This window comes from Balaenoptera musculus, chromosome 19 (assembly GCF_009873245.2).
Source record: "Balaenoptera musculus isolate JJ_BM4_2016_0621 chromosome 19, mBalMus1.pri.v3, whole genome shotgun sequence".
NCBI lineage: Eukaryota > Metazoa > Chordata > Mammalia > Artiodactyla > Balaenopteridae > Balaenoptera > Balaenoptera musculus.
The window spans coordinates 15,662,524-15,797,809 of NC_045803.1; the positions used below are offsets into that span (position 1 = coordinate 15,662,524).

The window sequence follows — 135,286 nt, forward strand, 5'->3', positions numbered from 1 at the left end:
CTATAACATGCTTGTCCTGAAATGCAGTTCTTTGCTTCTCCTGAATAGCCCATTTTGCTCATAAAATAACTGGCCATTTTATTTTTAAGGTCGACACTACACCATGGATGAACTTAGAAAACACTGTGCTAAGTAAAAGAAGCCAGTCACAAAGACCACATATTATGTGATTCCACTTACATGAAATGTCCAGACTAGACCAATATATAGAGACAGAAAGTAGATTAGTGGTTGTCCAGGAGTAGGGGAGTTGGGAGGAAATAGAAGAGTGGAGTTAGGATTTCTTTGGGGGTAATGAAAATGTTCTAAATTTGTGGTGATGTTTGCACAACTTTGTGAATATACTAAAAGTCATTTAATTTTTTTTTTGTAACCTACTTGTTTTTTGTTTATTTGAGATATAGTTCATATTCCACAAAACTTACCATTCACCAATTTTAAAGTGTACAACTCAGTGGTTTTTAATATATTCACAGGGTTGTGGAAATACCACCACTTACGCCTGGGCATTTTCATGACCCCATAAAGAAACTCCATGCCATTAGTAGCCACTCCCCATTGCCTTTTTCCTAGCCCTGGAGACCAGTGATCTACTTTCTGTCTCTATGGATTTGCCTATTCTGAACACTGCATATAAATGCATATATGCAGTATTTGGATATTACATCTATGGATGCATATGATTTGCATACATATGCGGCCTTGTGTTTTGGCTTCTGAGCAATAATGTTTTCAAGGTTCATCCATGTTGTACTGTGTCGTCACTGCTCATCCCTCTCTATGGCCAAGAAAGATTCCACTGTATGGAGAGACACATATTGTTTATCCATTCATCAGTTGATGGATATTTGTTCTCTTTTTCGGCTATTAGGAATCATGCTGCTCTTAATAGTCAGGTACACATTTTTGTGAACATATGTTTTCAACTCTCTTGGGTATAAACCTGGCTGGTCATACGGTAACTCTACGTTTACTTTTTTGAGGAACTGCCAAACGATTTTCCAAAGCTGCTGCATCATTTTACATTCCCACTGTCAGTGTATGAGAGTTCTGATTTCTTGATATCCTGGACAATGCTTGTTATTGCCCATTTTTCTTTTCCTGTACTCATCCTAGTAGGTGTGAAGTGGTTTCTCATTGTGCGTTTGATTTGCATTTTCCTAGTGACTAATGAAATTGTGTATATTTTCATGGGCTTATTGAACTTTTGTATACCCTCTCTGGAGAAACGTCCATTCAAATCCTTTGTCCATTTTTCAATTGGGTTGTCTTCTTATTATTGAGTTGTGTTTTTTATATATTCTGGGTAATAAATACTTAGCAGATATATGACGTGCAAATATTTTCTTCCATTCTGTGGATTTTTTCACTTTCTTGACAGTGTTCTTTGACACATGAAAGTTTTAAAATTTGATGAAGTCCCATTAATTTTTTTCCTTGGTTGCTTGTGGTTTAGATGTCATAGCTAAGAAATCATTGTGTACTCTAAGGTCATAAATATTTACATCTACATTTTCTTCTTTGTTTGTTTTGTTTTGTTGGCTGTGCAGCTTGCAGGATCCCAGCTCCCCGACCAGGGACTGAACCCCGGTGCCTCAGCAGTGAAAGTGTGGAGTCCCAACCACTGGACTGCCAGGGAATTCTCGCATTTTCTTCTAAAAGTTTTACAGTTTTAGAGGTTACATTTGGGTCTTTGATCAATTTGAATTAACTTTTGTATATGGTATGGTTAGGGATCCAACTTCATTCTTTTGCAGTGGTCCCAGTACCATTTGTTGAAAAGAATATTCTGATCCCATTAAATGAGCTTGTCACCCTAATTGAAATCAATTGCCTATAGGTGTGTGGGTTTGTTTCTGGACTCTCTAATCTGTTCCATTAATCCACATGTCTATCCTGATGCCAGTACCACATTGTCTGGATTACTGTTACTTTGCAGTAAGTTCTGAAATTGGGGAGTGTGAGGTCCTCCAACTTTGTCCTTATTTTCCAAGGTTGTTTTGACTATTCTGGGTCCCTTGCATTTCCTAGTGAATATTAGGATCAGCTTGTCAGTGTGTTTTTCCGCACTTTGCTTTCTTTCACTTAGTGTCTCCTGGGGTTGGGTCCACGTTACTGTAGGAACCATCCTGTGGTTTCTAGCGATGGCAGGTCACTCCTCTGAAAGGAGGGACTAACTCATGTCACCTGGTTATTCTTGGTTACGTGGTCAAGACAAGAAAGTCAGCCTTCATGTCCACAAGAGGCAGCTGAGGGCACCGGCGCCCCTCCCTAAATGGCAGAGGGAAGCCCTAACGTGGCCAGGGGGCATTGTCAGCCCAAAGCGGAGTCCGGGAAGGGCTTGGGAGCCCCAGAGGCCGCCCCACCGCACCACGGAGCACCGCAACCGAGCGAAAGCGCCCTGCGCCCTAAAAGCCATTTAATTTTACACTTTCAGTGGGTGATTTGTACGGTATGTGAATTATATCTCAATAAAACAGTGTCTGTGTATCTTTTTATATAGTATTTCCTCCAAAGTCCACATTTTTTTTTGTAATTGACAGAGAAATCAAGATTTAGTTCGTGTCATTTCAGATGCCCTAGGACCATTATTTCTAAAACATCTCCGTGGAGTTTTCCCACTAGTTCCTAAAGAATTTTACTCTTTTTAAGGTTTTCATCAGAATTTTTTTAAGGAAACAAAGTATATATTTAGTGATCTGAGACAAGTGAATGAACTTATGATCTGCAGAAGCCAAAAACAGATAATAATATTTAAAAAACCCTCATTCTTATATCTGCATCTTTAGTGTCCTTGAATTATATACAAGAATTGTGACTTCTATGATTGAAAATAAATGCGTATGACAAGGATTCAATAAAGGATAGGCACTAATAAACGGTACTCCATACTTACTGGGGTGAGGTCTTTAAAGATGCTACTACAGTAAGAAAAAAGAAAAAGAAAAGGCAAAGAAACTGCATTGGCCACCAAGATGCTAAAATCTACCTAAGTCAGGTATTCAGCACACACACACTAAATGGATGTGTAAAATGGTCAACACAGGCTCCTTGAATATAACCCCTTATTAATAGGTCTGTGGAGTAAGAGATGGTGTTCTACGGAGTCAGGGATGGGAAAGTCTGTGGGGTCAGGGATGGGAGAATCTGCATTATCAGTGATGGGGTGTCTGTGAAATCAGTGAAGGGGCTACGTGAAGGCCAGACCTGTGGGGTCACTGATCAGGATCTGTGTGTCAGTGGTGGAGATTGTGTAAGGTCAGTGAGTCAGTTTGTATTCGGGGTCCGACCAAGTGCACCGATTCCACCCACCACTGGGTGCGGTCTGGAGGGACAGTGACACCTCGGAGTGAAGGGCGGTGTTGGTGGTGGTTTTTTAGAAACGGCAGACACCCAAACACCGGAGGCTTTTAGGAAGAAGTTTTTGTCTGGGTCGCATCAGGGTCCAATGGGAGACCTGGTGGGAGGCACCGCCGGGCTGTAAATAACTGGTGAAGGCGGGGCCTCTCAACAACAAAGGAGCCAATTGGAGGCCTGGGACGCTAGGCCATTGCTGTGAGTGACCGGCAGGGACAAGCCCTCCCAACAACAAAGGGCCCCTGGGAAAGAAATCCGTGAACCAGCGGACACTGAGACATTGCTATGGGAACCAAGGGCTTTTCAGGTCCGACGATTTCTCTTCGTCTCACTGGCGAGCTTTCGTCCAGCGCGTCCCCCTGAGGGTCCAGTGTGCAGTCTCCCGCCGTTTTCTCTAATCTGGGGGCTATGTGTTTCCTTCGTCACTGCGCGAGTCTCACTCGTCTCCTACCCCAGGCATTTGCCGCGTGTTGCTAGACATGCCCTCTCTCGCTCTACCCAAGAGAGCAGTTGGGATTTGGGGGGAGGGGGCAGGTGCGGGGTAGCTATGGCGGGGTGGGGTTGGGGGAGGGGAAGAGAACAGAGTCCTTTACCACACCGTAGCCCACTTAGATTCCCCAGTCTGTGCCAGGAGAATCATCTTTTCCGCAGGGTTTTAAATCCGAGGCACTTGGGGAGAGGGCAGAGTTGCAGCATAGCAAAGTTGGGGATTGGAGCGGTGGGAGATGTGTCCACGTGAGTCGGTATCATTATTCCTGGCACCCTATATTTGCCTGCTCAGGTTTCCCAGTCTGTACCAGGTGCACCGCTGACCCGCAGGGGTCTGAGGGGAAGTCAGTCCCAAGTCTCTGCTCCCCTGGGCTGCGACGGTCCAGCCACCGCAGGGGGTCTTCCAGGTCCCGACGGAGAGGGGTAAGGGACTGAATAGCACCGCGAGTATGGGGTCAGAAGGACCAAGACAACTGATGGTTGCAAGGCACTTTATTTAGAATTTACTGAATCTTATACAGACAGAAGAGGAGCTCATTATTAGACAATGAACCCATAGAACTGCTTATCGTCTCAGTTCAGTCACCACCATGGACGTCAACAAGTTTACAACGACCATCCTTGAACATTATCTTCCCTTAACCAGGCACACACACAGCCCCCAGCCATAAGGAACAACCAGGACTCTCAGTTCCCTGAGGTCTCCCGGCTTGAGATAGCTTTGCTAATCTCTTTTACATTCCTCAGGCCTGGGACAAAGAGTGCATTCCAAGTCAAGGGTAAGGGCTTTGCTTTTTGTGAGAGACATACTGTCTCCTCCAGGAGTTACCTCCGGCTAAGACTGCATGCCTCCCACACTGGGCTGGATTGGAATTTGCTCCCAGAGGCTTCAATCTCAACGTACACATCCTGGGTGGAGGGGATGGTGTCTTTTGACTTTTAAATATTCAGTTTTTGCATAGTTACATTTATCAGTCTCTTCCTTTATGGATTCTGGGTTCTGTTTCTTATACGCAAAGATATCCTCGTGCTTAGATTAAAAAAAAAACTTTGTCACCTAATTGTTATAGTTTTGATTTTTAAATTTCCCTTGGAATTTATTTCGGGGTAGAGTGTAAGGTAGAGATGTAACTATTTTTTTCCCAGATGGATAAACAACTGTCCAAACACCATTTACTGAAGAGTCATCTTTTCCCCCTCTCTTCCATGTTTGTCACTGTCCCAATAACACACTGAAGTTCTGCAGACTATTTGACTTCTGATAGGGCAAGTCCTTCCATTATGTAATTATCTTCCAAAACTTTTCTGGCTCTTCTGGCCCATTTTGTCTTGCAAATGAGTATCAGGATGGGCTACTCAAATTCTACTAAAGAAACGATGCTGGGATTCTGATGGAAATGGCCTAGAATTTATAGAATATTTTAGAAAGAACTGACATTTTAACATTAAATCTACCTATTGGGAATTATGGTATCTGTTTCCTTTCATTCAGGTCTTCTATGTCTTTCAGTAAAATCTTATACTTTTATTCAAGTAGATCTTCCATAATTCTTTTTAGACCTATTCTGAGGCTTTATTCTAAGACCTATTCTTAGACCTATCCTAAGTTTTTATTTAGTTTTATAATGATATATATTAATTGTGTTATTACATTTTCTAAGTAATTGTTACCTGTGTGTACATTTTTTAGTGTTGATCTTTTTTTAAATTAATTAATTTATTTTTATTTATTTATTTGGCTGTGCCGGGTCTCGGTTGCAGCATGCGGGATCTTCGTTGCGGCGTGCACGATCCTTAGTTGCACATGCGGGATCTTTAGTTGCGGCATGCATGTGGACTCTCAGTTGTGGCATGCTAACTCTTAGTTGTGGTATGTGGGATCTAGTTCCCTGACCAGGGATTGAACCAGGCCCCCTGCTTTGGGAGCTCAGAGTCTTAGCTGCTGGACCACCAGAGAAGTCCCTAGTGTTGATCTTATTTGTTTTTGTTTTTTATTGAGGTATAGTTGATTTACAGTGTCATGTTAGTTTCAGATGTACAGCACAGTGACTAAGTTATAAATATATACATATACATATTCTTTTTCATATTCTTTCCCTTATAGGTCATTACAAAATAGAGTATACTTCCCTATGCTATACAGTAGGCCCTTGTTGGTTATCTATTTTATATATAGTAGTGTGTATATGTTAATGATCTTATTTGTTTTAAGAATATAAAACATATATAGAAATAGTTTCGTTTTGTGTATATAAATTATACATAGTTTTATATTTGGTTTGATTAGTTAACATTATCTCTTGGGAATTTTTCCATCTTGGCACATATAGATCTTATATTTCTGGTTTTCTTTTAAGCTGCATATTGTTTCATAGTAAAAATGAGCCGGGATTGGCTGGGCCCCTGCCACGGTAGGTGGCTGCGAGAGGTAGGGAGGTAGGTGGGCCGCATCGCGCCGCCTCCACCTCCGGTGCGTAGCTTTGCCTCTCTCTCCTGTTCTGCCGCGGGCCCACGATGCCACAGTACCAGACCTGTGAGGAGTTCAGTCGCGCAGCGGAGAAACTCTACCTCGCAGACCCTATGAAGGCACGTGTGGTTCTCAAATATAGGCATTCTGATGGGAGTTTGTATATTAAAGTAACAGATGATTTAGTTTGTTTGGTGTATAGAACAGGCCAAGCTCAAGGTGTAAAGAAGATTGAGAAATTCCACAGTCAACTAATGCAACTTATGGTGGCCAAGGAATCTGCAGTGTTGCCATGGAAACGGACTGAATGGTTTGAAATGAAGACTGTTTGTCATGTTCTTAGGAAGTAAATATTTTTTGAATTTGAGAAAGTGTTGGGACAGAAAATACTTTATGTAACTAAGTGGGCTATTCAGAAGCCAAGAGATCATTTTTTGTACTTTGTTTTTTAATGTTTACTTTAGAGAGCTAGGAATGTAAATGCTTTCAGTTAGAAAGCCTTTATTTATTTTTGGAAATGGAACAAGGAATGCCTCTATCTTGGAAACTTTTTGCAGATTGTTTGATGTTAGGCAAAATAAATAATTACTCTCCGGTAAGTTTGTATCAGTAATTTGAAAATGAGCTATCAAGAAAAGCCAATTCTTCCTTAAATTTAGTTAATCTGTCTTTAAAATAAAATTAAATGTAACCATTTTGCTGGATTGATATATTTCTTTTGGAGCATGAATTGTGTACTGTTGATGATCAGCAAATATAAACTACGGTAACTGGAATTAACTGTGCACAGCAGTATAGCTGATTATATATGGTAGTGTAGTCTCAATTATATCTAAAAATAACTATGAAAACAAGTATGCTTTACCTTAAACTTTACAAATTTAAACTATATATTTTGTTGTTGTTTTTTAACATCTTTATTGGAGTGTAGTTGCTTTGCAATGGTGTGTTGGTTTCTGCTGTATGGCAAGGTGAATCAGCTATACATAAACATGTGTCCCCGTATCTCCTCCCTCTTGCTTCTCCCTCCCACCCTCCCTATCCCACCCCTCTGGGTGGACACAAAGCACCGAGCTGATCTCCCTGTGCTGTGTGGCTGCTTCCTGCTGGCTGTTTTACATTTGGTAGTGTATGTGTGTCCATGCCACTCTCTCACTTCATCCCAGCTTGCCCTTGCCCCTCCCCGTGTCCTCAGGTCCATTCTCTACGTCTGCGTCTTTGTTCCTGTCCTGCCCCTGGGTTCTTCAGAACCTTTTTTTTTTTTTTTTAAGATTCCATAAACTATATTTTTAAATATAAGGGATTCATAGTATCATTAACTTGTTGAGCAAAGACTTACTTTGAATCTAATTTTCAGTGCTCAGAAACATCTGCCATTACTTTAAATGCATGAACAGAACACTCACTAATGGACTGAAACCACCATATTACAGAAATATTTGCCACATATTTGCCATCTATATTTTCTCAGGAGGGCTAAGGATCATTTGAACTGTTAAATTTTTGCATACCTCTATGACACCCCAACCCATTTCTCTCATTACTTAACCAAGGTGTTAAGCATGACTGTCACAACTGTTCTCCATTAAACCAGAAGTATGATATTATTTGATATTTATCTTATATTTGTAACCTGAATTTTACCACCTAAATATAATGCTCACATGTTGATTCCTACATTAAAATATTTTTTGTTAAAAAAAGAAAAAATGAGCCATGGTTATTTACCCATTCCTGTACTGGTGGATATTTAAATTATTTTCAATGCTTTGTTTTCATTGAAACACTGTACTGAGCATTTGTTCTAGGTTGGAATTGCTCACTGAAGAGTCTGTGAATTTCAGCTTTTAATGGGCACTGAGACTGTCTGGATAAATGTTCTTTCCCAGAAGCCACCCATGAGGGTGCCTTTTTCTACCACAGCTGCCAACACATGACCACTCAGAACCATTTGTGGCCCCTTGGACCATTAGTCTGCAGCTGCAGGGAATAGACTATGTTTTCCTCCCCTTCTTCTTGGCTGCTCTTTCCTTTTAGAATTTCTATGAGATGAGAATACAGTAGACCTTCAGATTCCTCTATGACCTTCAGCTGTTGTTTCATACTTGCCATTTGCACTGCATCCTGGCAAATTCCTCAGATCTATCTTCCTGTTTAACATGTCCAACTTAAACCGTATTTATTCTTCCATCCAGCCCACTTACTATACTGTTTTTATTTCAGTGATTTCACTTTTTATTTCCAAGTTATTTTGCTGATCATTTTTAAAGAAGTAATAACCTCTCACATCTCTCTGAGTAATTAGACTCATTCTAACATTCTGCCCTATTTGCTTTATTAGCCTTATCCCCTGGTTCTATAATTGTTTAACTTTTTAACTACAAGCTACCCTGGATGTTGCAAAAATAGTACAGAGAGTTTCTGTGTGTTAACATCTTCCCCCAAATGTTAACGTTGGAAATAACTATAGCACAATTATCAAAACCAAAAAATTAACATTATATAATACGAAGTGGTTTTCTCCTAATAGGATATTTATGCTTAACATATCTGTGTGCTTATGATTTAAACTCACTACTCCCTTCATTTTCAAGGATCCTATCTATTTTGTTTTCCTCTTCTTTTCTTTCCTGCCTTTGGTTCTACTCATTTGTTTAGTTTTTTTTCTCTTCTAGTGGTATAGAATTTTAATCTCCTTTTGCCCTATTTATTTATGTATTTTTTAACATCTTTCTTGGAGTATAATTACATTACAATGGTGTGTTAGTTTCTGCTTTATAACAAAGTGAATCAGCTATGCCATATTTAATATTATTCCTTGCTTTCTATTTGTTTGATATTTTAATATTGCTATACCTGAATCTTTTGTTAACATTTTCCTGTGATATCTTTTTAAAAAATCCCTGTATTTTCAACCTGTACAAGTCTATTTTAGTTGTTTCTTAAAACCAGCATGTAGCTCAAAATGTCTTTTCCAATCTTAGAATCTTTGTCTTTCCATCCAATAACTCAACACATTATTTTATTGAATTAGTAATAATAGTAATAGTAACAATAATTTGAACAATTATTATGTGCCAGGCCTATGTGTAGTATTTTACATTGATTATAACAATGGATTATACCATTTCATCCTAAGAAATGTACAATTATTCACATTTTTTAGATGTGGAAAATAAGACCAGAAAAGGTACTAGAAAGCTTTACCCAATGTTACACAGAAAGTGGAAAGCAAGAATTTGTACCCACAAAGATTGGCTTCCAAGTCCACAAGCTTAGTCACTATGATATAACAAGCTTAGTCACTATGATATATTGCTACTTTTTGACTCATTTTTTAAAAATTCTGCTTTTCTTTTTCCCTATGCCTTCAGGCATTTTTTATCAGTTTTCTTCCTCCATTTATTTAATTCTATATAGAAAAGTCAGTATTCCCCCTCAAGCTACATCCTCTGACCCAGTTCAAATATTGAATATTGGGCTTCCCTGGTGGCACAGTGGTTAAGAATACGCCTGCCAATGCAGGGGGACACAGGTTCGAGCCCTGGTCCGGGAAGATCCCACATGCCGCGGAGCAACTAAGCCCATGCATGTGCCACAACTACTGAGCCTGTGCTCTAGAGCCCATGAGCCACAACTACTGAGCCCGAGTGCCACAACTACTGAAGCTCACGTGCCTAAAGCCCGTGCTCCACAACAAGAGAAGTCACCACAATGAGAAGCCCATGCACAATAATGAGTAGCCCCCACTCACCACAACTAGAGAAAAACCCGTGCGCAGCAACAAAGACCCAACACAGCCAAAAATAAATAAATAAATAAATATATAAAAAGAAAGTACAATTCATCCACCGGGGAGGGTGGGAAGGAAATTAATAGAAACTGTCCCTGAAAAAGCTCAGACAGACAAAGACTTTCTAGACAAAGACTTAATAGACAAAGATTTTAAATCAATTATTTTATGTATGTTCAAAGAGTGAAAGGAAACCACAAGAACAATGTTTCACCAAATAGAAAATATCAATAAAGAAAAAGAATTTACAAAAATGAACTACATAGAAATTTTGGAGCAGAAAAGTACAATAATTGATATGAAAAATTCACTAGAAGATTCAATAGCAGATTTGAACAGGCAGAAGAAACAATTGGCAAACTTGAAGATAAATCAAATGAACTTATCCAGTCTGAGGAGCAAAAAGAAAAAGAAAAAGAAAAATGAATAAGAGATCTGTGGGACATTTTCAAGCATACAAACATACATAAAATGGTAGTCTCAAACTGGGTAGGGGAGAGGAAGAAAGAATATTTGAAAGTAATGACCAAAAACTTTCCAAATTTGATGAAAAACATGGACCTATACATCTAAGAAGCTCAAGAAACTCGAAATAGGACAAATTGAAAGAGATTCACAGGCAGACACGTTATAATCAAATTGTTGAAAGCCAAAGATAAAGAGAGAATATTTAAAGCAGTAAGAAAGAAGCCATTCATCATGTATATGGAATCATTAACAAAATTAACAGCTGATTTCTCATTAGAAACCATGAAGGCCAGAAGCAGTAAGATGACATATTCAAAGTGCTGAAAAAGAAAAACCAAAATTGTCAGTCAAGATTTCTACAGCCAGTTAAACTATCCATCAAAAATAAAGAAATTAAGACAGTCCCAGATGAAAGTTCATCAGTATTGACCTGCCCTTCAGGGAATGCTAAAGAGAGTCCCTCAGGCTGAAACAAAATGACACTAGAAAATAACCCAAATCCACATGAAGGAATAAAGAATGCGAGTAAAAGTAACTACATAGGTAAATATAGAAGTCAGTATTAGTGTATATTTGGTCTATAACTCATTTTGACCCCTATATGAATTAAAAGACAACTGCATGGGGACTTCCCTGGTGGTTCAGTGGTTAAGACTCCATGCTCCCAACACAGGGGGCCTGGGTTCAATCCCTGGTCAGGGAATTAGATCCCGCACGCTGTAACTAAGAGCTCACATGCCACAACTAAAGATCCCACATGCTGCAACAAAGGTCCCACACGCAGCAACAAGGATCCCATGTGCCATAACTAAGACCTGGCACAGCCAAATAAATAAATAAATATTTTTTTAAAAAGCCAACTGCATGAAAAAATAATTATAAATCTATATTGATGGGCACACGTGTATAAAGATGTAATTTGTGACAATAATAAAAACAGGGGATAGAGCTGTAAAGGAGCAGAGTTTTTGTATACTACCGAGGCAAAGTTGGTATTAATTCAAACTAGATTGTTATAAGTTTAAAATGTCAATTGTAGGGAATTCCCTGGTGGTCCAGTGGTTAGGACTCAGCACTTTCACTGCTGTGGCCCAGGTTCAACCGTGGTCGGGGAACTAAGAGCCTGCAAGCCACACTGCACGGCCAAAAAATAATAATAATAAATAAAACAAAATGTCAATTGTAATCCCAAGAAATCACTAAGAAAAAAAATATATATATATACAGAAAGAGAAATGAGGAGGGAATCAGAATGGTACAGTACAAAAAAATTCGATTAAAAATAAAAGAAGGCAATAATGAAGGAATTTGAGGAACAAAACATGTATAACATATGAAACAAATAGCAAACTGGCAGAAGTCCTGTCTTATCAGTAATTATTTAAATGTAAACAGATTAAACTCTCCAATTAAAGGCAGAGTTTGGCAGACAAGATTTTTTAAAAGATCTAATTATATGCTGTCTACAAAAGACTCAGTTTAGATCCAAAGACACAGTTTCAAAGTGAAAAGATGGAAAAAGATATTTTATGCAATTAATAATTCAAAGAGACTTGGAATTGTTATAATATTAGACAAAATAGACTTTAAACCAGAAAACATTACAAAAGACAAGGACATTATACATTAATTAAAATGTCAATCTATCAAAAGATATAACAATTACAAACATATATGCAACTAACAACAGAGCCCCAAAATATATGAAGTAAAATTGACAAGATTGAAAGGAGAAATAGTTCAATAATAATGGCTGAAGACTTCAATACCTCACATCCTTTAATGGACACACAACAAGATAGAAGATCAACAAGGAAATAGAAGAATTGAATAACACTATAAACCGACTAGACTGAACAGACATATATAAAACACTCCACCCAACAACATCAGTATAAACAGTTTTCTCAAGTGTACATGAAATATTCTTCAGGACAGACAATACATTATATCACAAAACAAGTTTCAATAAATGTATAAACTCTGAAACCATACATAGTATCTTCTCTGACCAAAATGGAATGAAATTAGAAATCAACAGCAGAAGGAAATATGAATATTCACAATACATGGAAATTAATTCACATTCTTAATCAAAGAAAAAAATCACAACAATTTTAGAAAATACTTTGAGATAAATGAAAACAAAAACACAACACACTAAAATTTATGGGCTACAGCTAATGCAGTACTCAGAGGGAAATTCATACCTATAAACTGCTACATTAAAAGGAAGAAAAATTTCAAATCAATAACCTAACCTTCCACCTTAAGGAACTAGAAAAAGAAGAGCAAAGAAATGTAAAGTAAGCAGAAGGAAGGCAATGATAAATATTAGAAAGGATATAAACAAAAAAATAGAAAAACAGTAGAGAATCAACAAAACCAAAAGTTAGTTCCTTGAAAATATCAACAAAATTGGTAATAATAGACTAAGAAAAAAAGGGAGAAGATTCAAGTTACTAATATCATGAATGAAAGAGGAGACATTACTACTGACCTTACAGAAATAAAAAGGATTATAAAATAATATTATGAACAATTTTATGGTAACAAATTAGACAACCTAGATGAAATGGGAAAATTCCTAGAAACACACAAACTATCAAAACCTATTCAAGAGAAGTATGCCTTTCTATGACAAGAGATTGAATCAGTAAACAAATAAATTCTGTTATGGACTGAACGTTTGTGTCTCCCACAAAATTAATATTGAAGCCCTAACCTCCAACATGATGATATTTGGATGTGGAGTCTTTGGGAGATAATTAGGTTTAGATGAAGTCAGGATGGCAGGGTGCCCATGATGGGACTAGTAAGAAGAAGAAAACAGAGAGTGCGCCCTATCTCTCCCTCTCTCTGTCTCTCAGTCTCTCTTCTCTGCCATGTGAGGATACAGCAAGAACAGACACCATATCTGCTGGCCCCTTGATCTTGGACTCCCCAGCTTCCAGAACTGTGAGAAATAAATGTTTGTTGTTTAAGCCACCCAGTTTATGGTATTTTGTTATAGCACCTCGAATTGACTGAGACAACTTCTAACAAAGAAAAGTTAAGAATCAGATGGCTTCACCAGTGAATTCTACCAAACATTTAAAGAAAAATTAACAATACTTCTCAAATTTTCCCCTCAAAAAGAAAAGGAGGGAACACTTCCTAACTCATTCTATGAGGCCAATATTACCCTCATATCAAAGCCAGTTATATACATCACAGAAGAGAAAAACTAGAGACCAATATTGTTTATGAATATAGATGCAAAAATCCTCAACAAAATACTAGCAAATTGAATCAAGCAGCTTATAAAAAGAATTACTGTATGCACTATGACTAAATGGAATGTATCCCAGAAATGCAAGGCTGGTTTAATACTGGAAAATCCATTAATGGAATACATTATATTAACAGAGTGAAGGAAAAAGGGCATGTATGAAAATACCTATAACTAATATCACACTTAATGGTGAAAACTTTCCCTTCTAAGACAAGAAACAATACAAGAATATCTGCTCTCAACAGGTCTCTTAAACATTGTCCTGGAAGTTCTAGCCAGGGCAATTGGCAAGAAAAAGAAATAAATGGTATCCAAGTTGAAAAGCAAAAAATAAAACTATCTTTATTCACAGATAATATGATCTTATAGAAAACTCTAAAGAATCCACTAAAAAACCATTAGAGCTAATAAACGAGTTCAGCAAAATTGCAGGATACAAAATTGATATACAAAACTCAGTTGTATTTCCGTACAACCAGCAGTGAACAACCCAAAAATGAAATTAAGAAAACAATTCCATTTACAATAACATTAATAAGATACTGAAGAATAAGTTTAACTAATGAGGTATAAGACTTGTACACTGAAAACTACAAAACATATTGTTGAAAGAAATTAAAGAAAACCAAATAAACAGAAAAACATCCTGTGTTCATGGACTGGAAGACAATGTTGGTAAGATGACAATACTCCCCAAGGTTACGGCAGAGTCAGTGCAATCCATATCATAATCCCAATAGCCTTTTTTGCAGAAATGGACAAGCTGACTCTAAAAGTCATATTGTTATTGCAAAGGAATGGCCAAAAATATCTTTTTTCTTGAAGAACAAAATTGGAGGACTCACATTTCTTGTTTTCAAAACTTACTACAATGCTACAGTAATCAAACCAGTATGGTACTGGCATAAAGACAGACATATAGATCAATGGAATTGATGTTGATTTTTTTTTTTTTTTTTGGGCCATGGTGTGTGGCAGGCAGGATCCTAGTTCCCTGACCAGGGATTGAACCCGGCCCCTGCTGTGGAAGTGCAGAGTCCCAACCACTGGACTGCCAGGGAAGTCCCAGCTCAGTGGAATTGACTTGAGAGTCCAGAAATAAACCCATATATATAGTCAATTGATTTTCAACAAGGGTTCAAGACTAGTCAATGGGGAAAGAATAGTCTTTTCAACAAATGGTGCTGGGACAATTGGGTATCAACATACAAAAGAACTAATTTGGACTTCTACCTCATACTATATACAAAAATTGATTCAAAATGGATCAAACCTAAATGTAGGAGCTAAAACTATAAAACTCTTAAAAGGAAAAATAGGTATAACTTTTTGTGACTTTGCATTATATAACTATTTCTTAAATATGACCGCAAAAGCACAAGCATCAAGAGAAAAGAATAAATTGGACTTCATCAAAATTAAAAACTTTTACACATCAAAGGACACCAACAAGAAAATGAAAATACAACCCAAAGAGTGGGAGAAAATCTTTGTAAATAATATATTCATAAGGGCCTGGGATTATACAAATAACTATTACAACTCAAACACAAGAAGATAAACAATCCAATTTAAAAATGGGCAAAGCACTTGAATAGACATTTCTCTAAAGAAGATATACAAATGGCCAGTAAACACATAAAGAGAAGTTCAACATCATTAGTAATTAGGGAAACGTAAATCAAAATCACAGTAAGATACCACTTCACAGCCACTAGCATGGCTATGATTAAAAACAAAACAAACAAACAAAATATGGGAAATGACAAGTGTTGCTGAGGATGTGGAGCAAGTGGGACTCTCATACATTGCTGATGGCAAGATAAAATGGATCTATGGAAAACAATTCAGCAGTTCCTCAAACAGTAAAACAGAATGATCATATGACCCACTAATTCCACTCCTCCATATATACCCAAAAGAATTAAAAGCATATGCTCAATGAAAAACTCATATATGAATGTTTATGGTAGCATTATTCATAAAACCCAAAAACTGGAAACAATCCGAATGTCCGTCAACTTAAAAATGGATTTTAAAATGCTGTATATCCATACAATGAAATATTGTTTGGCCATAAAAAGAATGAAGTACTAATATATGCTACAACATAAATGAACCTTGAAAACATTATGCTAAGTGAAAGAAGCCAGACATAAAAGGGCACATATTGTCTGACTCCTTTTATATGAAGTGTCCAGAATAGGCAAATCTATAGAAACAGAAAGTACATTAGTGGTTGCCAGAGGCTGGGGGAGGGGGAGAATGAAAAGTGACTGCTTCATAGTAACGGGGTTTTTTTCTGGCCTGATGAAAATATTCTGGAATCAGACAGTGGAGATGGTTGTACAACATTGTGAATATATTTAAAACTATTGAATAATATACTCTGAAATGGTTAAAATGGTGAATTTTATGTTTTCTGAATTTCACCTTAATAAAAAAAATTTTTAAACAGAGTGATTCTTTGGAAAAACATTTTAAACAAATCTTTATTTTTTGAAGATATATACTATATAAAGATGACACAATATCCTAGTCTAGGATTTGCTTTAAAATACTTCAGGACTGTGCGTGAGGGAGCAGGGTGGAATAGAGGAAACAAAATTCATCATGAATTGATTACTGAAGCTAGATGATGGGGACATGAGTGTTTGTTACACTGTTTCATTTCTGTATTTGTTTGAAATTTTCCAAGTACATGTAAAAATCCAATGTACAAGACAATACTAAGCCCAGTTTTTTACAAGTTTTAAAATACCCATCAAGGGACTTTCCTGGCAGTCCAGTGGTTAAAACTTTGCCTTCCAATGCAGGGGGTGCAGGTTCAATCCCTGGTCAGAGAACTAAGATCCCACATGCCTCGCGGCCAAAAAACCAAAACATAAAACAGAAGCAATATTGTAATAAATTCAATAAAGACTTTTTAAAAAATGGTCCACATCAAAGAAATCTTTAAAAAAATTAATTAAAAAAATACCCATCAGGGGCTTCCCTGGTGGTGCAGTGGTTGAGAGTCTGCCTGCCAATGCAGGGGACACGGGTTCGAGTCCTGGTCTGGGAGGATCCCACATGCCACGGAGTGACTGGGCCCGTGAGCCACAATTACTGAGCCTGCGCGTCTGGAGCCTGTGCTCCGCAACAAGAGAGGCCGCGATGGTGAGAGGCCCGCGCACCGCGATGAAGAGTGGTCCCCGCTTGCCACAACTAGAGAAAGCCCTCGCACAGAAACGAAGACCCAACAGAGCCATAAAAACAAAACAAAACAAAAAAAACCACATTCTAAAAAAAAAAAAAACAAACCCATCAATTCTACTCCTAAGTATATACCCAAGAGAATTTAAAGTATATGTCCACACAAAGATGTGTACCCAAATACTCACAGCAGCTTTATTCATAACGAACAAAACCTGGAAAACCTGGAAATAACCCAAATGTAAATGTCCATCAACAGGTGAATGGACAAACTGTGGTTCATTCAAACAATGGAATACTACTCTGTAATAAAATGAATGAACCTCTGAATACATGCAACAACATGGATGCAGACACTGAGTGAATAAAGTTCTATATGAAAGATTACATATTGTGTAATTCCACTTGTATGATATTCTATAACTTGCAAAATCAATCTATGGTTTTAGAAGTCAGGATAGTGACTCCCTTTGTGGGGTAGTGAGTGGAAAGAAGCATGCAGAGGTCTTTTGGGAGGGCTGTAAATGTTCTATTTCTCCATCTATCTAAGTGCTGTTGATCGGTCCTCTTTTCTGTATAAATACTAATAAATGCCAAACATCATTAAGCCTGATCCATGTTGTGCACCTCAGCACCCATGCCCTGGCATTCGCCCTGGCCGCGGAAGGCACCTGCATGTGCAGAGCCCAATCCTGGAAGTCTCTCCCTACAGTGCACTTTCTGGTGCGTCTGCAGATGGACTCTCTGACTGAAGCCCTTCCCGCACACGGCACAGGGGTAGGGCTTCTCCCCTGTGTGCACCCTCTGGTGCCTCTTGAGGGCCGAACGATGCCTGAAGTCCCTCCCACAAGCCTCACACCTGTAGGGCCGCTCTCCCGTGTGGACCCTCTGGTGGATACCCAGGTCCTTGCTCCAGCTGAAGCACTTCCCACAGGCCTCGCACCGGAATGGCCTCTCCCCAGTGTGAACACGCTGGTGCAGGTAGAGGTTGGCTCTCTGGCTGAAGCCCCGGCCACATGTGTCACACACATAGGCCTTGTCTCCTGCGTGGTCCTGCTGGTGTCGTGCCAGCGTAGAGCGTGAGGTGAAGCCCCGGTCACATACCTTACAGGCATGAGGCTTCCTTCCTGTGTGGACACTCTGGTGGATCTGCAGGGCTGCCCTGCGGCTGAAGTCCTTGCCACAGTCGCAGCACCTGAAGGGTTTCTCACCTGTGTGGATGCGCTGGTGGATAGAGAGGTTGGAGCTGCGGCTGAAGTCCTTCCCGCACACACCACATCTGTAGGGCTTCTCGCCTGTGTGTACTCGCCGATGGATGGACAGGTTGGAGCTACGGCTGAAGTCCTTCCCACATTCCTCACATGTGTGAGGTTTCTTTCCCATGTGGTCCTTCCTGTGCCTTCTCAGAGCAGATTCTGAGTGGAAGGCTCCGGAACACTCCATGCATCGGTAGGGCTTGTCTCCTGGAAGGAGCACAGGAAGGTTAAGGTCTGTTGTCCTTTCACTGAAGGCTTTTCCACCCCCGTCATATGGAGAGGGCTTCTCTCCCGTACGGGTTCACGGGTGAATTAGAAGGTTTCTGAGCTGGCTAAAGTCTTGGCCACACTGGGGACAGCTATAGGGTTTTTCTCCTGGAGATACTGGCCAAGAGAGAATCCCATCATTCTCATCCTTGACTCCTGGGACAAAGAAAATTAGATGACGAAAGTGAGCAGAGGTTTTGTCTGAGGCTGCACGGTACTCCTGGACACACTTAGGCAGTACTGGTAAGGCAAAGAAACTTCACTGAGTGAAGAAGTGTTGCTGCTGGTCTCTGTCCTCCTGACATTAGGTTTTTCATTTTTGCTTCAAGGGGAATGGGAAGATATTGGGGACCTTTTCCTTAGTCAAGGAAACTAAATGTTACTAGAAACACCAAGTCAAATTCCATGAGCTACAAATGGGTTAATGTTGTCAAAGTATAATTATCAAAAAGCTAAAAATGTAACTTTCATACAATTATGGAGTGAACAACTGTCAAAATTTTAATGAGGAACTAAGAAAATGGTAATGCTGGTTACAAGTGAATTTGAGGAGCTTGGGCATTTAATGCTTTTATAAAAAAAGATATGGGGGGGAACCTTCAAGATGGTGGAGGAGTAAGACGTGGAGATCACCTTCCTCCCCACAAATACATCAAAAATACATCTACGTGTGGAACAACTCCTACAAAACACCTACTGAACGCTGGCAGAAGACCCCAGGCTTCCCAAAAGGCAAGAAAATCTTCACGTACCTGGGCAGGCCAAAAGAAAAAAGAAAAAACAGAGACAAAAGAATAGGGATGGGACCTGTACCTCTGGAAGGGAGCTGTGAAGGAGGAAAAGTTTCCACACACTAGGAAGCCCCTTCACTGGTAGAGACGGGGGGTGGGCGGGGGGGAACCTTCAGAGCCACAGAGGAGAGCGCACCAACAGGGGTGCAGAGGGAAAAGTGGAGAGATTCCCGCACAGAGGATTGGTGCCGAAAAGCACTCACCAGCCCAAGAGGCTTGTCTGCTCACCCACCGGGGTGGGTGGGGGCTGGGAACTGAGGCTCGGGCTTCGGAGGTCAGACCCCAGGGAGAGGACTGAGGTTAGCTGCGTGAACACAGCCTGAAGGGGGCTGGTGCGCCATAGCTAGCCGGGAGGGAGTCCGGGAAAAACTCTGGACCTGCCTAAGAGGAAAGAAACCATTGTTTCAGGGTGCGCAAGGAGAGGAGATTCCTTCCCTGTCTGCCCACAGAAGGCAGATCACCATCTAAACAAGCTCCAGAAGACGGGCGTGAGCCGCGGCTAACAGTTCAGACAACAAAGACGGGCATGAAATGCTAACGCTGCTACTGCGGCCACCAAGAATTCTGTGTGCAAGCACAGGTCACTATCCACACACCCCTGGGAGCCTGTGCAGCCCGCCACTGCCAGAGTCCCATGATCCAGGGACAACTTCCCTGGGAGAACACATGGCGCGCCTCAGGCTGTTGCAATGTCAATTCCAATTATGACTACCATACCCCTCCCTCCCCCACCCTGCCACCTCGCCACCCCCACATGAGTGAGCCAGAGCCCCCTAATCAGCTGCTGCTTTAACCCCATCCTGTCTGGGCGGGAACAGATGCCTGAGGGCGACCTACATGCAGAGGTGGGGCCAAAACCAAAGCTGAACCCAAGGATCTGTGCGAACAAAGAAGAGAAAGGGAAATTTCTCTGTGCAGCCTCAGGAGCAGCGGATTAAATCCCCACAGTCAACTTGAGGTACGCTGCAACTGTGGAATACCTGAATAGACAGCGAATCAACCCAAACTTGAGGCAGTGGACTTTGGGAGCAACTGTAGACTTGGGGTTTGCTGTCTGCGACTGACTTGTTTCTGATTTTTACATTTATCTTCGCATAGTTTTTAGCACTTGTTATAATCGGTGGATTTGTTTACTGGTTTGGCTGCTCTCTCTTTTTTTTTATTGCTCTTTTTATTTTAATAATTTTTAAAAAATTTTAAAATTATTTTATTTATTTAATTTTCTTTCTTTTTTTCTCCCTTTTCTTCTGAGCCATGTGGCTGACAGGGTCTTGGTGTTCCGGCCAGGTGTCAGGCCTGAGCATCTGAGGTGGCAGACGCGAGCTCAGGACACTGGACCACCAGAGACCTCCTGGCCCCACATAATATCAATCGGTGAGAGCTCTCCTAGAGATCTCTGTCTCAATGCTAAGACCCAGCTCCACCCAACGGCCAGCAAGCTCCAGTGCTGGACGCCCCATACCAAACAACTATCAAGACAGGAACACAACCCCACCCATTAGCAGAGAGGCTGGCTAAAATCATACAGACACCCCAAAACACACCACTGGATGCAGCCCTGCCCACCAGAAAGACAACATCCAGCCCCACCCACCAAAACACAGGCACCAGTCCCCTCCACCAGGAAGCCTACACAAGCCACTGAACCAACCTTACCCACAGGGGGCAGACACCAAAAACAACGTGAACTACGAACATGCAGCCTGCAAACAGGAGACCCCAAACACAGTAAGTTAAGCAAAATGAGAAGACAGAGAAATATGCAGCAGATGAAGAAGCAAGGTTAAAAACTCACCAGACTGAACAAATGAAGAGGAAATAGGCAGTCTACCTGAAAACAAACTCAGAGTAATGATAGTAAAGATGATCCAAAATCTTGGAAATAGAATGGAAAAAATATAAGAAACGTTTAACAAGGACCTAGAAGAACTAAAGAGCAAACAAACAATGATGAACAACACAATAAATGAAATTAAAAATTCTCTAGAAGGAATCAGTAGCAGAATAACTGAGGCAGAAGAACGGATAAGTGACCTGGAAGATAAAATAGTGGAAATAACTACCGCAGAGCAGAATAAAGAAAAAAGAATGAAAAGAATTGAGGATAGTCTCAGAGACGTCTGGGACAACATTAAATGCACCAATATTCGAATTATAGGGGTCCCAGAAGAAGAAGAGAAAAAGAAAGGGTCTGAGAAAATATTCGAAGAGATTATAGTTGAAAACTTCCCTAACATGGGAAAGGAAATAGTCAATCAAGTCCAGGAAGTGCAGAGAGTCCCATACAGGATAAATCCAAGGAGAAACATGCCAAGACACATATTAATCAAACTACCAAAAATTAAATACAAAGAGATAATATTAAAAGCAGCAAGGGAAAAGCAACAAATAACATATAACGGAATCCCCATAACGTTAACAGCTGATCTATCAGCAGAAACTCTGCAAGCCAGAAGGGAGCGACAGGACATATTTAAAGCGATGAAAGGGAAAAACCTACAACCAAGATTACTCTACCCAGCAGGATCTCATTCAAATTCGAAGGAGAAATTAAAACCTTTACAGACAAGCAAAAGTTAAGAGAATTCAACACTACCAAACCAGCTTTACAACAAATGCTAAAGGAATTTCTCTAGGCAGGAAACACAAGAGAAGGAAAAGACCTACAAAAACAAACCCAAAACAACTAAGAAAATGGTAATAGGAACATACATATAAATAATTGCCTTAAATATGAATGGATTAAATGCTCAAACCAAAAGACACAGACTGTCTGAATGCATACAAAAACAAGACCCATATATATGCCGTCTACAAGAGACCCACTTCAGATCTAGGGACACATACAGACTGACAGTGAGGGAACGGAAGAAGATATTCCATGCAAATGGATATCAAAAGAAAGCTGGAGTAGCAATTCTCATATCAGACAAAATAGACTTTAAAATAAAGACTATTATAAGAGACAAAGAACACTACATAATGATCAGAGGATCAATCCAAGAAGAAGATATAACAATTGTAAATATTTATGCACCCAACATCGGAGCACCTCAAAACAAAAGGCAAATGTTAACAGCCATAAAAGGGGAAATCGACAGTAAATAATAGAAGTGGACTTTAACACCCCACTTTCACCAATGGACACATCAACCAAAATGAACATAAATAAGGAAACACAAGCTTTAAATGACATATTAAACAAGATGGAGTTAATTGATACTTATAGGACATTCCATCCAAAAACAACAGAATACACTTTCTTCTCAAGTGCTCATGGAACACTCCCCAGGATAGGTCATATCTTGGGTCACAAATCAAGCCTTGGTAAATTTAAGAAAACTGAAATCGTATCAAGTATCTTTTCCGACCACAATGAGACTAGATATCAATTACAGGAAAAAAACTGTAAAAAATACAAACACATGGAGGCTACTACTAAATAACCAAGATATCACTGAAGAAATCAAAGAGGAAATCAAAAAATATCGAGAAAAAAATGACAATGAAAACACGACGACCCAAAATCTATGGGATGCAGCAAAAGCAGTTCTAAGAGGGAAGTTTATAGCAATACAACCCTACCTCAAGATACAAGAATAACCTCAAATAAACAACCTAACCTTACACCTAAAGCAATTAGAGAAAGATGAACAAAAAAAACCCAAAGTTAGCAGAAGGAAAGAAATCATAAAGATCAGATCAGAAATAAATGAAAAAGAAATGAAGGAAACAAGGGCAAAGATCAATAAAACTAAAAGGTGGTTCTTTGAGGAGATAAACAAAATTGATAAACCACTAGCCAGACTCATCAAGAAAAAAAGGAAGAAGACTCAAATCAACAGAATTAGAAATGAAAAAGGAGAAGTAACAACAGACACTGCAGAAATACAAAGGATCATGAGAGATTACTACAAGCAACTATATGCCAATAAAATGGACAACCTGGAAGAAATGGACAAATTCTTAGAAAAGCATAACCTCCAAGACTGAACCAGGAAGAAATGGAAAATATAAACAGACCAATCACAAGCACTGAAATTGAAACTGTGATTAAAAATCTTCCAACAAACAAAAGCCCAGGACCAGATGGCTTCACAGGCAAATTCTATCAAACATTTAGAGAGGATCTAACACCTATCCTTCTCAAACTCTTCTAAAATATAGCAGAGGGAGGAACACTCCCAAACTCATTCTGCGAGGCCACCATCACCCTGATACGAAAACCAGACAAAGATGTCACAAAAAAAGAAAACTACAGACCAATATCACTGATGAACACAGATGCAAAAATCCTCAACAAAATACTAGCAAACAGAATCCAACAGCACATTAAAAGGATCATATGCCATGATCAAGTGGGGTTTATCCCAGGAATGCAAGGATTCTTCAGTATACGCAAATCAGTCAATGTGATACACCATATTAACAAACTGAAAGATAAAAACCATATGATAATCTCAATAGATGCAGAAAAAGCTTTCAACAAAATTCAACACCCATTTATGATAAAAACTCTCCAGAAGGTAGACATAGAGGGAACTTACCTCAACGTAATAAAGGCCATATATGACAAACCCACAGCCAACATCGTTCTCAATGGTGAAAAACTGAAACCATTTCCTCTAAGATCAGGAAAAAGACAAGGATCCCCACTCTCACCACTATTATTCAACATAGTTTTGGAAGTTTTAGTCACAGCAATCAGAGAAGAAAAAAATAAATAAAAGGAATCTAAATCGGAAAAGAAGTAAAACTGTCACTGTTTGCAGATGACATGATACTATACATAGAGAATCCTAAAGATGCCACCAGAAAACTACTAGAGCTAATCAATGAATCTGGTAAAGTAGCAGGATACAAAATTAATGCACAGAAATCTTTTGCATTCCTATACACTAATGATGAAAAATCTGAAAGAGAAATTAAGGAAACACTCCCATTTACCATTGCAACAAAAAGAATAAAATACCTAGGAATAAACCTACCTAAGGAGACAAAAGACCTTTATGCAGAAAACTATAAGACACTCATGAAAGAAATTAAAGATGATACAAAGAGATGGAGAGACATACTATGTTCTTGGATTGGAAGAATCAACATTGTGAAAATGACTATACTACCCAAAGCAATCTACAGATTCGATGCAATCCCTATCAAACTACCAATGGCACTTTTCACAGAACTAGAACAAAAAATTTCACAATTTGTATGGAAACACAAAAGACCCTGAATAGCCAAAGCAATCTTGAGAAAGAAAAATGGAGCTGGAGGAATCAGGCTCCGTGACTTCAAACTATACTACAAAGCTACAGTAATCAAGACAGCATGGTACTGAAACAAAAACAGAAATATAGATCAATGGAACAGGATAGAAAGCCCAGAGATAAACCCACACACATATGGCCACCTTATCTTTGATAAAGGATGCAAGAATATACAATGGAGAAAAGACAGCATCTTCAATAAGTGGTGCCGGGAAAACTGGACAGCTACATGTAAAGGAATGAAATTAGGACACTCCTTAACACCATACACAAAAATAAACTCAAAATGGATTAAAGACCTAAATGTAAGGCCAGATACTATAAAACTCTTAGAGGAAAACATAGGAAGAACACTCTTTGACATAAATCACAGCAAGATCCTTTTTGACCCACCACCTAGAGAAATAGAAATAAAAACAAAAATAAACAAATGGGACCTAATGAAACTTAAAAGCTTTTGCACAGCAAAGGAAACCATAAACAAAACGAAAAGAACCCTCAGAATGGGAGAAAATATTTGCAAATGAAGCAACTGACAAAGATTAATCTCCAAAATATACAAGCAGCTCATGTAGCTCAATATCAAAAAAACAAACAACCCAGTCCAAAAATGGGCAGAAGATCTAAATAGACATTTCTCCAAAGAAGATATACAGATTGCCAACAAACACATGAAAGGATGCTCAACATCACTAATCATTAGAGAAATGCAAATCAAAACTACAATGAGGTGTTACCTCACACCGGTCAGAACGGCTATCATCAAAAAATCTACAAACAATAAATGCTGGAGAGGGTGTGGAGAAAAGGGAACCCTCTTGCACTGTTGGTGGGAATGTAAATTGATACAGCCACTATGGAGAACAGTATAGATGTTCCTTAAAAAACTAAAAATAGAACTACCATATGACCCAGCAATCCCATTACTGGGCATATACCCTGAGAAAACCATAACTCAAAAAGAGTCATGGGGCTTCCCTGGTGGCGAAGTGGTTAAGAATCTGCCTGCCAATGCAGGGGACACAGGTCTAAGAAGATCCCACATGCCGCGGAGCAACTAAGCCCATGCGCCACAACTACTAAGCCTGTGCTCTAGAGCCCGCGAGCCACAACTACTGAACCCACGTACCACAACTACTGAAGCCTGCGCACCTAGAGACCGCGCTCCGCAGCAAGAGAAGCCACCACAATGAGAAGCCTGTGCACCTTAACGAAGAGTAGCCCCCACTTACTGCAACTAGAGAAAGCCTGCACGCAGCAACAAAGACCCAACACAGCCAAAAGTGAATAAATAAAATAAATTAAAAAAAAAAAAAAAAGAATCATGTACCACAATGTTCATTGCAGCACTATTTACAATCACCAGGACATGGAAGCAACCTAAGTGTCCACTGACAGATGAATGGATAAAGAAGATGTGGCACATGTATACAATGGAATACTACTCAGCCATAAAAAGAAACGAAACTGAGTTATTTGTAGTTAGGTGGATGGACCTAGAGTCTGTCATACAGAGTGAAGTAAGTCAGAAAGAGAAAAACAAATACCGTATGCTAATACATATATATGGAATCTAAAAAAAAAAAAAATTGTTCTCATAAACCTAGGGGTAGGACAGGAATAAAGACACAGACATGGAGAATAGACTTTAGGACACAGGGAGAGGGAAGGGTAAGCTGGGACGAAGTGAAAGAGCAGCATGGACATATATACACTACCAAATGTAAAATAGATAGTTAGTGGGAAGCAGCTGCATCACACAGGGAGATCAGCTCAGTGCTTTGTGACCACCTAGAGGGTGGGATAGGGAGGGTGGGAGGGAGACGCAAGAGGGAGGGGATATGGGGATATATGTATACATACAGCTGATTCACTTTGTTATATGGCAGAAACTAACACAACATTGTAATGCAATTATACTCCAATAAAGATGTGAAAAAAAAAGATATTTGCCTCCAATCAAATAAATATTTAAATATTTTCAATTAAATTATCAGCATAAAAAGTCAAATAATATATATTTTTGAAGTTGCTACCCACCCCTTCATGGATTCATAGGATTATTAATGGCATTTTCTCCTGGCTGACTGGTTCTCACCTGAATAGGAGCTTCTTGGTATTTTTTCCTCCATCCACACATCATCTTCTTGTTCAAAATGGGCAATCATTTCTGGTTTGGACAGCAGATGTCCTGCTTGAGGGGAAAGACAGGTGGATTAGGGCAATATGATGTGGACAAGGACCCTGCCACAAGTCAATCTTATCACTTGGTATTCGTGAAGGTCCTATGAAGACTGGGAAAGGTGAATAAAACCACTGTGCATCAAAATCACATTTTATATTTATATATATGTAGGCGCACACACACACACATAAATAAACAAACAAACAAATATTTTCTCCCCCAGAGAAAAAAATGGTTCCAGGAGTTCCAGGAACTTCAGTGAAGAGGCCTATTTGCAATATACAACAGTAATAATTCTCAGTGGGGTGAACAGGCAGTAATGATTCTGTGTCCACCAGAGAAGCACTGCCCAAAGTGTGGTTTGAAGAGACTTATCAAAAATGCAGACTCCATCCCAAATCCACTGAATCAGTAGCCCTGGTGATAGAACGTAGGGACGTAGATTTTTTGGATAACCTTTTACTTTAGAGAAAAATAGCAAGAGTGATACGCAGAACAGAATGCCTGTAGAACCCTAACCCACAGTCACCAATTGTTAATATTTGGCCCATTTACTTTATTATTCTCTCTCACACAATTCTTTTTTAAACCACTTAAGAGAAAGTTACAGGCCCCATGGCTCTCTATGACTAAATTCTTTCAGTACACATTTCCTAAGAACATGTTGTTCCATAACTACAGTACAGCCATCAAAATCAGGAAACTTAACATTGATGCAGTATTAGTATCTAGTTCACAGTTAATTTGTAAATGATGCCAATTGTCTCAAATATGTTCCGTTTAGCACTCTTTTCCTAGATATTTTCTATCTAGAATAAGCCATTGCATTTAGTTGTCTTATCTCTTTAGTCTCCTTTAATTTGGACAGGAACTGGCATTTCTTGCCTTCACCTCAGGTATTTCTATGCACTCTCAAATCTGATACCCACTACCATTAAGGGATCTGGAATATGTGGACCCCCAGATGCAAATCCCCTCAGGATTTACTCTATACAACTGAACCCGAGAGAAAGCAGATGGGTTCAGGAAGATGCTGTTCTCACCCAAGGAGATGAGATTCCCATAGTTCTCCAACATCACTTCTCTGTACAGGTGCCTCTGAGAGGGATCCAGATGCTCCCACTCCTCCTGGGTAAAGTCCACAGCCACATCCTGGAACGTCACCAGCTCCTAAAACAACAAAGTCACCCTCAGACATACCCATTCCCACAGAGGAATGCAGCTGACAAGCACCAGTGACATCTATAAGTGGTCCTGACAGTTTCCAGGGTCCTGAGTTAGACTAACTTAGGCACACACCCATGCACTTGATTGTGTTATATCATGTAGAAGATTGAAAAGATACATGAGGCACATTTTTTTTAATGCTTCAGCCCTTAAAGTCTCTTCGGGTGAGAAGACTCAAACTTCAACCACAGTGCACCAAAAGCTACACAATTCCAGAGGTGTCATCCACACAACATTCTATGAATCAGAATAAGCTTGAGATTTACTTGGGGAAGGGTCCAGAGAAGGAGTCCAAGGTGGGTTGGGGCCATGAGGGCAGGTACCATGGAGAAAGCCAGGTACCAGCCTTGTGGGATGGTTAAAACGTGAGTAGAGGGAAGGGAGGTGGGGAATTCCAGCTGGCAAGAAAAGTGAGTGGACAGTTGTGTGGGGAGGAACAAGACATAGATCAACAATAAGGACTCTTTGGTTAATAAGAAATGCTATATAGGAAACCTCCCTCTGATAATTATATATTAAGAATGTTTATTATGGGCCCCAAATCCCCACTCACACATCCACAATAGAAAGGATATATGAACTCTGGTAGAGTTACATGAAGGACTACTATTCAGTACCAATTCCCAAACTGTGGTTCAGGGACCCATGAGGTTCCCCAAGACCCTGTCAGGGGGGTCTGTAAAGTCAATATTATTTTCATAATAATTCTCAAGGCTTATACACTCTCATTCTCTTACAACAATATGGAGGCTACATGTCGTGTGATCTTGCAACTGAGAAAATGTTGAAGCAGACATGGGATTCCAGCTGTTTTCTATTAGGCCAGACATTAAAGAGATTAACAAAAATATGAAACATTTCCATTCTTCTTTTTTATTTTTTTGTTTTGGAAAATTAAGTACTTTTCATAAAATGTGACATTAACTATAATGGATTAATTTTTGAATGGATTAATAAATATTTTAAATTTTTGTTAGCTTGAACCGCCAATCTGGTAATATTGATAACCCACATAATAAAAGCCATTTTTTAAAGTGTAAAGGGGTCCTGAAACAAAAAGTTTTAGAAACTACTGCTGTACTGAAATGAAAGTGAACAAACTACATATACATGAAACAATATACATCAATCTCACAACATAATATTGAAAAAAACCAGGCACAAAAGAGTACTGTATGTACTCTTGATTCCATTTAAAAAGTTCAAAATCAGACTAAACTAATCTACAGTACTAGAAGTCAGAATAGTGGCTACCACTGTGGGGAAGAGGGGGTTCTCTACTAGGGAAGGGTTTGTTCAGAGCATGAAGAGAGAGGAGAAGGCACAGAACAGCTATAGATTAATTTAGGCTGTTCTAGAACTTCATATAAATGGAATTGATACCAACTGGGGTTCTTCCCCAATCAATAGAAATTGACTAGAGGCCAGATAAGAAATTCAGGCTGGGCTTTATTGGGGCCCCTGCTGCAGCAAGGGGGAGCAAAAACAAACAACAGTTTCTCTTGCTCCCAGAGCGGGGAAGGTGAGCTGGTTCCTTATATCGGGTGAGGGTAGGGGTGTGCCCAGGGGTCGGGCCAGAGGGGTGGCTTAGGTGTTTTGCCCAACCCTTTGGTGGTGCTGAGTGCAGGAGTCATGTGCAGTACCCTGCTTTTGCTCCCAGCTCTTCAGAAGTGGCAGCTGAGTTTTTTTGGTCTTTTTGTATCTTTTGTCCAGAATTTGCCCCAACTGCACATGCATGCAGTTATTTTTAGTCCCTTATAGTTCTTTGTATTTTGTTGCTCAAGGAGACGTTTGTTCAGGTGCAAGCACTGCAGCACTGCAGCAAAAGGTCGAGGGCCCAGCCTGTCTCAGAGTCACATAGTATGTACTCTTTTGTGTCTGGCTTATTTTTCTCAGCATAATGCTTTTGATATTCATTCATGTTGTTATATGTATCAGCAGTTTGTTTCTTTTTTTTTTTTAATGAGCAGTTCTTAATTATATGGATTAACACATTTTATTTATCCATTTATCAGTTGATGGACATTTGGGTTGTTTTTAGTTCAGGGCTACTATAAACAAAGCTGCTAATAGTCGCATACAGATTTTTGTGTGGACATCTATTTTCATTTCTTCTGGGTAAATACAGTGGGATTTCTGGGTCAATGGTAAGTGTGTGCTTAATTATATAAGAAACTCTAAAACTGTTTTCCAAAGTATATTACACCATTTTGTCACTCCTACCAGCAATGTTCAGACTTTTTTGAGAAACTGGAGTAACATATGTCTAGCCCAGGGCCAGCCCAATATACGTGTTATATTGCTCTCCTTCCCCAATCCCCAAAATGAGGTATGTGGGTGATATTTTCAGGGAGAGAAAGTGGACTCTTAATTTACCTGTAATTTGGGCATTTCCTCCTCTTCCTGAAGAAGGGCAGAAACCGCAGAAGGCAATGCTGGGTAAGAAGAAAGAAGCAGTGAAAAATGAACCTGGCTCACTGAAGCAGACCAGTATCTTAGTTACCAAGAAGGGAGAAGGGGCACATTGTATTCAGCTGGTAACACTGGTCCTTGTTTACCATTACCTGACTTTTCTAGGCCCTCCCCTAGAAAGCCTTTTCCTCTCTTTCTACTTTTACAGATGGCCCTTCGACCCAAACACTTTCTCCCTCCCTCCTTGCAAAAACCTACTGAATATCTACTGTGTGCCTTGGTAATGATTTAACTCTCACCTTTCTCCTTACTCTTTGAGGTCACTCCAGCTTCTACATGGTCCCATATCTTGCCCTCCCTGTTAGGAGGGGAATCCCCTCAGCCCCAGTGGCTCTGCTGAGGGAATCTCTCTTCAGCCTCTCCAAACTCCACCTGGAACATCCAGAGGGAGTTTCAGGAGGTGTTGTCTCCACCAAAGATGGAACTCCTGTATGTGGGGGACCTCCTGCAGCCTTCATGCTCAGGTAGCTGTTTTGTTCCTGTAGGCAGGAGAGGAGATGTCCCAGCAGCCCAGACTTCAGGCTGGGTCCTGGACTTCTCTATTTAAGTGAGAGCACAGTTAATAAACTAAAGCTCAGTTAAGGTGATAACTGTTTACTAAGCATCCACTGCGTACAAGGCATGACCCTACTTCCTAGGGGTACCCAGCTCTGGCTTTCTCAGGACTGTAGCTTCACAGGTTGATCAAGTCGCAGGGCAGCAAATTCTGCCTCCTTTGTGAAGATTTCCTGGAAATCTGCCACTTTGGGGATACAAATCCACAATTCTCAAAAGGTGAACTGGTGAAATACTTGAATTTCTCTTTTTAGCTATCAGATCAGTAAATGTTTTAAAATCTGAAAACCTTATCACTAGTGAGGCTGTAGGAAAATGATCAGTCTCATATGCTGTTAGAACATAAATAGGTACAGTCTTCTAGGGGGGGAGCAATTTGATTGTATCCTTCAAATTGAGGGGGCAGGGAGGGTCAGGAAGCAAGGGTTACAAAAGTGAACAAGGAAACTTTTGGGGGTGATAAGATGCTTTGATTATCTTGATTGAGATGATGATTTCATGAGTGTATAAAAATGTCAAAATTGAATATGTTCATATATATTCATGAATATATATATGAATATAAAATTGAACATTTTATGTGCAGTTTATCATGTGTCAATTAATCTTCAATACAAAAAATTCAGTTCACTAAAAAAAATGGTTTTTAATGTACAGAACACCTTTGGTCCCACACTTTCCATTCTACATGTCAGACTTGCACAAGAGCATGAAGATATGAGTGCAGAGATATTTATTGTAGTTACATTTGTAATATTGAAAAACTTTCACTTATCTGAAAGTACATCCACACTGGACCACACAATACTGAATATCTGCTAAAGAATGAGGCAGTTCTGTATATACTGACAAAGAAAGGCAACTTTAGAGTAACTTTACAGAGAAAGCAGCCAAATTGCGTTAAGATTTACTTTTGTAAATTTTTTTTTTTAAAGTATGAGTATTTTACATAGATGTAAATGATTCTCAGTGCATTGGAAGGGAAATTGGACACAGGATAATTCCACGTTCAACTCTATATCCAATTGTACTTTTCTATTTACAACAAGCAATATGTTTAACAAGCAAAATATTATGCTATTTTGTTTTTAAACAAATATAAACTACAGAATAAGAAGTGACATAACAAAATGTTAAGGTGACAGCTGGATGAATTTCAGAGATATTATGCTGAGTGAAGGGAGTACAAACTGTATTTATGCAGTTATAGAACAGGCAAAACTAATCAGAAATAGTGGTTGCCTATGGGGGAAACTGACTGGGAGGGAGAACAAAGGGAACTTTATAAGGTGACAGAAATATTCTGTATATTTACTTGGTTGGTGATTTCATTGCTGTGTATATATATGTAAAAATTCACCAAGATGTACTTAAGATTTGTGCAATTTATTGCATGTAATTTACATTTCACTTTTAAAAGTTTTTGCAAAAATTTAATAAGTTATGGTGATTCTAAAAAACTCTAATTAGCAAAGTCATGCAATAACACCCAGTTTTTAAAACGTCTTTAAAGAGAAGATAACATTATAGATTACCTTAGAAAGAGGTCCATGTTACAATGTTTGGAGAAAAAAATGCAAACTGCAGATTAATATTTTCATTTTAGAAACCATATGCACAGTACCGTGTGGGTTTAGGAGCAAATGCAAAAAAAATTTCTGGAGAGAGAGAACAAGTTGTTTACAATGGTTACCTTTGGATAAATGGGGGACATTTCACTTTCTACTTTCTATTTTTTTATTGAAAACTGGTGGAATTATGAGTTTCTTTTTCTGTCTTTTCTAGAGCTTCCAAAAATTCTCTGATTACCTTGTGTTCGTTAACATTTACAATAAAAGCCTTTAAAAATTAAAAACTCTGAAAAATGCCAAAGGTCCCTGAACAGTCCACCACTTCTTGATTTATACACTAGATTGTATTTCTACTGCTACCTTAAAGGGTGTCATAAATTTCGCACATTTCCTTTGCACTTCTAACTCAGTAAAAAAAGATATCTAGATCTAAAATCTACAACACACAGAGAGTGGTAAATTTAGAGCTTACTAAATGTTCATGTATTTTACAAACAGCATATTCTTGACACTGATAAAAGTTCGTGCGTGTGTTATATACATGTATTTTCCCGCAAGTTCTGGAACATCTATTTTTCTATAAGATTCTTAATTTAAAACCATTTCATGTTGCTCCAAATACATGTGGAACTTTAAATCACTTATTAAAATCTAAGAACAATGGGTAATGTTCTTGTCCCTTAGAGAGTTTGTTACCTTCTTCTTAAAGATCCTGCATGTTCTTTCTTAGGTTCAAAGCAATGTGTTTGATATTCTTGTTGCTTTTGTGAATCTGTCCCCCTTCATTTAATTTCCCAATCAGTTACGGTTATTATAAAAACACTCTTTATTTTTGTAAATTTGTTGTCTAAAACGATCACTTTCCTAAACTCCTTTCTGTTCAAATAGCTTTTCTTTTCCAAGAATTTTTATTTTTATTTTTGAAAAAGTATTACAATGTGCATATGTTTATATGTGTAAAAATACATATAGTGACAAAAGTCTCCCTCTCCCCATCTCTCCTCCCTGGACACAACCTCTGTTAAACTTAAAAAAAAAAAAAAAAAAAAAAAAAGACTATTTTCTGGAGCAGTTTTAGGTTCACAACAGAATTGAGGGGAAGGTACAGAGATTTCCCATAAAACCCCTGCCCCACAACCTTCCCCAGATTGCACAACCTCCCACATTATCAACACCCCCCCCCACCAGAATGGTACATTTGGTACAACTGATGAACCTACACTGACACATTATAATCACCCAAAGTCCTTAGTTTAAATTAGGGTTCACTCCTGTACAGTCAATGGATCTGGACACATTTATAATAACAGGTATTCACTATTATACTTTTATACAGAGTATTTTCCCTGCTCTAAAAATCCTCTGCCTATTCATCTCTCCCTCTCCCAGCCACCCCTGGCAACCACTGATGTTTTTACTGTCTCCATAGTTTTGCCATTTCCGGAATGTCATATGGTTGGAATCATACAACATGTAACCTTTTCTAAATGGCTTCTTTCAGCTTAGTAATATGCATTTAAGTTTAAATATTTCTGTTAAAAGTTAAACACTTTTTATGCATCCATCCTTAAATATGCATATGTTCAAGAAAAAGTCACATATCCTTTTTTTCTCTTCTTCATACAAACAATAGCATACTATGCACACTGGTTTGCAATTTTTTCCCCTAACTATAGAGTTGTATTTTAAAATTAACTTTGAGGTATACTTTATACACAGTAAAATGCTCCCATTTTCAGGGTACAGTTTGATGAGTTTTGACAAACATCTATATTGTGTAACTACCACCACAATCAAGATTTCCTAAATAGATTCAGAAGGACATTCCATACTAGTACTTAAAAGGCTTCTTCCTCCTTCATTATGGTTGCATAGTATTCTATCAACGAAATGCACCATCATTTTCAAACAGCTTTTTAAAAACCTCATTTGAAAGTAATTTCAACTTATAGTAAAGTCACAAGAATAACATAAAAAACTCCCATATACCCTTCACCCAGAATCACCTTTTTGTTAAAACATTTTGCCACATTTGCTTTACCATTCTCACTCTCTCTCTGCACAAATACACACACATAATTTTTTTCTGAACCATTTAAGAGTAGGAGATGTACATCATGCCCCTTTGCCCCATATTCTTTCAGTGTATATTTCCTAAGAATAAGGCTATTCTCTTACATAACCACAGTGCAAATATCAAATTCAGGAAATGTCACAGATTACATAAAAAAGCATTCCATCAATCAAAAATATTCCATTTCTAGTTATCCTAATGATGTCCTTTATAAAATATTCTAACCTGAGAGAAGACTCAGTTCAGTAAATTGCAAGTTCTGCAATTTACTGTCATGTATCTTTAGTGCCCTTTAATCTAGACAGTTCCTCTGCTTTTCTTTGTCTTTTATAACACTAACATTTTGAAGAATACAGGCCAGTTTTATAGAATGTGCAAAGAGTTTTTCAATGGGTAATTTTTAAAGGAAAACAATTACTTATTAGTATATACTTTCTGCAAGTTGGTAGAAAGTACTTCTTTGTTTAGAAATGAAATGATAAATCAATGGCTTCCCATAAATCCAATCTAAAGGCAGAGATTATCAGACTAGATTAAAAAAAAAAACATGATTCAACTAGTTGCTATCTACAGAAGACACCCTTTAGATTCAAAGATACAAACTGATTATAAGTTAAAAGGTGAAAAAAGATATACATAGCATGCAAACAGCAATCACAGCAAGCTAGAGTGGCTATACAAATATCTGACAAAACATACTTTAAACAAAAAATGTTACTAGAGATAAAGAGGGACATTTTATAATGATAAAAGAGTCAATCCATCAGGAAGATATAATGTTTATAAAAATGTAGTGCATCTAGTAACAGAGCACTACAATACATGAAACAAAAACTGACAGAAATGAAGAGAGAAATAGATAATTCAACAATAACAGTTGGAGACTTTGATACTCCAACTTCAATAATAGATAGAACGACTAAATAGAAGATCAACAAGGACATAGAAGACTTGAAAAAAAACTATAAACCAACTAGACCTAACAGACATGTATAGAACACTCCAGCTAACAACAACAGAATACATATATTTTTCAGTAATATTGGAACTTTCAAGCACATGGAACATTCTCCAGGATAGAACATATGCTAGGTCATAAAACAAATCTTAATAAATTTAAAATTACAGAAATAATATAAAGTTTATGTTCTTTGAATACAATGGAATGAAATTAGAAATCAATAACAGGAAAAAATTTAGGAAAATCACAAATATGTGTAAATTAAACAACATACTCCCAAATAACCAAAGGGTCAAAGAAGAAACCAGGTTCCAGGAACTGCTTTCTTTCCTAACCATTTCAGCCTGTGGTGGTAAGGGCTCCATTATGTTGCTAATCCAGGGATGCTGAAACCATCCCACAATGGTCTCTGAAACTTACAAATACTCCCTTCATGAAAGTTTCTTTGATCATTCCTTATAAGTGTGTTATCTGTTTCTTTCTGGGATTCTGGCACACTTCCTGATTCCCCATTTCCACACATAACCGCCAATATCTGGTAACCCCTCTATTTCCGATCTCAGAAAATCACACCACCATGCATGTAGTTGCAAAACTCAGAAATCTATAGTTGACACCTCCCTCAATTAAATACCTAATCTCATTGATTTTATTCCCCCCATACTCTTTTTTTTTTTAATATTTATTTATTTAGGCTGCAGAGGGTCTTAGTTGCAGCATGTGGTATCTTTAGCTGTGGCATGTGAACTCTTAGTTGTGGCATGCGGGATCCAGCTCCCTGAGCAGGGATCGAACCCGGGCCCCCTGCATTGGGAGCATGGAGTCTTAACCACTGAACCACCAGGGAAGTTCTCCCCCACTGCCACCCCACCATTAACTCTTGAATATTTTTGTTTCATTCCATCTTCACTGTGATCACCCTGGTCCAGGACATAATCAGCTTTTATCTGGACCACTGTGGCCATCTTCTACATAAGATTCTATTCCCTCTCTGTCCCCATTTCGATATGCCTTCCACATGATAGTGACATCCAGCTTAAGAGATCTGTTCCCTTCCTCTCCAATCCTCAAATAGAAAAGTTACAGTGGAGAAACCTGGCAGACTCAACATTAAGTGATCAAAGTTAGTATCATAATGAAACAAATCAATGTTCTGTGCCAACTGATATGACAAATTGAGGACACATCACTTCTGTGTTACTCCTGCCAGAAGTGTGTAATCTTAATCTAATCATGAAGAACCAAAAGACAAATCCAATTTGAGGAACATTTAAAATAACAAGCCTGTACTTTTCAAAAATGTCAAGATCAATAAAGACAGAAATGTTAAGAAAGTACTCCAGATTAAAGAAGACTAAAGACAGGTAAGGGCAGGGGGTGTGGGGCATAAAGAAACTTATTAGGGCAACTGGCAAATTTTTATTATTATAAATTGGAGATTAGACAATAGTACTGTATCAATATTAAATTCCCTGAATTATACTATGGCTATTTAAGGGACTGTCTTTTGTTTTTAGGAGAAGCATTCCGAAGTAATTAGGGGTAAAAGACGATGTCTGCAACTTACTCTCAAATGATTCAGAAAATGACAAATATACATATAGAGATGGAATGATAAAGCAACAGGCAAAAAGTTGACAATTGATGAATGTGAATGAAGGGTATACAGGTGTAATTTGTACTATTCTTGCAATTCTTGTTAATTTAATACCACTTAAATTTTAAAATCCATTGCAGTAAGGAAAACAAACAAACCACCTCAACAAGGCCTACAAGCCCTCAAGAAAAGACAATACTTCGCAATGTACACAGTACACACCAGGGCATGTGGAAGAGAGGCTGAACCATTTGTGGACTAAATTAATGAAAAGTAGGGGCAAAGGTTAAGGTGTGCCAAGAGCTCTGATACCAATGGGGTCAAGGGGGGGAGGTAAATTGAGGAGAGAGAGTGGGCTTTCCTCCGGAGTTTCCCAAAGCTGGGCCACGTTTCATGTTTGTCTTAGAGCCCTGGTGGGCACTTCGAGGCAGTGAACAAACATGTCATCTAACTGGGGACAGGGATTACTGCATGAAAGAGGTTAAAAATCACTCACTGAGGGTCTTGCTGCCAGGAACCCTGGGGCCATTTTCTCCTCTTTTCACAGATCTCTCAGGGCCAGCAGATTCCAAAGAGGGCAGAACGGGGAGCCAGGAGCAATGAGGACTGAGTCACATGCCAGAAATCCTCATACTCAGTCTCTGCAGATCCACCCTTACCTAAAGGAAAATAAAAGAGCCATGAGCCAACCTTGACCTGAAAGACCAACGAGAATGTAGAGCATGTTCATCCCGCAACCTCTGCACTCAGACAGGCTTTGCAGAGATACAGCCAGGCCTGTGACTTACGAGTCACCTGTGATACCAAATTCACAACTGGGACACCTCCACCTTTAAAACCTGGAACTATAACTTCCAAAGAGACAACAAAGGAAATACAACTCCCCTACAGCCCTCACTGGCCAACAGTGTGGAGAATTCTCTTTTGCAGATAACTGTCCTGGGAGCTTAGAGAAGCTGCTGACCACTTTAAGCTCTGGGGTTTCTCAGATGCAAAGTGGCAGCAGGCCTTTGGCAATTCACAGAGGGCCTGGCTGGGGGAACAGCCCACCCCGGTGGCTAGCACAATCTGTCCATCCCTCTGATAACACACCCCTTGGCTCACTTATAGAAAAAGCCCTCTGAGTCAGAGGTGAAGGTGGCCTCACAGGAGCATCTACAACAAAAGGGGGGATCCAAGACTCTGGCCCCCCTCCTCAAAGTCCAAGTCACCTCCAAACTAAGGGATGTCAGAACATCTTGTCACCATAAAGACCAAGACTCATGACCCTCACTATATCCCAAACCCAGGGGCACCCACTTCCTAATTCCTCCCCACATCTCCCAAACCCAAGCATGCACAGATCTAGCTGCCCAGACAAACACCTCAGAACATACAGCCTCAATATGCTCCCCCAGTGGACTAAGAATGCTGCCTGCCATATCAGTAAACAAAGGATGTTGTGGCCAGCAAGCCAGTACCCACTGCAGCCGCCCCAACTGTGAACCCTGAGGGGATTCAGGATGGAGAAAAGCAGGATACTGGCCCTAGATAGCTAAGGTGCATATCAAAAGAATGATTTCAATGAGCCCAGACTCTCGCATCTTCCCATACACAGAAAAGCGCTAAATTCATTAACTTGAGATGTCTGGTTTTTTCCTAATTAACAGTAATCTTTTGATGTTCCGACTGCCCCGTTTTTGTTGCAAACCTCCTATATATCCTGGCTTCCCCCTTACCTCTTCAGAGCAGTCCCTTAGAGCAGCGGTCTCCAACCTTTTTGGCACCAGGGACCACTTTCGTGGAAGACAATTTTTCCACGGTGGCGGGGCTGGGGGACGGACATGGTTCGGGCGGTAATGCGAGAGAGGGAACGATGGGGAGTGGCATAGAAAGCTTCTCTGCCTCGCCGGCTGCTCACCTCCTGCTGTGCGGCCTGTCTCCTAACAGGCTGCGGACCGGTACCCGGTGGTGGCCCGGGGGTTGGGGACCCCTGCCTTAGAGCTATCTACGAGGCTGCGTCCTGGTCTTAAGTCCTCAGAAAGTTCACCAAATAAAACATAATTCTCAACTTTTAGGCTGTGCTTTTTGTTTTCAGTCGACACCCTCAAATCCCTGGACCCTGCCTCACTGTCCTGTCCCCACCAACCCGGGGTTGCAATGCACCAGCGGAGCCTCCCAAACCAAAATGCCCGTCATGGGCTGTCCCCTAAATCCAAGGACCCCTGCCTCCAACCCCCAACCCAAGGATGCCGGGAGGCCCACCAACAAGGCGACACGCCATCCCCTTGTTGGTAGTAGATGGGGGTAAATGGTAGTCGCAGCCATCTACCCCCACGTCAATAAAACCAAGAAGCCCCTGCGTCGCCCCTCGGACCCCGAGACTACCGGACTTTCGGTTTTCACGTTCCCCCTTCGCAGGACCCGGGGACCCCTGGCTATTCCTGCTGTCCTCAGCCAGCGAGGGGACTCACCTCTTTAGGCCCGGAGGTCTTGGGCATGGAGGTCGCCACGGGGCCTTCACCAGCCGCTGTTCCACGGAACCAGCGCGACCTACCCGCGCCGGAGACCCAGAAGGCCCAGCCGGTGGTGCCCGTGGGCAAGCAGTAGAGGCGGCCAGGCGACGGGACCACATCTCCCAGAAGACCTTGCGCAGGTTGGGGCGCTCTCCAAGCCCCTCCCCAAGGCGCGATGGGGGCGTGGCGAGGCCGGCACAGGTGAACTCGAAGTCTCACGTGGGATCATCCACCTTGCTAGGACTGGACATACAAACGCAAAACCACACGGGTGCCTCCTCCCACCGTCTACAACCAGGAATGAATAAATAAATAAACAAACAAACAGTAATTTCTGTATTTAGACATAGCTATATTTAAACTAGTATCCTTTCACATAAATATTTGTATTTTCTTAACCTACTTTTTAAATCACATGTATATTGAACATTAAGGGGTTTTCCACAATATTCTGTAAATTCTACATGCCACTTATGTAATTAATGTTTCTCTTTATCGTTAGGTTGTTTCAAATGACTGGTATTACAGGCCACGGTCACCTGTGTTTGGCAGAGACTCAAAGGCAGGCAGGGGAGTGGCAAAGCTTTATAGTGAAAAAAGGGAAGGCTTCAGGTATATTCTGAATGGAGGTTATTGGCATAGAGAAGCTGGAGGTGGGCCAACTACAAGCAGTGCAAATTATGTGATTGGTTTGGGGGTGATGGTTTGGCTTTCTCTGGTTGGTTCTGAGTTGGAAGCAGAGGCAAAAAATAGGGAAGCTGGTATTGACCAAGTTCTGACTGTTCTGGGCTGATTGCTGCCAAAGTTGTAGTTTGGTTTTCTGGTTGGAAACCAGCTGTTTACTGCAGAGTTTGTGGGTCAGAGTTCTGTTGTCGTATACGATCTGGTATTGTGTTTGTATATCCAGTCTCTCAAGTTTAATGGTTTCAAACAACAGCAACCATTTATTTATTATCTTTCATGGTTTCTCTGGGTCAGGAATTCAGAAACAGCCTATCTGGACAGCTCTGGCTCAGATTTTTCATGATAGCTGAACATGGAACAGTGTGAAGTTCCAGGAGCAACTGGGAGCTGGCTGGACATCTCTTATTTCATGTAATCTCAGAGTTTCTCCAGGTGGTATTTCTGTGTAGGGTAGTTTAAGCTTCTTAATAGCATGGTAGCCTAAGACATCTTACGTTGCAGCTCAAGGTTCTCAAGGCGAGAGTCCCAAGAAAGATCCAGATGGAAGTTGTACCACCTTTTATGTCTAGCCTCAGAATCACATAACATCATTTCCACTTACAGTTTTAAAAGCCCATCCAGATTCAAAAGGAGGGAACATGGACTCCACTTCCTGATGGGAAAGTGGCAAGGTTCTGGAAGACCACGTGGAAACAAAAATATAGTCACAGCCATTTTTGGAAAATACTATTTGCCATAAACTGCAAGCAGATCAAAGCAGAAGAAGAAGTTTTAATTTTCAATCTGCCATGAAGACTGCATATTTATATTACTGAGCTGAAGCCATTTGTAGTAAGTAGGAGTGATCAGAAAAATCATGATCTCTAATTAAATTTTAAGAGGTTCAAAGAAGATCTAGCTCCACTGAGCATGTTTAAAGAGACAATGAGAGACAAAAATGAAGCTGTTTTCTTTTTAGCCTCTTGAGTGTTGGGTCCAAAGTGATAATAATTGATAAAGATTATTCTGCACAATTAGGGTATTATGGCTAACTGGAGTCAATCAAAAAAGCCAAAAAGAACTTCCTTAAGTTCACCATGAAAAAGAGATGTGGGACTTCCCTGGTGGTCCAGTGGTTAAGACTCTGCACTCCCAATGCAAGGGGCCTGGGTTCCATCCCTGGTCAGGGAACTAGATCCCTCATGCCGCAACTAAAGATCCCACATGCTACAACTAAAAATCCCGCATGTGGCAACGAAGATCCCGTGTACCGCAACTAAGACCCAGCGCAGCCAAACAATAAATTAATTTTAAAAAAAAGAAATGTGAGAAAGTTGGTTTAAAACAACAAGCATTTATAGTCATTCACACATCTGCAGGTTGGCTGGGGGTTAGCTTTTCCTCCATGCGTTAAGCTGAGGTGATTTGACTGGGGCAGCTCTCATTGTCTCTGGACAGTAAGGTAGCCAGGGCACATATTTCTCATGGCAGTGGCTAATAATGAAGAGGGAAAGTGGAAATATACAAAACCTCTTAAGGCCTAGGCTCAGAATGTGCACATTATCCAAAGCAACTCACATGGCCAAATCCAAAATAAAGGGCAGGGAAACTATATCTTGCATATAGTGCACTCAAGGCAAGAGTGTTGTGACTGATTGTTTTTTTCCCAAGTAGTCGCAATAAGATCTCCCTATCTCACATATTCTTTCAATATGACTTGAGAAGAAGAGAAATTCAATGGTCCCTCTCCTTGAAATAGTTGAGCCTCTGGTTGGAAATGATAGTATATGACTTCCAAGGGTAGGTCACAAAAGGCAATATAGGTGGGCACGCACTCTGGAGCCCCTGAAGTGATGTGGCCACTCTGCTGTGCCCAGGGCAGGTGGATGGGGATTCGACATGAGAGACCAGTGCCAGACCCCAGGCCCATGTGCCTGAGCTGTGGCTGTGACCTAGAGACACTGCCAGTTCATGGGACCCTCCAGTTTTTGAAGCCGCTACTCTGCTTGAGTTAGATCTCACCCAGCACTCTATCTTTCTCTATGTACTTTGTGCGAATATGTTTTGGAGCATCAGTTAGGAGTCTACAGGTGAAATCTAGCTTTCATTCATGAATGAGGACTTATTCTTGACACAAGTATTTTAAAAGAAAAATCTTTACAATAGCCTCAGTGGTATTTAGTTCTGTTCCCACTACTGCTTCTTGTTTTGCCCTGTTACAAGCAGAGAGTGACAGTGGTTCTAATTCTGAGCCTGGAAAAGGTAAAGATTGGAATACTAGAAAGTCTCAAACTTTGGGAAACAAGTCAACTACAAATGAGAAGAGGAGAGAAAAGAAGAAAAATGAAGGAATAGCAATAGAGGGAAGCAAATGAACTCAGGAATCTTGCTTTTAAGAAAATTACCCAGAAATCCTCCCATACCATGTGTAGCACTCAACATGAGCTTTCATTGTCAAACCCAGCACAGAATTCAGGAGAACATACAGATGCCCAACAGGCATATGAAAAGGTACTCAGCATCGCTGATTATTAGAGAAATGCAAATCAAAACTACAATGAGGTATCACCTCACACCGATCAGAATGGCCATCCCCAAAAAGTCTACAAGTAATAAATGCTAGAGAGGGTGCAGAGAAAAGGAAATCCTCCTACACTGTTGGTGGGAATGTAAATTGGTGCAGCCACTTTGGAAAAGAGTACGGAGGTTCCTTAAACTAAAAATAGAGTTACCATATGATCCCACTCCTGGGTATATATCTGAAAAAAAAAAACCCTCTAATTTGAAAAGATACATGCACCCCAATGTTCATAGCAGTGAGACAGGCTGGCACCTGGGACCTGGGACCCTATACTGGAGTGCTTGCACCTGGACAAATGTCTCTTCCAGCAACAAAATACAAAGGAAACTATAAGAGACTAAAAATAACTGCACACATGCAGAGTCAGAGCAATTATGAACAATAAGATACAAAAAGGCCAAAACCCTGAGGTGCTGGGAGCAAATGATCCCTGAACATGGCCCAACCCACTGATTGGCTCCTACTCTCACGCATTTAAGGGACCAGCTGCCCCTCCTCGAGGATCGGGCAAGGACGTCTGTTACTTGTTCTTGCTCCCTTGTGCTGTAGCGCAAGTCCCAATAAAGCCTTGCTGCATTTCTCATCTGGCCTCTTATCAATTTCTATTGATTAAAGAGTCCAAGAACCCTGGTCAGTAGCAGCAGCACTATGTACAATAGCCAAGACATGGAAGCAACCTAAGTGTCCATTAACAGATGAATGGATAAAGAAGATGTGGTATATATATACAATGGAATTTTACTCAGCCATAAAAAAAGAGCAAAATTTTGCCATTTGCAGCAACATGGGTGGACTTGTGGGAATTATGCTAAGTAAGATAAGTCAGACAGAGAAAGATAAATACTGCATGATGTCATTTACATGTGGAATCTAAAAAATACAACAAACTAGTGAATATAACAAAAAAGAAGCAGACTCACAGATATAGAGAACAAACTAGTGGTTAGCAGTGGAGGGGAGGGGCAAATACAGGAGTGGGGGAGTGGGGGAGTGGGGGAGTGGGGGAGTGGGAGGCATATGTGGCCACTGTGGACGTGGTTTCAGACATATTCCTGCATCACTGAGAGCTTGAATTTTTTGAACTATATCAAACTCAAGGACACCATCAGCCAAGTTTTCAAAACAATATCTGCTAGCAGCTGCTAGCTATAACTTTATATTTGTGTGGCTATGTAACTTTGAAACTGTGTAATCATTTTGAACCCCAACCAATCCTTGCTTAACAAGCACTCTTTTCGTGGCAGCTCCAATCCTAACTCTTGAAAAGCAATTTATGTAAACTTGTGGTTTTTTGCCTTTATAAGCTTCCTCCATTTTGTAGCCCAGCGGAACACAGTTTAGGTGCTTCTTAAATCTGTATCTCCTTGGCTGCAGTCCTAACAAACCCCAAATAAACACCTCTTCCTTTTAATCAGGTCTCCTTTTCTGAAAATTTGGTTAACAGAGGATGAAAGAGAACAATTTGTAGGTTATAATGAAACAGATTATTGTACAGCTCATGAACACAATCAATAAGTGGTTCTGAAACATGGAAGAACTGAAAGACTAAAGTTGAAACTTGAAAAGAAAGATGTTGAAATCTAGGTGATGAAAAATGTGATCACTCAATGGGAAGAAAAGTATAAAGAAGTAAAGGCAAGAAGTGAACAGTTATTGAAAATTCTTGGGAAGGTAAAATGAAGGATAAAGTAGAAATAGTTCTACAAATTGAGAATCACAAAGTATCAAGAATGAACTGACTCTACAGATGACCACTTCATGTTGCATTAAAATAAGAAAAATCTAAAGTGAAAGCAACGGCTTCCCTGGTGGCGCAGTGGTTAAGAACCCGCCTGCCGCAGTACGGTCCAGGAAGATCCCACATGCCGCGGAGCAACTAAGCCCGTGCACCACAACTACTGAGCCCGCGTGCCACAACTACTGAAGCCCGTGTGCGCCTAGAGCCCGTGCTCTGCAACAAGAGAAGCCACTGCATTGAGAAGCCCACACACTGCAACGAAGAATAGCCCCCGCTCACTGCAACTAGAGAAAGCCCTCGCAGCGACGAAGACCCAATGCAACTAAATAAATAATAAATAAATAAATAAAATACTTTAAAGTGAAAGCAAATATGAGCCACTATCTGACTGCAAATGCATGAAAGGACCTGAGAGAGGACTGCCTAGCTAAGCTCTAGTCAACCACAAAACCATGAGATAATAATTAATGATGATTGCTTTAAACCACCAAATTTGGGGGTGATATATTATGCAGCAAGAGATAATGGAAACATGGGTGGATTCAGGGAAGTGTGAAGAATTTGGGGGTCAATAATGCATTCTAGCATTCTAGGGAATTCCCTGGTGGTCCAGTGGTTAGGACTCCACGCTTTCACTGCCAAGGGCCTGGGTTCAATTCCTGGTTGGGGAACTAAGATCCCACAAGCCACGCAGCACAGCCAAAACAAAACAACAACAACAAAAAAACATTAAACCAAAATCTGATTAAGGCTTTAGCTCTTCAGTTTTTAAGAATTACCAGGGACAGAGGAGCATGAGATGAAACCAAGGGAACAGAGTCAACAAATTTCATACTTTGGGAAAGTCCTGAACAAATTACCTGGTTTTCATGAATAAAGAGTTGCAAGAAAAAAGAAAGGGAGGGGGAAATCTTTTTTAAAAGATTAGAAAACAAACCAACTAGTTGCAATGTATGGAATTCTCTGGATCCTGATTTCCTGATTTGAACAAACTGGTAAAAAAAAAAAAAAAAAAAGGAACCAATCAGGAAAATTTGGACCCTCACTGGACATGTGATTATATAAAGGAATTACTGTTAATATTTAGGTATGATAGTGATATTATGATTATGTCATTCAAAAAATAGTTCTTATGTTTAAAAATATTTATGGAAATATTTATAAGAAAAATTAAATCTGTCTGAAATCTGCTTCAGATAATTGGGGAAGGGGTTGAGTGGGTAGGGGAATAGATAAAACAAGATTGGCAATGAGTTGATAATAGTTGAATCTGGGTGATGGCTACACAGCAAACATATTAGTCTCTCTACTTTTGTGTGTTTTTAAAGTTTTGCATGACAAAAAAGTATTTTAAATGGAGGCAAAATAAAAAGACTCCCCAAACCCCCAAAACCCCTCCAAAGAATTCATCATTAGCAGAAATCCAATAAAACAATATACTAAAGGAGTTCTTCAGCAGAAGGAACATGAGACCAGAGAAAGGGGACTTCCCTGGCAGTCCAGTGGTTAACACTCGCGCTTCCGCGTCAGGGGACACCAGTTCGATCCCCGGTCAGGGAACTAAGATCCCACGTTCTGCGTGGCACGGCCAAAATGTGAAAGAAAAAAAAAAAAGAGACAGAGAGAGACCAGAGAGAAGCACAGAGATGCAGGAATAAATGAGCAACGAAAAAGGTAAATACATCAGTAAATCTAAGTGAATATTGAAATGTATAAAATAATAGTAATATCTCATAGGGTTTTTAATTTGTAGAAAATCAAAGAATATACCAATATCACAAAAAAGCATGTGTGAGTAAATAAAAAGAAAGTAATGTTCTATGCTGTGAGGAGACATAAAAGCACTAATGTATAATAGATTTCATTAAGCCAAGGATGCATGCTGTGTTTTCTATGGTAACCATTGAAAAAGAGTCAAAATTTCATAACTAACAAGCTAAAAGAGATAGGAAGTAGAAAAATAAAAAGTTGCTCTTTATCCAGGATAATTCAAGAAAGAGGAAAATAGTAATGACAAACAAATGGGATAATCCAAATGTCCTCAAATGGAAGAATAGTTTAAAAATTGCAGTACATTCATGCCATGGAATAACACTCAGCAATAAAAAGGAACAAACTGGTACATGCAACAACTTGGATGGCTCTCAAGGCAATTATGCTGAGGGAATAAAAAGCCAATCACAAAAAGATTACATGCTATATGATTCCATTTATATAACATTATTGAAATTTAGAAAATTATTGAAATGGCAAACAGATTAATGGTTACCAGGGCTTAAGGATGTGGGAAGGGGTGGGTGTGGCTATGAAGTGGTAGCATAAGGTAGCCTTGTGGGGATTAAACAGTTTTGTATATCGTGGCTACATGAAACTTACACCCTTGATAAAATTATATAGAACTATTACTATACACATAGAAATGAGTGCATATAAAACTGGTGAAAACTGGTTAAATTTTGTCGATTGTACCAATGTCAATTTCATGGTTTTGCTATTGTACTATAGTTATGCAAAACATTACCTTTGAGGGAAAATGAGTGAAGAGTACATGGGATCTCCCTATATGTGTATTTGCAACTTAATGTGAATCTATAAGTGTTTCAAGATAAAGAGTTTTTTAAAAACACAGATCAAAGAAAATTTTATGGTTGAATTTATAAAATTATTTAAATTATAATAAAAATAAAATTTAAGAAACTTAATGGGATGAGGTAAAGTTTATAGGGAAATTTGTAGTTGTAAATACACATATTAGAAAAGAAGAAATGGTGAAAATCAATGATATAAGAATTTTACAGCAAATTAAACCCAAAAATAGAAAAATACATAAAATTGGAAACGTCCACACAATAGAGAGTATCAAGAAAGCAAAAAATCGTTCTTTCAAAAGAGTAATAAACCACAAAGACTAATCAAGTGAAAAAGAAAAGGCACAAATAACCAACAGCAAGAATATAATGTGCAACGTAATCTTAGAAAGAGTAAGATTATACTTATTGATCTGGGGGAATGTACAAGTTAGACTTGCTTGAGCAAAGCAAGTTAGAGAAAATAGTGCATAGCCTGATGCCATTAAAAAATTTGAGGGCTTCCCTGGTGGTGCAGTGGATAAGAACCTGCCTGCCAATGCAGGGGACATGGGTTCCATCCCTGGTCCAGGAAGATCCCACATGCCACGGAGCAACTAAGCCCGTGCGCCACAACTACTGAGCCTGCGCTCTAGAGCCCGTGCTCCGCAACGAGAGAAGCCACCGCAATGAGAAGCCTGTGCACCGCAACGAAGAGTAGCCCCTGCTTGCCACAACTAGAGAAAGCCTGCGTGCAGCCACGAAGACCCAACACAGCCAAAAATAAATAAATTTTTAAAAAATTAAAAAAAAATTTGAACAAAGACAAATCAGATATGTGTGTAATGTTGATAGGAGCAAGGAGAAAGGTGTGAAAAGGTAAATAAGCTTTGTTGAAATTGTACATAGGTCTGAAAGAATTGGGGTGGATGCAGATATTATTTATATGTTTTTTCATTTTTTACTAGTTGTGGCTAAAATATATTACTCTTGTAATTTTTATAGAGGAATATAATAAAAGATATATTAAAAGTGTATACATGTAAGGAAAAAAGAAAAGTTCTATTTCTGACAGTACCTATTCAAATATTAAAACAGGACTAGAATCAAAGCCAGTGCTGAACTGAAATTCCAGAGGCATTTTCTGTCTTTTTTAAGTCTTCAATTCTTGGAGATTTTTCTTCCTTAGACTAAAAATAACTGGTTTTCTCAAACGTTTTTAATGATGCAATTTAATGTATATCACTTATTCTTGTAAACATTACCATAATTCAGTCTCTCATAAGATATGACTGGAGGAGAAGTTACAGAGGAAGGAAAGATTTATGAGATCTTTGGTGAGAGGCATTTTTCTGCAGAGCAGGACTAACTAGAGACTTTCTACAGGATCTAATATTACAGACATGAAAAACTCCTAACCCCAAATACTACCTACAATAATCTCCTAAACTTTACTTTTTACTCATGTATTTTAGTTAACTAAACATTTCCCAGGTGTGTTTCTCACAAACGTTAATGACAATTAGGAGGAAAAAGTTGAACTCTGGGGTTTGTTGTGGTCCATTTCTGAACTTTTTATTCTACTCCACTGACCTATTTGTCTATCCTTTGCAAACACCACAGTCTTTATTGGTTTATCATAGCTCTATAGCAAGTCTTGAAATCAGATACAAGTCCTCCAATTTGTTCTTTTTCAATACCGATTTTGGCTGTTCTAGGTCTTTGGATTCCTATACAAATTTTAGAAAACTTCTATCAATTTAAAATAAAAAGCAAGCTGGTATTTTGACTAGGATGGCATTGGAATCTATAGATAAATTTGGGGAAATTTTATTAAAGACATTGAGTTTTCCAGTCCACAGCCATGGTATCTCCATCTATTTAGATCTTATCGAGGGAATTCCCTGGCCACCCAGTGATTAGGACTCAGCACTTTCACTGCCAGGGCTGGGTTCAATATCTGGCCAGGAACTAAGATCCCACAAGCTGCGTGGCGTGGCCACACACCCAAAAAAGATTTTGTGTTTTTCCTTGGCAATGTTTTGTAGTTTTCCATATAAAGATCTTTCATATCTTTTGTCAAACTTATTCCTAAGTATTTTATACTTTTTGATACTATTATAAACTGATTTTTGTTTCATTTTACAATTGTACATTGCTAATATAAAGGTGTACATATATGGTCAACTGATTTCTGATAAAAATACCAAAGCAACTCAATGGAAGAGATGAAAGTCTTTTTTAACAAGAAGTGCTGGAACAACTGACTGCTTATGTGAGGGAAAAAAATGAACCTTAATCTATGTTTCATACCATACACAAATATTAATTCTAGGTGAATCATACACCCACCTAAAGTTAAAACCATTTAACTCTATTTAGCTCAGTGTTAAAGAATATAATCTGTATGTTATTCCTTTGACAGTACCTGAATCTTATTTTATAGCTCAACATGTAGTCTATCTTAGTGTTTTCTATGTCATTGAGAAGCAAGTGTATTGTGCTGATTGAGAGTACCATTAAATAAATGTCAATTAGGCAAAGTTGGTTGATAGTATTGTTTAAAATCTTTTGCATTTGGGTTTTTTCCAGATTCTTATCCATCCCAAAAGTCCTAAGTATCTTTAGGCTCTACTAATTCTTTTTATCTCTGCAAAGTTTCTTCATCTGTCAGGCCTACACCTTCATCCATCCATATCCATACCCATACCATGCACCGCATCCAAGAATGCAAAGTCATGCAGCAATCTGTTTACCTATCAAGGGCTTATTTTTATCAGGAATTCAGTTCCCTGCTTCTACCACTTTTTTTTTTTTGCCACATGGCATGTGGGATCTTAGTTCCCTGACCAGGGATCAGACCTGTGCCCCCTGCAGTGGAAGCATGGAGTACTAGCCACTGGACCGCCAGGGAACTCCCTATTACCACTCCTAGATAGTCCCATAGGAAAGTATGATTTTTATCTTGTCCAGGTTTTCTTGCTATCATGGGAATGAACAACTTTCATACTCTATATTCAAATTGCCATGAGAGTTGAAATTCTGTGATTGTTTTAACAACCTCCTTCCCACCTCCCACTACATCCTCATACTAAATGCATGGCAATGATTGGATTCATTAGCTGTTTTAAAGACTCTTCAAGTGACAAGTAGACAGGGTATAAATAAATGAATGAATGAATGCAGGGTATAAATGAATGATATTACAGCAGGTAGGATAACTCAAGTTTATTTGTAAAACATATCCTGTTCTGTCAAATACTGATAAGAAAAGAAGGGTGCAGCTAGAATATATTGAGGCTTGATAGTATATTTTCATTTACAGTGCTTTAGTTATTTAAACTCTAGAAATTCCATGTGAATTATCTTGTGTTGTATTCCAAGAATGCCTTGCTATCCAAATCTATTTGGTTCCTGAGTTAAAATACTAAGGAATACTATGTTAACTAAATCAATTTGATTTCCAAGTTTCAGAAAGTGAGTAACAAGTTTGAATAAGGATTTATTAGAAATGTTTTGTTCCAAAATTCAGATTGTGACAAACATTTATCTCCTTTCAATAGATTACTAGATTTGATTTGCTAATTTTTAACATTGCATATTTTCATAACTGATTTTGGGCATATTATCTTTTTGTGTTCTCCTAGTAAGTTTTATCTTTAGGATTATGACAGATTCATAAAAACAGGTAACTTGCTACCTCAGTCTATGTCCTGGAAGAGTTCCTAAAACATTTCATAGTTTCATCTATAAATATATCTAATTTGGTGTCTCTAGTGTAGCTGTGTGACATTGTTTTTTTAATTTACTTTATTTTTATTTTTGGCTTGCGGGATCTTAGTTCCCCAACCAGGGATTGAACCCTGGCCCCCAGCAGTGGAAGAGCAGAGTCCTAACCAGTGGACCACCAGGGAATTCCATGACATTTATTTTTTGGTTTAATTTAAAATGTTCCTTTTGGAAAGGAGTCTATTAAGATTTTACACTTCTTCTCTAGTCAATTCTGATATCAAGTCAATCCCATTTCTTTATAAAAATCAGGACACTTTGTCCAGATTTTCAGATATATTATAAAAACGTCTATAGTACTAACTTAAGTTTTTTGAGATAAAATTCATATACTGTAATATTCAACCCCCTTTTAAAGTATACTGTTCAGTGGTTTTTAGTATATTCACAAAGTTGTACAACACCACTAATCCCAGAAAATTTTAATCACCCAGAAAGATAGTGTCCTTTTAAATTTAAATATGTAGTCATTTCAATGACTCATTCACAGTGCTGTTCATTCGTCACCTGTACTCCCCCACCTGAATCACTAGTTTGTCTACTCTTTTTCAGTCAAATAAATTTTCTGTTTTAGATTGTTTATTTGTTTCTGTCATTTATTTCTGCATTTTATAACTAATAATGCCTTTCTCTACCCGTTTTAGATATATTTTTGCTTGTTTTATCTCCCTGGGTTCTATATTGATTTTATTTATTAATGATCTTTCTAGTATTTTATTTTTTATTTTTTTTTACTTTTATTTGCATTTATTTTTTGTGGCATTTATTCCCAGGCCATAAGTTTTTGTTTCTTCAGTTTCTTCTGGCATATCTTTTTCTTCTGGGCAACCTCCTCTTCTGGTTTAGGAACAATCTGCTCTTTTTCAGTAAGGATCACCTCAATGTGGCAGGGAGAGCTCATGTATGGGTTGATCTGACCATGAGCTCTGTAAGTCCTGTGCCGCATCTTGGGGGGCTTTGTTCACCTGGATGTGCTCAATGACCAGAGAATCTACATCTAAGCCCTTAAGTTCAGCATTACTCTCTGCATTTTTGAGCATGTGCAGTAAAAATTCAGCACTCTTTTTGGGCCACTGACCCTGCATCCAGCCCCAGTGTTGGGTCTGGGCACACCTACCACCTCCACCTTTGTAACGATGGAATAGCACACATTGCTTCTTTAAAGTGACATCCTTCAGATACTTGGTGGCTTTTCGGATATGCATACCCTTAATGGCCTGGGCAGTTTCACGAGTGTTCTTAAAGTGAACACAAAGATTTGAACCTCTTGACTTGCATGATTTTGTGGCGTTTTCTGGGCCAAGTGAATAGCAAACCATTTTTAGAGGTCATCTCAGGCCGCTTACTGGAAAAGTCTAGTATTTTAATGTATGCATGCATACTGGGTTATAAAACTTCCAATACAACTTTGGCTGCCACTCACAGGTTTTTTTTTTAATATTTATTTATTTATTTTGGCTGGGCCAGGTCTTAGCTGTGGCACACAGGATGTTCGTTGTGGCATGCGGGACCTTTAGTTGCGGCACGCAGACTCTTAGTTGTGGCATGTGGACTCTTAGTTGCAGCATGCATGTGGGATCTAGTTCCCTGACCAGGAATTGAACCCTGGGCCCCTGCACTGGGAGCACGGAGTCTTACCCACTGGACCACCAGGGAAGTCCCACAGGTTTTTCAATTGTGTTCTCATATTCATTCACGTTTAAATAATGTGTATATTAAGGTTTTAGTTCCTTAACCCATGTTAATCAAGAGGGGACACTAAATTAATATTCAGATATTTGCTGGCCATTCTTTTGTTACTGTCTCCCCCATTCTGGTCAAATAATGTGCCCTGTATATTTTCTTTTTTGGGAACTAATTATTAGGAAAAATATTCTTATCTCTTCCTGCTTATTTGACTGTGCTTTCAACTACCCAACATTGTATCCACAGGGTATTAGTCTTTGTGCAGCATAGAAAATAAAGTCTGAATGTAGACTACCCACGCAAACTTTTTTTTTTTCCCTTTTGAAATTTCATGTAGAATAATGAGTGATGGGAAAAGCTTTCCTATGTTCATTACACTCATTTCTCTTTTTTCATTATTAACTCTTTGATTTAGACAAAAGTAAACAACATGGTTAAAATCCTTTCCACAAATAATAATGACGATAATTATGAAAATGGGTGTATCAATGATAATAGTGGACAACTTTCACTAAACATTTACTATATGATAGGAAAACTTCTAAACACTTTATTAACTCATTGAATCCTCACAACAAACCAATACATAGAACGTGATTATATTTACTAATACATAAAAAATAAAATGTCACTAACATATATAAGTAAAAAGTTTTAAAAACCTGGAAGCATAAAAAATACCAGTAACAGTAGTTAATTACCTTTCTAGTATGAGCTTAGGGTTAGGGTTGATGAAAAGAAACAAAACAGTTTATAAAGGAGAAAATATGGATAATTTCAGCAACTAAAATAGATGTTTTAAAAGGAAAAAACCAAGCATCCAAAGATAAATTTTGGGTCATATTAGTCAGGGAAGATTTTATAACTGAAAACAATTAGATGCAACCATAACATGAATAATAAATAAGGTCATTTTAAAAAGTCATTAAGTACATCAATAAAGATAAAAATCCATATTTACTGAAATGGCAATCATATTTTGTAGCATTATAAAAGCCAACACATGTGTACCAGGTGAAGGTGCAACATGTGTACCATGACTACATTTTCTTTAAAAACAAAGTCTGGTAGGATTTGCTCTACCAACTTGAGAGTCATCATCTATAGTTGGTATGATTACAATTAATCTTGGTTTTTTTAAATTCTAGTTTTCTTATATCCTGTTTTATAAGAAAAAAATATAAATTTGTGAAATGAAACAAAAAGACTAACAGTGACTTCAAAAAAAGGTTATATTGTAATTAATTCTACAAGGAATTACAAAATACAAGGTCACACAATTTAAACAGTGTGATGTTGGTATAAGTACAAATATATATATCAGAGAAGAAAGCATAGCGTTGAGACTCAAGCAAATATAAACAGGAATATAATCTATCTCCAAGAAGGTAGAACAAAATAATAGTAAAGGAAAAAATTTTTGAACTGCCATTAGTACAACATGGGGTGGGGGAAGTAAGGGAGAGGGACAGGCAAATGTCAATTTAGAATCCAAATTCATAACTTAGAGTAAAATATATTTGGATTAAAAAGAAATATAAAATAAAATTAAGAAACAAAAAATAGTGAAAGAGGGTAACTATCACACATGAATTTTTGTTGTTGTTGTTTAAAATATCAAGAAGGTGACAAGAACTTTGGTTTTTATTATTCATCAGTATGAATTCCCTGATGACGAATGAGATCTGAGCCACTACTAAACGCCTTTCCACATTCCTTACAGTTATAGGGCTTTTCACCAGTATGAATTCTGAGGTGTCGAGTAAGGTTTGAGCATTTATTAAAGGCCTTTCCACACTCATTACATTCATATGGTTTTTCATCTGTATGAATTCTCTGATGTTGAAAAAGCTGTGAGTTCTGAGTAAAGGCCTTCCCACATTCAAGACATTCAAAAGGTTTCTCACCAGCATGAATTCTCTGATGTTGACGAAGTTGTGAGCTCTGAGTAAAAGCCTTCCCACATTCCTTACAATCATAGGGTTTCTCCCCAGTGTGAATTCTCTGATGATTAGTAAGTGCTGAGCCACTACTAAAGGCTTTGCCACATTCTTTGCACTCATAGGGTTTCTCACCTGTATGAATTCTCTGATGCTGTACAAGCTTTGAGCTCTGAGTAAAAGCTTTGCCACATTCCTTACATTCATAGGGTTTCTCACCTGTATGAATTCTCACATGTTGAAAAAGTTGTGAGCTCTTAGTAAAGGCTTTCCCACATACTTTACATTCATACGGTTTTTCACCAGTGTGAATTCTCTGATGGTCAATAAGATTTGAGCAATAACTAAAGGCCTTCCCACATTCCTTACATTCATAGGGTTTCTTACCGGTATGAATTCTCTGATGTTGAGAAAGGTATGAGCTACAGCTGAAGGCCTTTCCACATTCTTTACATTCAAAGGGTTTTTCACCGGTATGAATTTTCAGATGTCGAGTAACATGTGAGCCACAACTAAAGAATTTCCCACACTCCTTACATTCATAAGATTTTTCACCAATATGAATCCTCTGATGTTGAAGAAATTGTGAATTCTGACTAAAGACCTTTCCACATTTCTTACATTCATATGGTTTCTCTTCGCTGTTAATTATTTGATGTAGAGTAAAGAATGTCTGTTGAATAGATGTGGGCATGTATTCATGAGTGAATATTTCTTGGTTGAAATGCCCATTTTGATATCCCACTTGTCTTTCAAAGTGGTTTCTATATTCCAAAACATCTCTAAAACTGGAGTATTCAAGGCCATGCTTTGTAAGTCCCATCATCTCCCTCTGGCATGATTCTATTTCATAAACTTCCTTCTTTAGCGATAATAACTTGGTTTCACACATTGATTCCAGATCTGAAAGAAAATAAAATGGTAAATATTCTTTCCCCACCTCATTTGTGAAAAGTTACACTTTTATAATAGAAATGGAAAAATTAAAGTGAAAATAATATCTGGTAGTGAATGACATAGAGTTCTCAAGTATATTTGTTTAATCTGAAAAATGGACAAGAAATGCACAAAATTAAGGAGCTATAATGCAGAAAGCAGCGGGAGGAGACTATGGAAATAGGAAACCACAATGATCTCAAGTACTGATGTGGATCAGAATCATCTGGAAAAGTTGATAAATATACAATGCTTGGGCGTATTAAAAGATGACTAGTTATATATGCATCTATATAAGCTTGTATGTATGTGTATGTAAGAAACAGAGTACATCATCATACTATATATATTACAAAAAGTGGACAATTTGTTACCTCCATTAAAGGTCTACTGAGAGGAATAAATGCATATAGGGGGAGATTCTTGGGCTCTGTGGTATAATAAAGTATAAATTTGATCTTTGTCCCCAGTCCCTAACACAGAGCTTCAAAAACCCTTTGAATTTCCTGAGTGATAGCAGTGTTTTCATTATGCTAATGAGGTGACTCATGGTGGACCCCTAGATAGTTTTAGGATGGGGAATGGTCACTAGAAAGACCCAGCATATGATTAGAGGGTTGGGACTTTCAGCTGCTTGACCTCTGGGGTGGAGAGAGAGTCTAGAGATTGAGTGGCCAATGCCTTAATCAATCATGCCAATGTAATTAAGCCCTAATAAAAACTCTGGACACCAAAGCTCAGTGGAGATTTCTGGTTGGTGAACACACTGAGGCGCTTCACCAGGAGGGTGACATACTTTGACTTCACAGGGAGAGGGTATGGAACCTCTGCCTCCAGAAGCCTACCCTAACTCATCTGATATGTATCCTTTACAGTAAAACTGCAATTGTAAGTATAGAGCTTTCCTAAGTTCTGTGAGTCATTCTAGCAAAGCCTGCAGGGGCCATGGAAATCCTGAATTTATAGCCAGTTGGTCAGAAGTGTGGGTGGTCTGAGGAACCCCTGAGACTTGCAGCTGGTGTCAGAAGTGAGGGCAGTCTTGTGTAAGACTGGCTGTTAACCTGTGGGGTCTAAGCTAACTCTGGGTAATTAGTGTCAGAATTAAACTGCAGTACACCCAGTTGGGGATAAAACAGAATAGGGTGCATAATAAAGGGTATACCGGATGCAATTTAAAAGCGATTACAGAGGGTCAGCCAGATGGGGGAACAGCCTAAGATAAGTCAATGAACTGATTTGATGTGAGTGGCAGATAGGGAAGACTCAGAGCATGCTATGTGCTGGGGATTCAGTGAAAATACTGTTTGCCTTGGAATTCTGTGATGCTGATCTCGGGACAAGGGAGAGACTTGCTCATGTACCACTGCAGTGACTGAGAGGGGAGACTGCTGAAGTTTAAGGCAGACAGAGAGAAAAAAGACACAGTGCAACAGCAAAGGAAACAATAAACAAAATGAAAAGACAACCTATGGAATGGGTGAAAATATTTGCAAATGATGCCACCAACAAGGGCTTAATTTCCAAAATATACAAATAGCTCATACAGCTCAATATCAAAAAATCAACCCAATCGGGACTTCCCTGGTTGTCCAGTGGCTAAGACTCTGTGCTCCCAATGCAGGGGGCCCAAGTTCGATCCCTGGTCAGGGAACTAGATCCCACATGCTGCAAGTAAGCATTCTCATGCAGCAATGAAGATCCCACATGCTGCAGCTAAGACCCTGTGCAACCAAATAAATAAATAAATTTTTTAAAAAAAATCAACCCAATCAAAAAATGGGCAGAAGATCTAAATAGACATTTCTCCAAAGAAGACATTCAGGGGACTTCCCTGGTGGCTCAGTGGTTAAGAATCCGCCTGCCAATGCAGGGGACACGGGTTCGATTCCTGGTCCAGGAAGATCCCACATGCTGTGGAGCAACTAAGCCTGTGCTCCACAACTACTGAGCCTGTGCTCTAGAGCTTGCGAGCCACAAATACTAAGCTTGTGTGCCACAACTACTGAAGCCCGCACACCCTAGAGTCCACATGCCACAACTACTGAGCCCATTAGCTGCAACTACTGAAGCCCACACGCCCTAGGGCCCACGTGCTGCAACAAACTGAGCCCACGTGCTACAACTACTGAAGCCGTGCACCTAGAGCTCTTGCTCTGCAACAAGAGAAGCCACCACAATGAGAAGCCTGTGCACCTCAATGAAGAGTAGCCCCCCACTCGCCATAACTAGAGAGAAAGCCCATACACAGCAATGAAGACCCAACGCAGCCAAAAAAAAAACAAAGAAGACATTCAGATGGCCAACAGGCACATGAAAAGATGCTCAACATCGCTAATCATCAGGGAAATGCAAATCAAAACCACAATAACATATCACCTCACAACTGTCAGAATGGCCATCATCCAAAAGTCTACAAATAATAAATACTAGAGAGGGTGTGGAGAAAGGGAACCCTTATACACTATTGGTGGGAATGTAAATTGGTACAGCCACTATGGAGAATAGTATGGTGGTTCCTTAAAAAACTAAAAATAGAGTTACCATATGATCCAGCAATCCCACTCCAGACATATATCCAGAAAAGATGAAAACTATAATTTGAAAAGATATATGCACCCAATGCTCATAACAGCACTATTTACAATAGCCAAGACATAGAAGCAACCTAAATGTCCATTGACATATGAATGGATAAAGAAGATGTGGTATATATATATATATACACACACACATATACATACACACACAATGGAATATTACTCAGCCATAAAAAAGAATGAAACAATGCCATTTGCAGCAACATGGATGGACCTAGAGATTATCATACTAAGCGAAGTAAGTTAGACAAATACTGTATGATATCACTTATACGTGGAATCTAAAAAAATGATACAAATGAACTTATTTACAAAACAGAAACAGACTCACAGACCTAGAAAACAAACTTATGGTTACCAAAGAGGAAATGTTGGGGGAGGGAATAAATTAGAAGTTTAGGATTAGCAGATACAAACTACTATACATAAAATAAACAAGGTCCTACTGTATAGCACAGGGAACTATATTCAATATCTTACAGTAAACTATAATGAAAAAGAATCTGAAAAAAAATATATATGTATAACTGAATCACTTTGCTGTATACCAGAAACTAACACAACATTGTAAATCAACTATACTTCAATTAAAAAAAAAGAACAATATAAGGGAAAAATAATTCTCAGGAGTTTCATACAAGGATTGTAAAAAATAATAATAATAAGACACAGTGCAAGATACTACCATGGAAAGATGACAGGAGTCAGAAGCAGATTGATGAGAGCTGAGTCCCAACACTGAGAGTTACTCACTATAGGTTCCTAGGCAATTATTTAACCTTTCTAGTCCCCATTTCACCTGTAAAAGGGAGATAATCCTTAATTCATGATTACTAAGAGCGTAAGGAAAAGTGTAAGTGAATGTCTTTGAGTAAAGTGTTCAGTATTTGATAACTATTATTATAAAGGAATTTCTTACCCAAAATGGAGATTTTAGGCAAATTAAACAGTGTGAAGATGTCAAAATGGAGCCTATTAGAACATCTCAAGCCAGAAACAGGGAATTCATTTCAGCATGTTCTTTTTCCTCCTACCTCCATAGGATCTTTCAGCAACTTTCATCTAGTTAAGCTCTTCAGTAGCTTTTCTATCTCCACTGTGAATACCCTATTCCAAACCAGAATCATCTGTTACTCAGACCACTCAAGTAGCCTCCTAACCCAGATCCCCACCAAGTTCTCACAGTCTTTAACCTCTTCAGGCACCAAAATGACATTTGGCCTGGCCTTCCGCTGCTCAAAATCCAAACTCCTCATAACCACTGGCAAAGGCTGAATAATGTGGTTCCTACTTGTCTCTCCAATCTTGACTCACACTCCGCTCGTGCTTGCTCTTGGGCCCCAACAACGCTGGCTTTCTTTCAGTTCTTCAAACACACCAAGTTTTTCCCTCCTAGAAGGGTCTTCACAGGGGTTCTTCCCACTGCCTGGAGTTTTCTTCTTTATTAACACATTAAAGAGTAAGACCTAGCAGTGAGCCTAATAACTATAGTAATTCTGAAATAGTGATGAGCATAAATGGTATTTCAATATGTCTACAGCAACAATAAAATGATATGAAAATATCTGTGATTTCCATTCATGTCAAAGTCACAGGAACTACTAACACTACTACGGTTTGTTGCATATACCATAACAGGAAGAAATGCTAAATTTCAATTAGAGGATACTAAATATAAAGATGCATTTTTTTCTTTTCATCCAAGTTCATGAACTCCCTCAATTCTATCCAAAGGAATCCGAATCATTGGCCAGCAGCTATAACGAAGACTAGTACTTGGAGGGGAGGGGCAGTGCAGATACATGCAGACATGCGCCCACGCGCGCGCACACACACATATATTATTTTGGGAGTGGTAACAGAAAACATTTAGATGAGTCGAAGAGGAAGAAAAGCTAGCAAGGAACTGAATCTAAAATATGGGTAAAAGAGTTTTCTTTGTGGGGGATGTGAAGGGCACCTTCTACTTGAAATTAAGAGGGGGAGTGGAGAAGAGTAGTCGACAGAGCTGTAAGTGAGGGAAGGAATGAAACAGGTCATTTGTAAATTTGTGCTAAAAAGACTTAGTTTTTCCCACAGGCCTATGGTTTTGATGGGAGCTTCCAAGATAACATCTCAAAGGTGCTGTTTCTTCACTGATCAACTGAGTTATTGCCTGTAGTGCCCTGCTTCTGTCCAATCATTTCTCACTCACCTGAACACAGACCTCTTGTCAGCTCTCTGCCAATCATCCAGGGCTCTTTCCCCTGTTCCAATAAGGAGATAACTTGAGGCTTAGGAATGTAAAGTCCTGCTCACAAGAAAAGATATGGAACATGGTTATGCTGTGGGTAAATCAGATCCAGAAGTAAGATCCAGTCCCTTGATGATCAAGGAAGAGATGCCACTATAGGAACAGTCAAACAAAGAAGATGAAGCTCAGCCACAGCCAACTGGAGCTGCCCATTTCCCACTCTTCCTTTTCATTTCAGTTCATACCATTTACTTGGGAACAGGGAGCAGAAATTCAGCTGGTAGCTCGAAAAGCAGCTGAGAAATTCACTGTGGAAGAAACAGACATTCCAGAGAACTCAAAAATTACTGGGATAGATGCCCTTACCCACTGACACCAGATTGCTATAGTTCTCCAACATCACATCTCTGTACAAGTCCCTCTGAACAGGGTCCAGGAATTCCCACTCCTCTTGAGAGAAGTCTATAGACACATCACTGAACATCACTGATCCCTGAAACAAGAGACACATGTATTATTTGTGTAACAAAAAGAAATATTTCAGAGACTACTGTGCTCATATTTGGGAGTAAAGCAAAGAGCAATTATATTGGTGTCACTAAGAACCAGAATCTTTAGATCCTAGAAATAGGTGCAAGAGTTGTCAGTTTATTTTGTATTAAAAAAAAAATTCCTCACTCAGTCCATAGAAAAGGCTTAGAAACAATAATTAACCCAGCAGCGATGAGCATCCCTAGTGTCTAGATTGTGGTCTCTAAGTATCGTACTCAAATAAAAGTAACCAAAGTTGGGAAGGAGACAATTTCAGAATTGAGTCAAATGCACAGGATGAGTCTGAACATTCTGTTGTATCAGAAAACAAGAGAGCTATCAAAAACTACTAGAATCATGTTAAAAGGACTCAGGAGCCTACTTGAAAAGCTTCCCATTGGCCAAAGATGGCATAATTTGAGGATCAAATGTAATGGACTGATCAGATCAAAAATGTTTAAATCCATGAGCTCATAATAATATTGAACAAAAAATTACTAGCCATCTTTGTAGGATTCTAAGAAACCAACTCATTATTTTATGTCTTCTTTTCTTTTGTTTTTAATTTTATTTATTTATTTATTTATTTATTTATTTATTTATTTATTTATTTATTTATTTATTTATTTATGGCTGTGTTGGGTCTTCGTTTCTGTGCGAGGGCTTTCTCCAGTTGCGGCAAGCGGGGGCCACTCTTCCATCGCGGCGCGCGGGCCTCTTCACTATTGCGGCCTCTCGTTGCGGAGCACAGGCTCCAGATGCGCAGGCTCAGTAGTTGTGGCTCACGGGCTTCGTTGCTCCGCGGCATGTGGGATCTTCCCAGACCAGGGCTCGAACCTGTGTCCCCTGCGTTGGCAGGCAGATTCTTAACCACTGCGCCACCAGGGAAGCCCCTAACTCATTATTTTAAAAACTGGTAAATAAGGGGTAAGACTCAAACATTCTTTCCCATACAAACTGTCCTTTAGGGTAACCAAACAGTTGATGAGAAATTTTACTTTACAGATAGTACTCTACCTAATCTATGAAGAAGGAATGACAGAATTTAGATATCATTTTGCAACCTCTAATGAATTAATAAATCTAGACAATAATCATCACTGGTGGCTAACATTACAAAAGGAAAGAGAACCAGAAATAATATGCCCCCTAATGGAATCACACATCACCACCTAGGAAACATTCCTGACAAAAAAATCCCAACTGAATCTGATCACATTTCTAGACCTAACTACTGACTCTCAGGAAACACTTAAATGATACCAGAGAGAAGAAATCAGCAAAATCCAAACAGTGGACAAATGAATCTGTTTTTCTTTCCCAACAACAACAACAAAAACTGCACAGAAAGAAAAGAGATGGAAGGGGTACCTACAAAGTAAGAGACTGGAGAGACATATCAACCAATTGCAGTGCACAGTCCTTCTCTGGATTCTAATTCAAATAAATGATTAAAAAAGTAGACAGTTATGAAAATTTGAACACTGACTGGATATTGATACTAACAAATGATTTTTAACTTTTTTAGATGCAATAATGGCATAATGATTGTTTTTCTAAAAAAATAAACCTTATCCTTGAGAGATACATACCAATTTGAATTTGCTTCAAAATAATCCTATGTGTGGGAGTGAGGTTAAGGGAGTGTGCATGGAAGAAACAGGTAGAGTTATGGATGAAACAAGATTGACTGTGAGTTGATAATAATTGAAACTTAATGGTGAGCATATGGTAGTTCACAAGACTACTCTACTTTTCTGTGTCTGGAATTTATAATAACAAAGTTTTCTAAAGAAGGTTCTTCTGAGACCTCTGATCTCAACAATTTATGAAGTGGCTGAACTCACTATAATCATCCATCATCCTTATCCTTATTTCTGAGATAAAGAAAATTGGTGATTCATTTGGAAATTCCTCATGACTCACACTTCCTGTTCAAACTTAAATTGGACTTCTTCATGGATACCCTAAAAGAGTCACAGAGATCTGCCTGTATCAGCTACCAACCCAACAATCCTCCAAGCCCCATAAACCAGGAGACCTTGCAACACTCTAACATTTGGAGCTACCAATACCACCTCCCATCCCATTTTACTGGAGAATACTGATCTGTAGAGATAATCTTGGCTTTTCCATGTTTGTCTCAGTTAAGCAACTCATACCTCCACCTCGTCAAATCACTGCCCAGACAGGACAAGTTTATTCTACAAATCTACTCTTGTTTCCTTTAAGAAAATGCATTTCTTCTCCATCATAGTCCCCGGGAGAGGGCTGAGAAAAGAGATTCTCAATTATTTACTGAATGAAAATATTAAAACTGAGTCAAAAGAAGAGGCGCACTTAGGAATGATAATAGGATTATCTGACTAGAATGACAGAAAATAGGGACCAGGACCTGAAGGAACCCTCATAGCCAGAAATGTCAGGAAAAAGAAAGCAAATGCTCACATGCCCTTTAAAATAAAAAAAAATTTTTTTTTCTTAGAATGAACTGAATGTCAGGAAGGTAAGAAAGAGCATCAACTAACTCACCTGGGCCATGGCTTTCAGTATTACAGGAGATGATCACTCCTCCTTGGGGCTGTTCTCCTGGAAAAGGATAGTGTTCTGAGAAGGCAGGCCTGGGGAAGCAAAGAAATGCTCTAGAAACAACACTGGCTTTACAGCTTTCAGACTCTCCAGGCAAAACTACCTCTACTTCCCTTGGTCTTAGGATATGACTCTAGTGAGTGGGAGTATGGAATAAATCCCCCTCCTATCTCAGCTCCAGAAACCCCAGGCTTTAGCTGCAGTAAGATGGATCCTGGCTAGTCGATCCAAAGAAACACAGACTCAGATTGCCTCTCCTTCACCCAAGCAACCCAGGTTCCTGCCTCAGCCAGTGATTCAGGCAAGACCTTGTCCCATCTCAGTGCTGTTGTTGCTCTGAACCCAAGACAGCGCTGCTATGACCTGCCCTGAGCAGATCCCTCCTCTGCAGCCCTCAGGTCCCCAAGCCAGACTCACCTAAATGGTGCTTTTAGCCAGGAACACAGTTCAATCTAATGAGAAGGACTAAAGACTTCCCTAATCAAGTCTCATTTCCCAAGCCTGAGAAAGTCAAATTCCCCCTACCACACCCCTGCACCCATACCCACACTGAGGCACTCCTCAACCTTATGTTCTAGCTCTGATTTGTTAAAAAACAAAACAAACAAAAAATTTTGCTTATGTGTTTTACCCACACAAAACAGTCAAAATGTCAACTTTTCTAGCTCTGGGGTAAGATCTTTCTTACCTATACACACTTATATAAATTTCTCTTTTTTAATTTTAATGCTTTCATTTGTTACATTTAAATCTTTAATCAATTATTATTTTATTTTGGTATAAAATTATTTGGTAAAAAATAATGGAATAAGATTATCAATTATAATTTTATTTTAGTGTAAGAAATGAGTTAAGAATCCTACTTCATCTTCCCCCAGAGAGGGCTACCCTGGTGTACCTAAAACACATGCGAATAATATTTCATAAGACTTAAAATGCACCATTATTTTATATGCCACTAAGAAAGAAAGAAACTATTTAAGACATAACCTGATTTCAGGTATGTTGAAATGAGAAAAAAAAGTGAGCCTTAGAATAGATGACTATGGAATATATTTTCTCTACTGATTTAAATGCTACCCTTATCATAGATGATACATGTTTGGATTTATTTGTGATTCTATTTTGATTCAGTGATCTCTTTATTATTTTGCCAGTACCACATTCTCCATATAATTTAAAAATATGTTTTAATGTCTTAATAAAAGCCCCCTCCACTACATACCAATTAGAATGGCCAAAATCCAGAACACTGATAACACCAAATGCTGGCCAGGATGTGGAGCAACTGGAACTCTCATTCATTGCTGGTGGGAATGCAAAATGGTACAGCCACTTTGGAAGACAGTTTGACAGCTTCTTACAAAATCAAACATACTCTTACCACATGGAATTGAGAATACCTAGTGGGATGGAGAAAAAGTTTGGGAAAAGGAAACAGAAGCAATCATCAAAGCTATCTCACTGCAAACTCCTAGCTCAAGGAGTAAGAAGGTTATACTTTTTCTTTAAAGTTTATGGTATTGATTAGTTCAGTGAAATGGACACTGTTTATTATCTAACACTGACTGAAAACCTTATCCATGGGCAAGAAACCAAATGGCTCACAGAGAAGCTTGATAGTAGAAGTTATGGGAAAGAACAAAGCAATTGTTTTCTAGTTGTTTCCTATGGAGTACTGCTTTTCTAATAGATTTAGGAAAAAAAAATGTTAAATAATACTGTTGATAGTGCCTTCTCCCTGATTTTACTATGAAGGCTTCTAGTATTTCACTATTAGGCATTAGGTTAGTTTTTTGTTTTAACTTTTTAATACAGAAATTTCCAAACATACATAAAAGTAGAATTTAAATAGTATAAAAAAACCTTCCATGTACCCACTAACTGGCTTCAACAGTTATAAAGTCACAGACAATATTGTTTTATCTAGATTCTAATCCACTAATTTTTATTGAGATGTACCTCACACACCATGTAAGTTACTCATTTAAAGTATATAATTCAATGTTTTTTAGTATATCACCACAATCCAATTTTAGAACATTTTCATCTCCCCTAAAAGGAACCCCATTAAGAGTCAATCCCAGGACTTCCCTGGTGGCGCAGTAGTTTAGAATTCACCTGCCAATGCAGAGGACATGGGTTCGATCCCTGGTCCGGGAAGATCCCACATGCCACGGAGCAACTGAGCCCGCGAGCCACAACTACTGAGCCCACGTGTCACAATTACTGAAGCCTGTGCACCTAGAGCCCATGCTCCACAACAAGAGAAGACACTGCAATGAGAAGCCTGCACACAGCAACGAAGAGTAGCCCCCGCTTGCTGCAACTAGAGAAAGCCTGTGTGCAGCAAAAAAGGCCTAATGCAGCCAAAAATAAATAAATAAAATAAATTTATATATTAATAAAAAGAGTCAATCCCCATTTCCCTTCCTCCCCCAGCCCTAAGTAACCACTAATCTACTTTCTGCCTCTATGGACTTGCCTATTCTAGACATTTCATATAAATGGAATCATACAATATATGGCCCTTTATGACTAGATTCTCTCACTTAGCAAGTTTTCAAGGTATATCTGTGTTGTAGCGTGTATCAGAACATCATTCCTTTCTATTGGTAAATAATATTCCACTGTGTAGATAGATCACATTTTGTTTATCCATTCATCATTTGATAGGAATTTGAATTGTTTCCATTTTTTGGTTACTGTGAATGGCTATGAACATTCATGTACAAGTTTTCATGTGAACGTTTTCAATTCTTTTGGGTATATATCTAGAAGTAGAACTGCTGGGTCATATGGTAACTCTAACTTTTTTAAGAACTACCAAATTCTTTTCTAAAGTGTTTGCACTATTTTACATCCCACCAGGAATGTCTCCAAATCCTCACCAACACTTCTTATTGTCTGTCTTTTTTATCACAGCCATCCTAGTAGGTATGAAGTGGTATCTCATTGTGATTTTGATTTACATTTTCCTTATGACTAATAATGTTGAGTAAAGTTAGTTTTTAAGAACCCAGTTGTTTAGAATGCTTTTCTAATGTAATTTCCATTGCAGTTCATTACTTTCCCAAGGGCATTCCACTCATGGTGGAACAGATAATAACTCTATTTCCTAGTAAGGAAAAGAAACTGATGGTGGCATAAACATTCTGAGCGGCTAATGGGAAAGGGGAATCAGCATATCTTTGCATGGTTTGGGCAAGGAGAATGGATTGGGGAAGAAATTAAGACAGAAAGGGCTTAGGGCCAACAAAACTGGAGAGACTGATGCTCATCGATTTTCTCTTGAGTAAACTCTAACTTTTTCATCTGCACCACCCAAATTATTTTAATTCAGACTAAGTCTGCTCAAAACACCAAGTGCTTATCTTGCAAAAACACTACCTGTATTCTAACTTTCCAACTCTTACACCTGCTCATTTTTAGGTTAATAGAGTCATAAAGAAAGTTAATAGCCTTATGAAGTCATAGGATCACCACTGGAGTATTCAATCACTGTATAATGAAGCTAATATTTAATAGCTTCAGGTACTTGTCAGGCCCACAGTCCTTTTCCTGAGGAAGGAGGCACCCACCTGAGTGTAAAATTTCTTTTGTCTTGTTTTATCATTTAAAAAAAAAGCATTTTTTGCTTGTTATTCCATAATATATGTTTATTGTAGAAATGTCTCAAATTTAATTGCCTACTCAATTAATTTCTACTCCCTTGCCCCCAGTCATCTATCAAAGTATGAGAAAATTTTGAGTGTTGAAAAAAAATCACTTAACATAAGAAAATTAGAGAAAAATAATGTGAACGCAAAACCTTAAAAACAAAACTTTTGAGCTCTTGCATCACTTAAAGTAGCCCAACAGTGGCAGCACTGTTGCCCAACAAACTCTCAGGTATAAGAGAGATCTCCTGTTTTTGGTCTTTTATTCATTTCCAAGAAGAAAAGTGAAAACGAGAAAAAAAAAAAAAGAAAGAAAGAAAAGAGGGTTCCTAGATAATAGCTGACTGCATGTTGTAGAACAGAAAAAAAATTTTGGGGGGGGGGGTTAGATCTGGAACCTTCTGCTGTTGTCAAAAGGTAAGGCTATTTTCAGAAGTATCAGGTGTTGTGCTAAAAGGACGCCTTTTAAGAGTCTCCTAAAAGGGTCTCTCATTGGCCAAGTAATGAAAATTTATGCAATAACATACTATGATACTTCTCCTGCCACTCCTCCTTGTACGATGATGGAGTCTATGACAACTATCAGTTAATTGATACATTGGAAAATGTTGTTAAATCCATAATAACATGTGAGAGAAAAACTGTTATAAAGTCCACAAAAGAAGAAGGTGAATAAAAATAGGATTTTTAAAAAAACTATTTATAATTAGTGAGTGATTACATTTGTGGTTTTTTTATCATCCTATTGTTTATATTTCTGTAAAAGGTGCTTGTCTGAAAAGTATAAATGTAGCATATTTCGAGAAAGCCAGTTAGCTCCAGAAAAAGGAAAAACTGTACCAATATCAGGAAGGACCCATCATACCTGCGGCCTCACACAATAACCCAAGATAGAAAAGGTATTCCACAGTTAGTGAGCACCAGTGGACACACACAAAACCAAATAGAAATGGGGTAAAATAAAATAATAAATAAGCTGAACGTCCCAAATGAGAGCTCACTGCATACTCAATCCATTATCACCTAGGAAATGAACATTTTATTAACAATATTAAACCTTTAATAATTATGTAGTGATATTAATTAGGAAGATTTAAGTTTTTTAAAAAAACACCACTAGGACTTCCCTGGTGGCGCAGCGGTTAAGAATCCACCTGCCAATGCAGGGGGCACGGGTTTGAGCCCTGGCCTGGGAAGATGCCACATGCCGCGGATCAACTAAGCCTGTGCGCTAACAACTACTGAGGCTGCGCTCTAGAGCCCGCCAGCCACAACTACTGAGCCCACGGGCCACAACTACTGAAGCCCGTGCACCTAGAGCCCGTGGTCCGCAACAAGAAAAGCCACTGCAATGAGAGGCCCGCACACTGCAGCAAAGAGTAGCCCCCGCTCGCCACAACTAGAGAAAAGCCCGTGTGCAGCAACGAAGAGCCAATGCAGCCAAAATAAATAAATAAATAATAATTTTAAAAAAAGAAACTGAGTTACAAAATTAAAAGTCCATACTAAAAACAGAAATCAACATGTCTGATGAAGTTGAAAAGGTACTCAGCTTAATGATCACCAGCTCAGGTTCTAATGCTCTTATACTGTACAACCTAGTCCCAGGTACTGACCAAAAACTGGGAGCTCAGCTTTAAATCTATCCTATAGTGTTTTTTTTCCCTTATATCTAATTTGGTAATTTGTGTCTTATCTCCCCTTTTTTCTTTACGTTTTTATAGAAGTTTATCAATTTTTATTGATTCCCCAAAATAAACTTTTGGAGTTAATTTCTCAATTATATATTTACTTTATATTTCAATATACATAAATTTATATTGAGCTCTTATTCTTATTATTTCCTTTTTTTTTGCTTTGTTTGGGTTTAATTTAGTATTAAGTTTTATTTCCTTAACTTCTTGAGATGAAAACATACATCATTAATTTTTCAACATTCTTCTTTCCTAGCGTATGCATTTACAGCTATATATTTTCTTCAGGTTTAGCTTTAGCAACACCCCACATTTTGATGTTTTATTTTCATTATCTTTCAGTTCAAAATATTTTTAATTTCCATTGCAATTTCTTCTTTGATTCACCAGTTATTTATAAATACAATTGCTTAAATCCCAAACATTGGGATATTTCTAAATATCATTCTGTTATTGACTTCTGCTGAATTCCACTGTGGTCAGAAAACATACAGTATTATTTCAATCCTTTGAAAGTTATTGAGATTCCTTTTATGGTCCAGCACATGATAAATTTGGATAAATGTCTCATATGCATCTGAAAAGGATATATAATGTAGTTGTAAGGTACACTGTTCTACATATATCATTTAAGTCAAGTTTGTCAATCACACTGCCCGAATATTATATAGCTTTACTCAGTTTCTATTGATTGTTCTATCAGCTATTGAAACAAGTGCTAAAAATCCCCCACTATGATTGTGATTTGTCTACTACTTCTTTTATTTCTCTCAAATATACTTGAAGTCATTTTATGAAAGTCTATGTAGTTAGAACTGTAATATCCTACTAGTAGTCTAACCTTTTTATTATGAACTATTGTTTTTTATCTCTAGTAAAGCTTCTTGTCCCACAGTCTAATTCCCATACAATGAGAGTGAGTCAGGAGTGTAAATTGATACAACTATTTAGGAAAACTGTCAGTATATATTAAAGCTGAATATTTGCATAACCTATGCCACAGGAATTTCACTCCTAGGGATATATCCAACAGAAATGCATTCATATGTGCACCAAAAGACATGTACAAGAATGTTCATAGCAGCCTTGCTCATAATAGGCCCAATCTGAAAACAGCTTAAATACCAATAGATAATGGAAAGGATAAATAAATTGTGGTATGCTCATACAATGGAATTTTAAGCAACAACAATAATAAATGACCTATACTACATGAAGCAACGTGGATGAGTCTCACATATTCATACTACATAATATTATTAAATAGTACATTCATATTACATGTAAAATGTAATGATGAATAAAAAGAAGTCAAGCACAAAAGAGTGGATACTGTGTGATTCTACTTATATAAAATTCAACAACAGGTAAAATTAATCTATGGCTATAGAAAACAGAATAATTGTTATCTTCGGGAGAGGTGGTTAGTGAGTGGATGGAACAAGAATCGGGCTTCTGGAATGCTGGTAATGTTCTACTTCCTGATCTGATTTGAGGTCTGGTTAAACGAATATGCTCATTTTCTAAAATTCATCAAGTCATATACTTTCATTTCTGTACTTTTTAGAATGTATGTTATACTTTTAAAACCACGTGATATATCAGAAGATTCATCAAAAATTAAAATACCACGTGACCAAGTATTAGAATACAGGATGACTATGCTTATAATCTGCCGGTAAGAATTTAATTGGTACAACCATATTGAAAATCAGTCCGGCATTATCTAGGAAATTTGAAAATACACACGTATCTTATGGTCCAGCAATTCCATTGGTATGTTTATACCCTAGGAAAGCGTGCATATGTGCACCAGGGTGCTTATAAAGCAAAAAGGAAACCCCAGCGCACCTTGTATTTGGCTTGGTCAACAGCCATTCCTCCTTCTCCTCTGGGGACCTCTCTGAGATAAAGCAGAGCTGAGGAAGGAGAAAGGAATCATGAAATGCCAGGGCTTTCTTGTGGCTCAGACTGATCAGATCAGAGGTTACTCTGGACCCACACCTGCCACCCATGGAGAGGAAGGATGGAGAGAGGTCAGAGGAGTCTAGGCTGTCCTGAGCATTCCTGGTTTCAGAAGGGGAAAAGTCTGCTGCCCACGACCAAAATCTGTCCTGACCTAACATAGCAACCACTGGGACATACACACTGTTAGCCTGGCACAATTACAGGCACCCTCCAACCGCACACTCAGTGCCACAAAAAGTTACACGATCACACTCACACATCCTCACACAGTCAGACATCAGTACACTTAGTACTGCTAACATTCATAAAACCACAACCACACGCAGCCCTCAGATAACACAGCCATAGTAACATAATCACAGATTCTCAGCACTCCCCACCGCCCCAACACACACAATGACACAAAGTTGTATGGACACACATAATCTCAGTCCCACTACGGAGGCACAGTCACACCGACACACACAGAGCCGCACACTTTCACAGTCACACACCAAACGAGGATATCCACAGTCACACCTGCACACAGAGCTCCGCGCGCATGGTCAGTCACAGTGACACACCCACCACAGGGATATACAATCACACGCGCACACAGCGCGCACAGTTACATAAGGTCACAATCGCACGCATGGAATTCCACACTTCACCCTCCCCCAGTCTTATCAAATCATACAGGACCGAGACTCCGGACCCGCCTGGACCGTCCCTTCGGACCCCCAGGGGTGCACCTCCGGAACCTACTCGAGCCCCCAGGACCTAGGCTGCTCACCTTCACTTCCCCTTCCCCGGAGGCCTAAGGTCCCGCAGGCCAGTGAAGGGTCAGCCCTATACCCGCCAGGGTGTCTGGGAAATGTAGTCCGGAGCCAGATCCGCTCGGACAAGATGTCTCCCGACCCTCGGATTTTCTGCACAGCCTGGGCCAAGCCACACTTCTCCCCTCTCGGAATTGCTGCCAGGAGGCTGGAGATCCAGATACAGTCCCCACACCCCGGAGACAAGCTTCCTCCTAGGGCCGGGCCAATCTCAGGGAGCCATAAATTCCCTGAGAAATAGAATAATGTCGCTGGATTCGCGCCGGAAGTTGATTGGAGCCGCAAGACCTTCTGGGAAATGTAGTCTAGAGCTGGAATGGGTGAGGCGCCCGCCCACGTAGAAGATTGTCTTGGTTGGCTGCTTGCGCAGAGCTTGCCGCAGTGAAGGACAGAGTGGCGGCCAGGACTCTTCTAAGAGTTGTAGCTCACTCTGAGAATATTCCGGACTGACTAAGACGTCATTTTTGCCTTCCTCCGTGGATTACCGTGGTGTGGGACCTATGCTGATCGGGGAGCGGTAACCTAGGGGTCTCAGACCCGAACCGCACCAGGGAAACTGAAGGAGAGTAATCAGACAGCCTGGAATGGGGCTGATGGGGACGGGTTATCAGGAGCGTCCAGCAGTGTGTTTGCTGGGGATGGTAGTGTTGACTCTGATGATGGCCCCACTGTGTAAGGCCATAGGTGAAATTGGATGAGTTACCTCATTTTCTTCACCTGGAAAACAGTGATACTTCAGGGTGCATGTTCTGGTACCATCAGTTTTATTTGCCTTTTGGAGAAGCAAACCAATTCGTCTGACACAGTTTCAAACTTGTGTGTTATAAATCATATCTCTGTTCCTTGTATGGCTGTGGATCCCACACCCTTCCATGCCTTAGGGATCTTGTTTTCATGGGTACAGTTTGTCTTCCAAGAAAACGCAGAAGGCTGCAAATAAGAAAAGAGTTTATTTGTTGGGGTGTTAGGAATTGCATTTCGGGAGACAGATTTGGGTAAAACCGAAAGAGTGTTCCAGAAGAGAAAGAGTCAGGGGCTTATGAAGGCAAACCCCACAAAGTTACTAAAGTTGTCTGGAAGGAATTATGATTAACTCTGACTGCAGGAAAGGAAATATTTGTCCTTAAGGGATAGGCTGTCACTGAGTTATTTTAGGGGAAGTGTCTTCCAAGCATCTTGAGTTTCTGGAAGTTGAGATTCCATCTGGGCTGAGGCATGCATGTCATACTTCCTCCATGGCCTCCCAGCTACATTTTAGAGAGCTCTCTTCGTAATACCGACTCCATTTTGATTTTCCTTTCACAAATTTCTACCTCCCTTTGCAGAGTTTAGAGTTATATTTTATTCCTCTCCAGTCTTCCATGGTTTGATCCCTGACTCCCCAAACTCGGGGGGGACGGAGGGGGAGGAAGGATTCATTACAGTAGTACAACAGCTTAGATGTGAATCTTATCCCTTTCACCTCTTGGAAACAATTAAAAGTCACAAAAAGGGACCAAAACAGAAAACTCCAGTTTCTGTGAAGTTCGGAGAAAGGAAAAGCCCATGAACTCCAAAATACACATGAGCACTTCCCAATACAGTTGATATTAAGTAAAAGCATGCCAAAGAATGAGGACTGGTGAACAGAAGTGAGAGTGATGCTTAGGAGCTAGTAAATCCTATTAGAGAAGACTCCAGACATAGGGGGGGAAATCATTTCAGGAAGACTAGGTGCTTATCTTGAAAGATAAACTTTGAAGAGGGAACTGCCATGAAGAGAGTAGAGGGCAAGCAGAGTAACAGATGGAACCCATGTGCCAAGATCAGGAGTCATGTTTAAGGGAAATTGATCCAGAAAACTAAAATATGTCTCAGTTTTGACCAAAGTTATTGGTCTGTAAGCTAGAAGAAGACTCCAGCATCAGAGAAAACCTACAGTTGCTTAAAGGAGAGAAACTTAGATTAGTGTCAAGTTTCTACTCAATAATATTTAGTACCAGAAATCAGTGGAACAAAGCCAAAAGGATAATCAAGAGAGTGAATGCCAATTATTTTTGTTCACAATCAAGCTGCAATTCAGGTATAGATATAATTTAGGGTCACTCTAAAATGAGGATGTGAATTAGGGTGACTTGAGAGCCAGGGACAGTAATATAAAGGATAGGGTGGTTTATTCTAGTAGAATAAACAGGATGATGATTAATATGTAAAAATAGCTAAAAACAAAACAAACGAATAAAAAAGACACTAAGATGTTATGAGTGGAAGATGGAGGAAGTAGATAGAATGAGTAGGACTTGATGGAGCAAAGTTTGCTGGAGAAATTCTTAGACAAGAAAGAAGAGTATGGATGCAGCAATTACAGAGGTGAGGGAAGAAAAGAACTGTGGGGAATAGAGTAAAATGTGAAATAAAATGGCTTGTTAGGAAGATTGTATGCTTCAGATTATGACAGGCCTGAGATTCAAGTCCCAGTTCTGAAAATTAACTATTTGTGACCTTGAGCAAATGACTTGTGTTCTATGCACAACATCATCAAAAATCTTGATAAAAGTATCTTTTTCTCACGAACATCATATGGATCAGGGAAAACGTGTGGATTAGTTTATTCAAAATAAATGCTCAAAAGCTATTGAACACTTCTCAACTAATTCTTTGAAGCCAGTATCACCCTGATGCCAAAATCAGACAAAGACATTAGGAGAAAAGAAAACTATAGGCAAATATCCTTTATGAAGACAGACACAAACATTCTCAAAAATTACTAGTAAATGGAATCCAGCAACATATAAAAAAGATTATATGCCATAGGGCTTCCCTGGTGGCACAGTGGCTAAGAATCTGCCTGCCAATGCAGGGGACATGGGTTTGAGCCCTGGTCCAGGAAGATCCCACATGCCACAGAGCAACTAAGCCCGTGCGCCACAACTACTGAGCCTGCGCTCTAGAGCCCACGTGCCACAACTACTGAAGCCCACACACCTAGATCCTGTGCTCTACAACAAGAGAAGCCACCACAATGAGAAGCCTGCACACCACAATGAAGAGTAGCCCCTGCTCGCCGCAACTAGAGAAAAGCCCGCGTGCAGCAACAAAGACCCAACACAGCCAAAAATAAAATTAAAAAAAAAATAAATTAATTTTTAAAAGATTATATGCCATAAATGACCAACTAGGATTTATTCCAGGAATACAACGATGGTCCAATATATGAAGACCAATCAAAATAATACATCGTATTAACAGAATAAAAACAAAAGCCATATGATCATCTCAGTAGATCCAGAAAAGCATTTGATAAACACAATAATATTTCATGATAAAAAAAAAAACCTCAACAAACTGGGAATAGAAGAGAACTTCTTCAACCTAATAATGACACGTATGAAAAATGCACAGCTAACATCATAGTTGATGGTAAAGGGCAGAAAATTTTCTCTTGTGCTAAGTGCTATAGATTGAATGTGTCCCCCCAGAATTCATATGTTGAAACCTAATCCTCATGTCGTGGTATGTGGAGGTGGGTCCTTTAGGGTTAATTAGATTATGAGAATAGAACCATCATGAATGGAATTGGTGCCCTTAAGAAAGAGACTTCAGGGATCTCCCTTGCCCCCCTACCATGTGAGGACACAGCAAGAAGATAGCTGTCTGTGAACCAGGAAGTGGGCTCTCACCAGATGTGGAATTTGACAGCGCCTTAATCTTGGACTTCCCAGCTTCCAGAACTGTGAGAAATAAATGTTTGCTGTTTGGGTCACCCAGTCTATGGTATTTTTGTTATAGCAGTCCAAAAGGACTAAGACAATCAGGAACAAGCCTGTTCAAGAATGTCCATTCTCCCCATTTCTATTCAACATTGTACTGGCGATTTTAGACAGGGCAATTAGGCAAGAAAAAGAAATAAAAGGAATCCAGATTGGGAAGGAAGAAGTAAAACTCTATTCACAGAATCCATGGTCTTATTCATAGAGAATCTTAAGGGATCCACACAAGTGAGTGCATCAAGGTTTCAGGTTACATGATCAATATTCAAAAATCAATTGTGTTTCTATATGCAAACAATGAACAATCCAAAAATGAAATTAAGAATACAATTTCATTTTATTCAAAAAGTAGTTAGGGATAAACTTAGCAAAAGAAGTGCAAGATGGTGTTTACTAGAAACTATAAAACTTAGTTGAAGGAAATTAAAGAAGACCTTAAAAGAGAAATCTTTCCCATATTCATATATTGAAAGATTGAATATTGTTAAGAAAGCAATACTCCCCAAACTGATATACAAATTCAGCACATTATCAAAATCCCAGCCTGATTTTGGTAAGAATTGACAAGCTGACCCTAACATTCATATGGATTGAAAGGGACACAGAAAAGTAAAACAAAGTTGAAGGACTCACATTTTCTGATTTCAAAACTTACTACAAAGCTACAGTAATCAAGACAGCGTATTCTTGGCACAAAGTATAGACATCTAGCATTGAGAATGCAGAAAGAAGCCCTTACATTTACAGTCAATTGATTTTCAACAAGAGTGCCAAAACAATTTAATGGGGGAAAGAACAGTCTTTTCAACAAATGATGCTGGGACAACTGGATAGGCACACACAAAAGAATGAAGACTTTTACCTCACACCATGTATAAAAATGGACTCAAACGGATCATGGATCATAGATCGAAATATCAGAGCTAAATCTATAAAACTCCCAGAAGAAAACATAGGACTAAATCTTTGTAACCTTTGGGTTTCACATGGCTTCTTTTATATGCAACCAAAAGCACACATGACAAACAAAAACAGGTAAATTGATTTCATCAAACTCAAACAATATTGTACTTCAAAGGACACCAGTAAGAAAGTGAAAAGACAACCCACAGAAAATATTTTCAAATCATATATCTGATAAGTAATTTTTATTCATGATATATGAAGAATAGTTACAACTCAATAAAAAAACAAATAACCCAATTTTTCAATGGTCAAAGTATTTGAACAGTCAAACATGCAAATGACCAATCACCACATTAAAAGATGCTCAACACCGTTAGATGTTATTTGTATTAGGAAAATGCAAATCAAAACCAAAATGAGATAGTATCTCACCCACACTCAGATGACTAAAAATAAAAAGTTTGTAAAACTCTAGAGATTCATCAGCATCAAACCTAGCATTTGGAAGTCTTTTTGTTGCCAGTCGTCATTTTAACCCTTCCACCATCCTGAAAAGGTTTACACAATATCTGAAGAGTCAAATGAATTAACAATGTAATTTTTAAAAAGGGCTCCCACATAGAAAGGATAAACTGTTCTCATTTTCAACAGCTTTTCCCCACATTGTGGACCTGACAATTAGGACAGCGCTTAACCACCTTGAACTTTTTGGAACTCATCAATCATGCCTGATAAATTCTCAGCGTTCCTTTTTTTTTTTTTTCTTACCTCCTGAGTTATACCAAGAAGGTGAGGGAGCAAGACTTTGGGGTTATCAAGTGGTCACCTAGGAAGCAATAAAGATGGTCTGGTGGAAAGATGCCCTGTCAGACCCCAAAGTTTATGGATTTGGAACGTAGCCTTGGAGAAAGGAAACATTAAAAAAAAAAAGTTAATAAATAAAATCCCAGAGAATACTGATCAATTGACAAGAATGGAAGGAAAAGTAACTGAGAATGACAAATGGCTGCAGCCTTAGCTGTGTTTAAGGCAACCCAGGGACCATTCGATTTTTTTAGCTCCTACAGAAGTGAGGAAACTGACAAGAGTACAGAATTTCTGTACTTGTTGGAGCCTAATCTTGGTTTTTCAGTTGTTTATAGACATGAAGAGCCCCAAGACCTAAAAAGAGACCATGTAAATAATAGCAAGCTTTTGAGAAATAGAAATTCACACTCTGGTGAGACAGCTGTGTCTTCCACACATGCCCATATATAATCTAGCCAAACAAAACATTTATTACTTTAACTTTTTATCTTAAACATTTTTAGACATACACAAAAGTAGACTGAATAGTATCAACACCCCCCTCTCACCCACCCAACCCATGTACCATTCAGCTTTAACAGTTATCAAACTTTTGCCAACCTTGTTTCAACTAGTCCTCTCTGAATTTTTTTTTTCTGTAGTATTTTTAAAGCATGTTCCAGACACTACAAATAAGTTTTTAAGTACAAACAATATGTTTCAATGACAATGTAATTAAAGCTTTAAAACTCTAGTTTTTAATAATAAATTAATCTTATTTTTGTATTTGTAAATATTTATTTTACCATCACGGTTGTAGAGTTATACATAGATAAGAATAAATAAGTACTGACACAGCTGAGGTTTTTGTGGTAACTATTTCCTCTCTCTGAATTTTAATTTCTCTAGAATTCAGTATTGTATTAGTCTAACATCCCAAAGATAATTAGGAATTTTTTTTTAAAATTAATTTATTTTATTTATTTATTATTTTTGGCTGCGTTGGGTCTTCCTCACTGCCCGCGGGCTGTCTCTAATTGTAGTGAGCGGGGGCTACTCTTCATTGCGGTGCACGGGCTTCTCATTGCGGAGCACGGGCTTAGTTGCTCCACAGCATGTGGGTTCTTCCCAGACCAGGGCTCGAACCCCTGTCCCCTGCATTGGCAGGCGGATTCTTAACCACTGCACCACCAGGGAAGCCCGATAATTAGGAATTTTTGAAAATATATTTAGGATATCACAGTAAAGAACACAGTCATTGTTGATATAAGAATATATCAAAGAAAATAGCACTTTAAAACTTAGATATATAGATAGTGTAACTATAACTCTATAGATTCATATAATTTGCACTATTGTCTGAGGTTTACAAGACTCAATTTATAAAGATGAGTTATTTCAACCACAACTCAGTCTAGTTGTATACCCACACTTATGCATATCTATACTTATGTAATCCTCATTATTAGTGCATGTAATAACTTTTCTGGTGATAAGGCAAATGAGTGGTAAGCATGTTCCATTTAATTTAGGCTTTTCTGTTTGCAACAGTGTAGTCTTCTATGAACTAAAATGTTATTTTATCTCCCTGCCTCTGGGAGAAGAGCTTAAAGAGAATGAATGGAACTATAATTATCAGGGCATAACATTATTAAAGCAGTGAATCAGAAACATAAACGTTTTAGCGGTTATAGGTAACATCCACAGGATATAGCAATGATCTCAGAAGATAAGACCCAATGTCCTTTAGGACTCACTTGTGAAAACTAACAATGGCTAGGACTGTTTTATGGCTTTAAAGGCTATTGATGTTCTCTACAGCTGCAGCAGAGGAGGGTCATGGGTTTTTTCATAATCTTTAAGCATTTATCCATGGATTTCCTTTTATTATCAACTTGAAAAAACATGTTGGAAAAAAATGAACTTTTTAGCATATGTGCTCAGATACTCTCACCAGCCATTCTCTATTTTTATTAGAACATTGTCACATTTTTTTAAAAGTTAATTTTAATAAATTATTTTCTTGAAATATCATATGGTATGAGTTTAGTCCAAATTGCCTTCTTGGGACTTCCCTGGTTGTCCAGTGGTTAAGAATCCGCCTTCCAATGCAGGGGATAGGGGTTCGATCCCTGGTCGGGGAACTAAGATCCCACTGCCTCGGGGTGCTGCAACGAAGACCCAGCGCAGCCAAAAAAAAAAAAAACCAAAACAAATTGCCTTCTTATCAAGCAACATTTGTAGACTAATTCTTCCTTTACCATTATTATGGACTAGTGCTTTAAACATTTATTCTTAAGCAGATTAACTTTTCAGAGTCAAGTTTTCTGTCCCTCTGGTCTATTAGCTTTTACCTCTTTCCTCTCTGCCCGCAAAAAAACATTCTGTTCTTTCTTACCATCAGTTAACTTGGTAGAAGTAAATCCCTGTTCTTTACGGAAATACTATAGCATTATACTTTTTTACTTTTAAAATTAATAAATACTTAGTAGAATATAAGAAAATGCAAACTTGTACCAACTAGAGAAAATTGCAGGTTTGCAATGTGCATACTTTACTGTATCATGGACAACTTTTGTTGTTTGTAAATATAAGTATGGATCACAAATTTTTAGCTTCATAGTATTCTGTTGTATGGATTTGCTATCATTTATTTAACCAAAATCCCAATGATAAACATGGAGATTGTCTCAAAAAATTTTTGCTATTAAGAATAAAACCTCACCACTTCACACCCACTAGGATGGCTATAATAAAGAAGATAATAGCAAGTGTTGGCAAGGACGTGGAGAAGTTGGAAACCTTATACACTGCTGGTGGGTATGTCAAGTGGGGCAGCTTTTTTAGAAATCTGTTTGACAGAACTCAAAATGTTAAACATAGAGTTACTATTTTACCCAGCAATTATACTCCTAGGTATTTACACAAGAAAATTGAATGTGCACAGAAAAACTTGTACACAACCGTTCATTGCAGTATTATTCACAATAGCCAAAAAGTAGAACCAACCCAAATGTCCATCAACTAATGAGTGGATAAATAAAATGTAGTGTAACCATACAATGTAATATTATTTGTCACTAAAATGAAGTACTGATACATGCCACAATGTGGATGACCCTTGAAAACATGTTAAGTAAAAGAAGCCAGATAGAGAAGACCATACTGTGCAATTCCATTCATATAAAATGTCCAGAGCAAGCACCCAGAGTAGATTTTTGTGTCCAGAGACACAAATTAGATTAGTGGATGCCTAGGGTTAGTGGGTTTGGGGACAACAGGAAATTACTGCTGAAGGGTACAAGTTTATTTTGGGGATGATGAAAATGTTCTAAAATTGATTGTGGTGATGGTTGTATAACTGTGTAAATAGGACTTCCTTGGGGGTCCAGTGGTTAAGATTCCACCCTTCCACTACAGGGGGTGTGGGTTTGATCCCTGGTCAGGGAAGTTCCACATGCTGTGCAGTGTGGCCAAAATAAATAAATAAATAATAAATAAATAACTGTGTAAATATACTAAAAACTTTTGAATTATTCATGTTAAGTGAGTGACTCGTATGTTATGTGAATTATATCTCAGTAAAGCTGTTTTAAAAAAACACATGACCTCCATTACTCTCTTGGATAAATATTTGCATCCTTTTATGATTTTTTAAAATTAAAAAAATGTATTCTTTTTTAAAATTAATTAATTAATGTATTTATTTATTTACTTTTGGCTGTGTTGGGTCTTCATTTCTGTGTGAGGGTTTTCTCTAGTTGTGGCAAGCGGGGGCCACTCTTCATCGTGGCGCGCGGGCCTCTCACTATCGCGGCCTCTCCCATTGCGGAGCACAGGCTCCAAACGCGCAGGCTCAGTAGTTGTGGCTCACGGGCCCAGCCGCTCCGCGGCATGTGGGATCTTCCCAGACCAGGGCTCAAACCAGTGTCCCCTGCATTGGCAGGCAGATTCCCAACCACTGCGCCACCAGGGAAGCCCAAAAAATGTATTCTTAATTACAAAAGGAATACATACATTCTTATTTGTAAAAACGGAGATATTACTTTTAAAACAAAAGTCCTTTGATTCACCATAACAATCCCAATCACTTCTTTAGAAGTTGTTTGGACTTCCTTGGTGGCTCAGTGGTTGAGAATCCGCCTGCCAATGCAGGGAACACGGGTTCAAGCCTTGGTCCGGGAAGATCCCACATGCCACGGAGCAACTAAGCCTGTGTGCCACAACTACTGAGCCTGTGCTCTAGAGCCCACGAGCCACAACTACTGAGCCCACATGCCACAACTACTGAAGCCCACGTGCCTAGAGCCCATGCTCCACAACAAGAGAAGCCTGCACACTGCAACGAGGAGTAGCCCCTGCTCGAGGCAACTAGAGAAAGACCGTGAGCAGCAGCGAAGACCCAACGCAGCCAAAAATAAATAAATTTATTTTTTTAAAAAAGTCGTCACACTTGACATTTGGGTGTGTGTCCTCCCACAAACATTTTCCTACATGCTTTGGTACATAGACATATGTCTAAGGAAAATCCTTGACTTGTGATTTCTCTGTGTGTGTCTGTGAGGTTCGCCTTTTTCTTTCAACAGTTTCTTGGAAAATGTCATTCTTAAATGTGTGCAAATATATATACGTCATTATTTCTAACTTCTACATAGAATACTGTGCTTTATTTAGCCCTCATCTCTCTGATGTACATGAGTATTGTTTCAGTGTTTTGCTGTCATCAGTTTCTGAATGCTTGCCTACTTGTGCTTCTGTGGCTGCTTCTCTCAGTAGATAAGGAGAAGCTGGCTAGTGGGGTAGTTGGATTACGTATTTTTAAAGTTTTAACTGATTGCCAAATTCTCCATGGAGTTGCCAAATTAATTTTCATTTGTGCCAGCAGGATATAAAAGTATCCTGTAATACACAACGTCCCTGATACATGATATACACTTTTCTTAATTTTGGCTAATTGATCTCATTTTCTTTTGTATCTTTTCATGAAGTTGGCCATCTTTTCATATGTCTACCGGCTATTTGATATGCCTAAGTGTAGTTCTTTGGGTTTTTGGTGTGTGGGTTTTGTGCATTTTTAAATTTTTTGTATTTATTCTGTTTGGTATTCTCTGAGCATCCTGGATCTGTGGTAGTTTTGTGTATGTTAAACTTTAATTTTGGAAAGGATTTGGCCATAATTACTTCAAATAATTCTACTCAGCTCTCTCTTCTCCTTCTGGTATTCCACTTACATGCATGTTCTACCTTTGAAATGGCCCCATAGTTCTTGGAAGTTCTGTTCTGTTTTTTGTTTGTTTTCTTGTTTTGTTTTTTATTTTTGGTTACATTGGGTCTTCATTGCTACACACGGGTTTTTCTCTAGTTGCATCAAGCGGGGGCTACTCTTTGTTGCAGTGTGCGGGCTTCTCATTGTGGTAGCTTCTCTTGTTGCAGACCATGGGCTCTAGGCACGCAGGCTTCAGTAGCTGTGGCATGCGGGCTCAGTAGCTGTAGCTCGCGAGCTCTAGAGTGCAGGCTCAGTAGTTGTGGCACATGGGCTTAGTTGCTCCATGGCATGTGGAATCTTCCCAGACCAGGACTCGAACCCGTGTCCTCTGCATTGGCAGGCGGATTCTTAACCACTGTGCCACCAGGGAAGTCCTCTTGTTTTGTTTTTAAATTCATTTTTCTCTTTGCATTTATTTTGGGACATTTCTATTGACCTATCTTCAAGCTCACTGATTCTATCCTTGGCTGTGTCCAGTCAACAGACAAGTCTATCAAAGGCACGAAGAGTCATTTCTGTCACAGTGCTTTTTATTTCTAGCATTTCCTTTGACTATTTTCCTAGAGTGCCCATTTCTCTACTTACATCACCCACCCATTATTGTACATTGTCTACATTTCCCATTAGAATCTTAACATATTAGTTATATTAAAATAACAGATGATCTCAACATCTATGTCATATCTAGATCTATACTCCTCCTCAGAAAGAGTGTGTATCTTGAGGGTCTACCACAATAATCTATCGTTATTATACAGAGCCCTACTGGTGTGGTGGTAAGGTATGGGGGATGGGGAATGTTCTATACTTTTCCAGTTAAATCTCAATCTTTTTAGTGGGCCTAAGTCTCCAGCCTGTGACTTCACAAGTGTTTCTTCACGGTTTAAACCTTCGTTCCCCTTTGGGGAGACAGGAAGGCTAGAGGCGGCTAAAGTAAGAACTCCAGCTGGGATAAGGCTCTGATAAAGTTATGTTTGTTATCGTTTGTTATGCAGAGCTCTCTGTGTGTATTCCCTCTGCTAGAGTCATGACAAGATCTTCCTCAGATCCTTACAGTGAGAACCTAGTGGGGTTTTGGAGGTAAGATCAAAGAAAATGTGGGACACCCCTAAGACTGTAGTTCTCAGGAGTTTCTTCCTCTCATACTAGTCTACATCAGCATCCAACAATTTGTCAAAATTACTATATACGTGTTCCTACCAGTTTATGGCTCCAGTGGCTTCTGCTCCAGGTAAGCAGATCTGGCTACAACACTCTGGATTTGCCTATATCTCTCTAGATCTCAGGGTGATGGTTTGCCCTGTAGTCTCAGTTCTCTCATGGGTCCAGGAAAATTATTGATTTTTGGTTTATTCAACTTTATCTTGTAAAGTTGGGAGTGTTGACTTCCAAGCTCTTTTAATGCTAGAGCTGAACTTTACCAGCTATTTGTATTTCTTTTTTCTATACATTTTGTGTTCATGCCTTTACATATATATATGTGTGTGTGTGTGTGTGTATTTGGGGTGCTGGGCTTTTTGCTTTTTCTTATTGAATTTATATTTCTTTTACATTCTAAATATGTTTTTCTCTTATATATGTTGAAAATAATTTTTTCTACCTTAATTGCTTAGTTGCTTAGATGTCTCTTGTATGTAATATTTTGATGTATTCTGACTTACCTTGTTTAACATGGCCTTTTCTTCTACATAGTCATAAAGTCATATAATTTTATAGTACTTTTTAATCTTTGTGCTACTTTTTATTTTAAAAAATTCAAACATAGAAAACTTGAAAGAAAAGTCTTCTGACATATATCCACTACCTATATGCAACAATTATTAACATTTGGTATAATTATTTCCTCTGTGTGTTTATGCTTGTGTGTGTAAACATCTGTGCAAAAAACACCAAACAAGAAGTCATTTCCCATTATTTTATTTTATTTTATTTTATTTTTTGGCCACATGACGTGGCATGCAGAACTTCCCCAACTAGGGGTCTAACCCATGCCCTCCCTCCACAGTGGAAGCATGGAGTCTTAACCACTGGGCCACCAGGGAAGTCCTCCCATTATTTTAACTGGATAAAATGTAAATATTAACAACAACTCCAAATCCCCAAGCAATTTCCTAAAATGCAAGTGAAACAGAATACAATGCCTATAAGTAACAAGCTGTCATGTTAGGATTTAAAGTGTTTAACGCCTTACTTCCTCATCACCAAGCAATTGATATGGCTATGTGTCTGCTTTGTTGACCCTTGGCACACATTTTATATCATCTACACATCATTGATAGAGTACCATTTGTATTTACAGTGTACATAAAGGCTTTCCCCATACATCATTTTGTTACTTTCCTAATCATTGGCTGGAAAATGTTGTATTGGGAAATAAATATGTTCTATGAAGTTTAGGTATTAAAAAATGAAAATCAAAAGGAATTAGAATCCTAGAAAACTTTAAATGGCAGATTTTCTGTGAGGTGTGCTGACTGATTTGAATAGTTGCAAACATCATCACTGTTCACCCCTAAATATTTCATCATGTATTTGCTAAGAATAAGGACATTCTCCTATCTAACCACAATAATATTATCACATCTAAGAAAAATCAGAATAGTTTTGTAATATCACCTAATATTCAGTCCATGTTAATATTTTTCCATTTATGCCCAAAATTACTTTCAGAGTTTTTCTTTAAAAAGCCTTTTTTTTTTTTAAGGCAAGACAGGGAACCAGAAGTCAGTCAAGATGCATGCATTGCATTTAGTTGTTCTTTTACTCTATCCCTCTTGATCTAGAACCATTTTTTTTCCATAATACTAATTTTTAAGAGTCTGTGTCAGTAGTTTTAACAGAATATTCCACATTCTGAATTTTTCTGATTCTTTACTTAAAGTATTCTTTAACTTGTTCCTCTGTGATCTATATTACCTGGAAGTTAGATCTAGTACCTAGTTTAGATTCAGGTTAAACATTTTTGGTAAGAATACTTCAAAGGTTATGTTCGGCATTTTATATTGCATCACATTTTCCACCTTTAGTAGAAAATATAGGTAAATATCTTAAAGACCTTGAGGTGGGAAGGGATTTCTTAAGTAAGATGAAAAAATAATTGACTATAAGAGAAAAGAAGATAAACATTACTGAATTCTCAGGTACACATGATTCTGTTTCAGGTTTTTATATTCTGTTTCTATTTGAATTTTTATATAAAATACCCTGTTTTTAATGTTTAGTTTTACAATTCAGTATCTAACAAAGTCCCCCTCTTTTCCTTTCATCAGAATATTCTTAGCTATGCTTCTTACATAAATATCCTTGTACATCCATTTTTAATCACCTTGTCAAATATTATAAAAATTCCTTTTGAGATTTTCATTGGAATTACCTTGAATTTATATTTAATTTGGCAAGAGTTGACATTTTTCCTATATTAAGCTTCCCTTCCATAAATGTGGGATATCCATCCCTATATTGAGATTGTTTTTGTCCTTCATTAGGATTTTACAGTTTTATACATGAAAGTATTTGAAATCTCCTTTAAGAGTTATTTCTCAGAACTTAGAACTTTTTTAGTTATTATAAATGAAATGTTTTTTGTTATATTTTCTGATTATTGCTGACATACAATTAATTTTTTACAGTTGATTTTTTTTAAGTACTTCCATTCTTGCCAAATCAGTTTATTAGTTATATTGCTTTGTCATTTGTTTTCCTGGGGTTTGCAGTTTTTGATACGTCTTATTTCCTTTTCTTGTCTTAAGTACCCAGGCTCCTTTCTTACTGCTCCACTATCTTAACATGTAGCTCTGACAAGGACTCCCTCCTTGACCAAAAACTTTTGTTACTGAGTCCAAGCTCACTTTGCTCGCTGCACGACAGGCCGATAAATCGGAGACGAGGTGTTTAGGCAAGGAATATGACTTTATTCGGAAAGCCGGCAGACTGAGAAGATGGCAGACTAAAGTCTCAAAATAACCATCTTATTGGGGTTTGGGTGCCAGTTTCTTTTATAGCACAGAGAGGAGGAGGAGATGAGGAAGTAAAGTAAAAAGGCCATACGTTTTGCAAATATCACCCAGAATGGCCAGCCTCGGGGAGGGGATGTGTTAATTTCTTCTTTCTTGTAGCCATCCACAGGTGGAACAGGTTCCGGATGTTTCCCTGAACAAAGGCAGTGTTCCCCAAGGCAGACCATATGTACAGACAGTATCCTTTTAGTGAACAAAAGCAGCGGAAAGCAAAGGTTAAAGCAAAAGAAACAGAAACAACGTGTAGTTCAATTTGGCTCTTCCTTGTTGCACTTTAACGAGGCTTCTCCGAGCCCTCTTCTGGAATAGACCTTATCCTTGGCCTTCTGTCCTTGGCCTGCTGAACCCAGTTCAGCAAGAAGACTGCCAAACCAGTTTAACAAGAATCTCCCCAACTCTTGATACCTAACCAAGTTCCTCTTAGTAATTTTCCATCCACTGACTCCCTCGACCTGCCTATTAGCTATAAATCCCAAGCTGTCCCTATTGTATTTGGAGTTGAGTTCATTCTCTCTCCTACTAGAATAGACTCGACCCCTACTGCAATAGTCTGGATAAAGTCTTCCTTGCCTGTTTAAGTTGTTCAGTGCAATTTTTCTTTGACCCTTCCATCCTCAAGGTCACCTCATGATCTGAAATGCCTACTGTCACTACAGCAAACACATACACATTCTGGGAAGGAGGAAGGAAGAAAAAGGTTGTAGAGGATAAAAAGTGTTGACCTCTCACTTGGGTCCCCTCTCCTCAAGCATCCCTCTCAGGAAATATCACAGAAAGTAGTACACAACACTTTTGCTTCCATCTCAGGGACCCAAACTTAATCACATGGACACACCCAGCTGCAAGAGAGGCAGGATAATCCTTCAGCTGAGCACATTGCTGCTTCAATTAAAATCTGAATTCTGTTATTTAGGATAAAAAAGATAGTATATTGGATAGCATGTAGCTGTCTCTGCCACAGGTGGTGGGATTGAAATTAAGTAAACCATACAGGGGTTATTATAATTCAGATAAGAGAAAATTTATGTATTTTTTTCCAGCTTTATTGAGATATAATTGACATATAACATTGTGTAAATTTAAGATGTACAACGTGATGATTTGATACATGGATATATTGAGAAATGATTTCCATGATAAGGTTAGTTAACACAACCATCACCTCACATAATTACCTTTTTTTAAATGTGTGTGTGGTAAGAATATTTAAGATCTACTCTCTTAGCAAATTACAAGTATACAATACCGTATTGTTAATTACTGTCTTTACAACTCCCACTCATAGTCCCCCAAAAGCAGGGGATGGGGGTGGGGATGTAATACAGTGCTGCATTGTGCAGCCCTCTGTTACCCCGCACCCCATTACCAGGCAACAGTTACCCCGAGACCAATAATGCAGACCGTTAGAGCAGCATTAGAGGTCCTGCTCAGCCATTGGTCGGCGCTGCAGTGGGCCCCTCCCCTAAGCAAGCAACTGTCAACAGGTGACCATTAGAGGGGCACTGAGTCAAACGTTGGGGGAGTGGGGGTCGTCAGGTGGAGAGTGAGGTAAGAGGGAAATCCAGGTCTTCTCCTGGGGGCCTGGAAGGCCTCGGGCTGGCGGGTGAGTTGGGGGGCCCAGGGAACAGGCTGGGGCTGTGTCCTGCAGGGCTCCAGAGCCCTTGCCAAGACCACCCACTGGCCGGGCCCAGACCCTGAGCTGGTGGCGAACCTCTCCCGCGTCCCTGCCTCTGCGACCTAATGGCACAGGCAGTCTGCATGGGAGACGGTCTGTGGGACCTGGCCCCCACGGTTAGGGCGGCCTGAGGAGACTGAGGGCCAGCTGGGTCCTGGGGGCCTGGTTCCCTCAGCAATGACAGCAGCTGGACAGGGTCTGAGGACCTGGCCCTGAGGGAGCCACCAACTGAGAACTGCCTCTTCAGCCAGGCCTGGGCACTGGCGGGAGGACCCAGACTGGGTGCTGGACGAACACTCCAGGGCAGGGTAACTGCCCACCCCCCCCACAGGACCCCCTTCTCTTAGCCAGGCCTGGACCCTGAAGGGTGAAAGTTGTGCCTTGGGACCCTTCCCTTTCTTGTCAGAACAGAGAGTAACATTTGTTTGGTGGAGATTTATAGGAACATCGTTACCTGACTTTGACCTGATCTCAAGAACAGAGGATCTGACACCAAGAAGCTTCCAACAACTAAGCACGCCCCTTCCTCATCTATCCTATAAAAGGGCTTTGTTGAAAGCTTTCAGAGAGTTTGGGGTGTTTTTAAAGGCATGAGCCACCTATCTCCTTGCACGGCCCTGCAGTAACCCTTTCTCTGTTCCAAACTCTGACGTTTTGGTATTGTGTGGCCTCACTGTGCGTTGGCACACGGACTTGTGTTTTGGTAACAGGGGGAGTGTTAGCTGCTCCAGAATTTCCATATAGGAGAAGCTAAGGGAGCAGTCAGACTGGACTTAAGGCTTCATTTTTATAGTAAGGACATTGTTATTACTTAGATTTTAATTTACAAATAAATAAAAATAGCAGTTTTCCTTAAGTGTTTTTAGTCACATGTTGACCATCTTAAAGACCGTTATTATTTTTTATTATTGCTGCCTACTATTGTTTTACTTGCAGTAGTTAAGGTGAAGGCTAACGAAGATTAATGGGGATTTATCAAGTCTCCATTTGCCCCACCAGCCCTTCAGAAGGTGACAACTTCCTATGGCTGTATCTCTCTGGAAAGGATAGGACTACTCTGAGTTCTACCCTATTTCCCCCAGTTCTTTCTCGCGTTAAGGGCTGTACCACCTTTCCTGCAGCGGATTGCCCATTCTGACATTTCTCTGTTGCCAAGTGGCTTCGTCCAGGGGCGGACCTCTCTATTCTCCGAAAAGTGGATTGTAGCACCCTGACTTTCCCCCCCTCATCTCCTGGTGGTTTCTCCTAGGATCCAGCCTTGGTACATAAGACGTTTGTCCTTCTCCCTTGGTGACATTTTTCTTTCTGGCCCTCCACTTTCCTGGTGGTTTCTCCAAGCAGGTAATTGCTCTCTGCACGGTGCTGATTCCTGAGGGGCAATTTAGGTTTTCTAAACATAACATGGAGCTCGGGACCCCATCTCCAATACCTTCCTCCTCCCGGAAGCCCACCTAGACCAGGGCCACACTCCCACATGCTCTGTGGCAACCCCTGCCTCGCTCTAAATACCCGCAGAAGGCCTATTCCTTCCCTGTACGGAATGGATACTCTTCCAAGATGGCGGCCCGCACGCAGAAGAACACTGGGTGCAGCCATGTTCTCTGCCCAACAGCGCCTCTCAGGGAAACTGCGCAAGGTCCCTAACAAAGTCTCTTCGTCGTGTGACTGTTGGCGGAATGCGGCTTCCAGGGTAATTCAGGGCATGCGCAAAACCAACGGTCCGTAAGTTGCTAGAGGCCCGACTGGAAGCGGAAGTGACTCTCGGAGGCGTTTTTGCTGCTTGTGTCAGGAGCATCCTCACACTTTAATTCCGAGAGGTCTCTGAGGTGATTTTGGTTGGTCTTGATTAGGAATTCTGTGGGGTCAATGATGGAAGGCTTGTCCGTGGAGTTAGTGATGGTGGTTTTGGGATTCAGTGGTGGGGGTTGGGGTCTGTGGCGTCGGTTGTTGGGTGTCAGAGAGAGGTCAGTGATGGGTTCCTGGGCAATGGTGAATATCTTTGAGATGAGTGATTGGGATTTGGGGGCCCAGTGATGGCAGTCTGTGGTCAGTGATAGAGCCTCGGGCGTCAGCATGGGGAATCTATGGGGTCTGTGATGAGCTTGCTTTTTAAATACTCACAAGCATTTTCTTTATTGCTCCCATTTCAATGTTTGGGTTTTTGTTTTTTGAATTTCAGTTTATTTTTTCTTTGACCCATGAATTATTTAGAAGGGCATTCTCTATTTCAAATAATGCCTCTGGGTGACGCTCGAGTGTAAAAATTGCTTATGGCCCAGTTCAGGGTCAGTTTTCATAAATGTCACATCTATTACATAAAAACAATTGTGTTCTTTATTCATTGTATTGTATTGTTTCATATAGATTGCATTATACATATTATTTTGTCTGCTTAATTAATTACCGAGAAAGGTAAACTCACACTGGAAAGGTTATTTATCCACTTGCCCTTCCTTCAGCCAGTTTCTGCTTTATATATTTGGAACTATTATTAGGAACAGTTATGTGTATTTTCAATAATAGATATAACTAAATAACTCAAAAGATATTATAGCAATTTAAGCACCCACCAGCAATTTATAAAAGAGCTCATTTTCCAAAATGCTTTCCAGCATTTTTAAAAAAGTTTTTACAGTTCTGAGGGAAAATTATGTCTGATTGGTCTAATGCACTTTCCCGTCAGTAATGTTGGCATCTTTTTGGTTAATTGCCATCTAAATTTACTTTTCTGTGAATTTTCATGTCCTTTGTCTTTTTTTTCCCCTGGGCTTTTATTTTTTTTCCATTTGATTGTTAGATTTTTTTTTTTTTTAACATTAGGGATAACCTGTCATCACATATTGAAAATTTTATATATATATATCTTCATTTTTATTTTTAAGCTGTATTTTAACATATAATTAGGAAATATCTAATCAGAAATATTTGTTTTTTCTTTTATAGTTTCTGGGTTTTCTCTCATGTACAATAAGATCCCTCTGACTCCACCAGAATGTTATACAAACGTATACTCCTAAATTTATTTTAATATTCTTTGAGATTTTTAAAATACATATACTTAAAATATTTACTCATGTTGGAATTCAGTCTAATGTATAGTGTGCAATGGGGATCTAGTTTGTTTTGTTTCAGGTGGAAGGCCAGTTATGTCAGCACCATTTATGCAATGAATGTCTTGTGTACACTCAATTGAATGTCACTTTTGTCACATACATAAATCAGTATTGTCTGGTCTGTTGTTTTACTTGCTTTGATTATATTGTTTTTTATATTAACTTTTAATATCTAATAGTGCATAGTAATTGCTAATATTTATTGCATGCTTCTTGTATTCCAGGGAGGTGTTGAGTACTTTGTAAGCATCATCTCATTTCATTTTCGTAACTCTATGAGGTAGGCACTTTCATTCTCATTTTTGAAACTAAAGCTAAAAATAACTTATTCATTTTCTCGTAGCCAAAAAGTAGCAGAGCTGCAATTCAAATCTTCAGTAATGTTACTCCATATCTCATGTTTTTTCCCATATTTTACCATGACTAATAACCTATCACAGGTTTTGTTAAACTTCATGTTCTCCACAGCACTGGTTCTCAAAGTATGGTTCCTGGAACAGTAGCATTAGCATCACCTGGGTACTAGTTAGAAATGCAGATTCTTGGGCCCTGCTATGATCTTAATGTTTGTTCCCCCCAAATTCATATGTTGAAATTCTAACACCCAAAAGTATGGTATTAGAAGTTGGGGCCTTTGGGGGATGATTAGGTCATGAAAGTAGAACCCTGATGAATAGGATTAGTGCTCTTATAAAAGATACTCCACAGAGCTTCATAGCCCCTTCCACCATGTGAAGACACAGCTAGAAGGTGCTGGCTATGAACCAGGAAGAGAGCCTTCATCAAAACGTGATCATGCTGGCACCTTGATCTTGGACTTCCTAGCTTCCAGAACTGTGAGCAATAAATTTCCGTTGTTTATAAGCTACCCAGTCTGTGGTATTTTGTTAGAGCAACCCGAATAGTCTGAGACAGGCCCTACCCTAGACCTACTGAATCACAAACTGTGGGAGTGTGGGGCTTTTAAACTATATTTTAACAAACCCTCCAGGTGATTCAAATGCACACTCAATCTTGAGAACCACTGTCCTGTGGTGTCTAGCTCAGGAAACTACACCTTGGAGTTCACTGGAAATGTTTATGTGATGACTGACCATGTGGACATTATCTTTCCAGGGAGCCCCTGGGTCAGATCTTCCTCCGGACGCCACCTCACCTCTCCTTAGCAGCTCTGCTTGAGTTTACAGATGTCCGCCAAGCTTTAGGCTCCTGAGAATAAAAGTTGAGACCCAGCATGACCATGCCAGCTAATTGGACCTCTCACCAGAAATCCCTGGGCCTGGCTCCAGAGGAACATGACAGCTCATGTGAGGTGAGGAGGAGGAATTCCAGGGGGTGGGAATTCATTCTGGGAGAAGTTTGATCTTTACAACAAAGTTTTGTGCAAAGATGGTATCTAAAATTATTCCCAATGTTGTTTTTGGTGTTTGTTTTATTTTGTTTACCATATTAACCTTGATGTCTAAACCCATCAATGACAGTAAAAGAACTGAAAATTATGAACATAGGTTCAGAAATCAAATGTATTAACTACTCACAGCAAAACAATGTTCAAAAATAATCTAGAAAAATAACATCTCAATTTAAAATCTAGATGAAATGGGTGAACTTCTAGGAACATACTAAATTTCCCATCAAATCTTTAATTACCGTTTACCACATTTTCACTTGTAGGTGTTAAGATTTTTACTTAAAAAATTCTACTTTTAATAAAATTAGGATTGCACCTTTGGAGAGATTTGTTTGCATTGATTTTATTCTGCTTTTGGAATGTTAACTTTGTGTATGTGTGCAAATTTTATGTTTAATATTTCTGAATGTTACAAAGTCACTTGAAAAGAATGTTTCCAGATATAGACTTTGTTATCAATAAAATATGTAGTTAGGAGGTTTTTACAATGTAGCTTATTTTTTCCTCTTTATCTCCTGGAGCTGAGAGATATTATTTAAGGTTTCCCACCATGAATATATTTCTATCTGTATTGCCTATAGTTTCTGTTTATGAATTTTGATGCTATGTAATTTGGTACAGTGATAGTAATGACGTCTCAAGTTCATTTTGGATTGTGTCCTTGTCCTGTTTAATATTTTTTCTCTAGAATTCAGCTCTGTCTGATATTAAGATGGAGGCTTTTATTTCCTTTTTGTTGGCATATCCAAATATGCCTTTTGCTTATCCTTTTACTGTCAGCCTTTGGAGTCCTTGTGCATTTCTCTGTACAGCAGTGGAAAGATGCTTTTTATGTTACACTTCTGATGTGGATGTTTCTTTTATGTATCTTTCACTGTATACTCTGTATTTTTTGCTTTTGTTTCTGTGTCATTCTGGTAATTAGGAGGGTTTAGATTCTTTTTTGTTTGGTTAGTTCTCTTAGTGTCACCTTTATCGCATTAACTTTTTGAACTAAATCTTTTACTCTTTTAGACAATATCTATTAAATTTGTACTGTGAATAATGATAAGAGTTCTATACTAGTACTTCAAGGATTCTTTTGTTTGTTGGATATTTTTATTAAACTCTATTTTTTTTTCTATTTTACTTTAAAAGTCCTTATTTCCATTTCATGTTGCTTACTTGTCTTAATCTGCTCTTGCCCCTTTTTGTGTTTTCATAGAATGTTTTTATTGCTTTCAGAGAGACCTTCATTTCTGTGCTTTTTCTTTCTTTTTTACTTCTTTACTGAGTTCTGCCATTTTTTTTCAAAAATTTAAATAACCATTTTCTTAACCTGTTTTTCCATTATTTCTCCTTTGGACTGTTATATCCCTATTTATTTCATTAAGTAGTTGATTGCTTTAGTGAATTCCTTGAATTCATGGTGAATGTGTTTTCTTTTATTGTGTGGCAATTTATTTCTAGCATGTTCCTTTTAATCTGTCTCTTTTTTTTTTCATTCTTTTTGCTTATAGTATCTTTGTACATTAGGAGATTTTTATTGTTATCTTTGAGTAAGAAGGTTTTTCCTGGACAGATTGTTTATAAGAACCTCATTTGGTGCGGAGTCAAAGCTACGAATATGACATCTTCTTGATTCCCCATTTAATTATTGATGACATAGGGTTTAGGGGCCAGGGTTTTGGTGTGAGTAGGTTGTGAATATGCAAGTGTATAAAAGAGAAAAATCAGAGCATAAGTATTTTTTTCCAGTATATAAGGAACATTTTCAAAGAAATGACAATGTTCGAAGCCCCATAAACAGAATCAACACATCACAAAGAAGCAAACTGTAATCTCTGAACATAGTTAAATGAAGAAATAAAAAAGATAGCTTTCAAGCATCATAATTTTAGACATTAAAAACCACAAGTATCTTTAATACTTTCTTTATCCTGTCCTTCCTGCATGCTCATTCCCTACCCTGAGTTCAGTGACCTGCTCTGTATATTCAACTCCTGAATCATCATCTCCATACTAGCTCTCTATCCACCTGCCTAGTGTCCATCCTTGTATATGTCTTATCACTTAAATCTCAGTATGTACAAAATATATTATTTCTTATCTTTTTCCCCCAGCCCCCTCCTCTAGTCCTTAAATTCATCTGTGACCTCAGAATCTACAGCAACACAAAACTGATAACTGAGAGTTATCTGAGTCCTTTTTTCTCACCTTCACACTCGGTATCACTTTTACCTCCTTAATAATTAGTGTCAATCTCTTCTATAGCCTTACTACAGCCTTACTTTAGATAAGTAAGAAATTGGTATTCTCTCACCTGAATTGTGCAGTGGTTCTCGTGACTTATTTTCTGGTCTTGCCCATTTCAAAATGCTCTGTTATGAGAATAAACTTTCTTCAGTATATTTTTTCAATGTTTTATTTATTTTGAAATAATTATAGATTCAAAGGGCATGCAGAATATAGTACAGAGAATTCTCCCATAAATTCCAATTTATTGTGATGCATGATTCTTTTTATTCATTGCTGAATCCAATTTGACAGCGTTTCATTTAGGATGTTTGCATCTAAGTTCACAAGAGATATTGGTCTGTAGTTTTCTTTTTGGTACTGTCTTTATAGTGTTTTGGTATCAGGGTAATAATACTGGCCCCCAAAAATTAGTTGGGAAGTGTTTCCTCTTCTTTTAATTTCTGGATGGGATTGTGTAAAAATGAGACTAACTCTTCTTTAAAAGTTTAGTAGAATTCTCTAGTAAAACTATCTCGGGACTTCCCTGGTGATCCAGTGGTTAAGACTCTGTGTCCATTTCAAGGGGCACGGGTTCGATCCCTGGTTGGGGAACTAGGATCCTGCATGCTACATGATGCAGCAAAAAAAAAACAACAAACTATCTGGGCCTGGAGACTTTTTTTTCCAGGAGCTTTTAACTTATTATTTTAATTTAATTTAATGGCTTATGGGATTATCAACTTATGTATTTTATAATGTTGAGTTTTGGTAGTTGTGGTTTTTGAGCAATCGGTCCATTTCTTTTAAGTTGCTGACTCTATTAACGTAGAATTTTTGTATTCCCTTATTTTTCTTTTAATGGCTGCCAGATCTGTAACGATATTCATTCCTGACATTGGTGATTTGTATCTTTTTATCTTTGTCAGTCTGGTTGACTACTAGGTCAGTCAGCAAGATTTATCAATTTTATTGATTTTTTTCAAAATAACTATGTTGTATTTTATTGATTTTTCTCTATTTTTTTTTATTTTGTTTTCAATTTCCTTGATACCTGCTTTCTATTATTTTCTTCCTTCTGCTTGCTTTGGGTTTATTTTGCTTTTCTTTTTCTAGTTTCTTGAGGTAGGAATTTAGATTATTGATTTGAGACCTTTCCCCTTTCCTTTTTTAAAAAATTGATGTGTAATTGATGTATAACATATTATTTTCAGGTATGCAACATTATTCAATATTTGTATATATTGTGAAATGATCACCATGATAAATCTAGTTATCATTCATCACTACACATAGTTACAAATATTTTTCTTGTGTTGAGAACCTTCAAGATCTCTCTTAGCAACTTTCAAATATACAATCCAGTATTAACTATAGTTATAGTTACCATGCTGTGCATTATGTCCCCATGACTTATTTTATACCTGGAAGTTTATACTTTTGACTGCCTTCACCCATTTTACCCACCACCCGCCCCCTGCCTCTGGCAATCACCAGTCTATTCTCTGTATCTATGATTTCAGTTGCTGGTTTTTTTACATTCCACATAAAGTGAGATCATACGGTATTTGTCCTTCTTTGTCTGACTTATTTCACTCAGCATAATGCCCTCAAGGTCCATCCATGCTGTTGAGAATGGCAAGATTTCCGTCTTTTTTATGGCTGAATAATGTTCCAATGCATATATAAATACCCATTTTCTTTATCCATTCACCCATCATTGGACACTTAGGTCGCTTTCATGTCTTGGCCATTGTGGATAATGCTGCAGTGAAAGTGGGGGTGTGTATATCTATTCAAGTTAACGTTTTCATTTCCTTTGGATAAATACTTAGAAATGAAATTGCTGGATCATATGGCAGTTCTATTTTTTATTTTTTGAAGAGCTTCCATGGTATTTTCCATAGTGGTTGCACCAATTTACATTCTTCCAATAGTGCACAAGGATTCCCTTTTCTCCACATCTTTGCCAGCACTTGTTATTTCTTGGGTTTGTGTGTGTTTTTTTTTTTTTCTTTTTGTTACATTCTGACAGGTGTAAGGTGATATCTCATTGTGAATTTGACTTGTATTACCCTGATCATTAGTGATGTTGAGCACGTTTTCATGTATCTTTTGGCAATCTGTATATTTTCTTTGGAAAAATGTCTTATTCAGATTCTCTGCCCATTTTTTACTTGGATCGTTTGTTTCCCCTTTTCTATAAATTTCCCTTTCAGCATCCCACAGATTTTGATACAGTGTATTTTCACTTTCTTTCAGTTCTGTGTATTTTCTACATTTCTTTTGAGGATTCCTCTTTGACTTATAGGTTATTTAGAAGTGTGTTGATTAATTTCCGGATATTTCCAGACTTTCCAGATAGCTTTTGTTACTGTTTTCTAATATAATTCCTTTGGAGATTTTTCTGTTGTCTTTCTGTTATTGAGTTTTAGTTTGATTCCATTGTTTTCAGAGAACATACTTCATATTATTTCATTTCTTTCCAGTTGAGATTTATTTCACAGCCTAGGGTATGGTCTGTCTTGGTCATTGTTCTATGGATGCTTGAAAAGAATGTGTATTCTGCTGTTGTTGGTTGGAGTATTCTATAAATATTGATTAGATCCTGTTGTTTGTTTTTCTATATCATTGATAATACCCTGTCTATTATTTCTATAATTTGCTGAATATGGGCTGTTCAGGTCCCTATAAATCCCTTTTTTAAGTGTTTGACCCCAGGTGGAAATAGCCATTCCTTCAATTATGCATTCCCAGATTAGATTTTTTTAATATGGAAGATCATGTTTTTTAAAAAACATTTTACTATGAAAAAAATGTAAATGTGTTCAAGAGTAAAGAGAATAGTATAAGGGGCCCTTGTATCTATTGTACTTATCACTCAGCTTTATTAGTGAACAACATTCTGTGATTCTTATATTATCTAAAACTACCCTCCTCCCCAGCTGCTGGATTTTTTAAAAGTAAATCCCCAAAACCATTTTATCTGTGACTACTTTGATGTATATCTCTAAGAGACGAGAATTCTTTTTTTCTTCCTTTTTGTTTGACATAACCATTAAGCCATTATCACACCTAAAGCATAATATCAATAATTCCTAGGTATCATCTGATACCCAGTTATTATTTGAATTTGAAACATGCCATAAATATCTTTTTTTTTAAATATTAATTAATTTTTTTATTTATTTAGGCTGTGTTGGGTCTTCGTCTCTGTGCGAGGGCTTTCTCTAGTTGCGGCAAGTGGGGGCTACTCTTCATCACGGTGTGCGGGCCTCTCACCATCGCGGCCTCTCTTGTTGCGGAGCACAGGCTCCAGACGCGCAGGCTCAGCCATAAATATCTTTTTAATGTTGGTTTGCTTTAACTAAGAGCCAGACACAGTCCACAAGTTGCATTTGGTTAGTATGACTCTGAAGTCTCTTTTAATAAAGAAAAGATTCTCCTCCAAATTTTTTCTGTTATAATTTATTTTTTGAAGAAACAGGTCATTTGCTGTCTTCTGGATTGAGCTCATGTTTTGGTCTTGATATTGTTCAACATATTCCTCTATACTTCATATTACCTATGAATGATTTGTTGGATCTGGAGGCTTAATGAGATTCGGGTTGTATTTTTCTTTATATTTGGTAAAAGTACTTAATGGGTGGTATGAAATTAATTACTATATCATGTCAGGAGGCACATAATACATGGTTATCTCTCTTTTTGTGATGTTAAAATTGATGAGTGGATGCCAGTGTTACTAGCTGACTCATCCATTTTAAACTTCTCTTCAGCCTTTCACCTGAAACAGTTGAGCAACCCTTAATGATTATTGTCTAAACCCATTATTTCATTAGGAGTTATGAGATGATGCTATTCTAATTCTGTCCTAACTTCTTCATTTATTAGCCAGAAATCATTTTGTAAGGAACTGTTCCTTATCATTTATTTGGTTATTCTGCAATACAGATCTTATACAAAAAAATGTTTAATATAAATCTGACTACCTTAATTACCTTTACTTAAAGTGGAAAATTCATACTTGTTCTATGAGCAAACTATTTTTCCCATAACCACCTTCCTGGCTTGTCATGCAGACTTCTCTTCATTTACATAGAGCTATTTGCTATTCTCCAAACTCATCATGTATTTTCCTATATCCACACCTTTGCTTGTCTTTTCTGGGAAATGACCTTCCTCACCCCCCCCCCCCATTCTGTGTTATACTTCTCATCTTCCAACTTAAATTCCTCAACTAATAATAAACTTACACCCCCATGTAGAATGTATTTTTCCTTTTTGGGGACCTCAGTGTGTTCCACATAGAGATTTACTTTTTGACACTTTAGTGAACTTGTGTTTTCTTTTTCTTTTCTTTTAAAACATAGGTCTTGTTTATTTTCCAAGTCTTTTAAGTTGCTAGAAGGTTAGAAACATAAATAATTCATATCTGTGTTCCCAAGGCTAGCATAATGGCTGGTCCTAAATTGCTCAGAAATTGTATCACAGGTCATTCATCCAGTTGCTAGAAGACTACAAGAGAGCCTATTTCAATCTTCAGTTTTGAAAAACGAGTAATTGACTGACCATAGTATAGAACAATAGCAGAAATTCTTTACTGGATTTCTTTCTTCCATAAAATATTATGTAAAACTAGATATTTAATATACACCCTATATGCAATACCATTTTTAAAAAGTTCCTGGATTACACAGGTGTATGCACTTGTCAAAACTTCAAACAGTACTCTGAGGATTTGTGCATTTCATTGTATGTATAGCTTGCCTAAAAAAGGTAAAAAAATGTTATACTCTACTTAATGATTTGCATTCTGAAGTATTTAGGAGGAAGTGTACTGGCATCTATAGTTTACTTTGAAATGCACAAAAAAGTAAGATGCATTCATGAATGGGTAAAAGGATGGGTAAATGTGTGGTAAAACAAGTAGAGTAAATTGTTAGGGATAGATTCTAAGTGGTGGTTATATAAGTTTTCACTATACAATTATTTAAAATTTTCTGTATGTTTGTAAAATTTCATAATAGAATGTTAGGGAAATGGGGGTTGAGTTTTTGAAAAAAGGAGGTAAATTAATAACAACAAAACCTAAGTTCCATATTCCTAAATATAGTCCCTCCATCCCCCAAGACTAACTATTCATGCTGAACAGGAATGTGCCCTTACAGGGATCAGTGTCCTTCAGGGATGTGGCTGTAGACTTCAGCAGAGAGGAGTGGCAGCAGCTAGACCTTGATCAGAAAAACCTGTACCGGGATGTGATGCTGGAGACCTATAGCCACCTGCTCTCAGTAGGTAAGCACAGTTACCTGAGTGTCTGAAAGAAGGGCCCCACTGAGAGTGTTTTTATTCTCAGTTGCTGAATGCTGTGAGACACCTGACCTATATGATGGTTTTGTCCTTGATTTGTCCAGGCTTCTTTATCCCTTTTGGGCACTCTGAATTTTACAGTTGACCCTTGAACAACACAAGGGTTAGGGGTGCAGACCCGGCACAGTTGAAAATTCACATACAACTTTTGACTTGCCAAACACTTAACTCCTAATAGTCTAGTGTTGACTGAAAGGCTTACCAATAACATAAATAGTCAATTAACGTATATTTTGTGTGTTATATGTATTATATACTGTATTCTTACAATAAAGTAAGCTAGAGAAAAGAAAATGTTATTAAGAAAATCATAAGGAAGAGAAAATACATTTACTGTACTGTATTTATCAATACTGTAAGTTTATGTCATCTATTTATAAGGTGAATCGTCTGTCAATGCCTACATCAATATTGTCTTAAATGATACAAAACACTGTAGATGTTATATATATTACAACACTACACATCAAAAATGAAAAGGTAATGTGAAAAAGAAATTCGTATTTATTTATAGGTGTAATGAATGATTCATGTATTGATAATGAAGAAGTAGCAATATGATTGCTTTATGGTAGCCTAGTGTAATTGATATGATGGTTTCATGGTAGCCTAGCCTATACACTAATGAATAAAGTGTTATAAAATTTTTATGGCATACAGTATTATAGTCAGATTCATAATGCAGTATTGGAAACATTGTTAAATTAAGAAAAAACCACTTAACTGTGATGATAGGCTGATACCCAGTTTCTCCAATTACAGAGAGGCATACTGTACAATAATGCAGTTCTTGGAAAACAAAGTTGTAAAACAGTAAGAAAACTAACACATTATTAATTTTATATTAAATGTCACTCACCTTATGCCTATGTAAGGATAGGCTGTCCACCTCAATACAAGTCTTGTACATGATGTTCTAAGTGATGAATACTTAGTCAATGATGATGACGATGACACACAAACTCCTCATACAGTTCTTGCCATACAGTTATTAGATTTTCACAGGAAGACACATGTATACACAACAGATAAGTTTATTAACTGTACAGCATGATGATTCTTTACTGCTTTTTAAGTGGAAGTGGATCATCATGAAGGTCTTCATCCTTGTTGTCTTCACATTGAATGGGCTGAGGAGGAGAAGGAAGAGGAGGAGTTGGTTTTGCTGTCTCGGGATGGCAGAGGTGGAAGAAGTGGGGGAGGTGGAAGAGGGGAGGCAGGAGATACAGGCACACTCGGTGTAACATTACGGAAATACATCATAATTTCTAACTTTTTTGCTTTTTCATTTCTCTAAAAATATTTCTATACCATACCAATTCTTCTTCCACCATTTGCTTTAATTTCAGTGCCCATATCATAGAAAGGTCCATGTGGTAAAAGAAGTCAAAAGCAGTCTTAAGTAAATCTGAACCCTTCTGCCAGACTGTCTAATGTCAATTTTGTTTTCTGGCACTGCTTCTATGTTTTCTTTCTAATCATCTGGCATTGGTTCGAAAGCCCTCAAATTCATCAAGCCTCTGCTGTGATGTCTATTAGCTCTTGAATTTCTCCAAGATAATCCTCCACACACTCACCCCCACCTTTTTTGCCTTATTCACAATGTCTTTCTTGATTTCCCTTATTTGCTCTGTTGTAAATCCTATGCAGTCATGCACAACAATCTGGACACAGTTTTTCTGGCAGGAATTTATTATTTCAGGCTTGATGGCTTTCATGGCTTTTTCTATAACAACGATGGCATCGTCAGTGGTGTAATCCTTCCAGCCTTTTATGATGGTCTCTCTATCAAGTTTCTCTTCCACAGTGTTGACAATCCTTTCCGTAGACTACCATGTGTAATAAGCCTTAATGGTCCTTGTGACCCCCTGATCTAGGGGCTGAATTAGAGATGTTGTGTTTGGGGGCAGGTAGACCATTTTGATGCCTTTGGTGTTGAACTCATGGGGTTCTGGGTGACCAGCGACATTGTCCAATATCAAAAGGCAGTCTCTTACTGGCTGGGTACTTACTGACTCCAGGGACAAAGCATCAATGGAACCAATTCAGAAAGAAAGTTCTTGTTGTTCAGGCCTTCTTGTTTTACAACCAAAAGACTGGCAGCTGGTGTTTATCTTTTCCTTTCAAGGCTTAGGGGTTAGCAGCTTTATAGATAAGGGTTGTCCTAATCATAAACTTGACTGCACTTGCACAAAACAGGGGAGTTAGTTAGGATTTAGGTTCCTGTCCTGGTGCTCACTTCTCTTCCTTAGTCCTTTGTGGCATTTTTTCCAGAATATGGCACTTTCATCTGCATTAAAAACCAGTTCAGGCAGATATCTTTTTTCTCCTGAATGATTTTCTTAATGACATCTAGGAACTTATCTGCTGCCTTTTGGTCATCAGAAACTGCTTCTCCTGTTATCTCTTTTTAAAGTCAAACCTCTTTCTAAAATTATCAAACCATCCTTTACTGGCATTAAATCCTCTAGCTTTAAGCCCTTCACCTTCCTTTTGCTTTAAGTTACCATATAATGACTTTGCTTTTTCTCAAATCATATTAGAATCTATAGGTATGCTTTTTTTTTAAATTTTTATTTATTTATTTGGCTGTGCCAGGTCTTAGTTGCGGCACGCAGGATCTTCGTTGTGGCATGCAGGATCTTTAGTTGCACATGAACTCTTAGTTGCGGCATGTGGGATCTAGTTCCCTGACCAGGGATCGAACCCAGGCCCCCTGCATTGGGAGCGTGGAGTCTTAGCCACTGGATCACCAACAAAGTCCTGGTATGCTTTTCTTATAACAATCCTCTACCCACATAAAAACTACATTTTTAATACAAGATAAAAAAAAATGTTTCTCAGAAAGTGCATGGTGGGAATTCCCTGGCAGTCCAGTGGTTAGGACTCCATTCTCTCACTGCTGAGGGCCCGGATTCAGTCCTCCCTAGTTGGGGAACTAGGATCCCACAAGCCATGCGGTGTGGCCAAAAAAAAAAAAAAAAAGATGCAGGGTGTTTGTGTCTGCTGGTATATGCTTCATGAATTTCTTTTTTTTTCTTTTTTTTTTTTTTACAGTGGTTTTTACACTGAATTCATTTATCTTGAAATGGCTGGCAACAACAGCTGCAGACCTCAATCAAGCAATTCAGCTTTTTCTTGTAATGTCATGACTTTTCTCTGTTCTTGGGAGCATTTCCAGCATCGCTAGTGGCACTTAGTATGTTAGTATGGGTCCCATGATGTTATTCAAGGTTTATAGTATTGCAAGGAACATGAAAAATATGTGAGAACCCAGAGAAATTACTTTTTACTGCTATACACAATTTACTGGAGAGAGGGACTGCTCATGAGGCAATGATTAGGACATTTTAAGTGGATATTTACAGCACTTGAGCTCACTGCAATAGCAATAGGAGGTGGCTACAAAATTCATGACATACCTAACTTTTTAAAAACATTTTTTGATACTTCTAGGTTATGAAGTTTGTCTGAGTTTTTTCAAATTGTCACAGATCTCCAAAAGATTTTCCAATATTTTCAGTAAAATCCATTTATAAGTTGTACCCATGGTTCAAAGCCCTGTTGTTCAAGGGTTAACTGTACTCTGTTCTCAGAGATACACTGTTACTTTCCTGTAGAACAAAGCCTCATTGAACAAGACTATTGATTGGGCTCTGTAACACAATTAGCTGGACCCAGACCTTTTATCATTTCTCATGAACAGGGCATCAAGTTCCTGAAACAGAGGTTTTCATGTTGGAGCAAGGAAAGGAGCCATGGGCATTGCAGGGTGAGAGCCCACATCAGAGCTGTCCAGGTGAGTGAGTGTGACCCAGACTGATGGGAGACAGGGAAGTAAATCTCAGCCATCTTGAGAAAGACTGGCATCTTTGAAATGCTATTAAGATGACTCTTCTGGAAGGTTCTGATTTTTTTGTGTTATTTGAGGACCCTTGATATCGGCCTCTCAAATAACTAAATGCCTTCTATAAAAATGCCTTTGTCGTTTCTAACTGTCTTCTTCCTTGGCTTTTTGGTGTCTGGATCACATGCCAATCTGCCTCAATAAATATTTTCTTTTTTTCTTGGTTATGCTCCTTTTCTCTAACATTCTTTTTTCTTTCTGCGTTCCACATTGTCCGAGATTCATTCTTTATGTATTCAGCTATTCATGGATTTGCTTTCTTTAAAAGTTACTATATGTCACACACTCCCACTCCTGCTAGTCCTCTTTCATTTCTTTCTTTCTCATTGTGAGATGCTGTGGAACTTTATCTCCAATCATGCGCTCTTCCTTTTTTCTCCATAGTCACTGACTTAAGATTTCTCACTTTCCCATTCCCCATGTCTTTCATCCAACTGATGACTTAGGGGTCACTGTTGCTTAACCTTTAGGAGTACCTTTCTGACTTCCTTCCAAGGTTGCTTGAGACTTCACACTGACTGGGGGCTCTCTGCCTGGTTGGCTGACTTTTGAAATTGCTTTATTTCTGTATTTCACATGATGAGGTTTGAGTTTAATCATGTCTTCATTCAGGACACACTATCATCATCAGTATGGGTAAGGATTCTCTATTATTTTATTTTTTAGATTTATTCATTATTCCTTCTTTTCCCCATACTGATCTCACTTCCCATCATAGGCAATTGTTTTATATGATAGAAACATATTTTTAAGTTCATATTTAAAGTGACTTGGGGTATGTATTATTAGTTTATATAAATATTATTGTGCTATATATCTTGTTCTTTCTTATCTTGTTTTTTCACTTCCTGGCACAGTGCATTGAGTTCATAAAGTTTATTTTCTAAATAAACTGAATTGTATCCCAGAATGTTTCCTATCACCACTATCACCAAGTCTTCTCAGCCAGTGATTCACCCTCACCCTTTTCACTGTGTTCAACCTGGATGAACCATATGACCCTCTACTCTTGCCTCTGCTAGCTGCTCTTTGAGCTAAAATCATCTCATTCTCCTTTGAGAAGGAGAGTTTAGGTTTCAAATCTCACAGAGAATTTCTGAAAAACTTCTTTCTACGTTGAGAGGAAATGTGATGCTACAAGTGACGTTTTATTGTATTTTATTCTAGAAGAATTGTGGCAGACTTATGACCAGATAGAGAGCTATCAACAAAGAGAAAACAAATCTTTAAGAGATGTTGCTTTCATCAAGAAAATATTGACTATAAAGAGGGATTATGAATATAAGGACAGAAAAATAATTCATGTGAGCCAAAACATTCCTTCCCCAGAGAGACCTCATCAATGTGACTTATATGGAAGTGCTTTAAGCCATAATTTAGATTTACACGGTCATAATAGAAACAGTGGATCAAAGAACATTAATAAGATTACTGAATATGGTAAAATTTCTTCCTATACTAAACATGAGTGTACTCCAACAGGAGAGAAATTATGGGGCCATAATCAATGTGGAAAAATCCTCAGCTTTAAACAAGTACCCTGTCAACATCAGAAAAGTCATACTGGGGCAAAATCTTATAAATGTGCTGAATTTGGAAATATCTTCACCCAGAAGTCACAACTCAAGGTACATCTGAAAGTGCATACAGGAGAAAAACTGTATGTATGTATTGACTGTGGGAAGGCTTTTGTACAGAAGCCAGAATTCATTACACATCAGAGGACTCATACTAGAGAGAAGCCCTATAAGTGCAGTGAATGTGGGAAAGCCTTTTTCCAAGTGTCTTCTCTTTTCAGGCATCAGAGAATTCATACTGGAGAAAAACTCTATGAATGCAGTGAATGTGGGAAAGGCTTCTCTTATAACTCAGATCTTAGTATACATCAGAAAATTCATACTGGAGAGAGACACCATGAGTGCAGTGATTGTGGCAAAGCATTCACGCAGAAGTCCACACTCAAGATGCATCAGAAAATTCATACAGGCGAGAGATCCTATATATGTATTGAATGTGGACAGGCCTTCATCCAGAAGACACACTTGATTGCACACCGAAGAATTCATACTGGAGAAAAACCATATGAATGCAGTAACTGTGGGAAGTCCTTCATTTCTAAGTCACAACTGCAGGTACATCAACGAACTCACACAAGAATGAAACCGTCTATATGCAACGAATATGGGAAGGTTTTCAACAATAGTTCCAACCTCAATACACATAAGAAAGTACAAACGAGAGAGAAATCTTCCATATGTACTGAGTGTGGTAAGGCCTTTACGTACAGGTCAGAGTTGATTATACATCAGAGAATTCACACCGGAGAGAAACCTTATGAATGCAGTGATTGTGGAAAAGCCTTCACTCAGAAGTCAGCACTCACAGTGCATCAGAGAATTCATACAGGAGAAAAATCATATATATGCATGAAATGTGGGCTAGCCTTCATCCAGAAGGCACACTTGATTGCCCATCAAATAATTCATACAGGAGAGAAACCTTATAAATGTGGTCATTGTGGGAAATCCTTTACTTCCAAGTCACAACTCCATGTGCATAAACGAATTCACACAGGAGAGAAACCCTATATGTGCACTAAATGTGGGAAGGCATTTACCAACAGGTCAAATCTCATTACCCATCAGAAAACTCATACAGGAGAGAAATCCTATATATGTCCTAAATGTGGCAAGGCCTTCACACAAAGGTCAGACTTGATTACACATCAGAGAATTCATACTGGGGAGAAACCTTATGAATGCAGTACCTGTGGAAAAGCCTTCACCCAGAAGTCACACCTCAATATACACCAGAAAATTCACACTGGAGAGAGACAGTATGAATGCCATGAATGTGGGAAAGCCTTCAACCAGAAATCAATACTCATTGTGCATCAGAAAATTCATACAGGAGAGAAACCCTATGTGTGCACTGAGTGTGGAAGAGCCTTCATCCGGAAGTCAAACTTTATTACTCATCAGAGAATTCATACTGGGGAGAAACCTTATGAATGCAATGATTGTGGGAAATCCTTCACCTCCAAATCTCAGCTCCTGGTGCATCAACCAATTCACACAGGAGAAAAACCATATGTGTGTGCTGTATGTGGGAAAGCCTTTAGTGGCAGGTCAAATCTCAGTAAACATCAGAAAACTCATACTGGAGAAAAGCCCTACATCTGTTCTGAATGTGGGAAGACCTTCAGACAAAAGTCAGAACTGATTATACATCACAGGATTCATACCGGAGAGAAACCTTATGAATGCAGTGACTGTGGTAAATCGTTCACTAAGAAATCACAGCTCCAAGTGCATCAACGAATTCACACAGGAGAGAAGCCTTATGTGTGTGCTGAGTGTGGGAAGGCCTTCACTGACAGATCAAATTTGAACAAACACCAGACAACGCACACTGGAGACAAACCCTATAAGTGTGTAGTCTGTGGGAAAGGCTTCGTTCAGAAATCAGTTCTCAGCGTGCATCAGAGTATTCACACTTGAGAGAAACATTCTGAGAAAACGTCAGTGAGATCAGATTTTATTTTACATTATGGAATTCGTGCAACAGAAAAATATGCATATTATTGTAACTAGAAATGCTCCATCAGAATGTCACACATTACTATACAGAAGAGGACCTCTGAAAGGACCCTGAATGGGAGGACCCCTTCCCATATTGTCACCAGCCTCAGTAAACCTTGGGACATTCATACTGAGAAGGAACTTTGTCAATTAGGTACATTAGAAGAAGCCTTCTCATGAAAACTGTTACGGAACACTGTTACCATATTCTGCACTGGAAACATTATGTGAAGTCATGTTAATGATAATCCTGTTTACTGTGGAATAGGTAACATGCCAACAAGTTGAATGGTAGAACAGCATAATATACACGATAACGATAAACCCTAAGTTCTGTGAGATGTTTGTTGCAGAACACATTGCCTAACAGAATTTTGTGTCATTTTTCTGTTGAATCAAACATGGTCTGCGTATCTAATCCCTCATTGCATATTTTTATCAAGAAAGGGATGCCACAATAAAAAAATTATGTATACAGATATAAACCTCAGAGTGTATGTTGACTCCCCCATTATCCTCTAGCACCATGAATGGTAACCCCCCCTTACTAGCCACCAGTAGAGTGTTTTCAACTTTCATACAGCACATTGTCTTCTGACCCCTAAATTGCATTATGACTGCCTATTCGTGCTACCACTATCTCCCAGACTTACCCTTAATTAGCCCCCAGTATAGTGTCCTGTGAGCTCCCATTACCTTCAGGAAAGCTTCTGAAGTAAGAATGTTCAGGCACCTCAGTCAACTCTTCACCTCAGTCTCTCTTTTGTTTTTATAGTTTTATAGTGCTTCCAGCTCATTTGCCTTCCTTAATGACTTGACCTTTATAATGACAATAATGAATCAATAACTCATTAAAACAAACCCCAACATACCTTCACTGTGTTCTCTCTACCCATCTTCATTCCATGCACTCCTCAAGGACCTTCTCCCCCATGTGCCTCAAACACATCAGGTTAGGTCCTGCCTCAGGGCCTTTGCATTTGCAGTGCCCTCTTCAAAGAGCACAGTTCCTCATTATATCTGTGTGGTTTACTCCTTCGTGTCTTTCTTCCAATGGCATATCTTCACAGAGGCCTGCCCTGCCCTTCCCTGCCTGACTGGCTTAAAATTCCATCACCCTCCCCTTCCTCCTTTATCCTCTCCATAGCACTTATTACCATGATGCCCTGCATATTTCACTTATTTGTCTATGGTTCCCACTCTAGAATGTTTTTCCCCGTTTTGTTCACTGTTGTGAACCTAGACCCATGCCTGACATAAAACAGTCCTTCTATGAGTGCACGTTGTGGAGTGTTGACCCTGCTCATCCCATGACTTCCCTTTGATCCTTTCTGTATTGCAGCGTAAGATGCTCCGATGGGGAGAACCAACTTGTCTAAAACACACAAGGCTTTTTCACCCCCAGTCTTTACCTGGGCTGTGCCTCCTTCCTGTTCTAAAAGTTGTAACATCATTGTAAACCTTTTGCTCTGATGCCAGCCCATTTAAAGAAAGGACTGAGGCACAGGAAATCAGTCCCACATAGATGGGACTTGATGCTTGATGTTTCAGGATTCCCTTCAATGATTCTTAAACACCACAGTCAGCTCCAAAATGATCACAAAAGAGCCCACTCATTCTGCCCGAACATGCACAGTCCTGCCTTACCCCAATTGCACCTTGATGGGGTACCCCGTAAGCTGACCTACAGACCTGCTTATCATGCCCTGACAGGTATGCCCAAAGCTAATAATATGGAGAGGCCAAGAGCAGAGAAGGGTTGACCTTCCTTAGAAGTTAGGTGTGCAACCTAAGACTGGGGCAGCAGTGGTCTCACAGATGCATGCAGAGGGTCTGATTGAAAGCTCAGCTGCTGGGTGGCCAAATGAACCAGCAAAATGGTTCCTTCAGGTCAGTCCATTGGCGATGCTGAGAGTGGAAAACAGTTGGGTTGTACAGAAATGTTCTCACCTTTGTGAATAGCAGCATGAGGGTTGAGAATGGGGACAGAACCTGGTTAAGGGGACAGGTCTAAGGATCTTCCTGTAATCCCCTCACCCAAATTGGGCAGTGATTAGTGACATATCAGATTACCACACCTTAAATCCATGTCTAATCCATCATTAGCTCCCCTTTATCTCACCCCTTCACAGTATCTGATGAGCCACTGTACACCCTTCTCTATGTTAGAACAGTATCTAGTGACCCACTACCCCCTTTTACCTCATTCAGCACTGCTTCTGGGGCTTCACACAATGTTTTATGACCCACCATTTTCCCCCAATTTAGGACAGTGTTTGCTGATCCCGCAGGAGAGTGTCTGGAGATCTCTCCATTACCCTCTTCTTAACCCACCCCAGCACAATGTCTGGACACCCTCCATTATCCCCCTTTGACTTTACTCCATCACTGTGTTTGTCACCTCTTATTACAGGAAATAGTATCTGGAGATCTTCTCATTACCTCTTCCAGTTACCTCCAGCATAATGTGTATTACTTCACCCCATTTGTGAAACAGTCTGCTAACCTCCATACTCCCCGTTTATTCCCACTTTCACCTAAATAGTAACTGATGACCACTTATTACAATCCTCAGAGTAGGAAACCATGATATACCCCACCTAATCCAACTTTTAATATTATCTCCTGATTCTTTCATTACACCTCTATCAGCATGGCTTGTGTTTCCCTCCATTTGTTGTCCATCACAATGATGGTGACCAGTTATCTTCCATTACTCCACCTAGCAGTGTTTGTAACCATCCCCAACACAGTATGTGGTGACGCCCCCGATACTCTCTCTGAACACTGGTGTGTGCCATTAACCTGCTTCCCTATCCCCAGATAAGGGCAATGACTGATAAGGCACCATAAACTTCACATTAGCTATCGCTGTAGGACCCCCATTAACAACCGGCACAAAGTCTGTTGGTGCCCATTACCCACTAATACAGATCTGTGACTCTTCCATTAAATCCAGGTAGTATCTGCTATTTCCCTATTGGCCCCCAGTAACACAGTGTCTACTGATTCCCCGTTGCCCACATTGCTTCATGAAGCCACTTAGTGTGGCTACTGCAAGTCCCCCAGTGTTGCTTCTCCAAGTCCCCACTGTTTGCCTGGACAGGAACCCTGGTGGATGGAGAAGGGATGAGGATAGGGTCCTAGCCTCATAGACACCCTCCAGGGAATTGTTGGTCTGGAGTAGGCTGGGAAGGATCTGGGAGACCCAGGAGATCACAAACAGCTTCCCATTTACTACGTGAGGAGTGAAACAAGCAGAAGAGTGAAAGCTGTCGACATGGATTAAAATCCAGGTGCCAACCCTGATGCCCAGTAACCTCCCCCGAGCCTCAGTTGCCTCACCTGTAAAATAGAGTCATGGAGGATGAAGTGACTTAATATGGGTCACTTGAGGGGAGTAGGGCTAGTGGAGGCCAATGAGAGGGTCCCTGTTGTTAATGATATTACTAGTTACAAGTTAACACAAGACCAATCTCTGTATGGCTGTACCAAAACCTCACAGAGGGAAATGTATGTTATTTTATTGTAAATTACTTTCAATTATTTCTCTTTTATATTTACTGTAACATAATATTATAGTACTGAGATATTTTTAAAGTCAGATTTATTGAGGTATAATTTACACACAGTAATAGTCACCGTTAAAAGTGTACAGTTCTGAGAGTTTTGACAAATGTGTACAATCATGTAATCAACACCACAACCAAGAGAACAGTTCCTTCACTCCCCTAAATTCCCTCCTATCCCTTTTTAATCAATCTCTCTATCCACTCCCAACCCCTCGAAATCACTGATCTGTTTCCTGTTTCTATAGTTTTGCCTTTTTCACCTGTCATATAAATGTGTGTGTATCCATATATATGTAAAAATGTGTCTCCTTTGGAGTCTGACTTCTTTCATTTAGTGTATTTGAGATTCATCCATATAGTTGTATGAGATACAAATGGAAATATGCTGATGAAAAGACATTCAACATAATTAGTCATCAGGAAAATGCAAATTAAAACCATAATGACATACCACTACACACTTATCAGAATGGCAATAAATAACATAGTACAAAAGTTGGCAAGGATGTAAAGCAATAGACACTTTCATGCATTGCTGATGGGAATGATATACAATGGTATCTCCACTCTGGACAAAAGTTTCACAAGTTCTTATAAAGTTAACTACATACTTATCCTATGATCCAGCAATCCCACTTCTAGGTATTTATCCTGGAGAAATGAGAAATTATGTATGTACTCGAATGTTCACAGAAACTGCATTCATAATCACCAAAAGATTGGAAACAACCCAAATGTCCATCAGTGGGTGAATAACTAAACACAATGTAGTACATCTATACAGTGGAATACTACTCAGCCATAAAAAGGCTGATTTATGACACCAGAGAAAGGAATGATTCATTGACACAAGCTACAACATGGATGAATCTCAAAAGTATTATGTTTTACCATGTGATAATTTAAATTATGTTTGATAAAAGACTTTTTATTAGAAATTAGATTATAAATATACATAATTAGATTTGTACATTAGTTATAATTTTATACTGCATATCATTATATACTATAATAATATTGTATATTTGTAATATAGTACACTGTAATACCATTTATTATTGTATATTCCTTATTACAATAAAAATGTTTATTTTATATGAATGTAATATGTACTGTATGATTATATATCAGAGTATGTAATTTTTTCTATTTTGTATATCAATCTTTCACATAAAATTTCAGTTATTTGTATTTTTACATGTTTACATTTAATGTTTATAGTGTAAAGTTATAACTATAATAAAAGGGGCCATAGGGTCTGAAGAACCTGCAGTTGTAGCTGGTCAACGTTTTTACTATCTGTCAACACGCCCATTCTGGCTGTTCTTAACGTGGCTGAAGCTTGTTTCTCTTTGGGCCTTTGCCTGGCTGTGTTCTCTGAGAGCACTCTGCTTCCCCAGTGTCCATGTAGTTTGCTGTCCTCTCCTGTTTGGAGAGTTCACACATACACACACCATTGTATATGAAGTAACACACTTCTTGGGGTCACTTCCTATTTTGTACTATCTTTGTGCTGCAAGTACCACCGTCTGACCTAATATTAAATGTTTCTTTTTTTGATTTATCATCCCTCCCTCCCCACTGGACCATCACCCTCATGATGTCAGGACTTTGTCTTTCTCCTGCTGTGTCCAAGGCAGCCAGCATGGTGCCAGCACAAAGTAGAAACTCAGTACAAATTTGTTAAATGGATGAATGAATGATAGCAATAGCAGTGAGGTTGACCAAGTGCTGCACACAGTGAGCTAAATTTGTGGGGAGGAAGGAGGGGGTAGGAGGGTGGGTTGGTTATAGGTCCTCTAATTTGAGATTTAATTCCCCTCCCCATGCCCCGGCACAACCACGCCCTTTCTCCCCTGGCCATCCCATCCTTCCACTCCCCAGCGTATCTGACCTGCATCCTCCCCCAGCATCCACAAGTTAGTGCTGTGTCTCCTTACTAAGCCTCCTCCTGGTTGTGGTGGGTAGGCTATGTAGAGCAGGGAGGACAATAGTGGGGGACACACAGGCAGGGGGCCATCCTGTCAGCATCCACCCCAGCACTTTCAATCTCGTATCCCATCATTCAGTCCAGTCTGCCCTGCCTGTTCCACCAGAGGAGCCACCAGTGGATATGAAACCCAGGGGACAAGAGGAAGGTGGCAGGGCGGAGGATTCCAGGCCTAGTGTGGCAGTTGTGGACCCTGTGGCTAAGGTCTGGTTAAAGCCAGTGTTGTCATGGGCACTTGCCCTAATGTCAGGGTGAGCTGAGACCTGCATCCTCAGCATTCAATAGGGCTACTTGTGCTGCAGTGACTGTTATCTATATTATATCCTACCCCACCTGAGCTCCCCCCACATTCCATACCATATGCCGTACCATACCATACACCATACCATACCACTTATTAACCATTTAACTTAATTCCACAATTATATCTTATTGAAGTATAATTAATAGTTATAATTTATAACTAATATCAGAATCCTTGTCATTATTTATTGTATGCCTCTAATTATTAAGATACCATGAATAACATCAACTCTGATGCTAAGAAATCCCATGTCCCTTCTGCTTTCTGCTACCTTCTGGTTGTTGTCTGCGTTATATTAACACAGCAATAGCCCCACCCCTAGGGGCAATGTTTTTTCTTCTTTGTGAAATAGGCACCATTAGTTTACTCCTTTATTGATTTTATTGTGCTATTTTAATATTATAATATTGGACATTGCTACTAAAACAAAAACTGGTGTTCTCTGTTCCCATCTAAGAAACAGGACAATGTAAGCACCACATTAATACAATCATTTGAATTATATTAAGGTTATGATTATTATTAATGCCAATTCTGAGAACCCATGGTGGGTTCCATTGCACTCTGGAAAGTGGCACATTTATAATGCATTGCTGAGTAGGTTAGCTAGCTATTTATTGCTATGTAACAAATTACCCAAAACTTAATGGCTTAAAACAACAGTAAACATTTATTCTCTTACAGTTTCTTAGAGCCAGGAATCTGGGAACAGCTTAGATTTTGGTGGTTCTGGCTCAGGAACTGTCCTGAGGTTGTAGTCAAGATATTGGCCAGAGTTGCAGTAATCTGAAGGCTTACTGGGGTTTGTGGGCTCTGATTCCAAGCTAGCTTACATGACTATTGGCAGAAGGCTTTAATACCTCACCACATGGACCCCACAAGTCTTCTTGAATGTATTCACAATATGGTGGTTGGATTGGTTACATTGGTCAACCTTATTCATTGTAGAAGAGGACTACACAGAAGTTTGAATACCAGGAGGCAAGATTCATTAAGGGAAATCTTGCAGGCTGGTTACCATGCTGACAGTGTGATTATTTGCATTTATGTTAATACTATCATAATAATTGATACCACTATTAAGAATGATGACAATCTTGTAAGCCAAAGGGAGATGGTCCACACTACAAGGTCTCTGTGAGGTTTAAATGACATGGAACTCAGTACACAGTGCTAATGATGATGATGATGATGATGATGATGATGATGATGGCAGCAAATTTTACTATTTGAGTGCACTTGTCCCTGTTCCAGGCAATTTAAATCTATAAACTCAATCCAATCCACACAACAGTGCTTAAGATGGGCTCAATTATTATTCCTATTTCACAGATGAGGTATCCGACTCCTTAAGAGTTGAGGAACTTGCTCAAGGTCACAAAGCTAGTAAATAGCACAGGGGGAATTCAAACCCAGGCCAGCTGGCTACAAGGTCCATTGTATTAACCCCCATACAATGCTGACTCTGAAAGGTCATTGTTAGTATGATCACTCATAGTGTTGTATACAATTATACTCTAGTTATAATGGAGTAGTTATAGTGTGGTTGTAATACTTCTATCTGAAAAGGCTGGTTATTCCTCTACCCCTGTCCCTCACTCACCCTATAGAAACAGTAAATTATTAACATCATTATTATCTTATTATAACTATGCCTATTATAAGAATGATTAACATTTCAATTTTTATATGATTTGGCTTCATTTTAAAATTTATTTTTACCTGGGAATCTTTTCCTACCTGAGCTTTATATCAGCATTTAGTGGCACATGAAGCCAATGAAGAGTAGCTCCATGGAGTCCTATCTAATCCAAGTCCCCCCTGTCTTAGCTTGGGCTGCCTAGATGAATACCATAGACTGGGTGGCTTACACAACAGAAATTAATTTTCTTACAGTCTGGGGCCTGGCAAGTTCAAGATCAAGGTGCCAGCCTGGGTGGGTTCTGATGAGGACTTGCTTCCTACCTGGCCACTTCTTGCTGTGTTTTCACATGGCCTTTCCTTGGTGTACATGCTTGGAGAGAGCACGATCTTCCTCTAGCCTCTTCTTATAAGGCTACCAATCCTATTGGATTAGGACCCCACCCTTATGACCTCATTTAACCATAATTACCTCCTAAAAAAGCCTTATGTCCAAATATAGTCACATTGAAGCATCAGGGCTTCAACTTGTGAATTTTGGGATGACACAGTTCAGTCCATAGCACCCTCCAAAGGACATAATTCTTTGAAATCTGTGGTGTTAACTACAGTCATCAAGGGATGGGCAGTGTCTCTGACTGTACAGCTTCAGCATCAGAGAGTTTGGAGTTTTCCTTGGTTCAGAGAGCCCTGTGGTTCTCATGGGTGCAAGCCCCACTGGCTTTCAGAGCTAGAGGTTTTGGGACCTCATCTTTCATGTTCAGGTCTTAAAAGTTGGGGTGCTAGATGTGGGGTTCAAACCCTTTGCACCTCAGGGAGAAGCTCAGGTTTGTGAGTTCCCTCCTCATTGTGGGTCACTGTGGCAGAGGTGGTCTTTATGGCAAGACTGTGTCTCAGCCTATCCTACCTGTTTCAATGTGGGTTTTTACTCATTCACCCAATGTGTAGGAGCCACTCAGCTAGTTATGGGGATTCTTTCAGTGGAAATTGTTCTGTATGTAGCTGCAGGTTTGATGTGTCCATGGGAGGAAGTGGGTTCATGATCCTCCTAAGTGGCCATCTTGAACCCTACTACTCTAGTTATCTTTTCCTGTGATGTCTTTGTCTGACTTTGGTATCAGGGTAATGCTGGCCGCATAAAATGAGTTTGGAAGTTTACCCTCCTCTTCAAATTTTGGAATAATTTGAGAATTATTGGCATTAATTCTTCTGTAAATGTTTGATAGAATTCACCAGTGGAGCCATCTGTTACTTGGGATTTTCCTTCTTGGGAGGATTCGGATTATTAATTCAAACTCCTTAGTACTTATAACTCCATTCAAACTTTCTATTTCTTTTTTTTTTTAATTAATTAATTTATTTATTTATTTTTGGCTGCGTTGGGTCTTTGTTGCTGGGCGTGGGCTTTCTCTAGTTGCAGTGAGTGGGGGCTACTCTTCATTGTGGTGCGCGGGCTTCTCACTGTGGTGGCTTCTCTTGTTGTGGAGCACAGGCTCTAGGCACGCGGGCTTCAGTAGTTGTGGCACTTGGGCTCAGTAGTTGTGGCTCGTGGACTCTAGAGCACTGTCTCAGTAGTTGTGGTGTATGGGCTCAGTAGCTGTGGTGCACGGGCTTAGTTGCTCCACAGCATGTGGGATCTTCCCGGACCAGGGCTCGAACCCGTGTCCCCTGCATTGGCAGGCGGATTCTTAACCACTGCGCCACGAGGGAAGCCCTCAAGCTTTCTATTTCTTGATTCTTTCTTGGTAGGTTGTATATTTTTAGGAATTCATTCATTTCTTGTAGTTTATCCAGTTTGTTGGTATATAATTGTTTATAGTAATCTCTTATGATCCCTTTTATTTCTATGGCATCAGTTATGTTTCCTCTTTCCTTTGTAATTTTATTTAGTTTCATTATTAGTCTGCCAAAAGGTTTGTCAACTTTATCTTTTGAAAAAGCCAACTTTTAATTTCCTTGATTTTTCTATTTCTATTTCTAGTAAAAAAAATCTCTGCTCTAATCTTTATTATATCCATCCTTCTTCTAGCTTTGGGTTTTGTTCTTCATTGTCTAGTCCCTTGAAGTGTAAATCTAGTTTGGGTTTTTTTTGTTTTTTTTTTTTGAGATATTTCCTCTTTTTTAGGCATTTATTGCTATAAAGCTCCCCCTTAGTACTGCTTTTGGTATTTGGTATTTTTGTTTTGTGTTTGTCTTGAGATCACTTCTAATTTCCATTTTGATTTCTTCTTTGAATCTCTGGTTTTTCAAAAGTGTGTTTTTAAATTTCTACATAGTGAATTTTCCATTTTCCTTCTGTTATTGATTTCTTTTAATCTATTGTCAGAAAAAAAAAAAAAACTTACCAAACCATAGTGCAAACATCACGTACAGGAAAGTAATTGAGACAACCTTCTTAACTAAACTGCAGACCTTATGGCAAATTCACCATTTTTTCACTAATGTCCTGTTCTCTGCTCCTGGATTGGCATACAAGTAGGAAGTAATATCTCCTCAGCTGCCTCCAGCCTCTAAAATTTCCTCAGTATTTCCTTGTCCTTCATGACCTCAAATTGTGTTGATTTGGTGTTAAGAAGAAAGGCTTCCTAATGAAAGAATGCCAAAATTCTATGGTATCAGTTACATCAGTTTTCCTTATCAGCATATATTTCTGAACGACTAGCCAGGTGTCTCGGTTGATATTCTTACCTCATATAAAGTAACTCGGCTTCCATACCAAATCAAAGGTCTATATATAAATCATGAGATGTATATACTACACCTACACTGTCCTTCACCTTCTACTTCATCATTCTTTCTCTTTTTTTGGCTGCATCAGGTCTTAGTTGCAGCACGCGAGATCTTCATTGAGGCATGTGGGATCTTTCATTGCAGCGCACAGGCTTCTCTCTAGTTGTGGCATGCAGGTTTTCTCTCTCTAGTTGTGGTGCACAGGCTCCAGGGTGCGTGGGCTCTGTAGTTGTGGCGCACGGGCTTAGTTGCCCCGCAGCATGTGGGATCTTAGTGCCCTGACCAGGGATCGAACCTGCGTCCCCTGCATTGTAAGGTGGATTCTTTACCACTGGACTACCAGGGAAGTCCCCTGAGTATTTCATTTGCAATTTCCTTTCCATTCCTCAGTGGTAGATTTACAATTCCACTTTACCTGTGTGTTCTTGTTCATGAACACTTAATCTTCTGGCTTCAGCTGATCTCACTGAGAAGTTAAAATTCAGAGATCCTTGAGATGAGGTTTGCTCCTTTGAAATCATTCCTTTATTGCTTTTTCTCCTCACACACATCCCCTCCCCAAGCCTCTCACATCTTGGGTTGGCCTTCAGAGCATTTCCTCTGTGGTCCTGGTTACGGTTTTCATTCATGACAATTGTTGGGGTCTTAGGGGGGTTCAAAGCATGGCTTGGGGTCATGGTTGGTCCAAGGATCCTCAAAGCTGTGTCTGAAGCACACGTTTTCCTCTCCATTGTCCATTCCTTCCAGGATCCCAGTTGGACATGTCAGACTTACATTTCTGTACCTCCAGCATGTATTCCTCTTCACTATGTTCCCATTGCCCCGGTCCAAGGAGGAAGGTGCTAGAAAACTGGTGTGCCTGACCGGCAGGAAGTAGTGCCCTCCATGGCCAGATCCCCCACAATCATGCCCAGGTGGTGGTAGTGGTGGGGGGGGGGGTGGATTGGGGACAGGCGAGGAGGGGGAACTTTGAACATTCTCTTGGAAGGCATTGAGAGAGGCAGGGAACTGTCCCCTGGGGTATGGCACCAAGTCAGGGGCCTCCTTGGCCCACAACTAGGGGAGGTACTGGTATCAGGGAAAATGGATTTTCTGTGGATGCCATCACTTTCAGTGGGGACTCAGGGAACTTAATTGCCCCCATCTCACCATATTCCTGCCCTCCCCACTCCACTATCTGACAGCATTCCCACCCACCCCGACCCGGAAGTGCATCCACAGAGGTGCCTGGTGTGTCCTTGTCTAGCCACTGAGGCCAGCCGCCACCGTGGTGGCTGTGGTGCTGGTGGTGGTGGCAGCAGCGATTCAGATATGTGAGATCTCGGTAACCTGAGTAGAGGAAGGTGAGCACACCCTCCCTATCTACCCACCATCCCCCTCCCTCCCCACCCCCCGCACCACTCCACCCAGCCTCCCAGAGTTGCACCCGACACTTGAACTGCGCATGTGCGAGCAAGGAGCGCTGTGAGCATCGCAATGATCACCAACGTTACTAAGCTAGAGTCCTCCAGGCCCTGTGGGAGCAGGATTGCCCTCTGGCAGAGGCCAGGTGCAGGCGCAGGCTGTGAAAGTTTCTCCAGTGGGCGCCAGTGGCCTATGTCCTCCAGTGGGTCCAGTGAATGAATGGAGGGAAGGACAGATATATGGATGGAGGTATAGAAGGATGGATGGATATTTAGGACTCTTGAGAGTGGAAGAAGGCAAGGCCAGATTGACCAAGGGGATCAGAGGCCTAGCAATGGTAGCCTTTCCTCATGGTGGTGTTGAGGGTGTACCTGGGACTGTCTTGGAGAGGTACTGCTCTCACAGTCAATGGATTTGGGGTTGACACTACCATCACATTAGTGGGGACTCAGGGATCTTCGTTTCCCCCACCTCACCAGATTTCATCACCCTCCTCCCCCATTAGACCCCATTCCCACACACCCCAATCTGGATTTGGCCATACCCTATTTCCATTTCTTTGGTTTGTTCCATTTTGTCTTTAACCTCGTCAAAGAGACTCCATTCCCTGTCCAGACTGAGCATTTCCCTTCTGTGTCTTACCTATGTTGAATGTATGTTCTTACCTCCCTGCACTTATCAATGAACTGTCTGTCAGCATGATCCACATCAAACAAAAGGCACTGCTTTTCCCTTTGGTGTGTGATGAATTTTAGCAGATGTACCGGGGCGTGGTGTGCTGCCACCACCAGAACCTTGAACATGGGAGGGGACAGAGCCCAGAAAGGCTTTGAAAGAGCTGATGGTGAAAATCACTGGGGCCTGGAAGAAACTGCTTCTTCCTCACTGTGGTTCCTTCAGGAACCATTAGCGACCTTTTCTTATGATCACCATTGTGGAGGTGACGATGGCCTGACACAGAATTTCAGTCAGTGAGCCAAGTGCCCACCAGTGTACATGTCTGAGCCAGGATTCAGAAACAGCTGGCTTCAAAGTCCAGAGTCCTGGCACATCACCACCAAGCTCTTCTGTCCATCTTAAGACACACCTAAGACTAAGATGCCTTGCCCTGAAATAAACACAGCCGGGTCAACCTCCAAACACGCTTAGTTCTTACTACAGTGTTGGACTCATATCTTCCCTCCAGATACCCTTGCCCCTCTCCCTTAACACTGGGCCCCCAGACACAGCCAGTTACCATGTGTGCCCACCTCTCCAAATGATGCCCAGGTCACTTCCGGACAGAAATAAGTGGCTGCAACCAGGCCCTGTTTGCCAACTCTGGTCTGGGGAGGAGGACCAAGGGTATCTCTCTGCTGGCTGGTTCAAGCCAGGCCACCCTTCTTCCTGGACAAAACACAGCCTCACATCACAGCTTGGATTTTTCCCTCCAGGAGGAGGAATATCCTTGCCAGGACAGAAGGCCAAGAAAGGCTTGCCCAGGGACTTCTCTGGCAGTCCAGTGGTTAAGAGTCTGGGCTCCCAATGCAGGGGGCACGGGTTCAATCACCAGTCAGGGAACTAAGATCCCACATGCTGCAGGGCACAGACCAAAAAAAAAAAAAAAAAAAAATTGAGAATAGTATAATAAGCCTGCCCATGTACCTATTGCTCAGCAAATAGGATAATTTAGCAATTATCAATCTTGTTTCATCTATTCCCCCACCAACATTTTTCCTGGAATAGTTTAAAGCAAATCCCAGATAACATTTTTAAGATAAATTCTTCCATGTATCTATCTAATATATAAAAACTTAAAAATACAGAACTAAGAAACCTTAATACACCTAATAAAATGACTTTTTAAATGTTGTATAATCCATTTCTTTCCTCCCATCTGACACTATTCCCACTCACCATGATCCAGATTTAGGTCCACAGAGGTACCTGGCGTGACTGCATCTGGCCACTATGTCTAGTCACCGCTGCGGTGGAGATCTGGGTGACCTGAGGAGGAAGACTGGCGCACCCTCCCTACCTCCCACCATCTCCCTTACGTCCTCTCTCTCCTCCCCTCTGAAACCCAGGTTGTCAGAATTGAAGCCCACCCTCCAACAGCCCATATGTGGGACGTAAGCCAGATTGCAGCTGGCTTCACAATGATAAGCACTATTGTTGCTATGCACCCAGTGCCCTATGCTCTGGGCGTGTGCTAGTTGCAGACAAAGGCTGTGTCCTGTGCTCTCTTAAGGGCCTGTGTCCTGTGTCTTCCAATGGTCCAGCGGATAGATGGAAGGATAAATGATGGATAAATGGAAAGATAGATGAATCGATGGATGTGCTGGGATGTCAGTAACCTGAGGAGAAGGCCAGCACACCTTCCCTACTTCCCGCTATATCTTCCTTCTGTCCTCTCTCTCCTCCCTACTGACAACGCACCTTGCCAGAGTTGAACCCGCCCTCCAACTGCGCAAAAGGGACCAAGCGCCGCTGGCTTCACAATGACAATCGCCACGGCAATGCGCAGCTCCGATAAGCTCCGGTGGAGTGACAGCGCCGTTGGACGGTTGGCAGGGTTAGTGTTCCGTGCTCTTTTAAAGGGCCCGTGGCCTGTGTCTGCCAGTTGTCCAGTGCATAGAAGGAGGGATAAATGGATGGATCGATGAATAGAAAGATGGATTGTTGGGCTCCCGAGAGTGGAGGAAAGCCCTGCTTTCCAAGGCTTTCCAGGCTTACCAAGTAGGATTAAAGGGGGCGGGAGAGGTTGGGGCTGGGGAAGAAGAATGGCAGGGAGGAGGGGCTTTCAACAGATGCCTGGAAGGCATTGCGGGAGGCAGGGACCCTGCCCCGTGTGGCGCCAAGACGTGGGCCTTTTCTGTCCATGTCTAGGAGAGATGCAGCTCTTGAAGGTCAATGAATTTTCGGGCGACAAGGACCAACACTTCAAGCGGGGACTAGGGATCCTCATCGCTGTCTGCCGCAACAGATTTCATTCGCCCCCCACCCCCACCCCCGCTCCTTCCATTTGACACCATAACCGCCCACTCCAGTCCGGATCTGGGTCCACAGAGCGTCTCACCACCAAGTCCAGCCACCACCCTACCTCCCACCACCTCCCCTCTGTCCTCTCTCTGCTACCCTCTGCAAATGAGTTATTGAAACTCAAGGGTCTTCATCTCTGCCTGCCGATGAGATTGCATCTCCCCTTCTCTTTTCATTTGACTCCATTACCACCCACTTAGATCCAGATTTGGGTCCACAGAGCCTCTCGCCACAAGGTCCAGCCGCCACCGTGGCATCAGCGTCGTGGAAGATGACGGCACAGACTCAGAGATCTGAGATGTCGGTAACCTAAGGAGAGGAAGGCTGGCACACCCTCCCTACCTCCCACCACGTCCCCTCTGTCCTCTCCCCCTTACCCTCTGACAAACCAGCTTGCCAGTGTTGAAGCCCGTTCTCCCACTGCGCATGCGCGGGACATGAGCGTGGCTGGCTTCACAATGACAAGCAGTTGCTGTTGGACTGGTCCACTAGGCTCTGGGGGAGCATGAGCGCCTTTTGGCTGTTGGCAGGTGCAGGGGAAGGTTGTGTCCGTGCTCTGTTAAGAGCCTGTGGCCTGTGACTTCTAGTGGTCCAGCGGATAGATGGAAGGATAAATGGATGGATGGATAAATGGAAAGATGGATGGATGAATAGATGGATGGATTGTTGAGGCTCCCGGCCAGGCCAGGCTTACCAAGCAGGATGAAAGGGGGTGGGGGAGAGATGTTGAGGGGTGGGGGAGGAAGAACGGCTGGGAGGAGGGGCTTTCAACAGATTCCTGGAAGGTACTTGGAAAGGCAGGGACTCCTGCCCCGTGTGGCACGAGGGCATAGGCCTCCTCTGCCCATGTCTAGGGGAGGTACCGCTCTCGGGGTTAACAGATTTTTGGGCGACAGGGGCCATCACTTTGAGCGGGGACATGGGGATTTCTTTTTTTTAAATTATTTATTTATTTATTTATTTATTTATTTTTGGCTGTGTTGGGTCTGCGTTTCTGCGCGAGGGCTTTCTCTAGTTGTGACGAGTGAGGGCCACTCTTCATCGCGGTGCGCGGGCCTCTCACTGTCGCGGCCTCTCTTGTTGCGGAGCACAGGCTCCAGACGCGCAGGCTCAGTAGTTGTGGCTCACGGGCTTAGTTGCTCCGTGGCATGTGGGATCTTCCCAGACCAGGGGTCGAACCCGTGTCCCCTGCATTGGCAGGCAGATTCTCAACCACTGCGCCCCCAGGGAAGCCCGGGGATTTTTTTGGCCGTCCTCAGTACTAGATTTCATGACAACCCCCCATCCCCACCCCTTCCGCCCATCTGACAGCATTCCCACCAACCTGGATCTGGATTTGGGTCTACACAGCATCTCGACACCAGGTGCAGCTGCCATTGTGGCGGTGGCGGTGCCAGCGCAGGCAGCGTCAAAGATGGCGACATAGATACAGAGATCTGGGATGTCGGTAACGTGGGAAGAGGAAGGCTGGCATACATTCCCTACCTCCCACCAACTCCCCTCCTTTCTCCTGTCTCCTCTCGCCTCAGACTACCCAGATTGCTAGAGTTGAAGACCGCCTTCCAACCGCTGGTGCCGAGGACAGAAACACAACAAGGTCGGTTGCTATGCGACAGGTTGGCTAGGCTCTGGGAGAGCGCCACCGTGGCGTCGTGGAACAGACTCAGAGATCTCGGCTGTTGGCAGGCCTAGGCGAAGGCTGTGTCTGGTGCTCTATGAAGGGCCTGTGGCCTATGTCTTTCAGTGGTCCAGGGCACGGACGGATGGATAAATGGAAAGGTGGATGGATCAACGGATGGATGAATAGATGGATGGATTGTTGGGCCTCCTGAGAGTGGAGGAAAGCCAGGTCAGGCTTATCAAGCAGGATTAAAAGAGTGGGGGAATGAAGTTGGGGGGCTGGGGAGGAAGAATGGTGGGGAGAAGGGGCTTTCAACAGATTCCTAGAAGGCACTGGGAGAGGCACGAGCTCCGCTCCCCATTTGGCGCTAGGGCATGGGCATCCTCTGCCCACGTCTAGTGGAGGGAACCACTCTCGGGGTCAATGGATTTTCAGGTGGCACGACCATAATTTTGAGCAAGGACTTGGGGATCTTTATCGCTGCCCGCCACACCAGATTTCATCCTCCCTCTCCCCAACCCCAATTGACTCCATTATCATTCATCTAGATCCGGAATTGGGTAGACTCTGCGTCTCGACACCAGGTCCAGCGGCTACCGCGGTGGCGGCGTTGTCAAAGATGGCAGCACATACTCAGAGATCCGGGATATTGGTAACCCAAGGAGAGAAAGGCTGGCACACCCTCCCTACCTCCTATCATTTCCCTTATGTCCTCTCCCTCTTACTCTCTGACGACCCGGCTTGCCAGGGTTGAAGCCCGCCCTCCCACTGCGCATGCGCCGGACACAACGGCAGCTACCTTCGGAAAGACAGGCACGGTTGTCATTGGAAGGGTAAGCTAGGCTGTCGGGAAGCCGGACACAACGGCAGCTACCTTCGGAAAGACAGGCACGGTTGTCATTGGAAGGGTAAGCTAGGCTGTCGGGAAGCCGGCGCGCCGTTAGGCTGTTGGCAGGGGAAGGTGAAGGCTGTGGCCTGTGCTTTCTTAAGGGCCTGTGGCCTGTGCTTCTAGTGGTCCAGCGGATAGATGGAAGGATATGAATGGATAGAAAAATGGATGGATAAATGGAAAGTTGGATGGATGGATAGAAAAATGGATGGATAAATGGAAAGTTGGATGGATGAATAGATTTGATGGATTGTTGGGGCCCCGGAGAGTGGAGGAAAGCCCGGCCAGGCTAGGCTTACCAAGCAGGATTAAAGGGGCTGGGAGAGAGAGGTTGGGGGGAGGGGCTGGGGAGGAAGAATGGCGGGGAGAAGGGGCTTTTAACAAATTCCTGGAAGGCACTGCGAAAGGCAGGACATGGGCCTCCTCTGCCCATGGGGATGTGCTGCCTTCGAGGTCGATGGATTTTCGCCTTACAGGACCATCACTTCCAGCAGGACTTGGGGATCTTCGTGAGCTCCTCCGCAACCAGATTTCATCGCGCCCCCTTCCCCCATTTCCACCCGCTGGAATACAGGTTTGGGTTCACGGTGGTGCAAAGCATGTCTGCGTCTTGCCACCAAGGCCAGCTGCCACTGTGGCAGTGCCGGCGGCTGCGCCCACGGTGGCAGCAGAAACCCAGAGATCTGGGATCTCACGGACCTGAGGAGATCTCCCCCTATCCAACACCCCACCCCCGCCCGCCCCACCCCCCGCAAGAGTCCAGCTTTCCATTGTTGAAGACCGCCCTCGAACAGCGCAGGCACTGGCCAAGGAGCGCTGGTGGCTTCAGTGACCAAGATGGTTGCTAAAGATGGGTCCTCCAAGATCAGGGGGAGCGAGAGCTCCCTCTGGTGGTGGGCAGGCGCAGGCTGTGGCCCGTGCTCCATTTTAGGGCCTGTGGCCTCAGTCTTCCAGTGATCCAGTAGATGGATGGAATGAAGGATGAAGGATGATGGACAGATGGATGGACGGATTGTTGGGGCTACAGAGAATGGAGGAATGCGGTCTGGGCCAGTCTGACCAAGCAGGATCAGAAGCCTACAAGTGGAATCCCTTCCTCCCGCCATGCTTCAGAGAGTGCCTGGGGCTATCCTGGAAGAGGACTGCCTTGTAACCCCCGAGATGGGACTGCCTGTGTATTTCTGGGTGGCTTTGCTCCCTTATAGGTTTCAAAGCAGGGAGTCAGAAGGAATTCCCGTGCGGTCCAGTGGTTAGGACTCCTCACTTTCACTGCCAAGGGCCTGGTTCAATCCCTGGTTGGGGAACTAAGATCCCAAAGCCAGGGCAGGGCGAAAAAAAAAAAAAATCATGGAGCCAGAGCCAGAGCCTGAGGAGATGCCCCTGTGGGTGGATGAATGGGGCTTGTCCAATGGGCCTGGGACTCCCTGCAGTCCCTATTCTTTCTGATGACCTTGTGGCTGTATTGCTGTGTTTGGTTGTGACTGAATATGACTTCTTTTCCCTCGTTTTTGTCGGGTTTTCTTAAGGTGTGCCTGACTTTTCGATGGCTTTGGACTGGCAGTGTAGGAAGCCCCTCTCCATCCTGAAAGGCACCATTTCAAACACAAAAACACAAGAAGACCTTATCAGGAACTCATTTTCGACTTCCAGGAAAGGTGCCCAAAGAGGTCAAAGAAGGTGCTCGTGACTCTAACGCCCCCATACCTCCAGTCTTCTTCCCCCAGTGCTAAATTCTTACCTAATCATACTGCCCTGATCCAGAAGAGGAAAGTCACTCTGGGACAATATAATTGACTCCTCTGTAGACTTCATGGTAAATTTATCACTTATCCACTTTCAGTTTAGCTGTTTTTTTGGCCTACCAGCCCTTCATCTTCTTGCTTTGACTCTTTTTACTGGGAAGTCAGTCCTGGTGGGGGGGTGTGAGTGTTCCAGCCAAGGAACACTCCTTGGAAAGTGTCCCATCTGTCTCTCTGGCTTTTGTTTTTTGCCTTGTCCAGATATATGAAGGGAACAGTGTGCGGATGGAGGGTGCAGGAGACGGGAGAAGCCGTGTTTCCAGGAAGGTACTCTAAGAGGCATGGCTCTCCTTGGGTAGAGGTTTTGGAATTGCCCCTGTGGAACTAGGAAGTTGCTAGCCCACCAATGTGCCCAGCTCAGGAGATATCACTCTCCTTGACCAGGCCCTCTGTAGCCCAGCCCTCCTTGGTAGCCCCAGGTAAAGGTGGTAAGGTGGGATGCTTTTGCCATGTCTAGGAATGCACTCTAGAAGTCAGGGCCCCCTGGGGTTGAGACCCATATTGGGTCCCTTTTTGCTATGTCTGAGAGAGCCACTGGTCTCACAGTAAATGAATTTTCAGTTGACACTATCACTTTGGGACTCAGGGACCTTCAATTCCCTGTCCCCTCATCAGCCACATTCTCTCCTCACAAGGCTGAAGAGGTGGCAAATGGAAACTAGGATCCATTTGTGCTGTGGGATCCCTGTCTCAGGGCTTTGTTGACTGTGTGAGTGTGACTATCCCTGCAAGAGTCCACCAGAAACAAAACAACAGGGCTTCCCTGGTGGCGCAGTGGTTAAGAATCCACCTGCCAATGCAGGGGACACAGGTTCGAGTCCTGGTCTGGGAAGACCCCACATGCTGCGGAGCAACTAAGTCCGTGCACCACAACTACTGAGCCTGTGCTCTACAGCCCACGAGCCACAACTACTGAGCCCACACACCACAACTACTAAAGCCCACATGCCTAGAGCCCATGCTCTGCAACAGGAGAGGCCACCGCAGTGAGAAGCCCATGCACCGCAGCAAACAGTAGCCCCCACTCGCTGCAACTAGAGAAAGCCTGCACACAGCAACGAATACCCAGGGCAGCCAAAAATAAATAAATAAAATAAATTTATTAAAAACAAAACAAAACAAACAACAAACCTAATAACACAATCCTAACAAGAAACTTCATTATCAACTCATTTTAGCCTTATAGAAAAGGTGCAATGACAGTTCAAGTAGAGTTCTTACAACATCTCACCACCCCTCTTACTCTAAAGGTAACCACATAACTAACCACTGTAGATATTTTGAGAACCAGAAATTCACAGAGGGACAATGTTATAAACTGAGCTACAGATCTTATTGGAAATTCTGCCATTTTTGCACTAACGTCTTTTTAAATTTTTGATCCAGGATCCACTTTGCATTCAGCTGCTATTTCTCCTTAGCCTTTTGCCATCTTCCACATTTCCTCAATCTCTCCTTATCTTTCATGACCTTTATGCATGTTTACTTTGTGTAAGTCATAGAAAAAATAAAATGAAATTATAATAGAATTCTTTATTGTCATTTAAATCATTTTTTCTCACCAACATATATTTGTTTCTTCTGGGACATGCTATTGTCATATACGTCTCTGTTGACATGCTGTCTTTGTACAGAATTACTTTTTGTTTCGATGCAAAATCCTATTTCAGGTTGCTTCACGTATCAATACAATGGGATGAAGCCATTAATTCATGGTTCTTCTTGGCCTTTTTATTCCTGTTGTCCAGTGACTTCATCTGCAATACGACCATTTTTCTTTCATTCTTAGATATATCCAATTGTGTTTAACTCTTTGCTTTTTCTTATTAGCACTTTATCTCATGGCTTCTACCATTTTTCATTAAGCCCATCCTAGGGAATTCCCTGGCAGTCCAGTGGTTAAGACTGGGTGCTTTCATTGCCGGGTTCAATACCTGGTAGGGGAACTAAGACGTGGCAAGGAAAAAAAAAAGTCCAATGCAATGGACTTGGTGCAATGTTTGCTCCTTTGAAGGCCATTCTTATTTTTCTGGAAGCTTCTAAGATCTTGTTTTTTGCCTTCAGCAAATTTCCTTTTTACGATCCTAGTTAGGATTTTTTGTTGTTGTTAGTCCTCTTGGGGTTCTAAGTGCATCTTAAAATTGTGCCTTGGTGTCATCTGTCAATTTTGGAATCTCCAAAAGTCAGAACTTTCTCTGTCTTCTTACCTTTTAGTATCCCCATTTCACAAATGTGAGACTTTTACAAGGTACTGTATACCTTGTGCTTGTATTAGGTCTTAATTCTCTTATCATTTTCTCCTCATACTCTATTCTGGAATTCATGTCATCTCTTCCACTTGGCTAACATTTTCCTCCCCCATGTCTATCTCTGTTCAACCTATCTGTTGAGTCCTTTCTTTCAGTTATTTGAATGTCATGAAAATCCCCATTTGGATAATTTTTCTTCTATAACAGCTTCCTTTGCCAAAACTCAAATCGTCTATATCTTTTTATATACTACTAGGTGTAGTTATTTTTGTATCCAGGCTGTATGCTTTAAATTAGCTTTATTGTGGTATGACTTGCATAAAATAAAAAAAAAAATGCACTCATTTTAAGTATGAAGTGTGATGATTTTGGACAAACATAACTGGAAGTGGGGAATGGCCATAATAAAAACCTAAAATGTGGGAGTGGGCAGCCTTTAAGGATCTTTCTTTTTCATTTTGTTAACATACTTAATAACTATGTCAATTTCATTATTATAACCATTTTAAAGATGCCAAAAGTATGGCACAGAAAATTTAAGACGATTCCCATGTGCTCAAATAGTTTGGTTTTTTAAAATTATTTATTTATTTATTTTGGCTGTGCCGGGTTTTAGTTGCGGCATGCGGGGTCTTCGTGCGGCACGTGGGATCTTTAGTTACAGCACGTGGGATCTTTATTTGCAGCACACAGACTTCTTAGTTGCGGCATGAACGCGGGATCTAGTTCCCTAACCAGGGATCGAACCCACGTCCCCTGCATTGGGAGCACGGAGTCTTATCCACTGGACCACGAGGGAAGTCCCTCAAATAGTTTCTTATTTACTGTTTCCTGGGCCCTTGGCCATATGGATGGAACCTGAGAGTGGCCTCTAGTTGCTGAGAGTGGCTCCTGGCTGACAGCCAGCAAGGAAACAGAGATCTCTGTCCTGCAAACATAAGGACTAAATTCTGTCTACAACAAGAATGAGTTTGGAAGTGGATTTTTCCTCAGACCCTTCAAAATGGGAACTTAGCCTGGCCACCACCTTGATTTCAGCCTTTTGATACCCAGAGCAGAGAACCAAGCATGCCATGCCAGACTTCTGACCTACAGAATTGTGAGCTAATATATGGATATGCTCTTGAGCTGTTAAGTTTGTGGTCTGTTATGCAGCAATAAAAAACGAATACAGATTTTGGTGGTGGCTTGCCTTCCAGTTAATTAATTATGCCTTGGCTCCCATTTGATCAAAGAGATGCCATTTTTCATTGGTTTGGTCCAATCAGTTATCATCTAATTGTTCCTTAAGATAATTTTGTTTCAGAATCATGTAAGTAATTTCATTTTTAAAGTTTTTATTTTTTTTATTTAAGTATAGTTGATTTACAATGTATTAGTTTCAGGTGTACATCAAAGTAATTCAGTTTTTCATATATATATATATATATATATATATATATATATATATATACACACACACACACACATATATATACACTCATACATATAGATAGATGTTCTTTTTCAGATTCCTTCCCCATATAGGTTATTACAAGATATTGAATATATTTCCCTGTGCTATACAGTAGATCCTTGTTGTTTATCTATTGTATATATAGTAGTGTATATCTGTTAACCCCAAACTTCTAATTTATCCCTCCCCCCCTTCCCCTTTGGTAACCATAAGATTGTTTTCTATGTCTGTGAGTTGTTTCTGTTTTATAAATACGTTTATTTGTATCATTTTTTAGATTCCCCATATAAGTGATATCATATGATATTTGTCTTTATCTGACTTACTTCATTTAGCATTGTAATAGGGGCAGGGCGGGCACACAGCCTAGAGTAGATGGAACTGCTTATACTGACTACTGTTTCTGCAAGGTCTCACTCATGTGGTTCTGTTCCCTTGCATGACTGATCATCTGTGACAGCTTGCTGGTCACTGTCCCTGAAAAAATTATGTGTGGAGGAATAGGCATAATATAGGTACGCCCTCCTTCAGAGTGTATCCTCATTTGCCCTGCAAGGTACTACCCGTCAAGACCACCTCAAACCAAGTTCATAGTGTGAAGTTCCTTAATTGACTGATCCAGGTTTTGAGTCCGTAATGTCCCATATCTGATAAACTTTACAAAGGAAAAAAAAAAGAAAAAAGAAGAAAAAGAAACTTACCCCAGGAAAAGCACGCCAGAATTGCCGAGAGTGGATCCCAATCATTAGAATTTTTAAAATCTGGGTGAATTTAAGATGTAACTAGAATTGACAGCCCCTGGACTTGAGAGATGGGCAGGGTAAAGGAACCAAGTCGTAAAAGAGAAACATATTTAAAATTAAATATTATGTCTAAATGTGAGCTTAAGCTGCGGTCACTGGTACATGGCACTGACCATAAGCAAAAGACCAGAATCTACTGTTTTTTTCTTTTTACCTTTTAATATAGAAAAGAAAAGAAGAAAAAAAAAGCAAACATACACAAAAATAGAGAGAAAAGATTAATTAATCACCATGTACTCATTACCCAGATCCAACAATTATCAACATTTCCCCAATTTTGTGTTAAGAAAAATTATCAAAAACTAGGAAATAAGGAAACTATACTGTGTCATCCTGTGTGCCTTTTCAAAGTCATGCTAGAGCATGGTCTAACAAACCCACCCAAAATCTAACAAATCATTTTAGAGAAATGTTCCCTAAACTCAGCACTGTTCACATTTTGGGCCAGATAACTCTTTGTTGTGCAAGGTTGTCCTCTATATGGTGGAAAGCATCCCTGGCCTCTATCCACCACATGCCAGTAGCACCTCCCCTCCCCCTAAGTCATCTCCAGAGATTGCCTAATGTGCCCTAGGGATTAAAACTGCACCAGTTTGAGAACCCACTTCTCTAGCAGAATGTAACTTTGTTTGATGGGCTTTTTACTACTAATGAGGATGCAGACTATATAGATAAATGTTAACTTGGAGACAATTGGTACATTTCATATATTTGTCTGTTATAGATGCAAACTGATTCTGTGAAGAAAAGATAACCTTAAAGGTTATGGTTTTACTGCCGTGTAGGACATTAAATAGTTTTGTATCTAACATTGCAATCTTATTCCAAGATTCTTTATTCCACTGACTAAATACCTGTTTACTTTGAACCAAATTTCCAATCATGCTAGTTCCCTCATTAATAAGTTAAGCGAATCTCTGAATATCTGTAAGAACTCTAATTTTCAACTTTTTGAAAATTATACTTTGAGACTTGTATCGCCAGTTACCACCAGCACCATCATCCCTGGCTCCAGACAGGACAGGATGGGGTGCAGCCTCAGCTCATGCCAGGCTACTCTCAAGATCCATCTTGATCCAGGGGACAGTCACATCCATCACATCCTATCTAGATCTGGAACAGTCTTCACTCATGCAAGGGCAAAGCCCTATTTCTACTCAGGCCAGGGCACAGTCCTTTCTGCTACAGAGCAGGGAAGAGCTATGCCTCCTTTTTAGGCCACATTTGGGGCCCGGTATCCCTTTAAATGATGACAGTGTAGAGGGCCACCACACCTGGTTCAACAGGCTGAGACCTATCAGCCGAGGGAATAAATAAGAGCTGATGGTCAGTGCAGGCTGGGTTAGCCCAGAGCCTTTAATTTGCCAAACCACAAACCCTTGGAGGCTCCTTTCTCTAATTCCTCTGCCTAGAGGGGGCACTGCCATAAGCCATAAGTGTTCATGATGGTCTTGACAGGGTCTCATCTTTCCACAGACTATAGTAAAGTGCTGTCAGTTCTTCTTCCATGCCTCTCTCTTTTCCCTAGACTACACGATCACTCAATACCCTGAACACTCTTTTTCTTCAAAAATTTAAGGTACAATTTACATATAATAAATGCACAAATCATAAGTGTTTACTTTGATGAGTCTTGACAACTCTTGAAACCACCACCCTAAACAACATATAGAACATTTTCATCATCCCAGGAAATTCTCTTCAGAGAATTCAACAGTCACTAGAGTCAACTGCGTTCTGAGTTATAACTCAACAGATTTGTTTTGCCTGTTCTTGAGCTTCACATAAATTGAATCCTACAGTGTATACTCTTTTGTAAACACTCTTCTTTTACCCATTTTCTCTTTCCTTGTGTACTCCGCCCCCCACCAGACCTCAACATCTTGAGTATCCTTTATTTTTATTGGAGACCTCAGTCTTCTCTTTGTTCCCTAATTCAGTGCCTTAAATATACTGAAGTAAAAAATTTAACAATAATGGTAATGATTCTTTACCTTTGTATAAAATAGACATACTTGGCTCAGAGTCCTTCTTTTTTACTTACTAGCTGGGTGATTATGGGTTGGTCACCTCATCTCTATAGTGCATTTTCTTTAGGATGGTGATGATAACATTGTTCTCATAGTGTTTGTGGACGTCTTTAAGGTTGTTCCTTAAATATTTCTAGCTCTCCCCATTCCAAGCTTATGGTAAGATTGTATTTCTATCATGTGGTTGGGTGACTACTCAGTGAGCAGTGAGAGGAAATGGTATGTGTCATTTCTGAAGCAGAGCATTTAATTCCCAGCATAAGACACTCCAAGGCTCTCTTTCCTTCTGCCTTTACAACTGGTGCTAGAATGAGGGTAGCCCTTGAAGTGAGAAGGCGGGCAACAGGCCAGGCATGTAACGGGGACTCTCTAAATGGTTATTTTTGTTAATTACTATAATCACTTCAAAGCACTGTCACATAAACCACTTGTATTAATTCAAATGAAGCAAGACTCTTAAACTTCGTTAAATTTTAAATATCTAGCAGAGCCATGGGCCTTTTATTTCTCTATCATGCAGGAGAGGAGGAAATTGCTAATAATCCCTTCTGGTTTGATAGAATAATCTCACAAGTTTAGGAACTTGTTTAAGGAATCCAGAGATGTCAATTATAGCATTTTTACCACAGCATCCAAGTTATTGATTGCTGCATAACAAGTTACTCCCAAACTCAGCAGCTAAAAACAAATATTTAATAGCTTACACATTATATGAAGGTCAAGGATCTGGGACCTGCTAGCTGGGTGGTTCTGAGTCCCTCATGTGGTTGCAGTCATCTCAAGGTTTAACTAGGGTACAGGATCTGCTTTCAAGATGACCCCTTGATACAAGAATGCATCAGTTCCTCCCTGGCTGTTGGCAGGAGATCTCAGTTCCTTGCTACATGGGTCTCTTCATAGGCTATCTCAGTGTCCTCAATGACATGGCAACTAACTTCTCCAGAGTAAGTTATTTGAGAGAAAGAGCATGAGCACCTCCAAGACAGAAGCTGAGGTGTCATTTACAACTTAATCTCAGCAGTGACAAGCCATCACTTCTATTATATACTATTAGTCTCACAAATTTGCCTTGGTACAACGTGGAAGGGGACTACACAAGGGTGTGACTACCAGGAGGTAGGAATTGTTGGGAGTTATTTTAGAGGTCAGCTGTTATACCACTTGGTAAGACCACCAAATAGAATTTTTTTATTTTTTTAAAGCTATTTTCATAGGACAAGGCAATCATTTCTAGAGATGTTCCAAAACAATGCCTGTGATGTGCAGAACACTGCTTTGGATGCATTAAAAACAGGACTCTGGTGAATGCTATCTCTACCCCACCACTTTGCCTGGGCACTCACCATGCCCATATGCTGATGGCTGGCTTCTTCCCAACTACAGACTCTGCTTCAGATCTGCCCACAAGGCAGGCTGAAAATGCTACAGCTTTAAGGCCCTTACAATAGCCCTCAACAATGAGGAGCCAGAGATGACATATAACTATCTCAGCTTCATCAGCCCTTGAGTGGGACAGTTTGGAGGTGATTTCTACACAATCTCCCAGAGTTCCCCACAGGACTGAGCCCCCATTGCTCACAGGGGTACTCTGGCTCATGGATGCACTCTGTGTTGGTTTCCATTCCTCCCCTGTCTCACTTACCCATCGTCTACCTGTCAAATAAACTGCTTGCACTCACACCAGTGTTTCAGGTCGTCTTCTGGAGCATGAAAATAAAGGAAAACCTCACTCAAATGGAGTAGGGTGGCCTGAAAGGGGAGCTCTCAGGCAGTACCACTCCATGTCAATTACAGGAAGAACTGACCCCAACAGAAGAATCAACAGGAAAGAATCATCAATCACAGGCCTCAACAAGAAGAGATGAACATTGCATCTCCTACAAGAAATCCACTACCTCAGCAACTCAGCCAATGAGAAACTCTCATCACTCTGCATTTTCACTTTTCTCCAAAGGACTTTTCTTCAAAACAACCCCTCCCAACTACCTCCTTTTTCTCTATAAAATAACAGTTCCTCTCCTTTGTTTGGTGGA

General features: G+C 39.8%; 3 protein-coding genes and 1 pseudogene across 21 annotated transcripts; 1 reads left to right on the forward strand and 3 right to left on the reverse strand.

Moving 5' to 3' along the window:
- Positions 1 to 17,314: 17,314 nt before the first annotated feature.
- Positions 17,315 to 39,844, reverse strand: LOC118884860 (zinc finger protein 239-like). Of its 6 annotated transcripts, none has more exons than XM_036832975.1 (8): positions 39,720 to 39,844; positions 37,763 to 37,925; positions 32,599 to 32,721; positions 30,748 to 30,987; positions 30,413 to 30,471; positions 27,853 to 27,979; positions 26,723 to 26,815; positions 17,315 to 18,506 (listed from the first exon to the last, which is right to left on the reverse strand). In XM_036832975.1, the coding sequence occupies exons 5-8, from the start codon at positions 30,425 to 30,427 to the stop codon at positions 17,647 to 17,649; spliced, it is 1,095 nt and encodes a 364-aa protein (XP_036688870.1). In that variant the 5' UTR covers positions 30,428 to 30,471; positions 30,748 to 30,987; positions 32,599 to 32,721; positions 37,763 to 37,925; positions 39,720 to 39,844; the 3' UTR covers positions 17,315 to 17,646. The 6 variants fall into 6 exon arrangements, with proteins under 6 accessions (XP_036688870.1, XP_036688864.1, XP_036688866.1 ...); XM_036832969.1 differs by having other exon boundaries at positions 26,723 to 26,818; XM_036832971.1 differs by lacking the exon at positions 32,599 to 32,721 and having other exon boundaries at positions 26,723 to 26,818; positions 30,748 to 30,880.
- A 12,016-nt stretch (positions 39,845 to 51,860) lies between these two features.
- On the reverse strand, positions 51,861 to 52,418 carry LOC118884885 (annotated as a pseudogene).
- Positions 52,419 to 53,313: 895 nt separating this feature from the next.
- On the reverse strand, positions 53,314 to 71,864 carry ZNF383 (zinc finger protein 383). Of its 14 annotated transcripts, XM_036832898.1 has the most exons (7): positions 71,705 to 71,837; positions 70,816 to 70,883; positions 64,837 to 65,014; positions 63,555 to 63,611; positions 60,858 to 60,984; positions 60,453 to 60,548; positions 53,314 to 55,628 (listed from the first exon to the last, which is right to left on the reverse strand). In XM_036832898.1, exons 4-7 carry the CDS (start codon positions 63,561 to 63,563, stop codon positions 54,433 to 54,435), a joined length of 1,428 nt encoding a protein of 475 aa, XP_036688793.1. In that variant the 5' UTR covers positions 63,564 to 63,611; positions 64,837 to 65,014; positions 70,816 to 70,883; positions 71,705 to 71,837; the 3' UTR covers positions 53,314 to 54,432. The 14 variants fall into 14 exon arrangements, with proteins under 14 accessions (XP_036688793.1, XP_036688795.1, XP_036688792.1 ...); XM_036832900.1 differs by lacking the exon at positions 64,837 to 65,014 and having other exon boundaries at positions 53,337 to 55,628; positions 63,555 to 63,643; positions 71,705 to 71,721; XM_036832897.1 differs by lacking the exons at positions 63,555 to 63,611; positions 64,837 to 65,014 and having other exon boundaries at positions 53,337 to 55,628; positions 71,705 to 71,864.
- An 18,015-nt stretch (positions 71,865 to 89,879) lies between these two features.
- Positions 89,880 to 112,304, forward strand: LOC118884803 (zinc finger protein 585A-like). Its single transcript, XM_036832756.1, has 6 exons — positions 89,880 to 89,971; positions 91,483 to 91,538; positions 92,375 to 92,570; positions 100,055 to 100,181; positions 103,963 to 104,055; positions 105,331 to 112,304. The coding sequence occupies exons 3-6, from the start codon at positions 92,493 to 92,495 to the stop codon at positions 107,661 to 107,663; spliced, it is 2,631 nt and encodes an 876-aa protein (XP_036688651.1). The 5' UTR covers positions 89,880 to 89,971; positions 91,483 to 91,538; positions 92,375 to 92,492; the 3' UTR covers positions 107,664 to 112,304.
- The last annotated feature ends 22,982 nt before the right edge of the window (positions 112,305 to 135,286 follow it).

Coding starts and splice junctions, on each gene's coding strand:
- LOC118884860 (XM_036832973.1), bottom strand. Junction 26,819..27,852: donor TGGGAATCTCATCTCCTTGG/GTGAGAACAGCA, acceptor TTTCCCCTCAAG/CAGGACATCTGCTGTCCAAA. Junction 18,507..26,722: donor ACCAAGAAGCTCCTATTCAG/GTGAGAACCAGT, acceptor TGCTCCTTCCAG/GAGACAAGCCCTACCGATGC.
- ZNF383 (XM_036832897.1), bottom strand. CDS start 70,842: ATGGCTGTTGACCAAGCCAAATACAAG. Junction 60,549..60,857: donor TAGCAATCTGGTGTCAGTGG/GTAAGGGCATCT, acceptor TCTTGTGAGCAG/GACTTTACATTCCTAAGCCT. Junction 55,629..60,452: donor GACAAGAGGTCTGTGTTCAG/GTGAGTGAGAAA, acceptor ATTTTCTTTCAG/ATCTGGAATCAATGTGTGAA.
- LOC118884803 (XM_036832756.1), top strand. CDS start 92,493: ATGACCATGCCAGCTAATTGGACCTCTCACCAGAAATCCCTGGGCCTG. Junction 92,571..100,054: donor AACATGACAGCTCATGTGAG/GTGAGGAGGAGG, acceptor GTGCCCTTACAG/GGATCAGTGTCCTTCAGGGA. Junction 104,056..105,330: donor CCCACATCAGAGCTGTCCAG/GTGAGTGAGTGT, acceptor ATTTTATTCTAG/AAGAATTGTGGCAGACTTAT.